The following is a 138,082-nucleotide window of genomic DNA, read 5'->3' as shown; positions in this document are numbered from 1 at the left end:
TGGGGACTAAAAACCACCCTGGATATCCAGGTGTGACTGATTTCTCCCTTTCCCAGGTGCTGGATCTGCAGGGAACTGCACTGGGATGCTGGGATTTGCTCTGAGCCCTCAAATTCCCATTATTGATGAGACTGAACCCCAATGAGTCATTTTTGAGACTTCCACAGCAGAAGAAAGGACTTTTTAAGCAGCCAGGCTGGGAATAGCTGGATTTTCTGAGCCTTGGCTGATTCCCCAGCCTGTGGGGAGGCAAAGACCCCTCAGGGTTTGCTTCTTGCTGCAGATTTAGGCAATGACAACACGGGCTCAAGCAAAGCCCCAGGCAGCAGGAGCCTGAAGGAAAAACCAGCTCCCACCTTCCCTTTATTCCTCCTCCTGGCAAAGCCTCTGATGGAAATGGATTTCAGCTCCTCCTGCCAGATGGTGAAGTGAACCAAGGGCTGCAGACAGAGCTCGCCTCCAGGCTGAATTGGAAATGCCCCAGAACATTTTATTTTTGTCCAGAATGCCTCCTAAGAGCCTCTCGGCTCAGCCCTCCCAGAGCGATCCCCAGGAAGCGCAGGGAGCTCTTCCCACAGAGCTTTTTCCTGCTGCAGCCATCAGTGGTGGCTTGGATCCCCTCAGATGGCTTTTATTGCCCCCAAATGACTTCTCATTTCCTCTCACAGGTTCCTGATACAACAGGACAGATTTCCCCTCTCCTGGGGAGCAGGGGCTGGGTTACAACCCCTACATTCCCACCCAGCGCTGCCAAGAAAATCTAAAAAATCCCTTTAATCCTTTGGAATTATTTACAATCTCCCCCCTTGTGCAGCTCTGCAGCTTCCCAAGGGAGAGCTGGGAAGGCATCAGAACCTGCAAAACCAAATTCTTTCTGCATGGAGATCCCTGCTCCTAACAACCCCGAGGATGCCTTGGAAAGGGATGGTCACCCCCAGCAGAGGGAAAAGGAATTTATGGAAAGCTGTTCCCTGAGCTTTCCGCATTCCCCACTCTCCCGCAGGATATTTGCTCTGGGGCAGAGGTTCCTCCTGAGCTCGGCTGCTGCCATGAAGTCATGTCCCCACATTTATGACATCAGTGGTTGCTATGGTGGCAGCGTGGAAAAAAGTTCCCCTTTTATTATTGTTTAAAGGGAATTATTCAGTGCATCCCAGATCAAAAGCACCAGGATCTCGGGATGTGCCTCTGCGGCGCCGAGAAACTCAAACAAAGCCCAAAAATAGCAATATTTGGATAAGCTGGGTGACAGCCAGATTGTCCTGTGCTCATTTTCCTGTCTGCATTATTCAGGGCCTTTTTTTGAAGCTTCAGGGAGCTAATTCAGGGGATGAGAGGAATCTTCCCAGGAGTTTTCCAGGAGTTTTCCATGAGCAAGGCAGAGCTCTGCACGGACCAGGCTGGCTCCAACCTTCACCTGCCAACACCACTGGATTCAAGGAGAGTCATTTTCTGTCGGGGACAGATGAGAAGTGGTCCCCAAATATTGCTGATAGCAGCACCTGGGGTTTGATAGAGTGCAGGAAACTCCTGGAAAACTCATCCCTGGAATGTTCAAGGCCAGGTTGGACGGGGCTTGGAGCAGCCTGGGATAAGTGGAAGGCGTCCCTGCCCTTCCAACCCAAACCAGTGTGGGATTCCATGAATCTCCATGGCCGTGGACGGGCTCAGGAGCCCTCAGCAGCTGTCTCCAAATCCAGGCACTCGGCTGCTGGAAGCCTGGAGCTGGGGCTGGCTTTAGCAGGTGCTGTTTAAAGCAAGTTTTTGCTGGGAACACCAATCGCAGCTCCCAGCCCTCCCCTCCCACCGCTCTCCCACGGAGCCACGGGCATTTCAGGGCCTTCCCTGGAGGTCTCCTCCAAAGCAGCTGCTGATTGTGAGGATAAATGTTCCTGCCAGGAATGGGATGCCCAGCACCATCCGTATCCACTGCTGACAGACCGTGGCGGTGGCCTGCTCCCGAACCTGCTGCAAATCTGATTTTCCAAAGGGCCTTGATCCCATGGAAGTGCCACCTCCACTTCCCAGCCTTCTCCAGGAGACAATCGCCGTGGCCGGGATCCCTTCTCCCCATCTTCCCTCATCCCAAATTGTCACCCTGGGCCACCTCTGCAGGAAATTGTATCTGATATTCCCAGTCAGGAAGGGAGATGCCAATGGGATGCATATAATATATAATATATTATATATAATATATTATATATTATAATTATATATTATATTCTTATAATTATTTAATAATATTTAATAATATATCATGTATAATAATATATAATAACATATATAATTATATATTATAATATAATAATTAATAATATATTATATATTATATATTATAATTATATATGCAATATATAATTATATCTTATATTGTATTATATTATATTATATATTATATAATGTAAAATTATAATATATAATATAATTATATATAATATATAATATAATATATATTATATATAATTATATTATATATTATATATTATATATTATATATTATATATTATATATTATATACTATATACTATATATAATATTATATAATATATAATATATAATATATAATACATATTATATATTATATATTATTAAATACTATTAATTATTAATATTTAATATAACTAAATATTATCTATTAAATAAATACAAAATATCGATTATAAAATAAAATATAAAATATAAAACATAAAATAAAAATAAAAGATAAAATATAAAATAATATAAAATATAAAATAAATATTAAAATATCAAAATACAAAATTCAGATGCTGTCAAGGGGTTGGGAAGCTGTGGAATATCCATCCCATTGGCATCTCCCTTCCTGACTGGGAATATCAGATGCAATTTCCTGCAGAGGTGGCCCAGGGTGACAATTATATATTATATATTACGTATTACATATTATATATTATAACATATTATATATTATATATTATACTTTATTTAACATTTATATCTTATATTTTATCTTTTAATATCGTAATATTTTTTATTTATTTTATATTTTATATCAATACCAAAGACACCTCAAAAAAGACCTGGGGCATTTCAGCAATACAAAACCACCCATCACTGTGGCTCAGCAGGGATTTTTTTTCCCAAGTAATCAAACTTTTTTCCCATAAACGAAGGGTAATTTCTTACTAAAATAAACCCTTTCCATTAGGAAAATATAAAGTGTGGAAGCCTGGGAGGGTTTGTGTGCTCTCCGGGGCTTTTTTTGAGGCGAAACGTTGGAATTACTGCTCATCATCAGAAATAGAGAGCTGCTCAGAGGCTGTGAGTGAGAAAATTGCCAGCTCTTATTGAATCTCTTATTTACTTGCAAAGTAAAGGAGAAGGTAAATAAGGAGCTCTGCAAAATATCTGCATCCCTGGCAATTTCCTTGTGGGCAATCACAGCCCCCACCCACGGGCTCTGCGGTGAATTGCAATGCTCGTCCTCTCCTTCTCCACATCCATCACATTTTGGCTCAGTAGTTTTGACTTCCACCCACTTCCGTGGCCGGGTGGGGAGAGGGGGGAGCAGAGACTGGCAAAAGCCCTGCAGTGTTTTCAGCAGGACAAATTGCAGCTGCTGGGGTGTGTCCAGCTGGAATGCTGAGTGAGAAATAAACGTTTGTGCTGCTGTGTCTCCAATGGGCACCTGCGTGTTTTATTTCGGATTTCCCTACACGGGGTCTGTGGTTTTTCCCAGGTGAGGTGGAGTTCAAATCCTGACTTCTCTGCTTAAAAAGCTCTGTATAAAGGGGTTTTTTTCCTGCTTACAACCTTCCTCCTGTCCAAATCCATCAGCTTTCTGATAGTCCAGCTGTTTTCCTCCACTTCAGGTCTGGAGCAGGCACTGGGCACGGTTTGAAGATGTGCAAGTGATGGAGCCTTGTCTGGACACCTCTGGCTTGAAATCTCAGCTGATTCAGCCTCATCTCCACTGCTTTCAAAGCATTAATTCCACTCAAGATGAGTTTTCCCTCATCTCTGTGGTTCTGCCTGGATCCTCAACCCACACAGCCCCGGTTATTCCATCAGGCTCCCAAATCCAACACCTCAGAGCAGGGCCTCACGTGAGCTGGACCTTGCTGGATCTCATTTGCAGATCTATTAAACTTCATCAGATTAAAGTTTGCTGAAAAAAAAAAACAAACCGGGCAGAAACTTCAAGGGATCAGAAGAAGTTTAAATTGAAATCCTGTGTAAAACCTGTGCTAATCCTCCCCCACTGACAAATTTTAATTAGCCAAGGATATTAAGGAAAAGCCATGGTTTGTGCCTGCAGCCTTTAATTATGATTTTAGGCTTCCTTAAAGGGACAGCCCCAAAGGGAGCAGCTTAAATCAGCACTCTGAGATGGAAACCCACTTCCTTTCCCATCCCTCTCGTCATCTCTTTTGCTTGGAATTGTCCTTAGTAAGTTTGCCATTGCCCTGCAGCTGCCATTGGATCAGACCCCAAAAGGAACCCTCAAAACCCATCCAGGCAATGAAAACACCACCAGGATTGGGCAAGGTCCGACCTGGGCATCCACATTTAATGGATGTGTTGGAGGGTTCATGCTGTTAAATGAAAATAGTGGAGAAATACCTGGATTCTCCAAGTTTGCACCATAAGTTTTATTGCAGGCTCCAAATCCCTCATTTCCTTCATGTTTGCTCCCAGGTGCCCCAAGAGAGGCCCTGCTGTCCCCTCCCGGTGGGATTTGGCTGGTGGGCACCACTCCCCACCCTGGGCTGGCACCTCTGGGTATTGCACAAGGCACCTCCGGGGCAGCAGAACGGGAATTTCATTCCCAGCCCCAACAGCCTGGAACCACAATTGTACAATTCCAAGCCTCCAGGGCTTCGCCTCGCTTCCCATTAAGATTTTATGACCCAAGTTAAAAATCACTCGGCTCTGTCCTTTCCCTGTTCCACTCCTTGAGCTCAGCCCCAGGCTGTTCCCGGCTGCCGAGCATCAGGAGCTGTCAAATCCATCCGTGGCCAGGAGAGAGGGCAGCACGTGGGACACCAGGGGAGCTCCGGTGTTTCCAGGTCACCGGAGAGGGAGGTTAAGGAGCTCACAAACCTGGCAGGGTTTTTTTTTTCCCCCTTTGAAATTCAGGCTTTTCCCAGAGCTGCGGAAGAGGAGCTGTGCCCCGTGGAACTGCTGGTCATCAATCGAGTGCCCGCTCTCACCCAGGAGGTGCTGGGGAATTTTCCTGTGCCCTTCCCTTCCCACCAGTATCCCCTGTGATTAAAGGGGTGTTCCCACTGCCAGAATGTCCCCAGACAGACGGGCAGCACCTGCAAACAACGCAGATGTCCAGGAGTGTGTCCTGTGCTTCCCCATCCCGACCCTGGCTGCCCCTGTTTGGAGCTGCCTGAGAATCACTGGGAAGCTCTGATTCCCGAGATGTTGGAGGTTGTCCAGCACATCACTCCCTGGAGCCACCTCGCTGGTTTTGTTTACTTGTGTGGAAGCCACAGGAGGGACTTTCAGGAGCCGTCCTGCCTTCCTCAGGCTCTCCAAGGAGCCATCGTCTCCAGCTGGAGCAAGGCTTTAGTCCGTGATTTACTGCATCCTGATCCAGGCAAAATTCCCACCAATGCCTGTGGATGTGCCCCATCTCATTAATTTGATGGTGGTGCTGTTTGGAGGGAAGGAAAAAGAAAAAAAAGTTGCCTTTTCCCAAACTGTCGCTCTCCTGCACGCACGAGCAGTCCCGAAATTAAAACACTGCAGCTCGCTCTGCAAGGGCTCTTAGCTCCACATCCTAATTGCTTAATTAAGCTGTCTTGATCCAGGTAATAATTGCAAACTTTCTATCTGAGGAAGGTTTGCCGAGTTAAGCAAGAATTGATGAAACATTGGCAGTTCTGACGGAGCCGCCTGCTCTTTATTTCCTTCTGTGTTCTGGGAAAAGCCTCTTGAAGCCAAACCCTTCCCCTTGCCTGATTTTCTTTCACCCAAATTGAGGCGTGGGACTGATGTTGGTGCTGGGGGAGGCACAAAGTGCTCCTGGCGCTGCTGTTCCCTCACTGGGAGCAGGGACAGCCCAGGAGCAGCAGAGTTTGGCACTCAAGCAGCAATAAAAAGAGATTTTACATGGCATTAAAATACCCAGAGAAACAGCACAACATAAATTTGTCTGCTGCTCCCCTCACACAGTATCCAGCCCCTCCCACCCCGTGCTGCCCACGGTTTGTGTCAGAAAAGTGGGGAAACAGAGCAAAAAACAAAAATCCCAAAAAAGACCTGGTAGGGTTGGGGATGTGGCAGCCTGGGAAGTGCCCGGTGTCCCTCCATCCTTGCAGTTCTTGGTCATCCTAATGCCACATTAGATGGGAGATTGGGAAGGAATTCTTTACTCAGAGGGTGAGCAGGCCCTGGCACAGGGTGCCCAGAGAAGCTGTGGCTGCCCCTGGGTCCCTGGCAGTGCCCAAGGCCAGGCTGGACGGGGCTTGGAGCAGCCTGGGACAGTGGAAGGTGTCCCTGCCATGGCAGGGGTGGCACTGGATGATCTTTAAGTCCCTTTCCACCCCAAACCATTCCATGATTCCATGGGACCAGCATGGGACCCATCACCTCCATCCAGGAGTGCTTCCCACATCTTCCTGACCCCGTTTTCTCCCTGCTGTCCCAGTTCCATTTGTTCCCACAGTGCGATGAGGAGCTGCAATGTTTTCCCTGCCCCTCGGAGATTTGGATCAGGAAGCGACCAGCTGAGATTGATATTGTCATAGTCTGGCTTTGCAGGAGCCTCCTGAATAAATTTCCCTTTACTGGACACAAAGGCTGCCATTCCAGCCCCTCCATCCTCATTATTCCCAAGGAAGTGCCTCCATAACCCACCTCAAGTTGTGCTTTGGTGGTCAAGGTCCCTCCTGGCTTCTGCTCCTGGGTGTGAGAGCCAGGAGGGAACTTTCCAGCAGCTTCCCTGCTGTTTCCATCTCCTGCAGAACACAGATTAATTTCCTTGTTCCTGCAAATAAGGATTCCAGTGATGCGATGTTAGGTGAGAGAATAGATTTCCCTACTTTGCAAGGTGAAAAAAAAAGGATTTTTTAAATTCTCTCCACATTTTAAATGTTGAAGTCCTCCCACTTTCAGGGGGGAACGGCAGTGCTGGTCTGAATGAGAGCATTTGTTCAGAGAGAGGGGGGGCCTGGCAGAGCAAAGAGCCCCTCTCCCCTCTCAGCTCCATCCCTGCTCATCAGGAAAAGGGACAATGACAAGCACAGAAATCCCCACCTGGTTAATTTGGTTACTTTCCTTTGTTTTCTGCACCTCCTGGCTGCAGCAACATCACGTAAGGAAGCAAAGCTGGGTGGTGCAGCTTCGTTTCAGCCCCTGGAGCAGCAGAAGAGCCAAGTGCCAAAATCCTGCCTGTTCGCTTAAATTTCCATCTGTTGAAACCAGGCAGAAGAGGGGAAGAACGGGGCAGCACTGACATCCCTCTTGCTTGCAGGTGAAGGGAAGAGCTGCCTGAAATGCATGCAGGAGCATGAGGGAGCCTGCAGAGCAAACACTGGCTCCTGCCGCTGCATGAAAAGGAAATTCGAGGCAGTGGAGGGGCTGCAAAACAAAGCCAGACCCTCCTGCATGCCACGAGGTGACAAACATCCCGCACCTGGATGTGCCAGGTGATCCAAATGCCCCCATTGTCCCTCCTGTGTAAGGAGAAAGTTGTGTTGAATCCAGCACAGGGCTGGAGAGTCCTCCCAGGGGCTTTTCTGAGCCTGGCAAGGGGCAGAGGCAGAGTTTGGATATGAAAAGAGTCAAGCAGACAAGGGAGGAAGCTGAGGCCAAGGGCAGAGACAAAATCAGGTGCCACCACCACTCAGCAAAATCCAAATTATCCTCCAGCAGCAGTGGGACCACGCCAGGACCGAGCTCCCGTGGAGCCTGGCAAAGGAAAGCTTTGCTAGTTTTCATTTCATTCTCTTTTTCTCACAAAGGCCATTGAGCAGCTGGGGCAGAGGCAGCTTTAAGTGCTCGCTATAGATTTTCCCCCTTATTGATGAACCGAGGGAGCAGAGAGGTTTGTGACGAGCCCAGTTCAGTCAGGGCACATTTAAAAATCAGCTATTGGCTGAAAAGGAAGGCACAGGTCAGATGAGGGCTCGGCAAAACCAGGCCATGGAGCTCCAAAACGCTCAGATCTGAAAGGAAAGCTGAGCAATCCCCCATATTTCCCTGGCCCTCGGCCCCAAACCAGGACTTCTCTCTTCTCTTATGGCAGATAACCAGGGCAAGGCGGGGTTTTCTTTGCCACCATGGCAGGGAGCAGCCTCCAGCCCCCGGGGCTCTGTTTTTAACCCCAGTACTCCCATCCTTTCCCTCCCCGGGTATCTCCCCTATTCCCCATCCCACAGCCAGTCCCATTTCAGCAGTGGGTGGCAGGAAATTCCTCTTGTCATCGAGGCCACCACCACGAGGCCACTGGGGTCACCCGGCCCTGTTTAGTATCTTCCTACAAAGTCCATTGCTCAGATTTTACACACAGCAGCTCCCTGCCATAAAACCCCGCAGGCACCGATGATTTACATCTGATTTACACCTGACTTACACCCACGGGCCAGCAGCCTTTTAGGGGAGTTACAAGTCCTGGCACATGCCTGCTTTTCTCCTTTCCCAGCTCCGTGCGCTGCCCCAGAAACAAGCCCAGCATGCCCAGGATAACTCAGAGGAATCCCCAGGGAGAACCCTGGGCTGTGGGATTCAGGAAGAGCCCCTTTTCCAGCAGCTTCTTCCCGCTGCACCACCTCGAGAGCCTGGGGGCATCGCCAGCCCTTTCCCCCTCGAGAGGAGCGGTCCCAAACCCATCACCGGCACCGGCACAACACCCCACCAGCTGCAGGGAGAAATTCCAGTCTCCTCGCCCGTTTCCTGACGATTTTCTTCGGCTAAGAACCAAAAAAAGAGCAGCATCTCTTCGCCAGTCGGGCGAGAAGTTCCCTTTAAAACCCAGCTGTCAGGGATAAAATGCAAATAGGTACACGCAGGGCAGCAAAGAAGTGATCTGATGCCTTTGATTGTTCCTGCCTGAGCCTCGTAAATCATCGCTGCCTCAGTCCTGTGCCCTGCTTGCTAATTCCTGCCATTACCGCTCCATTTATCCACGAGCATCGTCGGTTTGAATTCGAAATGTTGGTTTAATGTGGTGCTGATGGGATGGCAGGCGTTTACAAAAAGTACAGCAGCAATCTGCTGGGGGGAGAATACAGATTTTTTTTTTTTTCCTCCCCCCCCCTTCAAAACAGTAATAACAAAAGGAAATAACACCTCTGGCAACAGCTTCAAAGGCAATTGGGACAATTTTTGCAAAGGATTTTCTGCTCTCTATAATCATGTGCTTTTCCCTTTGATTTCCCCTCGCTCTGATGCTCGGAGCTCGTCACTGGGTGCGATGAAGGCCGTGCCTTGGGGGAACACGGCCCCTCACCTGTTTCACGTGCAGAGATTGTGTCTCACGCGGGATTGGAATCGCATTTAAACCCTTCCCACACATTTAAACCCTTCCCACACGCGCCTGGCTTCACTTCTGGGCTGGGATGTTGCTCATGGGATGGCAGGGATACTCAGAGTGTGGGATGGGCTCTGGGAACTCTGCCCCTCAGCTGTGAGGGTCATTCCTGGTGTCCCACACCGACGAGTCTCACCTGTGTGAGCTGGCCCTGGGCACCACCAGTGCCAAGAGGAGCGCTGGCATCCAAGAGTTTATCCTGTCAGTGATGTGAGTGAGGAAAAAAGAGCTCTGGGAAGGGACCGGAGTCACATCCCAGTGCCGCATCACCTCTCCACCCCACTGCTCCAGTTCCAGTCTGTTCCCATCTCCCTCCCTGCCCCACACCCCCTGTGTGTGGGGATGCTGATGGAGCCTCAATGCAGTGTGTGGAGCTGGCTGCACCCACTGCTCTGTCGGAGCAGGAGCTGTCTGCAGGCTGATGGAAAAGCAGAAAAAGCCAAATATCAAACGGGCTGGAGGCAGCTGGGAGCAGCCCCTTTTGATTCCGCCGCAGAGCGGGGATGAGTTCATCCCCTCACGCAGCCCTTTCCTGCCGGAGCAAGCGGGCCCAAAGCAGAGTTAATTTCCCATCGACCGCTGTCTCCCGCATTAAAGGAGGGCTTTTGATCCGAGGTGTTGTGAATCCCTCTCACGCAGAAGGGCCGGGGCTGCTCTCCCGGGATATTGATCCCCGGCACCGCCTGCGGGCAGGGGAGTGGGGAATGAGCTGCTGAGCATCACAGCCAGGTGTAATTCCAGCTTTTCCAGCGGGGAGAGGGGTGGGAGGAGCTGCGGGAAGCAGCAGCGTCTCCCCTCATCAGCACCTGACCCAGCTGCTCTGCAGGGAGCACCAGGCTGGGAGTGTTTCCGAACTGAAATGGAATTAATTCTCTTCCGGCGGCTTCCGGAGGCGAACGCTCAAAGGCGATGTTTACATTGGGCTGTGTCACCCGGCGTGGGCTACTCCTCCCTCCCTGCAGGTACCGAGTGACAGCAGGAGCCTGTGACTCACCAGCTGGGACGTGTCCCTCCAGTGTGACTTCAGACACGGGACACTGAAGAGGGATTGTCACCTCACAGCCAACACTGCCTGCATTTCCAAGCACGGGAGCAAAGCCAAGGAGAGCTGGGTGCCTTAAAAGCTGCGGGTGTCACCCAGCCGTGACCCTGCAGTGACCTGGGTCAGGTCTCTGTGGGTCACTCTAAGTGTCCCCTGTGTTTTTCCAAAGTCCAGGAGCTGCAGGAAAACTCCTTTCCCCTCAGCGTGGTGGGTGGTGGTGCCCGGAGCGCTGCTCCTGGGGGTGTTTTGCTGGGATGCTCATGATGCCAACATCCAGCACTGCCCCTTCTCCAGGCCAGGAGCAATCCCAGGGAGCAGCAACCACTGGATAAACACAATAAATGTGCTGATAAACACACTAAATGTGCTGATAAACGGGCACAGCAGTGCCAGGGCTGGAGCAGCCCTGGGCAGAGCAGGCTGGTGCTCTGTAGTCACCACCTGACACAGACAGGGCAGCCGACCCGGCACTAATTTGTCCATTAAAACATGAGATTCCCGAGGGATTCTTCAGATTCCAATGGTGCAGTGCAAAAAGGGAAAGCAGGGTGGGATGTTTTCCAGCAGCTGTGTGGCAAAGGGATTCCCCAGGAGCAAACAGAGCTGGGCTCCACCTCTGCTGGCTTAAAATGACTCAGGTCACTTGGCACCCCCTAAAAATCTGCTCCAGCCTGGAATACAAACCTGGAAGTGCTCACTTTGGAAATAACACCTTGACCAAAAGCCCAGCACTGGTGGCTTCCCACCTGCCTCAGTTTCCCCACTTCTCCCCGCATCACCTGAGCAGCATCGAGGGAGGTCCGAGGGGACAGAAAACACCTCGAGTGTTTGGCAGGAGGTTTGCATGCAAACATTAATCCCCATCCCCAGAACGCTTAATTACTATTTGCCTGCTATTATTGTTTGTTTTCCATCAGCATCCTTGCTTTGGTTCTCTGCTGAATCCCACTCCTGATGCCAAGCCAGGGATATTTTAGGAAATGCAGATTATATAATATTTACATCTGTGCCACTTGTTTATTCCTCTCTGTCGGTTAATTTTATTACTGCTCCTCTCTCACGAAAGCAGTGATTCGCAGAGCCAAAAGCAGGCTACGTGATTTCAAGGATGCACTAATTTTAATAATTAAAAAGCTGCTGCCTTCCATCTGCCTGTGGAGGGAAGGAGAGACAGCAGGAGAGCACGAGGCTCTGGTTGGGAAATCCCACTCTGAACCAACCCAATGCTCCCCCAAAAAGTGATGGGTTCTCACCCAGTCATGAGGGTTTCTCTTGGTTTTCATGTCTGGGAAGAGAAAAGAGACCCCAAGAAGGAAGAATAAGTAATTATGGGATTTTTTGAGGGCTTGAGGAGGAGCTGGAGAACTTGGAGTGCAATAAAGCTGTGTTTTCCACTGGTCAGAACCATCTCCTTTGACAGAAATCAGAAGTTTGCAGCAAAGCCAAGGTTCTGCTCCTTGGTGTGGCCAGGAAGAAGGGAAATGCTCTTGGTCCTGTCAGACAGGCCCTGGGGGCCCCAAAATGCAGCCCAGTCCCGAGGGGGTGCCAGCCCCCAGCAAGGACAGGGATGCTGGCACAGGGCCACCAAAACAGGGGCCATTCTGCAGGGGACAGCAGCCCCTCAGGGGAGCAGCTGGGCAAAATAAAATAAAGTCCCTTTTGCACTTCCAGAGTGTGTCCAGAGGGTAAATGAGTGGTTAAAAAAGCCCCAAAAGCTGCCGGTCTGGATCAGCCCTGGGGTACCCTGAGCTGCTGTTGGGCTGGGTGGGTGGGTAGGTGCTGGGGTGGGGGAGTCCAAACACCAGAACAAACCAGTTCAGATGGTCAGGGATCATTTTCTGAGGATGGAAACCCCACAGCAATCCGTGGGTTTTCTCCCTTCCAGGCTGCCCCTCGAGGCCCGGGCTGGGCGCTCGGTTGCCCATCAAACCCATTTCTCCCCACATTCCTGCTCTTCCCTGCTGGAAAAGCTCCAGGCATTAATCCAAAGCCCCACAGAGCTGCTCATCACCACTGCAGAGCCCTGGATTCTCCCTCCACCCCACTCCTGCTTGATGGAACTCCTGCAAGATTCCCGCTCCCAGAACGAAAGCAGCATCTGCAGCACGTGGGGAGGGATAAGGCAAATACCAGCGAGAGGTTAACAGCATTTCCGAGCAGAACCCCCCCACCCTGGCACTGCTGCCACATGTGAGCAGGGAATCTGAGCAGCACAATGCAAGGAAAATACAAGAGATGCAAACCAGAGCAGGCGGAGGGGACGGTGGGACGCGGCAGGGGGGAGCTCTCCGTGCTGGCACAGCTCTTTGCAGAGGAGCAGATGTCTGCGCTGGCAGGAAGGGGAAGAGGGGATTTGTTTATGGAGAGGAAAAATAATCTTTTAATTTGGCTCGTGGATCAAAACCTGAAAATTCATCCCCAAAGACACAAATCACTGGCGTTTCTTCCCACCGGTGCTGGCAGCAAAATACAACAAAAGCTGGACCGTGGCAGTGCCACCAAACACGGCCCCTCAGGGGACACTTCGTGGTGCCCAGCACTGCAGCATCCCACACATCCCTGCTCCAGCCTGATGGAGGGTACAAAAAACCACCTCTGAGCATGATGCACGGCTCCCACCAGGCTTGGATAATTCCTGCCTCTCCTCCTTTCCTGCTCAGTAAGTGCTGCCTGGAAAATCAGGAGTCCAGCAAGGGCTGCTTCCCCAGCCGGCCAGCCCATAATTACACGTGGTGTTAAGTGCAGAAACATTTCCAAGACTGTGCTGAGAGCAGGAGCGCAGGGAGGGAGGATTCTTTTAATTGAAAACCGTTCCCATCTCCAGGCCAGCCCGTGGTGTTTGCAGCAGGGCCAGGGCAGGGGTGGGCACTGCCCCCCAGCACAACCAGAGGCACCCAACAGTGCCCCCTGCCCTGGCTCCAGCGAGGGGGATGAGGACATTTCTGAAGGGCTTTTCTGGGAGCCAGCACGGCTGCAGAGCTGGCAGGGAGCCACAGGAGCTCTGTCCCTGCTCCCTGAATTAATCTGAGCTGCTCCCAGACCTGCAGCAGGAGCAGTGCCCAGGCAGGTGCCCGAGCCCTTCCCAGCTCTCCCATCTCAACTTGGCTGGCAGAGAATCCCAGAGAACCAATCCCCTCCCCTTCCTGCTCTCCTCAGGTGCTCAGGCTAAATATGCTGGTGCCCAGCATCCTTCTGGCAGGGTGACCTGCTCCTGCTGAGATTTAAATTTGTCCAAAAAAGCCCTTTTCTGCAAGCAGGACCCGGGAGGGCACCTCCTCACGTGCCGTGGATCCCAGCCCCACCTGACAGCCAAAAAGCAGCAGATAAAGGATAATCAGAGAGAGGGCAAAGCCCCTGGGCACGGCAGGGGTGTGCCCTCCCCGCTGGCACACAATGCTTTTCCTTTCCATGTGTTTACTTGAGGACAAAAAAAAGCCAGAAAACACCCGTAGAAATCTTTTTAAGCAGTAATAAAACGAGTGGTAGAGCTCAAAGGACAGTGAGATGTTCACCGTCTGCCCCTCCATCCTTCCAGGGTGGCAGCGACATCCCACACCCCAAAAACCTGTGGGGACAACAGACAGGACACAGAGATCCCATGGGATCCCTGGGATGCACAGGAAGGCTCAGAGGAGGCAGCTCTGCTCCTGATCCCAAACCAGTCCTCATCTCTCTCCTCTTTCATCCGTTAATTTGAATTATTGGCCTTGGAGCAGGCAGGTTGGACCAGATGACCCCACCACCCTTCCAACCTTACCCAGTCTGTGATCCTCTGCTCCCAATGAAATGAATCCAGAGTCTCTCATTTTCAAACAAAGCAGGGCTTAACCTGAAAAAATAAAAAGTTTGGGTTAAAAACCTTCAAAATGGCTTCAACTTTTCCTCAGCAGAAGGAAAAAATTTCTGTATTTCTTCCCCTACAAAAGCAGGTGGTGTTTGCCATGAGGGTGCAGACTGCAGTGATGCTCCCCAGCCTGTGTCTATGGCAAAAAAAAAAAAAAAAGTTTGCCAAAGCCATTTTTATTCTGCTCCCACACAAGCTCCTTCCCTGCTCAGCAAAAGGGAATTTTCCCGTTTTATGGGAAGAAAGAAAATATCTTTGCTGTGCTGTCACCCCAGCAGCCACACAAACACAGGGGCCCAGCAATTCCCCTGGACCGTCCCTCCAAGGGAGGTGTGGGGGTGACACCAGTGCCACGTGGAGAAGTAATGAGCTCTGTTAATGGAGTCATCTTTGCAAACTGATATTGCTCCTGCAAACAGACAGAAAAAACCCCACCCTTCAATGTGTTTGAACATCACCTGCACGGAGCTGGGATCCAGCAGCAGCAGGGTCACCCCGGGGCTCAGCACTCCCACCTCGTGCTGAACTCGGAGCAACCGAGCTCGGAGTGGCAGCAGCTCTGACCTTCAGCCCTGCAGCTGATGGAAAATCCCATCAGCCAGGATCTGCTGCAGAGTCTATTCCCCTCTACAGTCCCCTCTGCACCTCCCAAACCTGACCACAGCACCCTCCAGGCTGAATTTAGGCTTTGAGAGAGCTTCTCGGGATGCAGGGACTGGTTTGCTCCCCCATTCCGCTCCTGCCCGCCCTTCTGCAGCCTCAGTGTTCACGGCCCAGAGTGATTTTGGTGCACTCTGGAGCTGGGTCACCCTTCTGCCAGCAGAACAAGCCCAATTAGGGCACGGAGCAGTTTTCCGAGCCCAATTAGCAGCGTGTGAACTTTAGGAGGGTGTTTAATTGAAGGGAGTTGAAGGACACATGCCTGACTCGGGTGCTGCCGAGCCCCGCAGGCACCGGCAGTGCTGAGGATGGATCATGAATTTTAAGGGCTTTGCCAACCCAGGAGCCTCCTGCCCCCAGGGCTGCTGCAGTCGGGAGATTTTCCTGGGGATGTGACCCATGTGAACCTGCCCGAGCCTGCGTTTGTGGTGTTCGTTTCTAATATCAATGAGGAAAAGATACGCAGCGAAGAATTAGCACTGAATCAGAGAATTATTAGGGTTGGAAGCTTAAAGCTCATCTTGTTTCACCCTCTGCCATGGGCAGGGATATTTTCCTCTATCCCAGGTTGTTCCAAGCCCTGTCCAACGTGGCCTGGAGCAATGCCAGGGGTGGGACACGGCACTGGGAGGTCACTTTGCAGTGTCAGTGCCCTCCCTGCCCTGTCTCATTAACTCCATTCATTCCTTGGAGCTCCTGGTCTTGTTTTTGTGAAGCCAAGGAAGTTTGCAATAAAAACTCCTGCTTCCAGATCCTATCGATCCAAGGGCAGGAGGAGAGGGAGCATGAAGGACTGAAATAGAGAGAACTGAGTGGCTGTTGCTGTGACCCCCCAGCAGCGCCTCAATTCCTGGTGAGAAAGAAAACAACCCAACCATTTGTTCAATCCGTCATTAATGAAGGCATAAATCATTAGGAGAATAATTCTTCCCAAATTGAATTACTCCTTCCAATTACCTGGCTTTTTTCTTTTCCCTCCTTTCCTTCCATTCCTTCATTCCCCAAGGAGCTGAGCAGAGCCGGTGCATTGGAATTAAGCTCAGCCAAGCGGGTGCTGCTCCGTCACTTGTTGATTTCTTTCCCTTTTTCTCCTCAGACTGTGGCAGGAGAAAATGAAAACCGTGATGTCAAAGCCCCGTGGCTTCCCAGGAGAATTTACCCTGTAAGGTTTGGGGCTTTATTTACCTTTGTGTGGAACGAGTCCTTCTGGAAAACGCAGAGCGGGAGCCGGGTCCTTGATTTTATCTTCATGAACATTACTGATCCCCGGGCCCTTGCTCGCAGCCTTTCAAACCTTATCAGCGACTGAGACGTGAAAAAGAGACACAGACAAACAAGATTTAATCTGCCCAACATTTCTGCACCGCTGCCTCATGCCTAATGGAATCTCGGCTTGTTTGCAGCCTGGCACAAACAAGGAATGCACAAGTGGCAGGTGCAGGGGCAAAATCTCCTCCTGGTCCTACCCTGCTCTGTGCTGCCAGCCCCAGGGACAAAAGCCCTGGGTTATTCTGAAATGAAAATGGGAATCCCTGGGGTGCTTTTAGGAATTTCCTTTTCTTTTCTCCGTTTCAGGTTTGCCCCCTGAAACATTTGTCAGCTTCTCCCCAAACCCACACCCCTGCAGGTTCTGCAAACCAGAGACTTGGCCATGACAGATTTTTTCCCCACAAATTTCTTTTCCTTTTCCCCCTGACACACATGAAGGGATTAAAAACCATGTCTCAGTTTCTTTCCTTGCCCTCTGCACTGACCACCAGCTCTCCCAAGATGTACTGGGGAGAAAAAAAAAGTTAATTCTTAATTAAGCTCTTTGATTCTGTTTGATGTTAATTATTCTTTTCATTACTTCTTAAATCAGCTGAGTTTCTTGCCTTTTTTTTTTTTTTTAGATGCAACTCAGCCTATTCTCCATTCACTAAATGCTTTGAATCCCTGAATTGCGTTTTTGTTATCCTTGCTGTTATTGCTTGCATCCTGTCTGGGCCATCATGGCGTTTAGGTTGTTTTTTTTTTTTTTCCTGAAGCTTGGATTTGTGTGTGTGATGTGTGTATGGATAAATAATCCAGAATTTGCTGAGCAGCATGCAAACTGCAATCTCTGGGAGAATGGCAACCTGCACATTGCCAGAACGAGCATCAGTGAAATATGGGGAATTAATTTAGCCTCGTGAAGGAGATAATTACTATTTTGCAGATTGAGAAAGTGGGGCATAAAGAGATTAAGGCCTAAGGACCCAATCTAGCCAAAACCCAATCATATGCTTAATTTAAAGGAGATTAGATAGTTCCCTTAAAGCCAGCAGGAACAGCCATTGCTTGATGTCAGGCACACATGAAATGTTCTGCCGAGCTGGGACGAGGGATGGGAACGTTCTGCTGAGCTGGGATGAGGGGAGGGAGGGACAGGGCTCAGGGCAGAACCAATTGAGGCTGGAATTTGCACCCCCCAGCCCACGACAGCCCTGCCCTGCCTGGGCCTGAGCTGCTGCTGATTTTCCAGATTAATTGCTATTACCTCCTAATGTGTGTTAAACACATGGAGGTGCTCAGTTAAGCAGCTTTAGGAAATTATACAAGAATTAATATATTATGGACTGCTGCTTCCTTGGCTTAATGCAGCCACGGCGTTGCTGCGTGTGAAACAGCAGGGAAATGTGATTTTCCCTCCTCCCAGGGCCCTGGGGGACAGGAAAGCTCCCTCCTTCCCATCCTGCCTGCTGTAGCTCGGGGCAGGGGTGGTTTCTCTGTCTCCTTTCCAGGTGAAAACAGCAGGAATTAGGAACCATGGTCACTGATCCACTTCTGCCAGGAGCCACCAGCACCTGATGCCCCACAGGGAGAGAGGGGGCTGAATGTGGCACATCCAGGAGTGAAATCTCCATCCCTCATGGAATCAGGGATGGAGAGGGCCTGAGCAGCCTGGCCAGGAGCTGCAGCCTGGAGGATGGAGTGTGCTGATGTGGGGATGAGGGTGATCCCACTGAGCCAGAACACTCAAATGCCAAACCTGACACACCGGTGACACATTTGGTGGCCTCTCCCTGAAGTTTCACCTCAGCTTTGGAGCGGGCCTGACATTTTAATGCTGATTTTTTTTTAATTTTTTTTTTTAACACTTTGAGAACAGCTGAAAGCACAGCAAGGACATCTCCTCCTCCTCCTCCTCTGGATGCACATCCCGAGGAATCCACATGTTCCATCTCCACCCTCACCCCCCACATGTCTCCATACACTGCTCCTCGAGCTGCAGCCATGGCCAAGGCTGCTGTGGTCCATCTAACTTGTCATAGATCTTCTGAACTAATGTACAAATACAGTTTTCCATAAAACACCAGCACAGGAGAGTTATGCCAGTCTTGTGAGAAAGTAATCCCCACCTTAATAAAGTGTGTAAATACATATTTATTTGCCAGACTGGAACCAGAGAGGCTGTTCTGGTCTGCTGGAGAAAAGAAATACACATTTTAAGATTGTCTAGGTACATAATTACCTCAGAGAGAGAGCGAAATAAATCATCAATGTCTTCTTGCTCTCTAGGAAGGAGCTGTGCTGAGCTCTCCTTTCCCAGCAAGGAGCATCCCCTGGAACTGTGCAAACCCACCCAGTGATGATTGATGAAAAACCAGTGTGCAGAGGGGTAGGGCAGACCCTTCCCCTAAGCTCTGGAAATGCCTCTGGAAAGCACCCAGCACAGGAAATACTTATCATTTCTGATGGAAAAACATCCTGACCCTATGGAGACAAAGTTAAGTGAAGGAGAATTGATTTGGGAAAGATATCCCAGCTTTACCTGGCTGCCCACAGCGCCTGGGGACGGAACTGGAGACTCCAGATTCCAGCCTGGAGCCGGAGTTCGGAGCAGTTTCACCCCCCCTTCCTCCTCCCTGTCTCTGCTCCTCCTCAGGACATAACCTCGTGTGTGAAAAGCAAAGTTCAACTCTTTCAGAGGGTTGGGCCATCCCGTTTTATATTAAATCCTGCTCGTTGCCCACGAGGAGTTAATGAAGAGATGGAATCGAGACCGGTGGATGTGCGGCCTCCCGTCGACATCCTCGTGGCCACCTGCAGCAAGAGCTCCCCGTGTCTGCAGTGTGCCTATAACCACTATGAATTATTTATCAGCCTTTTAGAACGTTTCCAAGCGGGTCCCAGAATTAAAGGCTGCTGGCCCCTCTCCCTGTCTCCCTTCTCCCCCTCTCCCTCTCCATGGATGCGCTGAATCACCACCCGCCCCAAATCCGGGGCCAGCCAGTGTCGGAGCAGGGAGACAGAGCCTTGAACAAGGACTCGTGTCTTTTTTAATCATTTTTCAAACCTCTTGGCTCCTTCCTGAGCTGCTGGAAGCTGGCTCTGCACGGGAGATTCACAAATAAGGCTGGAGCGAGGGGGATGTGCGGGGAGGACCCGGCACCGAGGCGGCTCAGGCAGGGATAAACTTAGCACAGCCCTCGCCAGACTGTCACAGCCACGGGAACACCGAGGGCCAAGCTCTCTGCACACCCAGATGCCCGAGTTGCTTTTTCCGAAGAGCTGGGAGGTGCCAGACTGGGCTGGGTTCGCAAGAAACATGAATTATGCATCACGGCCCAGCCTGGGGATCCTGGGTGATAAATAATTCTAAGTAGGAGCTTGCTACATGCCTCAGCTGCAGCCTGTCCCTAAAAAAGCTGGGGTTTCTATTTTTCTTTTTTTTTTTTTTTGGTAGGAGTACTACGGATTAGGGAGCTGTTTGATGGGATGAGTAGTTTTTGTAGGGGTTCTTTAGGCTGGAAGTTGCACCTCGTTCTCAAGGCTCCTGGGAGCGTCATCCTTCAGTCATTGCTCCAAGCTGTGGGTCAAAGCACAGCCCAGAGAATGCAAACCCCGGGATTTGTTCAAACCAATGAATTTCGTGTTATTTGGATGGCAAAAGAGGATTGAGCTCTGCACCCCTCCAGTTCTCCCCTGCGTCTCCATCCCATGCTGAACCAGGACTCAGCCCTGGCTGTGCGGCCCCAGGTGCTCAGCGATGTCTGCAAAGGGTTACAAAGCATCATTATAATTAATAACTCCTAATGACCACTCGCAAACGAAGGAACAGACGGTGCCCCCATGCCCAACCTCTGGCAATGCCCCAGGAGCTGTGCAGGAGCCCAGACCAGGTGATTAAAAGGCTGTGTTTTAAAAGAAATTTGTGCCATTTCTGCAAAGCAGCTGTGGAAGGCCAGCCTTTTCCTGGACGAGGATTTGCTGTCCTTGCAGCCCCTTGACAAGGGGTGATTGGCAGTGAGGAATGGGCCAATTCCCGTGCTCTGCCTGCACCTCTGCCAGGAGAAAAGCCCAAAGGAAGGAGCAGGGCAGAGCTCAGAGCAGCTGTAAGTCATCTGCCAAGGATCTCACTGAGAGAGAGCCCCCGAGCTGCAGCCACAGGGTCAGGAACTGCTCTCATCCACCAATTTCCAAACTAGAGGGGTCTGGCTGGAGCACCTGGAGTAACGAGCTGGGTTTTCTCCAAGGGGAAGGGCAAAGGGACAGGGAGATGGAATTTTACCTCCTGCCTGCTCTCCATCGCCTGCTGATGAAGGAATTACCTGCTCGTTGTGGTGGTAACTGGGGACATAAAAGGGCGTGGCATGGCTGAAGTGCCACCTGCCAGCACCTGCCAGCACGGTTACAGGGACGTGGCTGTGCCTTCCCTGCATGCCTCGATGGCCCCAAGGTCACCAAATCCCAGGAATCCCAAATTCCTGCAGGTTCAGCAAGCCCAGAGGCCACAGGGACAGCAAGAGTGTGGCACACCAGGGCTGTTCCTGCACCTGTGAGTGAGGTTTGGACCTTGGCAATGCCCTGGTGGGGTGAGGGGAGCGTCTCTCTCATTTCAGGATGACTCTGAATTGCTGAACTCCCTTATATTCATCATCCCTGTGGGCTCCTTCCCATGAATCTGAATAAATTCCTCCCCAGCACTGGGCAGCAGAGCTGTGCACCCAGAAAAATGAAGCAGAGGATGCTTTACAGGCTGCGTTTTCCAACTGGTGCTGGAAACCTGTTGTCCCTGTTGACGTCAGAGGGAATTTTGAGCCTGCACTGGCTCCGAGCATTTAATCAGATGTGACCTCTCTGAAAAAACAGCAAATTAGGGGCAGAGTTAAGAGCAGAGCCCAGGAGTGCTGATCCCCACCTCCTTCCTTTAATCACAAGATGAGGCTTTGTCCTGATGGAAAGCAAACAGAGGAGGGCAGGAACAGAGCTCTGCCGTGAATTGGGAATGCTCTGACTATTGCTCAGGTTTGGGTTGTTAATCCCAGGTTCGGGTTGTTAATCCCAGGTTCTCTTCACTCATTCCCACGTCTCAGCCTGCAAAGGGAACACGAAGATGTGGCTTTGCACGTGTTCCTGGGTGTTGCAACCCTCAGCATGGAGGATTTGGGAGCATTTTGGAAGCCCAGCGAATTTCTTTCCACTTGACCAGGATGTGCTGCTTGCTGGGATCGGGGAATCTTCGTCCCTACAGATTTTAAAGGCAGCTTAACCTGCACCTGCCAGAGGTGCTGGGCCTGTCCAGAAGGGTCCCTTGACTCTGGGATTTCCCTGTACCCCCAAAGTAGCTCCATAACCCAGAATTAACCTGGGACATCCCATTGTATCATTCACAGAGAATCACAAAACATCCTGAGTTGGAAGGGACCCACAAGAATCATCGAGTCCAACCCCTGGCCCTGCACAGCACAACCCCAAAAATGACATCCTGTCTTATTTTTAAGAAAGGTCCCCCCAGCCTGTGGCTCACCAGTGGTTTGGCTTTGGGATAAATCCCTGCCTGACCCTTTGGGGACGACTCTGTGTCCTGATGAAATAAAACATGAAACATGACACATTTTTCCCGGAGGAATCTCCACCGCGGGTTAGATCCGGGGTTAAGGAGGCTCAGACTACCTGACACAAGCAAAACCTCCCCTCAGAAGATGCATCACTGAAGTGGTTTAGTCTCGAACAAGAAGCACTTGGCTTTTCCGTGCATTTCAGTGCTGCAAAACAGGGAATTGACTCCGTTTCAGCTGCTTTAATTAAATGGAGTTAAAACCCATCGGCGCAAAGTTTCCTGCCATGCCTACACAAAATCTGCTCCATGAAAAAGCAAAAATACAATGGCTATTACTTTCTGTCAAGTTCTACAGGATTTCCTTTTTTTAAGAGAGGCTGAACAGCTCATTCTGCACCACTTAAATTCCGGCCGCCGCTCCTAAGCTTTTTCTTTCCAATGGATATATCTTTGTTAAACAAGCCAGGCAGAAATCCTGCCTTCCCCATCCATTCTCTTAAGGAGCTTGAGGGATGGAACTGCGCCAGCACAGCCCAGGGAGCGGGACGGAGGGAGAGGGAAGCAGGGGCAGCAGGGTGGTGGGAGGGGGAGCAGGAATCCCGTATGGAATGGCCCCACTTTCCCAGCAGAACGAGGGCTCTGTGTCTCACTGTGCACCCAGAGCAGGGCACTTTTGGTCTCAAACATCATTTCATGCCTCCTCTGACACGGCTGTGTCACCACAACCCATGGATGCAGAATGGGAAGCTGCTCTTGCCAAGCCCAAATGATTTTTTGGTCTTTTTTTTTTTCCCAAGGAAAGACTCTCATTTATACACCCCAAGCCACACCTTGAGTGCTGGGATGGGGGAGGTGTGATGGGGGCGGCTGGCCCACTCACCCAGCACAGGGATGCAGAAGCTGCACTCCTCTGAGTCCCCGTGGAATGCCGTGCAGGGAAAGCCTCTTTAAATCCAAGCTGAGGCACTGGGCTCCATTTGCTGCTCTCACTGTGATTGGTGCCATTTCCAGAGGGTGAAAGGGCAGCTCCTTCCTGCAAAAAGAAGCACGTGGGAGTTAAAATATGCCAAGCACTGCTGCTGAGCATCCCTTGGTATCATCTTCTACCAGCAACCCCTGATGGGGAGATTTCCAGGAGGATTAAACTGCACAACCCTTTTCCAGCATCTGCTGCTCGAAGAGAGAGGGTTGCTGTGGCAACCACATCTGGCCCATTCACATGAGTTTTACAAGCAGAGAAACAAATAAAAAACAAAGCAAAACCAACACGGGCGGGTGGCGCACAAAGGAGAGGTGACTTTGCCTGCCTGCATCAAAGGGACAATCAGCGATGATGGATAATCCAGCCCGGATGTTTGTTTGTGTCCGGGTTTGCCACCAGTGTTCCTGGACTCCCTCCAAAGCCAGGGGCTGGGACATGGGGAGTTTAGCAAGGAGAGGAGGATCCACAGCCATAATTGGGGTGTTTGTGCGTGTGCTGTGGGTGCCTGGGGGTTTCCTGGGGGTTCCCTGGTTCCCAGGGCAGGACTGGAGCAGATCCCAGACATCCCTGGCCACAGTGGGGTGTCCCAGCTGCAGCCATGGGGTCCCTCCATCCCATGCATCCCCAAAATCTGACCTGTGGGAAGGACTGTGGCTTCCCTGTAGGGCTGGGGCCAAGAGAGCCCGGGGGGTGTCAAAGTCATAAAGTTTTTCCAGGGAAAACAACTGATATGGATGGGGAGGATCCTGGATGCTCCCAGACCAGTGTGAACTGCACATTTTAAGGAGCATTTCCTGCTCCAGCACAGCCCAACATGAGGCTGGGCCATTGCTCTTCCCATCCCAGGAGAAGATGGGTGTAGCAGGAATGTTGTGGGGAAGGGCAAGGGATGGGTCCACACTGGGTCAGGCACCTGCTGTTCCCCACCTTTGGGAGCAGTCTCACTTTTAACTGGAGAAATTATGCTGGATGGTCTTGGAGCCAATCTCTTCATTAGCTTCATTTGCATTTCAGGGCAGAACTGCAGATCTTAGGGATGGCTCCAAGCCAGCACATTTGGAGCAGGGTCTGGAGAAGGTCCATGGTGGAGAGAGGCACGTGTGAACCTCTGGCAGCTGAGCACTTCAGTGTGGCAAAGCACTGGGAAGAGGCAGAGCTTTTCCAGGGCACGCATGAAGTGCCTGGAGATCCAGCACTTTCATGCCAGGAACTCAGAGGTGCCAGATCCCAAGTCCTGGCAGCCCTGCTGCAGGTCCATTAGACACTGGGCAAGTGGTGGGACACAGAAGGGCTGTAATTTACTCAAGGACATAAAATACAAGTGGATCAGGGGATTGATCTGTGCTGGCTGAACACTCCTGGGGGGCTGCTCCTCCTCCATACCCACAGGATGGCCCAAAGGCTGATCCAGGACCCTGTCCCAAAAGGCACCAAGGCTTGTTCCCAATCCCAGGCAGGCAGGGTCATCCCAGAGATCCCACACACCACCCAAGCCCCATCCAAACACTGAATATTCCCATCATTTTCAGCAACACACACTCACACAATTGACCATCTGGCCTGGAACTCTTTATGCTCTGAGCTCGATGCAAATCAGCCCAGCTCCACTAATTGCTGGGATGGTAACGATGCTCACACCGAGGCAGGGCTGGCTGAGCAGGGCAGTGCCAGCTCCGCACCACGCTGGCAGCAGGACTCTCCTGCAGCCTGCCAGATGCCACGGCCCCAAAGGCCAGATTCGCTTGTTTTGGGATGCTCACAGAGCCTAAAATGCAAAGGTGACAACAAAAAGAGCTGGAAAAAGGAAAAAGAGCAGTGATGTGAAGAAGGAGCTGAGCCCTGCAGATAAACTGACCTGTAAATGCCTCGGAGTGGAGAGGGCAGGCACCGGGAGCCCAGTGCTGGGGGAGAGTTCTCTGCAGCAGATGGGCTGAAATCCTCATCAGCAGATGCAGACAGGGAAAATGTGGGAGTTAGCGCAGGGAGGAAGCTGCTGCCTGTGGAGGGAGGCTGCACAATCAGCATCAGGATCAGGCAGGATGGACCCCTGACCCTCCTGCCCAGCACCTGCCTGGAATAGTCACACACAGTCACTCCTTCCTGCTGCTGCTCCAGGAGTCCCTGGTTTTCCTTCAGGCAGCTCAAAACGACCCAGTCACTGCAATTCCGTAAAGCTGTGGCCGGGCTGCAAAAAAGATCCCAACTTGGGAACCCAGAACAAATGGATTCCCATGGCTGGCGGGTAGGAAGAGGCTCAGATCAGATGGAAGGTGCCTCGTGTGTCCAGGCTGGCTCAGGGCTGTGTATCCTCCAGGTTCCTCTCTAAAAACCTCCCTCTCTTCTTCATTTTGTTCTTTCACAATCAGAGATTTCCCTTCCCAGCACTGGGAACAAGAGAACGGGAATTCCAGGGCACTCTGCTGGACCCGTTTATTCGATGACCCCATGGGAAAGGTGGTGCTTGTTTCCATACCCCGGGGGTGGTCACACAGGCAGGGTGAGGATTGCTAAAAAGGGCTCTGTGGGGCGCTCAGGCTGCCCTGAGACCTCTCCTTGCTCCAAATTTGAGCTTGGAGTGGAGCAAATCCCACAGGGGAGGGCTGGGGGCTGGCAGAGGTGGATCAGGTATTGGTGCAGAGGGAACCACGACCTTCCCGTGGCCTCCAGGCAAATTGTCCGTCAAGGATTTCTTGTTTCCTTTCGTTAGGCTGCTGAGGCTCGTTATTTCAAGTGCGCTGTTAACAAGCTTGAAAAAAAGCAAATTGAGTGGCCAAGGAGCTGGTGCCGGGCGGGGTGGGCAGGGCTGCCAGGGACACGGAGGTTGAGGTGGGAGCAGGGATGAGGAGAACCTGATCCGGCTCCCAGAATCTGCTCAGGTTCACAGGGTCTGGCCTCTCACCGGGCTCCTGGTCCCCCAGGGCTCATCCCTGCAGCCCAGGAGGATGACACCAGCCAGGATCTGCCAAAACCCCGCCAGGTCCATGCAGGAAGAGCTCTGGGCTGGCACCAAGGTGGTGCCCGGCTCCAGTGAGCCCTGACCAGCCCAGAGCTGTACAAGTGGCTCTGAATTGCCTGTCCTGCTCTTCCCCTCCTTTTATTATTCCTAATTCATCAGCAGTGGCAGGAAATCCTTGAGGAGTTTTCCACAGATCCCCTCTGAGGCTGAGGCAAGGCCAGCGAGCTCTGGCACTGCCCTGGTGTTTGCCCAGCCCTGATTTACACCTTCCCGGAGAGCAAGGAGCATGGATCAGGGCCAGGCTCGTGCTGCTGAGCACTGCAGCATTTCTCCCCTTTCCCTGAACTCTGTCCTGTTTTGGAGCTAACAAATCCCCCCAGCACTCTTTGGGGTTGAGCTCCTCCTGCTCAACCCCAAAGAGTGACAAAAGGAAGAAAAAAACCCAAAACAACGGGGAAAAAAAAAAAAAACAACAAACAAACCCTGGCATCGCCATGGCAACCTGCTCTATCCTGGAGCTGCAAACCCTGAAATTCCCACTCCCCATTTTTCCCTTGGATCAGGCAAGGATGACAGTTGGCATCACTCCATGCTGTGAGTGCCGGGTGCTGGGGGAGTTGTGCTTCAAAGCAGGTTGATTTTGTACATCCTCCCTCAGGCTGGCTGGATCACATCCCTCCAGGACCCTCCAGGCAGCTCTCAAGGGGGTGTGTGTGGTTTGGGGCAGCAGGACTGTTCCTGGGGCAGGGAATGCCTTGCCAAGCCCAGTGCCGGGTGGGCTGTGCTGGGGCACGGCCCCTTTGGTCCCAGTCCTCCTCCCCAGTGGGTGCTGCTGCACATAAGTTTTGCTTTCGGCCTCATTCCCCTTTCCCTGGCTCCTCATTCACCCACCTCTTGTCTGAGGACAGAGCCCCTCCAGCTCCATGGGCTGCTTGTCCCTCTCACACCCCTCTCAATCCAGAGCTGGAGGTGCAGGGATGACCACAGCACCCTACAAAAACCTCACACCCAGCACAGCAGGGACTTGCGAGCCTCGTGAAATCCATCAGGAGCTGAGTGGGGCTGGAGCTGTCCCACTGCTGTCCCACTGCTGTCCCAGTGCCCTGGAGCTCCATCCAGCACGTGGGGACACGGCAGGCAGGGATTTTTGCAGGAATGGGCTCTCCAGAGGGTGCTCCAGAGGGCATTCAGCCTTCGTTTTGTCTCGTTTATAGCTCATTACTGGCCCTGCTGTGCAGGGAAAAGCAGCCAGAGTTGTAAAGGAGTTGGCTGTGCCCTCTGGCAGAGCGGTGGGATGCTGGAGTGCTCCAGAACATCCCAGGCTGGGAGCAGGAGCGGGCCGGGCTCATCCTAGAGGATCTCAGAGGATGAGTGAACCCCAGGGGAGCTTCACCCCCAGAAGCTTCCCTCTTGTGCAGACCCTCACTCAGGGTCACTCGTTTGGGCACTGCCACCATCCTGACCCATCTTCCATCCCCACAGGAGATGTTGCTCTGGGAGCGCAGCAGATGGGTCTGAGTGGAGAGAAAATTGCTTTTGCTTTATGGCTCAGACAGCAGCGCTTTATTTCTCTATTTATATCCCACACCCATTATCTGCAAACCCATTCCCCTCTCTGGATGCACAAAGGCAAGCAAGTGTTGCCAGCTGGCCCCTGGTGTGCCCACGGACAGCTGCCCACCACGGCTGCCACGCCGAGCCCGGGATCTGGGGTTAATAAAGCTGGATGTCGATCCTCATCCAGGAAAATGAGATGCCAGGCGTGCCCTGCTCCTCCAGCAGCCTGGCAGGGGCTGGTTGTGCTGCAGGTTTGATGAGGCCTCCTGGGCAGGGGCACAGATGCTGCAGTTGGCTCTTCATGCCCCTCCAAGCAGCAGTGGGTGTGGAGAGCAGGTCAGGAGCCATTCGGGATTATGACTCTTTAATCGCTGGTTTAAGTGAGGGCAGAGCCTCAGTGCCTCCTGGCACAAGTTCTGGAACAAAGGTGTTGGAAACAGCCCCAAAATGAGCTGGGTTTGCCATCCATTGCAGGGCACCACAGAGCACCTTCCTGGGAATCCAGGAGCCAGACTGGGAGTTTCCAAACCCAGAAGCCAAACTGGGGGGTTCCAGCTGTGGGCTGAATTATCCAGAGGTGCTGAGGCCTGATGGAAGCAGCAGCTTCAGGGAGAAGGTGTTGCCCCACCTGGGCATTACTGAAGTGTTTTATTTCATGAGGTATTGGACCAGACAGCTCCCAGCTGAAAAGAATGAAATATTTCTCTCCTCGACACTGCTCTTTGCCAGGATTTTGCTTTTCCACAGTTCTTCAGGTCAGAATTAGCTCCCAGTCCCCCTCTGCATGGAAGAGTTGAGCTGTCCTTTGCCAGCAGGGAAACCGGGGCACGGGGTGGATCTTCCTCTCTTGTGGATGACACCACAGAGCATGAAATCCATCAGCAGCCCCTTCCCATCTGTTCCCCCTCCTGCGGAAGGCAGAGGCTCCAGACCATCCCTTCCTGCCCCAGCAGCCACCACATCCCCCACAGGGGTTTGCCTAATGAAGATTAAAGAAGTGCTGCTGCGAACGCGTCAGTCATAAAATCACCGAAAATAATACAAGGAACAAAGCACCGTGGCCATCAGCCTGAGTGGAAGTCTCAATTAGCAAATATATCAATCACTGGTGACGTCTTAAGTAGCATTTGCAGGGAGAGCATTACAGAAATGATCTGCAATTACGGCACTGCTGGGAGCAGAACTTCCCGGGAAGTGGGGCTGGATTCAGGGAAGCACCATCCAAGCTCCCAGTGTGGGATATTTGGGGTTGTCTGCATCCCCAAGAATTGGTGTGTTTAGGTTTGCCAGGACAGAGCCATGGAGGATGTCCAGGATGCCATGGCAGAGCTCCATGGAAAAGGAACACTTGCTCCTGCCTGGGGCTGGAAACGGCTGGAGCTGCAGCCTGCGCTGGGGACAACGCACAGCTGGGTCACCCACAAGGGTCTGGCTTTGCAAAGCCTCCAAAAGGCCACGTGGACAGGTCCCATCTGCTCATTCCTGGGAGTCAGAGCCCTGTGGCACAGAGTGCACGGAGTGGGACGACGGTGCAGCAATCCCAGCCAGCGTCGCCCCACCAGGCACCACCAGCTGCCCGCTGGCCGTGCCCAGGCCACTGGGGACAGAGCCAGAGCTGATTTAGAAGGCCCAGGATAAAAAGGGATTGGGAAAGGCACTGGAACATGCACAGTCAGTTATGAATATTCCTGGATTACAGCAGCTTACAGGCTCCCAGCTGGGAGCAAACCCCGCGGGCAGCGCAGAGATGAAGGCACAGGAGGAGCAAGGTCACTCCCAAACCTCTTCCAGCCCTGGGATGTGCTTCTGTCCACACACCCCCCCTCCCCCCAAAACAACAGCCATGACAAAAAACCAGCAAAAACCCCACTGCTTGTTTGTTTTAAAGGAATTTGTTGGGTTTTGTTCCAAGGCCCAGCTGCAAACATCCCGTTTGGCAATTGATTTCCACAGTGGGAAGAGTCAGAACAGCAGCTTCTCCTTGCAGAAAGAGAGAAAAACACTGTTTTCGTTTTCTTTTTAACAGAAACATCTCCCACATTTAAACATCTCCCACAGAAAAACATTTACTGAGAGAAGAGCCATTTATTTTTTTTTCCAGTCCCTGCCCTGCTCCAGCACGTTCCTGCAGACACAGGCACTGCTGAGGTGAGGTAATCAGCTGCACAACCTGAGGAAAAGGCTGAATGGAGGGAAGATGTGTGAGGAGAGCACAGTTAAAATATTTCTGTGCTCCAAGGTGAGCTCCCAGGGCTCCAGCATCCTGGTGGGATGATGGCTCTGCCCTGTGTGGCTCCCAGTTTTTCCCTGTGCACGTGGAGCAGAGGAACTCTCCTGGGAGTCCCCTCCAAGCCTGGGGTTTTCTGGATTGATGAAGTTTTGCTCTCAGCTTCAAAACCCTCTTTGCTTCCGGGCTTCATCGTGGGAGGATGGAGGAATTCCAGGTTTCATCCCTGTGGGGTTTTGGAGATAGGAGATTGTGGTGCTGGTGGGACCTGAGACCCAGCTCACAGCCTGACAGCGTAGAATCACAGAATCCCTGAATTCCAGCATGGTTTGGGTGAGAAAGGACCTCACAGACAATTCCAACCCCCTGCCCAGTGGCAGGGACACCTCCCACTATCCCAGGCTGCTCCAAGCCCCATCCAACCCGGCCTAAGGTGCATGGGAAGAGCATCGTTCCAAGTGTTCCCTGAGCATCCCCAGCTCAGCAGCTCTGCCCTCCCTGCAGCCGCCTCCCAGCCCAGCTCCCCCTCACCCAGAGCTCAGAGAGCTGATGGGAAATTTGCCCTCGGTGGTTGGTCTCATTACAGCCCTCTCCAAGGATCTGCAGTGATCAAAAGAGAGGGGAATTAATCAGAAGAGCATAACAAGGAATAATCAGGGGAGGAAGGATGGGGAGATGGGGAGTGAGAGCAGCAGGAATGATAACGATTTTCTCAAGGTGAGGAATTTGCCCAAGGGTTTGGAGATGAATGCTGAGGGAGCCCAGAGGATGGGACGGATTTGGGGTGTCCCACACAGGACAGTGGAGCACAGTCTGGAAGTGTTCTGGGAGCCTCTGCCCGCTCCCACCTTCCCAAGAACCTTCCTGAGAGCACCATGGGGAGGTTTGGGCAGCCTCTGGTTATCCCACACAGGCATGGACATGGGATGGAGGCCAGAGCTTGTCCCCAGAGCCTCCCAGGAGGGCTGATCCTGCTCTACTCCGGGGCTGCTCCGGTGCTGGGATTCCATCACCAAGCAGGCACGAGCGCTAAATTCCATTTAATAAATACCTAATGAGCGGCTGACAGCCACTTCTGGACTCTCAGCAGTGCCTTTGGTTATCCAGCAGCTCCGAAATGGATCCAAAGTTTCAATAATTGATGGCCCACTAATGTAGAGCTCAGGGGGGAGAAGGGGCCCATTAATTACTGCTGGGCAGAGCTTGGCCCTGCCACCAAATGCCACCAGGAGAGAGCTCCTGGAATGATGCTCATCAAACACAGCAGCACAAGAGGACCCTGCCTGCTCCCTCTGGAGCTGGGCTGCTGGTCCAGCACAGACCTACAGCATGAAAATCAAGGTTTTTCAGGAAAACGAGCCTGACTGCTGGCTCTGGGTTCTCAGGATTTCTTGGCATGCTCCCCACAGCCCTGGCCCCACGCAGTCAACCCAAAGCTGTTCACTGCCTCACATCCCTTTCTCCGGAGTGGAAATGAGTCTGAGAGAGCGCTGTGACATCTTCCTGTCCTAGAGCAGGGCCAGCACCTTTCTGGAGGGCTTTTTGAGTCACCTGAATGATGGCCAGCAGCGGGTTGTTAGCATTGCCCCGGGGCTGGAAGGTGGGGTGGGCACGGCTGCCTCCAAGCTGGCTGGCTGCAAGGTGAGGGGAAAAAAGGGGAATATTTGTGGAGTGGCTCATCCAGTAAACCTGAAAACAGGCAGCAAGAGGGGAGCTGCTCTACAAACAGAGCCCCACATGCATATTCTGCTCTCCTGCCCACTGCCAGTGGAGTAAAACTGGGGAAATTCCCATCTACAGCATGGAGAGATGGCCCCCAAATCCAGCAGGAGTTACCGAGGAAATGATCCAAAAGTCCAGCTGTAAATCCAGCCCCATTAAACCCCACACTGCAGAAATGTTCAGTGTCCCCCCACAGCTGTCCCTGCTGCAGTGAGGAATCTCAGGGCAATTGTCAACGAGACAATTTTAGCCTTTCAATGAGGTTTTTAGGGTGTTTCAGTCTCTGGGATTTCTGAGGGTAAAGGGAGAGGGAAGGTGAGGGGGGCAGGGCTGGGGATGAGCCCAGGATGAGCCAGCGGTGCCTCAGGTGTGCAGTGGGCTCCTGGAAAAGCCTGCATGTGATGGATGTGTCCTGTCTCCCCCAGAAAAGCCTTCCTCCCTCTGCCACCAAGGGCTGCTCATGTATTTGAGCGAGAAAGAAGCAATTTTTGCAGTTAAAAATGGTGTTGCAGAAAGGGGGAGTCTCACATCGTCCCCTGGCCCCCCAGCAATGCTGGCTCAGGGTCTCCCGTGTCCCCAACATCCCCCAGCTCTTTGTTTGCTCCCAGCCTGCCTCTCCAGAGCGAGGATCTGCCCAAACAACCAGAACAGGCTGTGTTTGAAGAGGGAAAGGCACAGAGGAGCAGAGATTAAAGGAAAGTAAACAGTTCCCTGTGTGTGCCCGGGGCTGGCCCTGCCAAGGCGCTGCCCCTGGTGCCACCAAGCATCCAGCACGAGCTGGGGCCCTGCCAAAACCATCTCCTGCAGGCCTCAGACACTCGGTTCTCCCTTAAAAAGACCCTTTTAGAGCAATTATCTAGCACAAACCGCCCGTTCTTTTGAGGGAGTAGGTTCAATAAGCAATAATCACATGCACACCCACAAGAAGTGCAGCAGTTATTAACTCAGATGCATAAAAATGGCATTTCATTAGGGGCCTGAGAACACCTCAGCCACGTGGTGTCATATTTACCATCCCCACTCCAGGCACAGCCCCTGTCAGCTCCGAGAGCTTCCAGCTCAAAGGAGGCTGGAGGTGATAATGGATTTTCAAAGAGACAATTATTCTCTGGCTCTGTCACAGCACCGGATCAATGGCAGATGTTTCTGCTGCATCCTGACCCATTTCTGATCCTGAAAACGAGCCTGTGGTGGGCTGGGACAGAGCTGGGAATTGTCCCTACCTGCTCCTGGTAGGATTTTCTGGGCCACTTTTCCAAGGAGCCCATCCATTTTCCCAAGAGCCACCACAATCCTGCTGTCCCTGAGATAAATAAATGGCGCCTGGCCCTTCCAGGGGGGATTCCCCAACAACAGGGAGATGGATTTGTGGGAAACACCATCCCAGCCCTCCTTCCCACTCCGAGCTGCTCCAAGCAGTGCTTGACCTGATGTAGAAGGAACGCCTCAGTTCGCTTTGCTGATTGGAAATAATCCCATCCCATTTCCCACCTGAGAGAGCCTTTTCTGGCTTCACCGTGGATCAGCCTTTCAGTGAGGGCTTCTGATAGCTGGAAATCTGTGATTGCAGCCCTCTGCTGCTCCCAGGGAGTGTGATGGACACGGATCCATCCCAGGAGCAGGGAAAGGGTCTGATCCTTCCCATGGGAGCACAGGCAGGGGGATGGAATGGGCTGAAGGAGCAGGTGAGGAGTGAGGAGGAGTGAGCAGAGACCTCCCCATGCTCCAGCCACAGCCCCCAGTGATGGAGCAGCAGCTCCTGGACATCCCCCAGCACATGCAACTCTGTGGGGCCGGGGCTCCCAGCATTACCCCCAACCCCTTAAGAAGTCTGGGTGGATAATCCTGAAGGATGGTGCTGCAGTGCTGGGGAGGTTCCGAGAGCTGAGGCCAGCAGATGCCTCCCCGATCACCTTCCTGCTGAATTAGCACCAGCACCCTGCTGCCTGCTCCAGAGCCCCATGCCCACAGCACACCCTTCTGCTGGGCCTTAAAAGTGACTTTGCAGTGCACTAAACACCCTGCACCAGCTGCAGGAACAAATATTTTAGGGTTTTGAGGCCCCAGAGGTGCTGGGCTTTATGCTCTGTGGTGCTGCCAACCTGCCTGGGTGATGCTGGGCATGGGGTGGATTCCAGCATCCCTCCTCCAACAGCAAACCCAGGAGATGTGTGTGTCACCCCATTTTTCTGGGAAATATCATGTCCAGGGGGCAATAGATCCCTCTGGCTAAGCTTTAAATCCTTGCTTTTACCAAAAGCTGCTGTAGGATTGGTGTGGGATTGATGCCACCTGTCCCCATACATGTGGCATTTCTGAGCTGACAGCACCTCTGCAGCCTGCCTGTGCTCCCAAAAAGTCCCTCAACACTTATAAAAGGGATTTCTTGGTCCCAGCTCATCTCTGCATCCCGCAAACTCCCCAAAAAACACGGGGCTGCCATCCCACATCGCTGCTGGGGCTGATTTGATTTCCAGGCCTGAGGAACACTTGTCTTGTATAGGCTGTTGAATAATTTATAATTTGCTTATGAGCAAAGGCAACGGGGAGTGTGGGGAACAGGAGGGAGAATAAATATATATTTATAAAATATGGAAAAAGCTAAAAAAAAAAAAATCATAATAATGCCCAAACCACCCCTGTAAACTGTTCCTTTGATCTAATCCAGAATAAATTATACATAATGGAGCTGGATGGGTTTGCTTGCTGCCAGCATGAATAAAAACCAGAAAGCAAGAGAGCAAGCCAAATCATCTGGGCTAATAACAATGTGCTCGCTGTAGATGCTTCATCTGGGATTATTTTGCAGCAGCCAGCACAGATTTCCATGGAAAAGAAAGTAGTTTTTTAACTGGGGGGTGCTGTGCAGGCAATGAGCTGTGGTAATGCTCCAGCATGCCTGGAGCAGCCAAGCAGATTTTTCTTTCTCATTCCCCAGTTTATTCCACTCAGGGATCTGGAGTCACCAGATCTTTCAAACTTTGCTACATAGGGCAGATGCATTTTCCAAACTTCTGGAATTTCATTGATCCAACAAAAAACCCCCACCTGTTTATTTGCAAAGCAGTTACACGTTCTGAGAACTCCAGATGATTTTCCCAATGCCTTCACCCTGCCTCCTCTTCCTCCTCTCTTCTTGCTCCCTCCTCCTTCCCTCTCTCATGGAAGTGAAGTGAGGCAACTTCTCAGGACTGATCTGTCCTGAGGAGCTCAGCTGATGGCTCTGGGATGCAGATCCATGAGGAAACACAGTCCATAAAGAATTCCCACCCAGCCCGGGATGGATTCCCATCCAGAGGCTAATGGAAAATCATTCCCATTCACAAGTCCAGCTGCACTGACTTCCTCAGGATAAGGAAGGTATTGACCCAACAGCCAATACTCCAAAACCAAAACCATTCCCTCAGGGCTTGGCTTCAGCATCCAATTAAAATTCCTAACAGAACTCCCAGCCCTTTGGAACATTGGATTCCAGAGGCAGGGAATGAGCTGGGTGCTCCTGTGGCACAGCCAGGTCAGCCACTGACCAAAAACATCTCCTCAAATTTCCTGGTTTGTCGTGAAGTAAGAGAGACATGGACAGTAGCAAGTGGGAATGAGTTTGGGAAGAATAAAAGGTCTCTGAAGGCATCACTTGGCTTCTGCCTCTCCCAGCAGAGCCAAGGCCGAGGCCTTCGAAGCCTAGCAGAGCAAATGCCTTCAGAAAAAATCATCCTGCTCTGTTTTATTTGGAAGAAAAGCCCCGGTTTTCCTTTTGGATGGTTATTTTGGGAGCAGGGAGAGTTCCATCACCACCTGGATGGCCCCACCGGTGTGGGGGACAAGCTTAGGTTCACTCCCTGCACTGGGAGCTCCCCACAAGCTCCCGTGAGCTCCTGTCCCCTGCTCACCTTTCAGAAAATTCACACCCACGCCAACACCGACAAAACCGGGGGTGATGGGAATGTTTGGCGTGTGAAATGCTGCTGCACATCAACACTCCCGCACATCTGCACAAAGGGAATGTGCTGCTTCACAACTCGTTTAGCTGTGACCCCCTTTTTCACCGTTCCAAACAGTCTGTTTGTTTATTTGTTCACAGCTCTTTGTGAAATCCACCTGCGGGGAATTCTCTTCCCTCCTCCCATCCGCGAGGCTGAATCAGACGTGTGAGAGGAGAAATGGAAGAGGCACTGCCTCCATCCCTGGCTCCGGAACATCCCTAAAAGTGCTCAGCTTCTCCCTAAAAGTGCTCCACCGTGCAGGAGGGGGAAAAACATCTGGAATGACGCTTAATCCCTCTCTGTAACATATTCAGTGGTGGAGCTGAAGGGGTCTGAGCTATTCTCATCATTTTATAGTGGGCAACCAGGGTGTGAGGGGGTTGGGAGCTCACAACTTACGGGAGAGGAGCGATGTAGGAAAAATGAGCAGGAATAATGCAGGGGAAATGGCTTTAAACTGCCAGAGGGCAGGGTTAGGTGGGATATTGGGAAGGAATCCTTCCCTGTGAGGGTGGAGAGGCCCTGGCACAGATTCCCAGAGAAGCTGTGGCTGCCCCAGCCCTGGGAGTGTCCAAGGTTGAAGCAAGCTTGGAGCACCGTGGGATAGTGGAAGGTGACCCTGCCCATGGCAGGGAGTGGCACTGGATGGACTTTTAAGTCCCTCCCAACCCAACCCAAACCATGATTGTGTAACAAGCTTTGTCCCATCATCACCGCGCTTTGGGAGGACACCCACAACCTCAGAGCTGTCACCCAGACAGGGCTGGCCATGCTCCAGGACGATCCAACTGCTTGTTTGCCCAACTAAAGCACCGAGCTGTGCCTTGGACCCACCCGGGGAATTTCCACTCCCTTCAGGCTGAGGGGTCCTGCTCTCCAGCGGGAGATGTGTCACTAATTGGTGCTTGGCAGTGTTCAAAGGAAATCTCAACTCTGAAGTCTGGAGGAAGCAAATTCCCCGCGACTGAGTGGAGCTGTGGAACGAGGCGAGCAAAGCTGCAGCACCTCAGAGATCAATCACAATTATAAAACCAGTTAGGAGAGGGCTGCTAGGCGAGGTCACTTCAGGGCACTCTTATTAGGGAAGTCCATTAGGAAAGAGGCTGATAATGGATGGGAGGCTGCCACACGGGCTAATTATAAACATCCCAGGTGGCTCAGGCTCGGCTGCTCCCTGCTGGGGCCTTGCTTCGCTCCAGACTCCAGCTCCTTGCTGGAGGTGACACATTTCCTTGGAGAAGATGCAGATATTCCTGCAGCATCCATGGGTCCAGTTGTGCCCATCTTTTGTCATGTACGACTTAATCAGCAGGAGATTGGCTTCCAAAATAGTCAGGGGTGAGAGCTTCTCACTGCTTGTGGTGTGGCCTCAGCACAACCAGCCTCTCCTGGGTTCATTTAGCCAGGTTTGGGGGTTTGCTTTCTTTAAAGCTCTGCCTTTGCTTTCTGACTCTGTAACAGCCTTCGCTTGGACGAAATGCAGTTTCCACCAAAATTCCTTGATTTACTGGGGAAATGTGCCACCAGCACCAGGCTGGCAGCAGCCAGCTCTGCTCTTTTGTGCCCTCGCAGCCCACCATTCCCACGCACCTCTGCCAGGCACCGAGATGGCTCCAGCCTGGAAAAGGGGGAGAGATCAAGAGCTTTGGCTGAGTTCTTCGCACGGAGAAGCCCCAGGGTGAAGGTGAGAGGGTGCAGTGATCAGTTTAACTCACACACTGTCCTCAGAGTGGAGAGCAAGGGGCAGAAATGATTTCTAGGCTGAATTTTTGCTTTGTCACGATCTGTACTTGCTCTGTGTGCCTGGCACAGGCTCAGCACAACTGGGAGCCATGGCCCAGGTTCCTGAGGACAAGGAATTGCGTAACACCCACCCCAGCCGCTGCTGGATCAGCTCCCCAGCTGGAATAAATCAAGAGAGATCCATCGAGGTCAATCCTGGCCAATTGTATCCACTTAATCTTCTCTCGGGAAGCAGCACTCAGTCGATTTGCAGAGTTCCTGCCTCCTCCACTGCCCACTCCAAACCTCTTCCCAAAAGCACCAGAATAGAAACCCCTCCAGCAGTGGCTCCTCACTGAGTGCCTGTGCCACAGCCCAGCTGGGGCAGAGCCAAGCTGCCCCAAAAAACGCATCTGGGATGGGGATCCAGTGGGGAACTGAACCACCTGCCCCAAAAAACATCAGTTTATTCCAGAGGGACGCAGGATTTATTTTCCATTTGATTTGCCTGAAATGGCTGGGGTGGAAAGAATGGACATCTGGGATAAAGGGTTCTTGATAATTCATTTTCCAGGATGGTCCTGCTCCCAGCCCCAGCGGGGTTCTCATGTTTAATTTAAAAATGTAAAATATTTATCTCTGTTAAGTGCTCTCCCTCCCCAGCCCTTCTCCCCTTTTCAGGGTGAGGGGGTGGAGCAGGGCAGGGATATTTGTGTGGATCCTTCACAAACAGGGAAATAATCAACAAACTGGAAGTTTATGGCCAGTTTTTGTTTTCTGGTGGATGTTTCCATCCCCAGAACTGCTGCAGCAACTCCCAGATTTAAAGCAAAGCACAAAACAAAGCATTGGGGAGTCTTGGGGTGTCCCTGGGGGAGAGGGGTGACCACAGGCACTGCTCCCCATGCCCTCAGCACCCACCTCCCCATCCCTGTTCCCTGCCATCAGCCCCCAGCCCTGCTTCCAATAAATAAGCTGGATTTTCCCAAAGCCTCTCCCACAGCCCCTTGGATCCTCCTGCTTCCCTGAGGGCTCACCTCTAGGGGACAGCCTGAGTTTGGGGACATATCCCTCCCAGAGGGCTGCTCCCACTGGGAAAGGAACAGCCCTGTGGGTCCCACCCTGCACCCTCTCCCTCCTGAGAAGGCAAGTTTGGGACCATGGATGTCGGAGGAGAGGCAGGGAGAGCAAGGCTGCTTTGATGGAGGCGTCTTTCAAAGAATCCTAACCAGCCTTGTTAGATGTTTTATTCAGTTTTTATAAGTGTTCCTTGCTCTAAAGAGTAAATTAGGAGTTTGGGGCAGTGCCAAGGGGTGTCTTTTTTGTTTCTCTTGGCAGTAAATCAGCTTTCAAATGATTGTTGACATAAGGAAAAACAATATTCAAATGCAGGCCCCTCTCCCTTTTATCTCACCCTCCCCTCTCCTGTTCCTTCTGCTGATTCCCCCTCTTTTAAATAGAGATCAGCCCTGGCCCTCCCCATCACTCCCTCTCCATTTTGGGGAGGTGACAATTCTATTTTCACACGGGAGGGGTTCTTCTTTCTGTCCTTGCTTTTCCCATTTCAGGGCAGGATCTGGTGCAGAGAAAAGGCAGAGAAGGAGCAGAATTAAGGCCCTGGAATATCACCTCGTGTGCTTGGCTCCACACACCTGCCTGAGCTTCTGGAGAACACAGCTGACAGCAACAGGAGAGGAAAAACCAGGAGGCATGGCCGGGAAAGAAGTGTTAAATCCCAGCGGCTGGAATTGCAGCAGGCGAGGATCCGGCAGCAATCCTGGGTTAAATCACAGCTAAAAAGAGAAAAAGTTGCTCTGAGGAGCATTTTTAGATGGTTCCAGTCACGAGGGGCTGGGGGGTCACATTCCCAGGGGACATAAATTGACGTGGTGGCATTAAATCCCAGGCAGCTCCTCACGCCCGGAGCGCTGACCCGCTCACCCCTCGCTCCCAGCCTTTATTAAAGCCAGCCTCGGGAGATGTGGCTGGCATGAAAAAGCACCGGAGATTTGCATTTATAAAATTCCCTGAAGCAAATGGCTTTGGTGGGACAGAAGTTCACGTCAGAACGGCCCACGGGGTGCAGGGGTGACTCGGGGAAGGTTTCAGCACCGTCAGCACCGCGCTCTGGCGTTCCCAGGGGTGAGGCAGGAGCAGAGCTGGGCTGATGGGAATGGCAACAGCCTCTCCTGGGTGCCAGCTGGGCAAGAGGAATTTGCCATGGGGCTCACACCAAAGGCAGCAAACGGGAGACACTTCCACCTGCCTTGGCCCTTTGGGGCTGCAAAAAGCTTTGCTGAGCACTCCAAGTGGCCCTTCCTGGCCAGAGAACCCTTCCCCAGGCTGATCCCAGCCCAGCTCCCTCTGCAGCTGGTGGGATTTGCAGTTTACCCCGGCAGGAACAGAGCAAGCTCCCAGCTCCTGGAATAACTCCTCCAGCAGCACTCCATCAATCCCAGCCCCTGCACAGCCAATTGCTCTTTGTGTTTCTTCCCAATGCACTGCAGCACATGTACATACACAGGAAAGCACAAACAGGTATAAATTACCTTCCAGGCAAAGCCTGAGGACTTCGAAATTGCTGAGAAATCAAAGCACATTCCGGGGGGGTAACGTGGTAAACTGGAAGGGGAAAAATGCGCAGAGAGGATTTTAATAAAAACAGAGCCAGAGAGGGAGCTCAGAGCCCTTTCAAGGTGTTCATGAAGTGAGTGCCAGCACAGCCCGTGGGGGCACAGAGGAGTTAATGCCCCCAATCATTTTCCAGATGGATGTGGATGTCTAAGCTGACTGAAATCCCCCATCCCATGGAGGGGGAACATTTTGGGTGTCCTCCTGGGGTGCTGGAGAAGCAGAGATTTCCCAGCTCCACTGTGCTCTGAGCAAGGCAGGAGCCAGCACTGAATGTAGCTGAGCAAGCTAAGGATGGCTCTTCCAGGTGAAGGAAATAGGATCAGAGGGAAAACAGTTGGGAAGAAAAGCAAAAAGAAATCACAAAAAAGGGGGTTCTAAATGAAAAATATAAATCTAAAGTGCAACCTCAACCTTTTTCGCTTCAGAGTGACGAGGTTTTAATGCTGGAAGCTGGAAGACAACCAGCAAGTGATGGAGAGGAGGAGGCTCAGCCTGAATTCCCTGCTGGGAAAGCGGAGCCCTTCCCGCTGCCCTGACGTCAGGACGCAGAGCTGGGATCAATACACCCAACACTGCAGCCAGGGTGGCTGTAAAACACTTCCTTTAATTACTCACAGCCAGCAGCAGAACAGCAAGCCCAGATTAAAGACCTGCAGCCTGCTGGGGTTGTGGTGGGAGCCTTGGGAAGGGCCCCGGTGGCTTTGTCCCTGCCCACCCTGACAGGGTCACCATGCACAGGGACCCTCCCGGGGCCACCACAGCTGTCACAGGAGTGTGGCCGTGTTTTTACTCCAGATCCAGCCTGCTGCTGCTTTCCCAAGCCAGCCATAATATTTTCCTGGCTGATCTTAGCAAAGTTGGAGTTGGAATGGAGATCGATGCGTGGAATGGAATATGCTGAGATACATTCTGAATGTGTCGCCGGGAGCGTTTCATGACGGGAAGGCAGCAATGACTCCAGCAGTGTTTTTCCCCAGCCTCAATCTTGGCACACTTTGGCTTTTCCTCCCAAGGACCCATTAGTCACTGCCCTGAATACAAACCAGCCCAAGCAGCCAGATCCTTCAGTCTCGCAAAGATCCCCCATGTTGTAATTCCAAAATAACACCACACTCCTTTAATGATCAATAGCAATTACCAAGTCATTTATATCCAATAAAGGCTCCAGCAGGAGGTCTGGGTGATATATTACTGTATAAATTCACATTATGAAGCAGATTAACAAAGCATTATGAAAAGCAAGCTTATTATTTGCATGAACACGAGGCTCAAGAGGTAATTGAAGCAATCCAGCAAAATGTCAATGACTCCTTTTGTGTATGAAATATTCATTAAAGGCAAGCACTTATTTGTGAGCGATTGTTTATTTATACCTTTTCATTTGCATTCTGCTATAAAACTGGCTGGCTTTCCATTAGGGCACAGCCAGCATCACTTTTCTTGGGAATCGCTGGGACCTGGAAATTGCCTCCTGTCTGCAGAGAGCGGCGGGGGATTTTTCTTAGGCAGTGGATGGATCCGATGGATCATGATGAGGAGGGAAAGGGAGCAGTTGCAGGAGTGATGAACGTCCTTGTGCTTCCTCATCCCCCTCTGCCCTCTGCCCTCTTCCCTGGTGCTCCAGAATGGAGGTGGCTTTAGGGGAGCCTCATTTGGGCACCCCAATCTCTTACAGCAAGACCTGGGGGAGTTGCCAGGCTTGTGATGCGTTTTTCCTGGGCATTAATTAGGTATTTTCATATTTATTTAATATTGTTATACTTTTATTTGTTTATTTTATATTTATTCATGCTAACGAGCAGTGTTTTCCCCGCTGTGGGGTGAGGGACCCATCTGCTCCCTCCAGGGCTTCCTTGGGCTCAGCCCACAGGGACAGATCCACAGGTTTCCCTGGATCTGTGTCCACTGAGGATGCTGTGGGGGTCACCTCACGGTGTCACCCCACTCTTGGCACCTCCCTGTGGGGTGAGCCTGAGGCTGGCAGGGCACAGCCTTGAAAAGGAGCAGTTCCCCTTCCCTCTCCCCACACCCACTGGAAATGCCTGGAAATTACTGGAAATGGGTTTGGGTTTTGTTGCTCTTGGTGCCATATCCAAACACCAGGGCAGCAAGAGCTGATGAGGGTGCAGAGGGACAGCAAAGATCCCACAGATCCCTAGGGGAAAGCATCCCCTAAAAAGCAGAGAGCTCGTGCCCCTTGTGCCCCGTGCCCCAGGCAGGAGGTGCAGGGGGATCCCGAGGCGCTGGGCACGGGTTCCCTGCTGCTTTCTCCAACTGAAGCCCCAAATGAAGTTTTTCCCAGCCCATCCATTTGCCAGGACAGCTCCTGGGCTACAAATCAATGCAACACCGCATCTTATTTGCTCTGCAGCCAGCTGAGCAAAACAATGTAGCACCAACAGAGACATGAATCTCCTTCATTTATCTTCGCGCTAGAAAAATTTCAAGGCTGGAGGTTTTTTTCTGGCTCCCTGGCAGCACTGTCAGGAGCGTGACGTGTTAGGAATGGCTGGATGGGGGCTCAGGATTTGTTTTCTCTGTGATTTCCTCGCTCCAAATTGCAGCTTTACTCACACACGTCCCCAGGTGCCACAGACAAATGTTTGACCAACAGCTTAGGGCAGGACGTGAGGATCAATCTTGGATCCCTGCTCCGAGGGAGGCTGCAGGGGAGATGGAATCATAATTATCCTTAAGGCGAAATGCCTGTGCAAGGCCCCATGGGCAAGGATTGGCTTTGGGGGACTCGGGATTTGCTCCCCCAAGGCAGATTGCCGGGTTGAGTTTCCCTGGGGGAATGAGGCCCATTCCCTGCCCCTGAGCAGAGCTGCTCTGGAGCTGCAGTTCTCCCTCTCCCTCTCCCTGCTGTACCTCACTCTGTTGCGGTGAGCCGCGGCTCCCGCCATGGTGCCCTGGACCCTGTTGGGCAAAAGGTCCAATGGTTTGATCCCTCAGGGGCCCAGTGACCATAAAATGGCCGCCCGTTCCAACATGGATGCCTTCCTGCAGCCCTCAGGCAGCTTGGCGGGAAAGATCGTTGGCCTTGGCGGGAAAGATGTGACACCCTGCAAGTCCACAATGGCCGCCACACTCTCCTCCCTCAGTTATGTCATTAGTTTTTAATTGGCCCATTAGTTTTTAATTGGCCTTCCCCACCTGCCTCCTTTCCCATTGGTTATTATGCATTGTTCCCTGCCTCTGTTGCACCCCTGGTCTGCTCTGTTATTGGATGCCTAATGCATGCGCTGCCCTGACTGCCGGGGTATAAAACCCCCTGTCAGAGGCTTTTCTCTGCTCTTCTTGCCCCTTTCCCTGGTGTCAATAAACTTGCTCCTGCTTCCCCAAGAAGAGTCCCTCGCTTCTTCCTTCTCCCTTCGTGCTTGGTCTATCGGTGGTCGAGGTGAGCTCTGCTGGAGACCTCGCCCATCCTCCCACGATCAGTCCGCCTCTGTCCTCCTCCATGGCGGTAGGCGAAGACTGCCTGGTGCTCAAGCCCAGTTGAGCTAGCCCTTGGGTGAGCACTGCGGCATCACCCCAGAAATCCCACTGGACAATCCCTTCCCGACAGCACCTTTTGGGATTGCAGCCACGGGTATTTCCTGGAGGGTTTTGCTGCTCCCCTGAGCTCCCTCCCTTGTGGAGGGGTTGCCCAAACCCCATCCCATCACTCCCTCAGCCACAGGAACGAGCAGACTCCTGCTGACTGTTCCCAAAGCTCTCAGCACTCACCCAGAGCAGTGAAACCCCAAAGAACCCCATCAGGGACCCCACAGGTGGGAGCAGAGCCTCCAGTTCCCAGGAAACATCAAACACAGGTCCCCACACCTCTGTCCTGCCCCTCACAGCAGCCGCTGGTGCTGCTGCCACTTTCTCAGCAGAGATTTCAAGCAATGGAGACTTCAGCTCATTGCTGAAAGCGCCCAGCGAGCTCCGTGCTCTCCGCAGAAGTGGAACTCGGCAGGGCAGAGCACGGTGGAAAAATCCCTGTTCCTGTTGTGGGAGCCAAGCCCTGGGTGCTCCAACAGCCAGCAGCCAGCACCAGGATGCCCGGGATGAGCCTGAGAGGGAAAACATGGGGTGAACCTGCCCAAGGATGCCCAGGATGCACAAGCCCGAGCATCTGGGGCACCATGCTGTCTCCTGCATCACCAGCTCATCTCACCCCCGAACTCTGGAAGTTCCCGATGCTCTCCGAGGCAGAACCGTGAAAAGGGAAGGATGTGAGAGCTGCCGGAGCCACAGAGCACCGGGAAACTGCTGACAAAGTGCGCTGGCTGCGCCCTTAATGGCTTTTAAATCACGGAGGTTCAACAGGAAAAAAAACAACCCCTAATGTTTACTCACACTTGCGCAGCTCCTGATTTGCATATAATTGCTTCCTGTCACAACACTCCATCCAGAGGCTTTTAATCCCGGCGATCAGAGGAGCCCTGTGCAGGGAATGCCAGGAATAAATCCTGGGATGCCTCAGGAGTCGTGGCCGTGTCCTGTGGAGGAGCAGGGACAGCGACAGGGACATCCCAGCAAGGGATTCATTACAGAGAGGAGCCCAGGCGAGGCAGGTGACAACACGGATTTCCCTTTGGATTTGGACTGATATTTATCAATGCTGGGAACGCTGGGGACATTCATGGGCACAGCTCCCTCCTGTAGCCCTTTTTTATCCCTTTAACACGCAAACCCCTGTCACTTAAGATCCCAATTAAAAGATCCCAATAATCCTAGAATGGTTTGGGAGAAGGAATTCCTCCCCAGAGTTGGATTTGAGGCGGGACATGGATGGTGTGGGATGGCTCAGGGGATCCAGGATGCCCCCACAGCCCCAGGTGCCCGGGGACAGCAGGAAGGAAGCGCTGGCACTCCCTGTGCCTGTCCTACTTTCCTGCTCATCCGACGGCGCTGCTGATGCACTCATGATGCATTTTTTAAAAACCTACGTCTGTCTGGAGGATTTAACTCCAGAGACACTTTCTGAGGATGATGCTGGAGATGTTGGAAAACATGATTTCCAGGGAGGCCTGCAAACCAGATGAAACCAGCCCTCTGTGGATCTCTGAAGCTCTTAATTAGACAAGAATTAACACCCTGGGAAACATTTGATTCCTAACAAGGGCACAGCTCCCTTTCACTGGGATTAGCATCCCTTGGACTCCTCAAGTTTTACATCATCCTCCAGTATACAGATCTGCTTCCCCACTTGTCCTGGTGTCACCTGCCTGTGCCAAAAGTCTCTCTCCATCTTTTTTAATCAGCTTTTTGTAAGTTCTGAAAGGCCCCAATGAGGTTTTTAGAGCATTTCTTGAGTCAAGCATGGCATTCTCTGTGTGTCATCTCTTCCAGCATTCCTCCAGTTCAGGGGAGGCACTCCAGCATTCCCCAGGCTCCAGCACTTCTCCTGACAGGCCACTGGATAAGCAGAGACCATGAAATTTTAACGGAGTTCTGTGTTTTCCAAGGCACGCTCCGGTTCAGCAGAGCAGGAGGAGGGCACAGCGGATGGGCTGACGAGACACAAAGAAGGGAGCAGATTTCAGCTGCCATGCTCAAGGAGGTTGAGACGAGCTAATTAAGCTCTTAGGGGGGGAAAGTGCCCTATATTTTGTTTTATTCCACTTTCTTTTTCCTCTTCCCAAGTCCCACGCTCTCCCCTCGCAGACGTCATTGCAGGCGAGCACATGTGTCGGCTCCGATGATTTATTCAGGAGCCACATCAGCTCTGCCTTCCACTCCAGCGAGCAGAAACTTCAATATTTCATATGGAAATCTCCAGCTCTCTGTCCCTATTTCTGCCTCAAGCTGCTGCTCCTCTCCGGGGTGCAAAGATGGGGTGGGTGCAGCGCTCTGCTGCTGCTCCAAAGTTTTTCCCGAGTTTTCTGGATGCTGTTGAGTCTCTCCCTCCTCCATCCAGCAGTGTGACAAACCCGGGGTGGCACCGTGTCCCCTGCCAGTGCCACCAGCCCTGGCTGTGCCCAGGGTTCATCCATGAGCCTGGAATTCACCAGGATTTACCCATTAATGACTTCTGTTCAGTCCTTGGGTAAAGAAATCCCTTCCTGGAGAATGAAGACTTCCTGCCTGGAATTCACCAGGATTTACCTGTTAATGACCCTTTTGTTCAGCCCCTGGCTAAAGAAATCCCTTCCTGGAGCTGTAAAGGCCCTTTCCAGAGCAGGTGCAAGGAACAAGGTTGTGTCTTTTCCTGCAAGGATTTGCTTTGTGCCTGGAAAACCACACGTGGGATCTGGAGGATGATGAAAGCTCTGCATTCCCAAAGCTTCCAGGGGCTGGCACCTGGGACACTGAGCTGGGCACTGGTGCCTCCACCAGTGGCACTTCCCTGCCAAAGGATGCAGCAGCTCCCATGGGCTGGTTTTGGGATTGAAAAGTGCTCTGAGGAAAAAGGCAGAGCAGCAGTTCCAGCCTGATTCCTCCGAGGGAGAGGGTGAAAGTGTTAATTAATATTATTCTCATTCAATTAATATTATTCTCCATGAATGGTTTTAATCAGCCTTGCAGAAACCTTGGCAGTGGTGCTGCATTTCCAGGGATGAGCTGCCCTAAATCCACCCAAACTTTGGGAGGAGAAGCGAGATGGAGAGGTCAGGGGGTGCTGGGACGAGCTGGTTTCTGTCCTGAAAACCAGCGCAGAGCCTGGCCCTGCTGCTGGTGCTGGTCCAGAGGGAGCAGAGGGGCTGAGACATCTCCCTTCTTAGGCTGAAAGTTGGGGACTCTCTAATTTTGAGAGCTGCAATACTCAGAAAATAAATCTCTTTCCCAAGCTTGCTCCAGCTTTGGAGCTGCTTGGCGATTTTCCACTTTTTGAACCAAATTTGGGGTTCGGTTGGAATGAGGGATGTCAGTCAGCTCGATCAGAGCAGGAGGTTCATCCAACTGCTGTTATCCCGTGGAATATCTCAGGGATAAGAGGGAGCAGCATGTGCAGGGGATGAGGATGCTCTGACATGCAGCTGATTCCTGCTCTGCACTCCCATCCCACTGCATGCCACAGCATCCATATGGAACAGGGCCCCCGGCGAGGGAGATGAGAGCCACCAGAAGCGATGGTTCAATTGGAGAGAATAAAGGAAACAACCGAGATGATAAATTCATTCCAAGAGGGGGGAACAATCCATGTCTTTTACTGCTCTCCCAACAAAAACATAAAACACAAACAAATCAAAGGGCTGGAAGTGCTTCCAGAGTGTGACATGACCTGACTGAGCAAGAGGCTTTAATGTGGAGGGAGCTCCCGGGAGGATTAAACTGCTGATAATAAATTATTGAGAAATATTAGGTGGCGAATGGGCCCGACGCCAGATTGATTCACAGCGACATCCACGAGGAACAAACGGAAAAAAGCAAAAAAAACCTCAAAGCAAAGCAAAGCTGTGAGTTTGAGCTGAGAAAAATGGAGCGAAAGCAGCCCCCAAAGGCTGTTTGGGGGTGGAAAAGGGATCTGGGAGAGGTCTGTGTTCACATGGAGGGTCTGCAAATCCACCGAGGGCAGCGCCAATTTTCCTCTGGGTTCTCAATTTGGCTGGAAAACTTCTCAGGTGCCCATGGTGCCATGCACGTCCTGGAGGCAGGAATATCCTGGGACTGACCCTACCTGCTGGAATGAAGGGAACAAAGGAGCCAGACACAGCCATTAAAGGCAGCCCAATGGATTTAATTTAATATTTTTGTCTGTTAATGCTATTAATCACCATAGGCACACGTCAGGAGCCTGATGCATATTTAAACCGGGCCAGGAGCCAGTGATTTCTCCTATGCAATTTCCTAATGTTAATAATGTTTCCATTAACCATATTCAGGGAATCTGCCATTTTTTTGTCCCCTTCTGGCCCCTACTTTTTACTTTTAATTATGACCCAGTGTCAGCTATTGAATAGGTCGGCGCATTTGAAGCATCTGCAAAGATTTCTTTTTAATAATGCAATTTCTTGGCTGTAATAGCCCTGTAACAGGAGTAATTAATGAGCCACACATCCAGCGTGCTCTCAGAGGCTGCCCATCCATCCACAGCAAAATTTGCTGGTGGAAAAGGTGCTCCAAACCAGGAGAGAGTCAGGAAAAATCCAACAGGGACTGCTGCTACCCCGTTCTTTGGAAGAGCAGAGCTGGGGGCCGCTAGAGTTTCCTTGCAGCTGCAAAGGGGGAAGGGGCGGGTCTAAAGCCAAGTACTCCAAAAATTAAGTGTCAAGGCAAAGTGGCAGCAGAAAAAGTTCAGGAGGTGACTCCTCAGAGCAGGATTTGTGGTTTATTTCGTAAGGATGTGGCAGCCCAGTGCACTGACGGGATGCAGGAATTCCACCTGCCACTTTGCTACTGAGAAAAATATCCAGGAAAGCAAGAAAGGTGCAAAAGGAAAGGCCTGGGGAGGTGGAGGGTGCAGGGGGATTTGGGAGATGGGAGTTGCCAGCAGCGAATTCCCTGTGGGATCACACCCTCCCTTCCCTGCTTCCCCACTTCCTCTCCTGCTATGTGAGAGCTCATCAGAGCAGCTGCAGGTCTGAGCAGAGGAGACGCTCAGGTTGTGTAGGAGAGGAAATAAAGCATTTAAAAAGTGGCTGGTTCGGGCTTGCAGCTCTCCGTGGCGTTAATAACCCAATCCCAGCCCTGCTTCCCACTGGAGGAGCTGGCTTTGCCCACTGTGGTGCAGGAGATGCAGGAGCAGTTTTGGGGGTGATAACCCCTGGGGAACCAGCCAAGGTTGGTGTTGTCATTGTCACCGAAGTCACCAACCAGGGGGACACCAACGCAGCGGAGCTGCTGCTTTCCCCAGCACCGAGCCCACAGTGGTGCCTGGAGATGCTGCCATCCCTCCTGCCAGCCCTGATCCCACTGACGGGTGGGAAAATGCTGCTAAAACATGGTAAAAAAGCTGGTAAAACACATCAGCTGTGGGGACAGGCCAGGAGAGAGGCAGAGCATCCCACTGGGTGCCACATCCCACAGCTCCCTGCATCCCACCAGGTGCCTGCATCCCACCATCCCCAGCACCCAGCCCCCTTCCGTGGGGCTGATGGAACACGACAGCGAACACAAAATTAGGCTTTGGGGAGCTAAACGGGGCTTTTGCAGCAGAGAGCCATGAATCAGCCTCCTTGTTGGGAGCTATTAGTGTCTCCCTTGCCCTACTTTCCCATGCTCCGTGCAGAATTCCATGGCTGGATGTGTGTTACTAAACCAAAAAGGACGTTAATAAATAAGGAACGATGCAGTCCCTCCGCCTGGCTTAAAAAGGAGCTGGGTTTGCAGGGCTGAGGTGTGCCATAAAATCCATCCCCACCCCCTTGTCCTTCCTCCTCTGTCCCCTGAGCCACAGCCCCATCCCCAGCAGGGCCAGGGCTCCTCTTGATGAGGAATTGGGATGAATCAGGCAATTAGCTGCAGCAGTGCCTCGCAGATGCCATCGCTCTGCTGCTGCCCCAATGCACTTATCTAATAAATGTTTGCAGGAATTTAAGTGTCACCAGCAACAGTGACAGAGTGGGGACAGCTGGGGAGGTGCTGCAGGAAGCTACTGCCTCTCCCAGTGCCACCGTGGGGACAGGGCCAAAGTCTCCTCTGCCAGGGAGGGTGGAGAGGCTGATTCTAGGTGGCACATGGGACATCCCGTGGCATCCTGTTTATCTGAAACACAGGAAAAGTGTCGGGCGCTCTCTTCCTTCTAGAAACCAAAATTCCGAGGAGAAATGTTGAGCCATAAGATAAAAAGTCCCCACACTGCACGGTGCCCACGGAGCTGCCCACACCCCTGAGGTCCCTCCTTCACCCTGGCAGCATCCAAAGCATGGGATGAGGAGAGCAGGGGGATAAATCCCACCCTCCCCCAGCATCTGGCTCTGCTCGTGGCTGATATTAAAAAAAGAGTGAGAAGGGAAATGAAGAGAGCCCTGAGAAGCTTGAAAGGTAATTAAGGTAAAACTCGTTAATATTTCAAGGCAGTGCTGTGCCTATTACAGCAAAAGGCCTGGCTGGAGCCAGGGAAGTGACGGGAAGAGCTTGTCTCATTGCATAACGGCACATTATGGGATCAAAGCAATAAAACTTAAGCAACCTTCTGAAAAGCCTTGCAGGGTGAGGGGGGAAAAGCCTCTGGAAAAGCCTGGGAGAGCAGGAAATAAAAAAGCTGCCAGTTCTTGTTAGACATGAATAATCAGGGAGAAAAACTCCCTGCAATCCTCTCAGGACATCGCTAAGTGTCCTCCAGTGTGGGGAAGAAGCTGCTGCTCCTGGGCTGGGATGATTTTGGGGGCCATGGGGAAGGAGCTCGGGTGGGCAGAGCCATGGAGACAGGCCAGTGGCTCCTTGGGACCCTCTCCAGCATCCCCCTTGGGTGAGGATGGGGCAGCACAGCCCTGAGCATGGTTCGAGGGGCTGGGCTGATTATTGGGGTTGGGGGAACTCGGTTAATTATCAGGATTGGAGAAGCTCAGCTAATTATCTCTCGCAGTCGTTGTTATTCTGGCGGCAGCGGGGAGGGCAGCTCGGCTCTCCAGAGTGGCTCCATCTCTGGTTTCATCTCCACCAGGAAGGGAGGGAAAATGGGGCTTTTTCCTCTGCTTGGAAATTTTCCAGCAATCCCCAAGGCATGGGCTGATTGCTGCTCCAACACCCTCGGGAGGAGAGGTGGCACCAGGTCCTGGGGGTCCCCAGTCCCTGTCTGAGCCCACCCCGACCCTCCCCAGGGAAGGCCCATCCTTTGAGAGAAGCAGGAAATCCCAGGAAAGCTCAGTGCCTTGGGCTTCCCAAGCTGGACCTGAGGGCAGCAGAAAGTCCCACAGAAGGGCTGGGGCTGGAAACAGAGCCTGGAACCTCCTAGGATGGGGATTCCCAAAGCTCCAGTGGGTGCAGGCTGTCCTCCAATATTGGACCAGCAGCTGTGAGAGCAGGGACCTGGCGAGGTGAGGAGTGGATTCCAGCACTCCTGTGCTCTGCTCCCCAGTAATTAACATCCCAGATTTGCCAGGAACACATCAGCAAATGTTTGCCTCTCAAACAAACCAAATAAATACGAATCCCCCAAATTTCACATCTCTGTGCGAGGGCCCTGCTGCAGATGGGCCGGGGCTGAGGGATGCCCACATCCATCCTGCCACAGCCAGGCGATGTGCAGAGCTGTGAATTCCCAACACGCCTTGATTTATTGATGCCAGAGATCTCCACTCTCCTCCTCTGTGGTTTCTCTGAGCAGAATGATTCCCAAATTAAATTGCGGCATTTTTCCCGAGCACCCGCTCCCTTGAATGCACAAGGCGAGGAAAATAACAGAGTTGCAGTGGAGGAATTACAGGATGGGGAGTTTATTTGTGTTTATTTGTGCTTTAAAACAAGGGGCTGGGGCTCTCCCTGCTCAGGAAAGCAGCACAGAGCTGTGAGGAAAAAATCTGGGAGGAAACCAGGCAGACTTGGAAGGGGCTGTGGACAGGAGAACTCCTCAGGAATGGAAAGAAATTTAAAATACATTCAAAAGGTACAACACAGCTTCAAGGGCTGGCAAAGGGGAGTGTGAAGGAATTGAGAGATTTTAGGGAGCCAGGAGCAGTCCAGGAGGGGAAGCCCTTTCAGGATCTCTTCCCACAATTTCTAAGAGGGCGAAGGATCCAACCTCGCTGGCCTTGCTAAAAGCAGGGAGTTCATTTTCCTGCTGTGCTGGAGATGACACCGAGAATATTCCGCTTGGATCCCTCCAGCCTCTGCAAAAACCAATTTCCCTTGCGCCAGCAAAACTGTGTTTTATTAACAGCAATTTGAGCTCTCCGATAAATCCCGGCCAGGCATAATTCCTTGGAAAATGGCATGTCTGCATTGTTACTGCCTCCCTGCTCCTTGCTTGGAACCATTTAGGACAATACTGACTTGACGGAGTCCATTAAGCAGGATATTCTGGGATGTGCCACAACTGCTGTTGTTAAACCTGCTCGTTTCCTGGGCAATGGTCCCAAGCAGCAAGAGCAGCCAAGAGGATTCCCATCCATCCATCCATCCATCCATCCATCCATCCATCCCGGGTGGCACAGCCTCGTTTGTGGGCTGGACACTGCTCCCACTGTCCCTGAGTGTCCCAGTCTCAGGAAAATGTAGAAAAATCAGAGCTGAGTTTAGCAGTGAGAGGCTGGGGCGGAGGCCAGAGAGATGGGAACTGCGTGGAATCATGGAATCATGATTTGGGTTGGAAGGATTCACCCCATTCCACCCCTGCCCTGGGCAGGGACACCTTCCACTATCCTGGGCTGCTCCAAGCCCCATCCAACCTGGCCTTGGACACTTCCAGGCATCCCAGGGGCAGCCACAGCTTCTCTGGGCACCCTGTGCCAGGGCCTCCCCACCCTCACAGCCAAGAATTCCTTTCTAATCCAAACCCACTCCTTCAGTTTGTAGCATCTCTGGGACCCCGCAGCAGCCCAAGCAGTGGGCAGGCAGGGAGATGTGGCAAAAGCTCCTGGGTCACCCCAAGGGTGCTTCAGGTGGAGGAAAACTGCCGCAGAAGTGAAGATTTCCACTTGTCCCTTTGCAAGCTGGAGGTTCAGGGCAGGAGAGTCGCTGCCTTGTGAAAGGGAGAGCACAGCCAGGGCAGGACTCCCACTCCACATCCAGACGGTTCCCCCTTCCCTTCCCGGGATGGGTGTGAGCCCCTGGATGGATCCAGGCTTGTGGGAGGTGCCTGCTGCTGCCCAGCCCATCCCCAGGCACGGCAGCAGCGCTGCCAGGAGCACACACCAGCAGCGCCCATCGATCTTTTTTTAATTTGAAGAACGAACAGTTTCCAGGAACTGCTCCAAAGTTAGAAACAATATGATGCTGCTGGTGAATAAGTCATGAGGGCTGGAGCCTAAATCTACATATTTATGTACACACTCCCTCATCTAGGGGGATGATTTATATAATTTATACAAGTGAGAACACTCCCATGCCAAAGCACAGCTCCGCCAACGGTGCCACTCTCCCCAGGCTGTGCTGTGCCCCAAAAAAGCCAAGCTGCCACCCCAAATTCCTGCTGCAAGGCTGGCACTGACCCCCCCCAACCTCGACCCACTGCTCAGGTGGCGTTTGGGACACACAATCCTGCCCTCAAATCCTTGCTTCCCACCTCCCAGTGCTGCCAAAGCCACCAACCGGAGCTCTCTTATTAGAGAAACTGAAAATATTGCCAGGCAATGATATCTCAGAGGGGGGAAGTCAGCAGAGATCTATTTTCATACACTTTCCATATCAACACTTTTTTCCCCCTCTTTTTTTGCTTTTTTAATTATTGAACGTTTCTGCTTCAAGAAGCTCCCCCGTTCTCCGGGGGGGTGGGAAAATTATATTAAAATAGGCCTTTTGCTAATCTCTGCCTTTTAATGTGCGGCAGAGCTGCGCAGTTTTCCTGCTGGATCCCAGAAACATCAGAAAGTCTCGTGTGCCCCCAGGGTCTGCCTGCCAGCTCCCCGTTACGAGAGCAAGCAAACCTGATTAAATTGTAAAATTGCAACCGGCACTTTTCCTTTCTTTTTCCCTTTTCTCACTCAGCGCTCGGCTGTGTCTTTAATTACCGCCTTCAATTATGTGTCACTTCAAGGACCAAGCCCGGCTTTTGAAAACCCTTTTTGCTTCAGTCAAGGGGGGGAAAAAAACCTGTGGAAAACGTCGGAGGATGGTTCAGGTGTGGAACTCCAGGCTTGAGCTTAATTTAAACCCGTGCTTGAGCGCTTAAGTGAAGAGCTTTGCAAGGCTCAGGGTATCTGTGTGCCTCAGTTTCCCCAACCACCCGCAGCAGGCTCTGCCCCTGAGGCTGGCTTGGTCCTTTTCTTTAGGATAGGGCCACTGGAATCATCACTGCCCTGCCAGGACACGGCCAAAGCCTCTCAGTGCCCTGCAGAGACCCCGTTTTGGGGCACACAGAGCCCCCAGCCCCTCCTGCTGGGGGAGGAGATCCTCTGTCCTCTCATCCCAGCAGCAGAAATGCCCTCAAAGGTTTTTCCCCCTCCCCAGTGCGAAGGTCAGCCCGCAGGAAGGGAGTTTAAAGCCTTTTCCTGGGGAAAAGCTTCCCGAGAGGCGGCTCCCGGGCAGGAGAGGTCTCACCCCGATCACAGAAACACCGAGGGCTCGGCCGGAGATCAAGCGCCTTCGCTGGCCGCGTTCAAAGGCGGCCGGGGCAGCGCTAAGAGCCGGGGCTGCCTCTCGCAGCGTGCAGCCTCCTCCTCTCCTCCTTCCTTCTGAATGCTCCGAGCTTTCATGTCTGCGGCAGTGCCCCTTCCCTGGCCAGGAAATCCCAAAAAGGGAATTAAAACCCCTCCGAGACGCTTATGCTGGTGAGCCAGTCCTGCCTGTGCCTGCACGGAGGAGAGGATGGGGAAAAGGGCGTTTGGGGTGGCTCTCACCGCTTCCCTTCCTGGGGTGCTGAGCAGCGAAGAGTTCAGGGACCATCGCGAGGCAATTCCCGCACTGGAGAGGTGCAGGAAGCTCCTGGGTGAGGTGTGACTGTTCCCTGGGCTGGCTGTGAGCACAGCCAGTGCCTGCAGGGAATCTGCCCCTGATGCTCCTGAAGTCTCCTTGGCTCCCTGTGGGAGTGGGAGATGGGCTCTCCATCCCAACCACCTTCCTGTGTTTCCTCTGGAAAGCTCAACCCTCCCGACCTAACTCGCTGGTTTGGGGTGTTGCAGGTAGGCAGATTCTACCTGCTCTGTCTCTTTCTTTGAGATCTGGGGGGGGAAAAGAAGGAAAAAACTTGTGCAAGGAGCAGAGAGGAAGAGGAAGTGTTTCCTGGTAAGGAGTCCTTTGCGGCAAGGGAGGAAGGGGAACTACAAGAATCAGCACAGACACGAAAATTAAAGAGTCAGGAGTAATGAAAAGAGCCTGGACCGCCTCTTAGCCCCAGAGGAACCCCTGATAATGCTGTGGGTGCTCATTAAAGAGATCTAATTAGGACTCTGAAGCCACTGATGAGCCACTCCACATCCCCAGCATCACAATCTCCACACAGGCAGCTCCTGCCCCTCCTCTCCTCTCGCAGGCTCACGGCAAATCCCTGCACAGCCAAAATCCTGCAAGGGCCTGCCCAGCCTCTCAAAAAGAGAGTAGGTTTAGATGGGATACTGGGGAAAAATCCTTCCCTGTGAGGGTGGGCAGGCCCTGGCACAGGGTGCCCAGAGCAGCTGGGGCTGCCCCTGGATCCCTGGCAGTGTCCAAGGCCAGGCTGGACATTGGGGCTGGGAGCAACCTGGGACAGTGGAAGGTGTCTCTGCCCATGGCAGAGGTGGCACTGGATGGCTTTAATGTCCCTTCCAACCCAAACCATTCCATGATTAACTCTGAGGGCAGCCCAGCCCTGCCAGGATTCCCAGAAATAATTGCTCACCCCTCAGCTGGCTGTGACCCTTGGGCAGCCGAAAACCAGCACCACAAAGATAGGATGAACTGTTTGAACACATGATGAAAACCCTTGGGTGAGCTGGAACCCAACAGGGTGTTGTGAGGCCTAATTAATTTATGTCCAGAAGCACTTTGAGGGTGTCAGATGAAAGAGGTTATCATAGGATTGCGCAGAGATCCTTTATCCCACAAGCTGGAAGCGGGAACAGCCCCGGCCACGCTCCCACTTTAAAGGGCATGGGCTATTAGCACAAAGCCTGCTGATGAATAGCAGCTATTTTATTTTCTCATGTTATGGAAATGATGCTGCATCTTCTGGTGATGACACATTGTCCTGTCACAAGAGGACAGGGAGGAGGAGGAGAAGTTCCTGGTGAAAAACAGGGAGCTAATTATTGCTTCCTAAAAGCCTGCAGTGAGTTTGGACCCAAATGCCTCTTTCCCTGCCATGCCCCTGGGAGAGTTTGCCTCTGCTCCAGCATGCCCCTGAGCTGATTTAGGGTGGCTGGAGCTCTCCTAACACTGCAGTTGTTTGAGGAGGGAGAAAAGGATCCATCAAAAGACAAGGGGAAGTTTGAGGGGTTCTGCCTCACCAGACTGGGCAGACAAGGCAGCCAGGCTCACATCCCACCCCACAGAGTCCCAGGATCCCCTGAGCTTCCCCAGCCCCTCCACTGAGAGCCCCATCCCCATCTCCTCCTTTGGGGTTTTGGTGCAGGGAGCTATTTTGAGTACCCTGGGACAGTGGGTGCCACCACTCAGGAGATCTCAGTGAATGGCCAAAAACTGGGATTTTCCTGCTGGGATAGGAAAATGGGTTAGAAATCAGCCCCAGTTGCAGATGCTGAGTTGTTTCTTCTCTACAAGCCAGTGAGGGCAGGATCAGGCCCTTTCACATCACATTTTATGGCTGTAGATTTAGGGAATTACAACCTGCAGGATGAATTCCTTCCCAATCCCCCTCAGAAAACCCCCTGAAGAATTAAACACACCCCCACATCAGCCCAAAACATGCACAGCCCCCCTTGCTGTGCTTGGAGGGGTCAGCAGCACCTTCCTGGAGGAAGAACAAAGAATTTGGATGCAGAGGAGCTGCTCAGGGACAAGGACAGGAGGCATCCAAGGGTGGGAGCTGCGCAGGTTTCCCTGCTGCTCCTCTGCTGTGGTGGTGGCAGGGTTTGTTTAATCGCAGCTCCACGGCAGAGATAATTTGTAGGTATGAAAGTCATCCTGGTGGGCGTTCGTTTTTGTTGGCTGTTTGTGTGCACAGGCTGAGTTCCTCCTCCCAGGCTGATGCTTCCCAGCTGCCGAGACACCACAGGGAAGGCACCAATCCAGCTGGGAACACCCCTGCCCCACAGAGCCCACAGGCAGCTCGGGGATGGATCCTCCTGCTGCTGCTGTGCCAGTGGGAAAAGTTCCCCCGAGGGCACAACTTGCTGGTGCCCACTTTTATTTGTAGGATGGGGGATTTGGCTGCTTGGAGCCCCCTGGCACCCCACAGTGTGGGTTCCTGAGTGGGGAGATCTCGTGGATGCAGTTGCCATGGAAAATTAAACCCCCTGTCAAGATGCAGAGGGAGCTAATGAAATAATTAACAAGTAGCAAACAAAAAAAAAGGAGGATTGTTGTGGGGCTTCTGCTCTGTTGTCCGAGCTGTGGAGGGGAACTGACCCTGAAAGCAAAGAGATGGAAAAAGCAGGAACCCTACCTAAAGCTGAGCTGGGACTGGGATTGTCTGAGTTTTGTTTTGCTTTCTGTCCAGAAAGCAGAAATGGTAACTCCAGGACACAGAGAAAGCAAGAGCACAGCTCCCTTCTGACCCAGCTGGCAGGGCAGGTGCTGAGGGACAGGCAGCCCTTGCTCCTCTGGGATGGGCCCACGGGATGGAGGATCCATGTGGCTCCACAGGACCTTCAACCACACCTGGGACAGGGCATCTGCAATGGTCCATGGAGCTGCAAACTGGGGGGGAAACTGGGAGGGGACACTGTGTGGGGAGCGCTGCATTGCTCTGAGACGCTGTCACAGAAGGACCAGTTTTAGCAATTACGAACATCCCCATGGCAAAAAGGCACCCACAGGAACATCAAGTGCCTCTGTGGGGTCTCAGTGCCAGCCCTGAGCAGGGCTCTGACTGGGCACCCCATTCCCCTGCCAGCAGAAGGCTCCTTCCCACCCTGCCACGAAGCACAGCACCAGATATATCTCTGCACCAATTTATGCAGCACAGCAATGTGCTCCCTCCGTCTCCCCGAGACACCAGTTGGCAGATCTGTGCTGTGAATGTCACAGCAGTCTTTCATAATAACTTCTCCCACCATCCCATCGAGTGCAGGGAGATGGGAGTACCATCTGCTGGGAGCTGAGTGCATCCCGCCCTCGCCAGAGAAACCCTGACACCCTTCGCTGGGCCCACTCAGCCTCTCTCGGGGTGTAACAGCCACGCTTGAGTCTCCCAACTTTCTCCTTGGGAGCCAAGCAGGTCCTTTTTGTCCCCGCCTCATGTCTGCAGTGATGGTCCTGGGTGTGAGGGGGTGACCAAGTCTTAAAGCAGCTCCTCATGGATGCTTTTAGTCCTCAGCCCTAAGATCATCTCGCAGGGAAAAGCATCAATAGGATTGGCTCTGTCTACAAGACTCCTTCCCTAAAACAAGGAGCGGTAACACTTGGAGCTGCCAGGGATAAAAGACAACATAATCTGATTTTCTCAGGCAGGAGACTGTCACTCCCCAGGGGACAAAGATCTGATCTCTGCCCAGAGCCAGCAGCCTCTGAGACAGGGGAGCCACAACCGGGCAGTGCCAGGGAGAGCTGGGTCACCTGGGGAGGATCCCAGCCCCGAGCCCGTTGCCACTTGGGGCTGCACCTCCAGCCCGTGTCACCTCCCCAGCCAATGTCCCCAGGGTCCAGCAGAGGGAAGGGAAGGGTCTGAAGCAGCAGTAGGCAAGGGTTTATCCCAGCTTTGAAAGGCAGACAGGGAGGGAGCAGCGAGAGGAATAGGGTATCTCCATCCACAGCTGTTGATATAAGGAAAACCAGGTTTCCAAACGCTTTTCAAAGCTCATTCAAAAGTGTTTCTTGAAGAAAACACTTGAGCAGGGATCTTTGCAGGAGCACTGGGCATCACTGGGGTGGCAAAGCAGCAGCAGCAAGGCAGTTTATACCTGTGTGTGCACAGGGGGTGGGAAGAGTCAGGGCTGGAGTGGCAATTAGTGCAGGAGAGAAAAATCTCAGGGCACTCCAACACAATTTTGTTGACACTGTTGTGCTCAGCATGAGCTGGAAAAGGCCAGCGTGGTCCTTGCCCCCAAGGAGCGAATGGTTTCAGCTCTTGGATAATGAGAAAAAGTGTTTTCTGAGGGAAAAGAAGTGAAATGCTTTTCCTCTCGTGAGGCACTTGCTTTCTTTAAGCTGCTTGCAACACTTTTCATAATTAAAATGCCTCCGTAACGTCACCCGGTGCTTTTTGATGCTTGCTCTTTAATTTGGATCAATGAAAATGTCCTGGGAGCTTATGGCAACAGCCTCGCTCAGCATTTTCTTCACTTGAAAGAAACCCAGGAAGAAAAAAACATTTGTGGCTCTGCAAGAAGAAGGATTTTCCAAAAGGGCTATTCCACACCATGGAAAAAAAAGGAGAGTGATAGTAACCTCACTCCTGAGTTTCCATCAAGGCTGATTTGCATAATTAACTCTAAAATTAGTTGTTGTTCTGTCCTTTAGGGAATGCTGCAAAGGGAACCTGGTGAGAGCAGACAAGGCAAGCTGGGTCTGCCCGGGGATGTCCCCAGGTCCCCAATATGCAGCCACAGGTCCCTGGCAGAACCAGGGACCCCAAGCCCTGGATGCAGCCAAAGCCTGGCATGCCCAGGCACTCCCACAGAGCCCAGAGCGATGATAAGAACCGTTAGATTCGGATTTGCCTTGAAAACGCATTCGAATCAAACCTGATTGGATTAGCACTGAAATCCGAGCGCTGCCGGAACAGGGAGCTGCCACCTCCAAGCCCTCCTGGCTTTTCAGCTGGGTTCTCTTTGGCGTGTGCCTGTCTCCCACCCACAGCAATTGTGCTCAGAAGTGAATAATTATGGAAAGGGACTTTGATGCCAAAGCAAAAAAGAAAATAACTCAACCCCAGCCCCCAAACTGGCACAGCCTGAGCTGCGCTCACGCTCCGGCACGCTCGGCTACACGAGGAGTTTATTTTTTTCCCCCCCTCTCAACAAAATGTCAAAAATGTACTTAATGAGAAGTTCTCCTCTTACAAATGAAGCAGTAATCTGTCAGAAGGGAAAATCTGCTGTAAACTTAGAGCTCATCCCCTGACTCCCTGCCAGCACCAGCGCTGGCAGCCGGCAGGGCGGCGGGGCCGGAGTGCCACCTACAGCGGTCGTGGGGAACTGAGCCATCCCAAAGCCTGCTGCCGTCAGCTTTGGGGCTGCTTGGCAAAAAACAGGCTGATGCTGCAGCTGGAAGGGTGGTGGGGATCGTGGCAGGGATGCAGGGCAGGTCATCAGCAAATTAATCTGCTCTCCAACAAAAATAAGAGTTTCTCTTGCAACTCGTGCTCACAGCAGAGACTTCCAGAAATTCGTGCTGCGGGGCGTGAGGAGTCCCTCGTGTGGGTTCTTCAGGAGGGCACAGGGCTCTGGTCCTGCTTCCATGGGCAGCACACGACAAAACCCACCCTGGCACCGGGAGGAGGGGATCCAGTCAGAGCCACACCACGGCAGCTCCCAGAAAGATCTGCAGGAGAACATATGGTGTGTTTTTGAATGCACCCATAACATTTATTTAAAATACAGGCTCTAAGGCTTGCCAGCAAAGCTTCATAGGAGGAGAGCTTTCTTTGTGCTGGAATGCCTCCTATTGTTTCACTCAAATCATTAGGCTCGTATTTATTCGGGTTTAGGCTAAACAAGTGGGGAGTATCACAGGCAGAGCTGCCCAGGATTCCCCTGTCTGCAGGATCCCAAATCCAACCTGCTTGGCTCAGGGGGGCTGCCAAACCCAGCCGAGCTCACTGCCCTGACGCAATCCCTAAGCCATAAATGTCCCTCTGCAGCAAGGAGATGGCTCCTACAGGGAGCAGGTCCTGGAGGAGAAGAGCATCCCAGTGTGTGTCCTCCCGGCTGCCATGGGGTGGGCGGAGAGGCTGAGCTGCAGGTGGGAGCTGAGGTTCTGTGTGTACCCGAGCTGTCCTGCCCAGCCCCGCGGCTTTGGCAGCTGCATCCCTCCCGTCCTGGGGATGAGTCAGGGCATGGCAGGCGGCTCGAACAGAAGATTACGGTGGCATTTCAGCTCCTCCGGCCGGCCCGGGCTGTGCCCGGCGTGAACGGAACCCGCCGGATTGCCGCAAGGCACGGGGTCACCGCCGAGATCTGTCCCCTCTCCTCCGCCTTCCGCTGCGCTCTGCCAGCATCTCCCCCGGGCACTGCCAGGACGTGCTCTGCCAAGGACAGAGAGGCCGGGAATAGCAGGAGACGGATTTCTCATCGCCTCAGTGCCACGGTGCCCACGGCTGGCAGAGCGATGCTGCTCCACAGGCACCTGGCGCAGAGCCTCGGGCAGGTGACAGGTGCCGGATTGTGTCCCTCGGCTCTGTCCCATCCTGCCAAGACGCTGGGAAGGGGCCACGGGGAGAGCCCAGAGCTGGCTGCACCCCCCGTTCTGCCGCAGGGTTGGGGTCTGGCAGTGCCTCGGTGATGCCCAAAGGCAGCTGCACCATCTAGAGGAGAAACGGTCCCCGAGCAGAGCCCACACCCAGCAGGCACAGGGGCTACAGGAAAAGGGTGATCATGGCAGCCTGGTCATAACTGAGCTGCAAATCCTTCATCGAGGCGCTGTGTGAGTGATTTCAGGGTCTCATGAATGAGCCCAAATGGCCCATCTATCCCAGAGCATGGCAACAGGGGGGATAGGATTCACAGATCCTGTCTGTGCCTGCTTTACATGTGACTGATCTCTGCTGGCTGCAAGGAACGGGGCAAAGGAGAGGGGAAGAAATAAATTAAAAATCCCCAGTCTCCAGTCAGGCTGACCACACAGCCCTGAGCTGGGAATCAACAGCCCTGAAAGCAATTTCGTCGCTCAGCTGGACCTGTATTACTGCTCTCCCTCTGAACAGCTGTGCCAGGGACACTCATGAATTACCACAGAAGAGATTTGAGTGGGTGAGGGAAAGCCCCCCCTCTTCCCACCCTGTGCTCCCGGCTCCCCCTTCCCCAGGGTGCTGAGGCCGAGTCACTGCCCAGCATCCAAACACGTGGCACGTTTCTGATCCCTTGCACTGGGGAAGTCTCCAGACAGAGACTTTGGGGACCAAACCCTCAAGGCCATACCCACAGGTATCCAAAGGAAAAGGAGGCTGCGCTCCATGAGTTGGGCTGTGCTGGCAGCACCCACCAGCCAAGGATTGCCCAGCTCCCTGGAGCAGGGGCTGCCCTGTGCCACCCACCAGCACACCCACCTCCTACCCTGTGGCAGCTGGATGAACCCATGCTTGGATTTGCAAGGCCTGTGAGGGCCGCCTCACCCTCCCCTGCAGCCTCACGCAGCACAAGGGGATGGGGGATCTCCATTCCCACTGATTTCACATTTTCTATTTGCACCACTCAGGCCCCTGCCGGCTGTGCGAGTCACAAGGGAGCGTTGATCGTATCCCAAACACAACCACTAACACGTCTCAGCTCTCAATCTGCCTCGTTTGCTGACACCCAGTTTTCTCCTCCTCCTCCTCCTCCTCCCACCAGCTCCTCGCAGCCGGTTCCTACCTCCCAGCACGTACGGCTCAAGCTGCTCCGGCTTTCCCGTCCCACGCAGGCACACACAGCCCAAGGTGCTGTCTCCACACCTTCCCTTCCCCACCCGTGGCTTTCCTGAGCCCCAGCCAAGCTGGGAAGCAGGCAGGGAAGCCTGGCCAAAGGTCAGATCCAGCCCTTACTCTGCACAGTGTGGGATGCAGCGAGGAGAGAGCAAAAAGAAAAGCACCTCAGGTAATGGGAATGGGCTTTTTTTCCTGCTCTGATTCTTCCTGGCCAGTTGGGCAGTGCCAGGAATTTGTTGAGCCACATTTTGGGTGAAGGTTTGTAGCCCCACACTGTCTTTTCAGTATCTCAGTGGTCCAAGGGGTGCTGGAAGGATCAGAGGGGGTTTGGGTCATTCTCCAGGGAGCCCAGACCACTGCCAGGGGATTCAAGATCAGGATGAGGAAACACTTTAAAAGGACCATCAATGCCAGCAGCGCAAGCCCTATCCAGGAGAAGGCATCCCACATTTTTCTCAATGCTTACTAGGACAGGATTTGATCTCCTGCTCTGTCTCCAAAGCTGTTATGGATCTGCTGTACTGGAGGCATTTGCAGTGCCCAGCCAACATTTCTCCATCACTGACAGCTCTGCAGGATGGGAGGGTGAATCCGACGCTGCACTTAGTCCAAAATTCCCATCACTGGCCATATGACACGGCCCTAAAAGACCCATGAAAAGCAAGAGGACACGTGGAGTGTGAGCAGCTGCAGCTTGCACAAAGCAGGAGCGCTCAGGGCTCCTGCCCTTTGCCTCTCAGGGCTGGGGCACTGAGGGAGCAGAAGGAAGACTGGGGGAAAAGAAATACTTCAAGTAACTATCAGCCTGCTTTCCAAGCACTGCTCCAACCAGCCTGGAACTGCTCCTGGGAGGTCTCCTCACCCCGCAGAGCAGCGGGGAGGCTTTGGCTCTGCACGGCTGCTCTGCTGAGGGCGATTAATTTAGTGCTGCTTTGCTGGAGAAGAACCCAAGTCAAAGCATTGCACAAACCCCCAGTTCAGCGTGTTTTTTCAGTCTGATGAAAATTCAAAACAGCGGTGATCTCCGGCTTGATCCAAAACTTATTTAAGGAAGCATTTTAAGCACTGAACCAAACAGGAGCTGTTTGCAAATCCTTAATCAAAGCCACTTGTGCAAAGAGCACTTGGCAACGGCAGAGGCGTCGCTGGATGAGGCTGTGCACCGTGGCCCTGGTGGGACTGGACAGGCAGCATCCTGTGGTGGCTCCGTGGGCTCAGCCTGCTCCACAGGGACCTCGGGGACAACTCATTTCCATTGTGCTGAGCCTCAGACAGAGACTTTGAACCCCTGCCAGCTGCCCTGTTGTGAATTCACCACACAGAGGTTTCGCTTGTTTGCAGCCAAGAGAGTCCACAGATGCTAAAAATAGAGCACTCCTTGAAGGTGATCTGAAAAGCTGAAGATGCCTCTTAAAAACACCAGTTTAGAGCTAATGGGGGCTGGGACTGTGCTTGGGATGGCTCTGCTGGGAATCAGAAGTTGCTCCACAGAAGGAATCCGGCAGCCTCTGCCTCAGAGGGGGATGCAGGGATGCTCCTGGGCAAGCAGCAGGTCAGGAAAAGCACTCTATAAATGCAGGATCTGGTAACTGCAGGTGGCCAAGTCCATGGCTGTGCTGGGATTCCTCAGCAGAGAGTCAGAGGAGCAGTAATGAGGGCAGCTGGAGTTGTTGTTGTGTTTTCTTTCCCTCCCCCTGCCCCATTAAAGCTCTCAGCAACTGCAGCACAAAGTCAAAGCAGTTTCCTTTTGAAATATAAAGTGAGTGCAGCATCTCTGTTTCACTCTGGCTTTTCTTCATGTAGCAGGGCAGGTATCCATCCCAAGGTACATCTTTGATCCTGCCCTTTAAATAGGCCATTTTAAAGCTCACAGACCCCTTTTCATCACCAGCCACCTTGGCCCATGGCACCAAATGCCCGTGTTTACATCCTGGCTCATGGCTGGAATCAAAGTGCTGCTCTGGGAAACTCTGCACATGGTTCATTAAAAAGTAAAAAATGAAGCCTGGCTTTCTGTGTCTGGATGAATCCCCATGTGTTCAGCCGTGCTCCCAAGCCCCGAGGTGCAGGAAGTATCCGAGCTGCCCCCACACCTTGCACTCGTAGCACTGGCACTGAGCATCAACACCCTGTTCCTACTGCTCATCCCAAAAGGATGATGGACAAGGTGGGAAGAGGTTGGTCACTGCTCTGACAACACCTCAGTGAGCCTGCAGAGCCAAGAGCAGTGTGAGGAGATGCTGCAAGAGGAAGAGCTGACCTCAGGAATGCAGTGAGAGGTGACCTGAAACACAAACGTGCTGCAAAACCCGGCAGGTCTGGGGCAGGAGCTGCTGCCTGTGGATGCTCATTCTGCAGCCCTGGGATGAGCAGTGAGTCTGGAGGAATCCCAGCTGGTAAAAACCTGGGACAAAGCCAGCACAGAGTCCCCATTTGGTAGCACAGTGAACACCACAGCAACCCGCTTGCCCTTTCTGGGTAGGATCCAGAGGTGAGAGAGCATCCCAGAAAAGCCACACCAGCTCTGGCTTCTCATAATCTCCTCGAAATTCCAGGAACTGGAGACTGAGCCGATAAGAGTCTGACACCTAATGGGCACAAGCAGAATTGTGACAAGCACAGGAGCCAGCTGGAAGTGTCCTTGTGGGAATACTGACAGCATTGCCTCCGAGCAAAGCCCGCGGAGATGGCCAGAAAGGAGGGATTTGTGTAAAGAAAACTCTTAAAAGCCTACACGGCCCATGTCCAGGATTGTAAACATGAAATATTTATCATTTAACCTAGATAGGAATGAGTCATACAAAAACCATGAAAAGGTTCCAGGTACAGAATATGAGAAGGGGGCCATCATTTGCTTTGACATTTTAGAGGTCTCTGCCACGTGGTAGCAAGGAAAGGTCAGGGTTACAGTTAAAACTCCTGGCACTAAATTGTGTTTTTCACGTTGTTCTTATGCCAGATACGCCTGGAATGAACAAGGAAAAGGGACATCTTCCAAAGCAATGAGCTGTGCCCCACAGAGACCTTCAGCTGCACTTTGTATAATGGTCAGTGATGAACGGGAAGCCCACCAGGTTTGACTCAAAAATGTTAAATGCAGTCTGTAACCTGTCTCTGTGCTATAATTACAGTTTAATTTGCTTCATGGATCCAGTTGGTTTCTTTCCTTAAAAAAATCTGTCAACCAAAGGTGATTTACAGCAACGATGTCTTCCAAGGCAAGACACAGCACAGCTTCCAGGACTGAGCTCCACCAAAAATTGCCCTTGAACCTCCTCCTGCCTCAGGTGCTGCTTCCCTGGGCAGCATCCAGCCCTGCTAAAAGGAAGCTCAGACCATCTCTGTTCCATTCAGAGGGTAAATAGAAATGTTCAATACCCAGCGCTGCTTCCTGGCAGCTTTCACAGGCATCTCTCTTCCTTTTTTTTTCCTAAATTAGATCTTTCTATTATAACTTCAAGGCCTCATGAGTCTCCTTGGCATTTATTAAATAACAACTAAACTCTTCAATTTGCCATGTTACTACATGATCCAGTTGTTCTCCATCTAATAAATCATCTGAGATCAGACTGAAGGAGCTGAACAGGGCAGGGAGATGTTGGAGCAGGGCCAGCACTGAGCATCCTGAAGCTCAGTGGAGCCATGTGAAAAATGGACCCCAAATACTGAGGGTCAGGGAAAATCAGATTTGGCTCCATCCATCTCCTTTCTCCACTGCTTTTTCTCCCAAAACCTCCATGGGCACAGCAGGATTGTGTTGTTGTGAATCAGTTTTGCCCCAAAACCCAAAGAGGTGCTTGGGGAATGCCGCCAGCAAAGGGTTTGAACAACCCGAGGTTATCAACTTCCCTCGTGCTCTATACATGGCTGTGTCCTCAGCCAGCATCAGCTGTGACCCATATTCCCAAAAAACAGCAGCACAGCAGATATGGGCAGTGTTTTAACATAGCTCCATGTAGGAATATTAATTGGCCACGAAGCCACAGGTTACCTGACAACAAAATCTGCCTGGTGAGTCATTTTATTCCTGCTAATTTGGTTTTAATCTTGTCCTTTCTCTTGCTAAAAAAAAAATAAAATAAAAGCCATCACCTGAGCTGTGATGTCAGGCTCTAAGGTATCCAGAGGTACCTGTAATGAGCACCTAACCCTGCAAACAGGAGGAGTAGATCCGGAGGTCGGGGGAGATGTTTCATTTTGGGAACGCGAATGTTTCCCTGCCATTCCAGCCATTCTAACGAGAGGCCCAATTAGTGCTCTTCGTCATCTGTCCAGTGGGGACAGGGACCACTGCTCTCATTTCCGCCAAGAGCAGGGATCAGGAGGACAAATCGCCCCTAATGGGACCTTGGGGAGAGGCTCTGCTCTTCTTCCAAGTCAAAGTGGCACGCAGAGCCACAAATGCCACCTCGGCTGGGAACAGCAGAGCTCTCCAGCAGCAGCCAGCCTCCCCCCTCCAAAGCAACTGCATGTGCACAAAAACGCTTATCAGGCTTCTGGCCACAGCTTTGACTTTAATTTTATTTTAAAAGTGCATTCACATGTAAATTGACTTGGCCCGGGAGGATACATGAATACAAGAGCCCTTTCTTTCCTCTGCCTCGGCATTAGGGAGGAATATGGTGAGCGGAGCAAAGTTTCCTCACCTCCAGGCTGCAATTCTGCAGTGAAGGAAAAGCAAGTCCATTGTTTCCTCCTGCACACAGATGCTGGCTGTGCTGTTTTCAGCAGTCTCGTTCAAGCGAGCCAGATCAGAACATAAAAGCATGTTACATATCCCAGGGACAAGAACACACAGGCAAATGTCTTATCGGCTCTGTTTTATCTGTTGTAAGAGCAGGAGATAAATTAATACGAGTTTATAACTGTGTCTGATGGTTTGAAACATGGTCCTGCCCCACATTCCCAGGGTCAGACCTGGTTTGGTGGGGCAGGGGGAAAAATTCTAATGTGAAGCTGGAGATGAGGAAAGGGCACAGAAATACATGTGCTCCCCAAAATGAGAATCTCTGGGATAAAAGCTGGTGGAAATCTGTTCCTCTCCATATATCAGCCCCATATCTTGTGATGTGTTGCCACAGAGTGAGCACAAAAAGAGAGCAACACTCTCAGTCACCCCATTTTCAGCCTGGGACCCTCCATACCCGCTGTTCCCCACTTGACATCACCCAGCCTGAGCATTTCCCCTGTGATTTTGAGGACACCCAGCCAAAAGATGCTGATTTCCTCTGCAGCATCACAGGTGTTCCAGCCCCACGGGGAAACAAAATGCACGGACAAAGTGAAAACAGGCAGCACTTTGGGTTGAGGCACCAGGTTTTTGTTTGCCAGAGACGAGGAATGGAAATGCTTGTGCAGATTTATAGACTGAGAGCTGTGACTCACTCTGTGTGTTTTAGGAATGAGCAGGTTGAAACGGGTGTCCCGAAGGGAAGCATCCCACAGCTTGGTTCTGCTCTGGAAGCACAGGGATGATAGCATAGGGTTGGCAGTGTATCCTCGGGGAAAACCCACTTGCCAACAAAACAGGGATGAATTAGAGCACTAAAACCTTGCTGTTCTGCTGTGTGAAACCTCCAACAGTCCAACAGCTCCAGGAGCCCCAGAGCCGACCGCTTCAGCTGCTGAGAGCAGAGGCCTTGGCTCTCTGCACCTCAGTTCTTGTTCTGCACCCCCAAACTTTGCGCCTGGGACAGCCAAGTGTTGCATCCTGCCGATATTTTGAGTTCCCCCACTCTGGCACCCCCGCTGCACCCCGAAGGGAGCGGATGGATCATCCCCCACCCCTCTGCACATAGTTATGAGACAAGAGTCGAGTACAATCTTGTTCTTTCCGCTGCTGTTTTCCCAGTCCGCGCCGGGACGGCGGTTTGGAGCCCGGCCCTGGCCGCGGGGCTGCGGCAGGAAGCCGCAGTGCCCCTTCCCCCGGCGGCCCTTCCGTTACGATCGTTACCGGGCTCCCGCCGCCCGCCCTCCGCTCCGCGCCGGCTTCTCGGGAGCAGCGGCCGCCGCTGCCTTTGTGCCCCGGCCCGGTGCGCTCCCTCCCCGCCTCCCCGCCGGAGCCCTGCGGCGCATGCCTCCCGCTCCCCGGGGGCAGGGAAGGAAGCGCCGCCCGCCCCTGCACCAGAGCGGCGGGCAGCGGCGGAGCGGAGCCCGGCGGAGCTGACAGCCCGGCCCGGGCGCCGCCGACCCCCGTCCCCCCCTGTCGGCCTCCTCTCGGCAGGTGAGCGCCGGGCGGCGGGCGGGGGGCGCGGCCGGGCCCCGCCGCGCCGGCGGCCGAGGGAGGCCCGGGCCCGGGTCCGGGGCGGCGGAAGGCGGGAAGGGGGAGCCATGGCGGCGCGGGCAGGGCCCGGCCGGCCGCGGGCAGTGGGCGCGGCGCCCCGCGGGGGTCCCGCGGGCGGCGGCTGCGGGCTGCCCCCGAGGGTGGGGGACCCGTCACAGCCCCTCCGGGGTGCCCCCCGAGGTGGGGGTACCCCCGTGTCCCCTCACACAGCCTCTGTGGGTGCCCCCCGCGTTGGTGTCCCTTCATGTCCCCTCACACAGCCTCTTTGGGTGCGCACCGGGTTGGTGTCCCTTCATGTCCCCTCACACAGCCTCTGTGGGTGCGCACCGGGTTGGTGTCCCTTCATGTCCCCTCACACAGCCTCTGTGGGTGCCCCCCGGGTTGGTGTGCCTTCATGTCCCCTCACACCGGGGGGTGTCCCCTCGGAAGTCCTCTGTGGGTACCCCCTGTGTGGGAGTCCCTTCATGTCCCCTCACGCAGCCCCTGTGGCTGTCCCCTCATTTTCCCTCACAGAATTATAGAGGGTACCCCCCCTCCTTCTGGATGTGTGTCCACTCATTTCCCCTGTCTGGGTACTGACGCTGGTGGGTGTCCCCTCATGTCCCCTCACACCCTAGGTGAATGTCCCCTCAAATCCACTCGCACCCTCAGCGTGTGTCCCCTCATTTCCCCTCACACCTTCTGTGAATATTCCCTGGGTGCGTGTCCCCTTACGTCCTCCCTCAGGCAGCACCCAGGTGTCCCCTCGCAGTCTCCATGGGTGCCCCGGGTGGGTGTTGTGGCACAGAAATTCACCCCAATCCCATGTAATTCTTGCAGGACACCCCCAGTCTAGGTGTGGCATAGCAAAGGTACCTGCCCCTTCCCTGAAAACTGTGGAAATAGGTTAATAGGAAAAACGTTGGGGTTTTATTTTTTAATGAAGCTGGGAGCTAAAGTGTGTTAATTGCATTGCTTCAAGGTAATGAGGTATCCTAATTTCTGTCTTTTTGATCCTTAGCTGCCTATTGTAAGGAAAAGTGTTTTTAATTTATATTTGCCCAAGTGAAAGTGTTGGAGGCTGTTGGGAACTGTGTTCAGGCACAAGTCAGGATTGTGAGGTGCTTTTGGTTAATTCATGGCCAAATACAGGTTCTTTTGGGAGCACTGAGCTCTACTGGTGTGTGTAGAGCTGAAATAAATCCAAACTATCTTCAGTTGACTCAAAGGTGGAAGTTAAAACAGCTTGTGTTGGGTTAATCCAGGTACCAGCCAGCAAGGAGAGATGGTCTTGATCAAAATACTTAAAATTTTAATTCTGTAGGAATGGCTTGGGACAAATTCTCACAGAGGAAAAGAAAAATCAGAAGAGCGATGAAGAATTGTCTTCCCTGGTTGTCTGTTACCTTTCAATAGTAAATAAAAAGGAGTTTTAAAGAGTTTAGAGTCATTAATCCTTTAAAATATTTAATGCCACTGATTAATTTGAAACCAGAACTAGAGAATAATTGACAAGAGCAAGGTCAGGGAGGTTTCAGAGGGAAAATCGTGTCCCTCTAGGTTGGCAGAGTCCGGTGCCCCTGCAGTTGGGACTCACTGTGTTTGTGCAGAGCCTGGGCTTGAAGAGCCACCCAAATGCTGTAGTTTTTTGGGAATTGCTGTCTCCCTTGATCCAAATGATGCTGCAGGTGAAGCCTTCAACCCTCATGGGACCATGTGGAGATGGTGAACTTTTTGGGGTGTTAAATGGAGTTTTGTGGATGGTTTTTTTCAGTCTGCCACAAACCAAAGCATCGTTCTGTCTGCAGTTTCGACTGGAACACAAAGAATAGTTCCTAATCTTCATCCTGCTTTTGTGCACTCCCAAAGACCTGTGTTTGCCAAGAGCTTTTATCCTGCAGTGAGGCCGGATGATTGATGTCTTGGGGTTATTGCTGTAGAGCGTGTCTCAGGAAGAAATTAAGTTCCCTGTCCTTCTCTCTGAGCTGCCCCAAGTACCTCAGCTGTGTGTGTTTAACGCTAAGTCAGATCAAGTAAAAGCTGTTTTGGGATATTGTGTGAGTACTCTGCTCTCTGAGGAGTTGGTTTGTGTCCCACCATCCCAGATCATGGTCCAGCTGTCTCCACATCCACCCATCCTGCACCATGTGGACACAGCCAGCGCTGCTTTCGTTGGAAAACTGGAAAGCTGAGCTGTGTGTTCCTTAAAAAGGGCAGTTATGCCAAAGGAAACAACAGGCAGAATATTTTGCTGGGTTCTCCACTCCCACCAATTCTACTTTATTATGAAAGAATTCCTTAAAATTGTTCTTTCTCTCTTGCCACAAAGTTTTCTGCAGAAGTATTGAGACAACCTTAGTGCAAAGGGGATTGCACACACCAGTGCACTGGGGTATCATCACAGTGAGTCTTTGTGTGTCTGGGCAGTACATCATTATTTAGGAGCACATGCAAAAAGGACTGGAAAGCGCAGGAAGATTTTCAGAAGTTAAGATAATTACTTGAATTGGGTTATGATTTTGCCAGAAAATACTACAAACCACAGAAGATGAGTGCTCTGCCTTATGCCCAGTGGCAGTAGTGACTGATTTACCCGTTCAAGTGATGTTGAGGAGTAACTCCTGTGATTATCTGGCACAGTAGTTCTGAGTGTTAATAATTTACAATTTATGTTACCAGGATTATTACATGGAATTTCTAGAAGGCACGCGCGTCATAAGTATTTTCCTTTTTTTCTTTGTTTTAGGATGGAGGAGAGACCAGTCTGAAAATCTGTTCCACTGTGGACTTTGCTGTGGTCTGCTAGAATGTTCCTTATGGATGCTTCTCCTCTGGTAGCTCTTCAGACAAAATGGGAGTCCTTTGGACCAGCAAGGAATTGTAGATACCCCGTTTGCTTCCCTGAATCTGACGGCGACATCACCAGAACCTCTGTGAGTGCCAAAGTTCAGATGATCATAAACAACCTGCAAAGCCAAGAGCCTGCCCTGGGTATGAACAATGAGTGTGGCTGTGTTATGCAGAAGAAACAGAAGGAAGAAAAAGGCACCAGTACCAGGGTCCCATCCAGCACCACGTTGCTGCGGAAGCATCCTCAGTATACCCGCTGTGGGTGCCCTGAGGATTCCGATGACACCGATGTGGAGGAGAATGTGGAATTTGAGACTCTCCTGCTGGATTCTGACAGCGACGATTCTGTGGACCGAGGTATAGAGGAAGCCATCCAAGAGTACTTGAAAACAAAAAGCAAAAGTGCCCAGTCATTACCGAGGAATGCAGAGCGTACTGAGAATGTGAGCAGAGACAAAAGGTTTAAGAGAGAATTCTCCCAGAACAAAGTGGCCAGTAACCTCCTCCCCGTGAAGTTTAAAGCCGAGATGCTCTCTGAAGAGTACCTGTCTGACCACCTGGGAATTGGGAAAAGGCTCCAGCCTGCTTCCCCTCAGAGCATCAGCAGCGATGACTCCTTCGAACAGAGCATACAAGCTGAAATAGTGCAGTTCTTGAATGAGAAGAAGCAGCAAGAAATTAGTAAATGTGTTACTGAGGAGGATAAAAAAGATTCCCGTGTGAGATCTGTCCTGAAATGCAACAAAGAAGCAACGAACAGAACAAACTGTGGTGCTATAAAGCAAGGTTGTAGTGCACTGCTCCTGAGGCACCATCCCAAGCTGCAGAAATCCGGTGCCCAGTCCAAGTGTTTGCAGACAAAAATCCAAGCAGAGCCCAGTGATTTCAGCCAGGTGAACCAAGCATATCTAGAAATGGCCACTGCCAGCCAGCCCTGGCTCGTGGAGCAGAATGAGGGAAGTGGAGCTCATTACTGGGAGCCAAGGGAAGCACTTATCAAGGAGAGCATGCACACATCTGACTCGAGCAGCGATGATGGCATTGAAGAAGCCATTCAGCTTTACCAGCTGGAGAAAATCAGGAAAGAGGCAGGTCATGCAGCAAACTGTGTCCCTTTGCAGAGGGAACAATTTGATCCAAAGGGTATGGCAGACATTTCTGCCAGCCTGACAATTAGCTCCACAAAAAGTGCCTCACCAGAAATCCATAAAAACCCTATAAGCAACAAGAGAAAAGAAATTAATTCCAAGTCAACAGGATTAGAAAGCACCAGCAATGACTTTAATAAGCTGTTTAAACCACTGAAAAAAGCCAGACATTTTGCACTTCCAGAAAACAAGATTGCTGCTTGTGAGCTCACACTGCAGGCCTCTTGCAGAGCAGACACATCTGCAGAACTCATGTGTGCAGAAGCTATCCTGGATATTTCCAAAACGATCATGCCATCCCAAATGGGAAGCGACGGCAAATCCCTCACTGCAGACTCCTTCTTTTCTCCCCAGCTTCTTTCATCCTCCCGTTGTGAAAGTGACAGCAGCCTTGTGGACAGTGATGACAGCATAGAGCAAGAAATCAGGACTTTCTTGGCTCTGAAAGCACAGTCAGAAAACCTTGGAACAAAACCTCCCAGCCTGTCACACTCCATCCAGATGCCTTTGCCTTCTGATCCAAACAACCTCACCGGGACCCTTGAGCCTTCTCTGCCCAAAACACTTAAATTATCCCTGAGTCGCAAAAGGAGACTTAAAAGGGAAGGCAGAACAGCAAAACAAGGGGCATCAAAAGCACCTGAACAGCTGGAGACAGGACTTTTCCAGCCAGGTAACTATTCCAAATTCCCTGTGCTCCAAGAGGAGCGCGCCCTGAGCAGCCCCGCAGAATTCCGGGATGCTCAGAGTAGTAAAGACCCGAGGCAGCAGCAGCTGATGTCTCCCAAATTGTCTGGCTCTGATGGCAGCAGATGTGTGGCCTTGGACTCTGTAAACCCTTTTGTGCAGGTTCAGAGTAGCACAAAAAAACCTATAAAAAACCCCACCCAAACCCCAGAGAGGGAGGGGTCGGGTGATGAGAGCAGCTCTCTGGACAGTGATGAGGACCTGGATAGTGCTATCAAGGACCTGTTACGGTCTAAAAGGAAGTTAAAGAAGAAATCCAAGGACCAGAAAGCTCAGTGCAAGAAGAAAGTCAGATTCAGTGAGACAGAAACTCAGCTGCTGGATGAATTCAGTAACCTCCAACAAAACGAGTGGAAATGTAAAAATCCCTCACTGCTGAAAAGCTGCCTCTCAAAACCAAGGAAAGCTGTGAGGGAGAATGCAGTCAGGAACCCTCCAGACAACATCAGACTTCCCAATGACAAGCCAGAAACCATGAAAAACCTGGAGTTTAACTTACAGCTTAAAAAAGGCAATAAACCTAAATCAGTTTCAAACCAGCGGGGGGCTAAAAATAGAAAATGTGCTTTCCCAGCTGTGTCGGACACCAGTGACAGCAGCTCAGTGGACAGTGATGACAGCATCGAGCAAGAAATCAGAAGGTTTTTGGCAGAAAAAGCTAAAGACTCTGCAAGCAATTCAGAGGTGCAAAAAGGTGATGCAAATCTGGACCTATTTAGAGCGACCAAACAAACTGGTAATAAAGGAAAAGCAAAGCAGCAGCCGGTGGAAAATGAGATCGACCTCGTGCTGGGTCAGAGTCAAAAGACTGAGGTAGCTCAGCAAACTGAGGAGGTGAAAAACTCTCCGAGAACAGAAGGGAAAAGTGCAATGTTAGCTGGCAGCAGGAAATGTGCTTCCTCTGCAGAGTGTGTTCCTACTACTGGTCAGTCAAAAGCTAAGCAAGGACTGGGGGGGGTCAAAGGTGGTGCTGCTGGGGAGTTACCTGGGAATGCAACAGGGAAAAGGAATGTCCGTAACACAGAGCCCCCAAAAACCAGCAGAAATGAAGGGTGTAAAGTGAGAAAAGTCATGAATGCAAAGCCCAGATCTAAAAGGAAGAATACCTTCCAACTAAAAATCTCAAGTAAATTTATTGCAGGTCTCAAATATGCCCGGGACCGGAAGAAATCGATGCTTTTGAACAAAAAGCAGAAAGCAGAGTGTTTGCTCACCCAGAGCAGTGCCTTGGGAATGGAGGCAGCTTCCCAGGACACAGATGTACTTAACCCCTTGGCAAAAGGTGAATTTAGTGGGGAAATTACACCAGCAATAAAAGCACCCAGTTCCTCTCAGAAACTCACTGTGGGAGGGGCAAGTCCCCATGTAGCAGAAACCTGTGCAGGAGCTGAGGCTGCTCCTGTGTGTCTCAAAGTGGCAGCTGAGGGTTGCAGGAAGGCTGACACTCTAGGGCATCAGTCACACTCCAGCCTCCCCTCACAGGAACCAAGTGTGGCAGCAGGAAAAGCTGATAAGGCTTGCAGAGGAACCTCCAGAGCTGAGAACAGCCAGCTGTGGATCGAGGAAGGAGGTGTCCACAAAGGCAGCTGGGCTGACTCCACTGTGGATCCCCCACGCCCTGAGTGCAGTGTGGGAAAAGCAGATAAAGTCAGCAGAGACCCAGCTCAGCAGAGTGCTCAGGTGTGCAGTAAGGGAGGGAATAACCAGCTGGACAAGAGGCCAGATCCAAGTTTAGCTTGCCCAAGGCAGGAATTCAATGTGACAGCAGCAGCAGTGGATAACAGTGGAGGAGCATGTGCAGAAAACAGTGTGCAGATGTGTGTTAAGGAAGAAAAAGCTGAGAGGCAGGAAGAAAGTCAGGTAACCAGCTCCAAAATGGAAGGAAAAATACCTGTCCTGCAGAACAGCGAAGCTGCTAGTGAAGTACACCAAGGGCAGGAATTTTTAACCAAAACCTGTGCAAAATTTACTGATCTACCTGCAGGGGACTGCCCAGGTTCCCTCATGGAAAAAAAGGTTTCAAATATGTAAGTACTTTTTTTTTTTTTTTTTACACTAGCAGTCTTTTTATAAAATAATTCTCATTGTAATTACCTTGGTAAAACTTGAGACAGGAAAGGAGAGGCAGTGGGAGATGCTGATACCTGTATATCATACACACACTAATGTGAAAATAATTCTATTTAACAGGGATATCATGGATAGACATACGTAGCTTTTGTAGAATTTTGTAAATTATTTAAAGTGCTCTAAGGAAATATTTTTTATAATGATTTTTAGGGCTTGCATTCCTACAGGATACTGTAGTTACTGTAGATAAGATATTGGCTAATCACACTTTAAATTATGAGGCCTCTAATTGTCTCTCGAAGGGAAACCTGTTTGTGCACAGAATTTATTTGGGAACCTGTTAAGAGATCCTAGGAAAACACAGCCTTGGATAGCAATGCAGATGATCTGACACTGGTCACATCCGAGCTGCCTTAGGACAATCCTGTGGGGTGGGTTTTTGCTGGGAGCTCAGTTTTCCCACCCTGAGGACTGTGGGATGAGGTGCCTAAGCAGAACTCGAGTGCAGCTGTGGGTGTGGAGATCCAGCCTGGAAGATACAAATGCAAATTCAGGTAAATCAAGTGAATGGCTCTGTCTGCACATCCTCTGCAGAGTGATCTCAGCAGCTGCTCAAAGTCCTTTTGAATACCCAGAACCTCCTGCTAGCAGATGATTCCAAGCACAATTGCAGTCCAAGACAAGTGAAGGAGTGTGTCTGTTCAGACAACGTGATTTCCCTAGATTTCCCTGGATTTCCCTGGATTTCCCTGGATTTCTGTACTGTCAGGCCTGCAGGGCTCAAACAATTCCTCATTATTCTCAACTATCTCATTTGATGCCCTGCAGTTACCCAGAGATGGCTTTTGGTTTCCTGAATGAACTTTCTGGAATTGAGTGCCCTTAACTTTCCTTTTTCAGAAGTGGTTTTTTAAATGTTACATTTCTGTGAACTTTTCACTGACAATTTTGGTGCAATAAAGCAAAGCTGGGTTTGCTGTAGGAAGTCACAACACAAACGCCACGGATCTTTTCAGCACTGTTCTTTCTTCAGGCTCTTTCTTTGCCTCCATTGCCAGCAGCCAGAATAAAGCAATTTTTCACTACTATCTTCTTATTTGTACTGACTTTCAACGGGATTGAAGTAGCACATTCACATCACACACACACACACAAAGTGCCCCCACATTGGTTTCACTGCAAATTCAAAAGGTGTAAATTGGAGTTGTTGGTTCTTTCATTTTCATTTGTGTGTCGTGAAGTCCTTGGAGGAGTTTGTTCTCACATCTTGTCCCTGTGAATTGATCTGATATTCTCTTTGTATGGTCTTCTGCAGAACTTTTCTCAGCCAAACCACCACTTAGCATCACTTTGTTTCTCAGTCACTTCAGGAGTCTTCCTCCAGGCTGGCCTTAAACTTGCAAAATGGAGCAAAAGCAGCCAAGACTGGATCCAGTATCCCACGGTGTCCCTGGTGTGATGCAGAATATGGGCAAAATGCGGTGTAGCATAGAGTAGTAACTGTGGCATGTAGAGAAATAAACATCCTTGGTGTGTTTATGCTGTCGTGCAGCTACGTTTGAAACATGTTTATAGTGCTCACTTTGGCATTTCTGACTGTCCAGCCACCTTTTTGTAGCCCTTGGGTTGGTTGGCCGGGTTGTTTAAAGGTCAGTGTGTTAGCTCATCTCCATTTTGTGGTAGGATACCTTGGAAAAGTGTTTTTTACTTAGCTCAGTGCCTGCAGTCCCTCTCCACAAGTTTATCTTTTGCTCTGCCTTGATTCCTTTGCAGGATTTGGGCCTTTTGTTTGGAATAGTTCAATAGGCTGGTATTTTAAACTAGAAGTTTTCCAAGTACCTTGCTTTAAAAGGATTAAACTGTATACTTAATTTTCCTAGAGATGTTGGAAGCACTATGTACTGTTTGTATAAAAAGCTGAATGTTTCTCCTCAAAAGTTTTCGGTAAATCCACATTACAATTTCAGAGGTGTCTCGTGCCCTTGTCGCTGTGTCTGTGTCCTCAGTACCACTCGTGACCTGATTCACTCCCAGTGAAGATGCAATTCCAGTTACCTTGTGCTTTAAATAAAACCTGATTTCAAACAGCACTTTTTTTTTTTTTAATTGATGAATTTGATTTGTATATAGGAAATGGTGTACATTGCTGAGTTTCTAATGTTTAATAAATGGGGTTCTGCCCATGGACCGTGAAACTGGAGTGCTCCTATGGTTTGTGTCATCATCTTGAGTGAGTGATAACTTTTGTGTTCCCTTTTCCCTCCTGACTGAGGGTGTCATTAATTCTTTGTAACAAAAAATAAAGGAGGAGAATTTACAAAATACAAAGGGGTGGCTTTTGGGAGGTGAGAATGGTGCTTGTGGTAGCAGAACTCCAAGAGTTTACTTTCCTGGTGTTTGTGGTCAAGGAGTAGAGTCTTTCCTTGTGTAACTAAATGTGTGTCAAGGAACATCTCTGGAACTGGAATAGCAGCCAGGGCTCCAGTGGCAGTGTCCTCATCCTGGCCCAGTTCTCATCACTTGTTCAGAATAGAGAAGTCTGGTGGTTTGGAGCAATAAGAAATCCCTCTTACACATCACTAAAGGCTGACCAGCTGAGGAATAAAGAAGATTATATTGAGTGGGAATGAATTCATGAGCAAGAGTCCCACACGTGGTGCCAAGGTTGGGACTGCAGCACAAATCTCTCGAGGCTGAATCTTCATAGGTGCATTTCCAAAAGCAGATTTTATTTCCTGTTTATAGTGCCCATGACAACCCCAGAGAGGCCACAGAGAGAGCACAGACAGCACAGCCCTGCTAGCCCTGGGGAGTGCCCAGAAAACTCCTTTTTCCTTTATTCCCACCCTCCTGAGACCCCGGTTAATCCCTTATTGCAGTAGAAACATGGAACCATAAACTCAGCTCTTCTAAAGCTTGTGAGGTTACCTTTTTTTTCATGAGTGCTGGTTCATGGTTTTTAAAAATGCACAATGCTATTTTTTCTTTCCAGTCAGAGCACAAAACTTGTTAATTTAGATATTAAGTGATTAAACTACTTGGTGTTTTTTATTACAGCTCTGGTGAGTTACAGATCCTGGCTGCAGCACCACAGCTCTCAGATAAATCTAAAAAGAGGTTTATTGCTTCATTTTTTTACCCCAGTGACTGTTTTTGTGTGCTTTGGGAACAATCTTCAAGGATCCTCAAGGGACCAGAAGGACTCCCTTAATTTTTTATTACCAGTTCTTCGCTGCTATTTTAGGAACACATGTTGTGATGTGTAGCTGCTCTTTATACAAGGCAGGAACACACCATTCCTGCCCCCATTTCTTTTATTAATATAGAAGCTTTTTAATTTTTCATCCCTTCAGTTTGTGATAGTTCAGCCTCACATAATTTTATCTGCAAACGTGAAAATCTTCCTTTCAAAAGACAGAGTAGAAAGAGATTGTTTGAGGTAGATCCTGTGTGGTAAAATGTGTCATTTTTAGGATGATATTTTGAATTTGTACAGGTATTTCTTTTTAAAAAATTGTATTTGGTCTAACCTCTGAACACTTAGATACATTGCATGCCAAACTCTTCAAAGGAACTGGTTTCAAGAGTATAACTAAAAGGGAAGAAATTGAGGCAAGGAAGAAGAGGTGGGTGTTTTCAGATGGAGTGGGAAAATATGTGACAGAATCCACTCCATTTATATTCTTAAGAGGCAGCCTTATCTCTAAATTATGCCACCTGCAGAAAAATCTGTGGATAAAAATACACATAACATTGCCACAACTATTTCAATTGATTCAGCACTTTGTTATTTTCTCATTTCAGGAGAAGAAAGGGAAGTTCTAAGAAGCTCCAGGTATTGTCTAGAGTCTAATACAAGAGTAACAGCAAATGAGAGAGGGTTGCTTATTTCTCTTCCTATGTTAAATCTTTGAAATGTTAACTTTTCAGGCCCATTGGTGCTCAGTTTATTTACCTGTTCCAATGTATTGGTGTGTTTGCAGCAGAGGGGGGTTTACCCAGCTCTTGCTATGTTTGAGATAACCACATGCCACAAATAGGGAATATTTCTGACATGTGAGAAATATCAGTTGCAGTGGTGTTTGGACATAATGTTAGACTCATTATTTATATTCTTAGCAAACAGTTTGAATAATATTATGCTCATTTTTAATGTTACGTTACACCTGTAAGGTGGGACTGTTTCTCATCCATCAGGCAGAGTGGTTTCTCTTAAAAACTCATCTTTACCCAAAAATGTTCAGGTGTTCTTTCAGTGTACTCACTGTCCAACTGATGTAGTTTCTCTGCCTGTAACTACAGTTGTTCCAATAAAACTTAAAAAAAAAATTTCTTTTTGATTACTTGTCATTATTTGAATAAATTCTTAAAACGCTGTAGTTTTGAGAGAGAAGAAACATGAACTTTCTACAAGAAAGCCAAAGAGTTAATGAATACCTCTGGAAAACTTGCAGATTGATTAGTCATTAAATAGTAGAGAGGCAGTTTAAATCTTAATTTTTAATGGTATGTGGTACATGAGCCAAGAGTGTAAAGGATCATTAGTGACAAAGAGGATAAGGGGATGTATATGTAATATATGTTGTTCTAGCATTTATACACTACTGATAAATTAGGTAAAAGCCTTCACCTAAGCAACCTAGCTGACATCAACCACACTAAATCTTTAATATATTACTCCTAATAACATTCCTCTGTAATCTAGTGGGTTTTGTTTAGCATCCAGGCTGGCTGTAGGTGGTTTTCCCAGCGCAGCCAAAAGCCGCGGTGGCTCTGTGGTGTCCCCGCTACAGCGGCTGGTCCCTGCAGTGCGAGGGGCCGCTGGGGTTGTAGCTGGGGTGGAAGTCCAGGTGCTCGTAGGCGGTGATGAACGTGTCGGGGCCGGTGCAGTGGCTCTTCTCCAGGGACGTGTTCAGGCCGTCGTTCCTGACCATGCCAATCTTGCCCAGATGATCCGAAAACTTGTGCGAGAGGATGTTGAAGGAGCTCTGGGGTTGGCGAGAAAAGGGTGGGGATGTTTTAAATGCCAACATGGACAGCACCAGCAAAGCCTCGATGCAGCGGGGCTGGATGCAGATAAGGGCAGCGTGTCTCCATGTGCCCCGGGTGCTCGGTGCAGAGGCCGAACTCGGCCGTGCCGCCCCCGAGAGCCCCCCGGGTCACGTACCGGCAGCTCGTGCACCGTGGGGGCCCTGCTGCCGTAGCTCTGGTTGGTGGTCCGGAACCGGGGGTGAGCCGGCGGCTGCCTGCGGGGGGAGAGCACAGGTAGCGCGGGGAGCGGGGCGGCGGGGCCGCGCCCGGGGCAGCGCTCACCCGTAGCCGCGGTAGAAGGTGAGCTCCTGAAAGCGGCGGGGCACCTCCTGCTCGGGGCCGGCCATGGCGGAGCCGCCGGGGACGCGGGGACGGAGCGTTGCCCGGCGACGAAACGCGGAGGGCGGGGAGCGATCGCAGCGCAACCGCCCCGGGGAGGGCCCGCCCCGTCCCGCAGGAAGCGGAAAGCGCCGCTGACCTTCCGCCGTCTCCTCCTCCTCCTCCTCCTCGTCCGTGCCCTGCGGCGGGCTCGGAGCATGGCGGTGCCGCGGCTCCTGCGGGCAGGTGAGCGGCGGGGCCCGGCCCGGCCCGGAGCGCCCCGGCCCGCCCGTGTGACCCACGTGTTTCTCTCCCGCAGCAGCCCCGCGGCTCTACAGCACCGTCCCGGTCCCGGCCACGGCCCCGGCAACCACCCGGCCCCGCGGTGAGTGCTGCCGTGCACCCCGGGAAAGGGGGTCCCCAGAGCCACGCACTGCACCCCTGGCACCCCAGCCCGTGAGCGATGCCCGTGCGGGTGTCACCGCCGTGCAGAAGCCGGTCGTGCTGCACCGGGCGCCTTTCTGCAGTCCCGCCTCATTCCCAAAATGCAGTCATTATTTCTTTCCCCTCTCTCAGCTGAGGATGACAAGCTGCTGACGGAGCCTCTCAGCCACCCCGACTTCTTCAGCGTGAATGAGCTCTTCACCCTGAAAGATCTCTTTGATGCTCGGGTGCACCTGGGCCACAAAAAGGGATGTCGGCACAGGTGAGTGATGCTGTTTTGTGATCCAGCTCATGTTGACATCAGGAATGCTTCCCTAGACCACATTTGCTGGATTGGTCTGAGCCTGGAACTGCCCACACAGGGCAGGTTACAGGGATCCCCCCGATGTGAGACTGGGGCACACACTGGGTGTGAGGGCTCTCTGCAGAGAGCACCTCTGGTATCAGCCAGGAGCTGGAGCATGGGATGGTCCAGAAACACTCGATGCCTGCACACCCCATCCCCTTGTCCCCTGTGTCGCACTCCCACTGTCCCCGCAGGTTCATGGAGCCCTACATCTTCGGCTGCCGCCTGGGTCAGGACATCATCGACCTGGATCAGACCATGCAGCACCTGCAGCTGGCCCTCAACTTCACGGCCCACGTCGCCTACCGCGGGGGCATCATCCTGTTCGTCAGCCGCAAGCGCCAGTTCTGCCACCTGGTCGAGAGCACGGCGCGGGCCTGCGGGGAGTACGCGCACACCCGCTACTGGCAGGGAGGGCTCCTCACCAACGCCTCCATCCAGTTCGGCCCCGGCGTCCGCCTGCCCGACCTCCTCGTGTTCCTCAGCACCCTCAACAACGTCTTTGAGCCGCACGTGGCCATCCGGGATGCGGCCAAGATGAACATCCCCACCGTGGGGGTGGTGGACACAAACTGCAACCCGTGTTTGATCACCTACCCCATTCCCGGGAATGATGACACCCCCGCGGCCGTGGAGCTCTACTGCAAACTCTTCAGGATGACCATCATCCGTGCCAAGGACAAGAGGCGGCAGAGCGAGGCCATCGAGGAGCTGCGGAGCAAAGCCAAGGGCAATTAGAGCCCTAGGGATGCGCTCAGTGCCTCACTGATGGGTGTCCTGCTCCACTTCCATGGGACTGGCTCTGCATCCAGAGCACCGGCTTTTGGCAGAGCTGGCTGGCTGGGGAGGGGACCCCCCAGCCCTGTGTACAGTGATCCGGCAGTGGTCACAGCTGTGGAGAGTCTCTAGCTCCAAAAATTGTCCAGAGCAACGTAAGGGAAAATGGAGCCAGGCCAGACCCTGCTCCTGTCCTCGGGTTTGTCACTGTTGCAGGGAGGTGCCGCTGTCCTGTGGCTTTCCTGTGTTTGTGATCTCATCTGAAGCCACTTGTATCTTGCACCTCTTCTTAGCAAATAAAGGGATTTATCCCTGTGCTCCTTTTTGGGTTTTTGCCTTGTGGAATGGGATGGGGAGTCTGGCCAGGGCAGTCAAGGCGATGGGAGGGAACGGGATGAAGGATGTCCCCAAGCTGGGGACACTGCATGGTGGCTGCTGCAGGGTAGAAGGGTCCTCAGCGGGGGTCGGAGGGTCCCTACTTGGTCCAGTGACACACTGGGAGCCCAACATTTGCCACTGCGGGAAGCAGGGGACTCTAGGAGCAGCTGAGAAAAGGGATACCCATACTCCAGCATGCCTCATGTTTCCATGGGAAGTCCCAGGATAGCCCAGGGCAGGGGTCCATGTCCCCATCCCATGTCCCCATCCCGTGTCCCCATCCCGTGTCCCCATCCCGTGTCCCCATCCCATGTCCCGTCCCGTGCCCCATCCCGTGTCCCCATCCCGTGTCCCCATCCCATGTCCCGTCCCGTGCCCCATCCCGTGTCCCCATCCCATGTCCCGTCCCGTGTCCCCGTCCCGTGTCCCCGTCCCGTGTCCCCATCCCGTGTCCCCATCCCATGTCCCGTCCCGTGTCCCCATCCCATGTCCTATCCCGTGTCCCCTATCCCGTGTCCCCGTCCCATGTCCCCATCCCATGTCCCGTCCCGTTTCCCGTCCCATGTCCCTATCCCGTGTCCCCTATCCCGTATCCTATCCCGTATCCTATCCCGTGTCCCTATCCCGTGTCCCCTATCCCGTGTCCCATCCCGTGTCCCCATCCCGTGTCCCGTGTCCTATCCCGTGTCCCCATCCCGTGTCCTATCCCGTGTCCTATCCCGTGTCCCCATCCCGTGTTCCGTGTCCCATCCCGTGTCCTATCCCGTGTCCCCATCCCGTGTCCCGTGTCCCATCCCGTGTCCCGTGTCCCATCCCGTGTCCCGTGTCCCTATCCCGTATCCTATCCCGTATCCTATCCCGTGTCCCCTATCCCGTGTCCCATCCCGTGTCCCGTGTCCCTATCCCGTATCCTATCCCGTATCCTATCCCGTATCCTATCCCGTGTCCTATCCCGTGTCCCCAGCCCCATCCGTTCCCCGCTCTGGGTCCTCCCGCCCGGCAGGGGGCGCTCGTGGGAGGAAATGCGCCGCGCATGCGCTCCCGCCCTCTCCCTATATAAGCGGGAGGCGGGGGCTGCACCGCCCTTTCGGCGGGCGCGGGGTGGCGGGAGCGGAGCTGCGGTCGTTCCTCAGCGGGACCGGGACCAGCTTTGGCCTCTCCCGGTGTCCTCAGCAGCGAGCCCTGGGTTCCTCAGGCGCAGAAAACCGGTGCTGGTTGAGGCGGCTCCACAGCTGCGCCTTCTCGCGCCGTATTATGGTGAGGCTCCCTCAGGGCCGGTGCCGCTTCTCTCCGGCCCCGGCGCTGAGCGGCTGCGGCGGGAGGACCCGAGTGAGGTGAGGCTCCGGGTACGGCCCTTCCCCTCAGCCACGCGGCCGGAACGGCCCGGAGAGACCCCCGGGGCTCTGGGGGCTCCAGGCCTTGCCACGTGCGCTGTAAATCTGGCGTATCATGGAATGCGCAAGGAGAATAATGCCCATATATACATACATACACGCACATTAAAAGTGTATCTTTTAATAGATATATTTTGTATATATAGTTGTAATATAGAGCATAAATAGCTGTATATGTTTTAATATACCCCACTGAAGAAGGGAAGAAAATTTAGGGTTTTCAGGAAAATGTTTTCAAAGATTTCAGTAGCTAAAATGAATCTTCAGTAGATATTCTTTTTTTAATTGTTGCAGTTCTCTGGTTTTCAAGTAAATAATGCGTTTCAGAAAAAAAAAAAAGGTTGTTAGGCGATTGTTAACAGCATTTTTCTTTTGTTTTTCTCTCTTCAGCCTGGCAGTGGACAAAAAATGAAGTGACCACGATGGGGTGACTTCAGAAATGAAGGGTGATCCTTCTCAAAAAGGCTGCCCAAGCAAGCTTCAACCACGTTTTTAACTGTAAGTGGTGTGTTATGTTTAACGTCTCTACGTGCACCACACACCTTTGTGGCATTGCCTTCTGAGCAGGTGATAAAATCTTGTTCTTAAAAATAGCACAGAATCACGGAATGGTTTGGGTTGGAAAGGAACATGGGCAGAGACACCTTACACTATCCCAGGTTGCTCAGAGCTGCATCCAACCTGGCTTTGAGCACTTCTAGGGATGGACATCCATTCATAATTACATTTTTTCAGTCTTCATGGGTTATTTCCCCCCTCCCAGCCTGCCACTGGCGTTGCAGAGATGGCTGCTGTGGCATCTTTGTGTCAAGAGAGTGGCAAGAGAGACACAGGCTATGTTCTACGCTCGTTTGTTCTGCACCCCGTGAGCACTCAGAGTGATTGATAGCCTGACATCGTTCATTAATCAGCTGCTTCATAGGAGACTGGGGAAAAACTGACTGAGATCTGGATGTAACAATGGGAAGTTCTGCTTGATCTGTGCAGCAGAGGTGGCACGTGGGTTTCTGATCATTTAGCCTTGAGAATCAGATCCTGTGGGTACCACTTGTGTCACAGAAGAATGCCTTGAAGTGATTTGTAAAGCCCCGTGGCAGCGCGGTGACAACACTGGGAGTCACCAACCTTAATCCTATCAGAAAATAAAAAGATTCGTGTGTTGTTAGTTTATTTCTTTTAAATCCCTGTTGCCAGTGAAACAGTAACCGTGTAACCAGGCTTTGGGGTGTGGCTAAACCCTGTCCGTGTATTTCCCTCTTTTCCAGAGGCAGCCCTGAGCCGTGGCAGAGCCGGAGGTGCCCCAGGCCGAGGTGAGCGCAGTGCTGGAAGCTGCCCAGCCCCTGCCCCAGCTCGTGTTGCAGGCGTGGCTGCAGTGCCGCGTTTGTGTCATTCGGTGGCAGACAGCAACAGGCGATGTCTTCCCTGGTGCTCTGAGCCCTGTGAGCTCTCAGGATTGCTCAACAACCTGACACTGATTGATTTTCCTGTTCCCTTGCCTTTAGTGGGGAATGGTGAAGGGTAGACAGGATGCACCAGCTGACACTGTCCTTCAGTTCTTCTCTTAATCAGGGACACCTCCCACTACCCCAGGTTGCTCCAAGCTCTGTCCAGCCTGGCCTTGGACACTTCCAGGAGTGGGGCAGCCACAGCTTCTCTGGGAAATCCATCCCAGCCCCTCACCATCCTCACAGGGAAGGATTTCAATATCTCATCTAAACTTTCAGTGTAAACAATTCCCCCTTGTCCTGTCACTACATGCTCTTGTGAGGGATGTCTGATTCTGGTATTCTTCATTCCAATAATCCTGACTCCCTGGAGAGAGGAGTTGCTTGGTGTTCTTTCCACACTCTCCTCTCTCCAGAGAATCAGCAGAGGGTGGAGCATAATTCCTTTGAAGAGCAGTTGAAATGATGCCAGTTTTAACTGCAGCAGGGTGTTCCTTCACTTCACAAGGACAAATACAAGTGTCAGCTCTACTCCTGAATTCTATTTTTACCCTCAACAATCCTTCATGGCCTGTGAGATATCCTTAATTGCTGCCTTTGAAAGGGCACCTCTGCTTGTGCAGGGTTCAGGAATTGCACCTGGCAGTGGAGGAGGAGGAGGGGGAAACAGGCACTGAAATTGTTGTTTCCAAAATACGGATGGGGTTAGAAACAGCTGGGTGTGGGTTTAGCATATGGAGGAAATTACACCCTGTTCCCAGCATGGATAAAACACTTCCAACATCTTGATTTCCAAGAGTTGGAGCAGAAGGTGCAATCAGCAATCTCCTGAAATGCAGCTTTGTAATCAGGTTTGGCTTTTGGGGGGAGAAAGACACACAGACCAAGTGAAACCAACTCAATAAAAAAAACAACCCAAACTGAAGATATTTTTCCTTCTTGCAGTGACTTGAGAGCAGGACAGCTCAGGAATGTGCCTCAAGTACTGAAGGTGGGTGTTTTGTTATTTCTTCATGTGGTACCAAAGCAGTGAGGGGGAAGAAATCAAGTCAAAAATTAATGCTAAAACCTGAAATAGTATTAAAGTCCTTCTAAACTGACTTCAGTGCAGCAGTGAGTGCCTGGCCGTGTTCTCCAAGGCAAGATGTCACTTCCTCCTGTATGGTGTTGTGACTGGTAAAACAGGCTAAAAGCAAACACGGAATTTATTGAGCACAATGTGAGTTTTTAGTTGGATTCTGCTGTGGTTTTGTGCTGGCACAATGGCAAAGGAAGCTCCAAGTGAGCTTGTAGGAATACAGGTATCCCTGTATCCAAATCGTGCTGTGTGTCACTGTCCCTTCTTGGGGGACACCAGGATGGTGAGAGCAGCTCTGGGCACGCAGAGATTGTGACCCTGAGGCTTTGCAGTGAGTAACTGGCAGTGCTGAATGGGAAACCTCATTAAATGGCCATTACAGGGCCAAAGGTGCCTCAGTGGTGCTGGCTGCAAAGTGAACCCTTTAATTGGCAAAAGTCACTGGCTTTGGGAAAGAATGCTAATAAGGTTGTGGGGATGTGGTTATGCTTGAAGATGTGGCTCTTTTATTTAAATTTCTTGACTTCTTTTAACCCTGCAGTCCGTGTTTGGGGTTTTTCATCAGGCTTTCCTCACACCGGGGGTCCTGCATGGGCACGGAGTGCTAACGAGTGTCTCTTCAGAACTTCCCTGTGTGAGGCACAGCAGAACCACGAACATTTTCCTGATGGCATTTCCTGTAACTGCCCTTCCCCAGGCAGCACTCCTGGGCCATGGATATTGCTTTACTGGCACTCAGCTGGGGAAAACAGGAGTGTTTTTGCATGAAAGTGGTTTTGAGAGAAATTCTAATTCTCTCTGCACGCAGCACAACCCTTCATCATCAAGGACTGGTTTATGTCATGGATTTAAAGGCTGGAATAAGCCCAGATGGGTTTTTTTCCCTGCACTATTAATAGCTTGGCTCTGCACCGAGGTTGGCAAGCTCACCTTGGATTTTTAGGGAGTGAAGGAATAACCCAGAGCAGGCTCCAGCTATCCTGCTCTTAAATTATCCCTTTCCTAAACTCCCCCAGCCAGATATTTTTCCAAAACCTTTCTGATGTCATGGCAAAGAGCTTCTCCTAAATTTGTGTCATGTCCTTCTGTCCCTGCTGTGGGTCTGAACCACCCAGGTTTGCAGGCAGGGAGTGTTCCTGTGGCTCTGGACTGAAGGAAATCCCTCTCTAGAAGTTTCCTTATGAATCCTGGTAACAGAGCCTTTAAAATGTGGTTTCATTTTATGAAACTTTATTTCCTCTGGGATGTGAAAAATCTTGGGACAATACCAAGACAAGGAGGGCAGCAGAGTCTGGATGGCAGGGGTTAATTAGCTCATTAGTACTGACATTACTGCTCCCTTTTCCTGCCTGTTTTTCAACTTTTCTGACATCCTGGGCCTTTTTTTAATTTGCAGATCGTGCCTTGAGTTGCAGAATGTCTGACAAACGTGGCAACTGAAAACTGGCTGGCAGCATCCACGTCTGATGGTTTGGAGATTTCTAAAACTTGATCATCTGTGTTTTCTCTACATGGTTAAGAAGGATTTAAATTAAAAAAAAAACTAAATAAAGATGCCACCTACAAGACTGAAAGGTTTATGCTGCGTATTTGTAGTAATGCTATTTTTTAACCATTCTAGGATTTAAGACTTAACATTTGTGGATCTGAGAATTTAGGATTGTTTTAAAGCCATTAAAGGTTTTGCCTCCATCCCCTTGAGCACGAAGCTCTGCTGCAGAAGCAGCAGCAGCATCCAGTGAGATCAGATTGTCAGTCTTGGAGTATCCTGGCTTTTTTTTTCCAGCTCCTGTGGGGAATGTGGAGGAATTTGAGTGTAAAACAGCTTTGCCTTTACTCATTTCTCTCCTGTATCCCGGTGTGGTTTGTAAACTGCACTCGCTTTGTGCTTTTTATGAGTGATGAGCAGAATTCCTGTGAGTCAGCAGCGATTCCTGGGAGTGTCCAGGGCCACGGGGGTGTGGATTAATGAGGTGGTGATGGAACAATTGTTGTCACAAGTGTCTTTATTTCAATTAAGCTGTCAGGGCCAGGTCTGTCAGCTACAGCGGCCGACTCTTCATCATAGATGTTTACAGAAGTTCTGATTTAGGAGGAAAGGGTTTTCCCTCACTTCCCAGGTGCTTTAACACTGCTTTGAGGGAAGGGAGCAGCAGGGATTTAGTGGGAGTAAACAAGAAGGAAGGGTGAAAAATGGCTTTTCTGACGCCCTGAGGAGGGGATTTTGGCAGGGGCATTGAATTCCTTTGCTACTGGCAGGAGGAAATGCATTTGTCAGGGGAGCTGGTTGCCATGGGGATGCAGGACAATGGATGAGGAGCTGGGGTGGCTGCCTGGAGCCACTTTACTGAATTCCAGTGAATTCCAGCCCTGGCTTTCCCTCCCATGCAGGTGTAGCTGCACCTGCACACAGGACCTTGGCAGTGCCTTTGCCCAGTCCAGGCTGAGGAACCTTCAAACACAGAATCCTTAGGAGTGCTCAGCTTTCCAATTCCATTTCAGAGGCAGCTCCTCAGCAGGGAGTGAGCTCCGGTGGCTCTGCTGAATACAGAGCACTCCTGACACCAAAACATCCCCGGTGAGAGATGATGAGGATCCTTATCACCAGAAGGAAATCCTGATCTTTCTCCCCAAAGGGCTCCTAAACTCGCAGCCCTGGTGCTGCAGTGTCAGGTGTATTTTTATTTTGTGATTGCACATCAGCTGCATGCTCTCTTCCCTAAGGAATTGTTGGCAGGAGAAGCAGCACGTGCTCCAGCAGCAGGAATACAGCTGTGCTGGGAACAGAGCAACCTGGGGGAGTTCATCCAGCTTTTCCTCCCTACCCAGAGTTGTGGGATTGCTATAACTGAGCATTTAAAAGAAATGGCCATAGTTGGAGCCCCGGGAGTACAGACACAGCCAAAAAAAAAATGTCTGGAGACCTGCTAAAAGCTTTGCCTGGAAATTCATTTTAATAATGAGAGAAGCACTGGATTATTCTGTTATTAGCCTTCAACCTCTGCAGGGCAAGCCCAGCTTAGTTTCTGGAGAATTAAACGGAGAGGTTGGCTTATCCCTGCTGTGAGTGTGGTGGGCAGTGACACCCGGAGCACATGAAGGGGTCAGAACTGTTCGTGTTTAGCCCTTTGCCTTTAAGCCATCCTTGGCGTCGGACGCGTGAGGGAATGGCTTGTGCCGCCAATTGCAGGCTGGGGGCAGGAGCAGCTGGGGGGAGCCTCACACAAGCCATGGCATCACTGTCAGGGTCAGGCACTTAAAAATGGAACCAAAGAATTCTCCGCGGTGCAACAGACAGCTTATCTGCTTCCTGTGTGACAGCTGGATCTGACGGCAGATGACTCAAACACTTAAGGAGAGACTTTTGAATGGGGAAATCTACCTTTTCCTCCTTTTTAGATCACAAACAAGCTGGTACTTAACAGGCTGCTGTTTGGCTATTGATGTACGGGGCGTGATTCACGTAAAAGCTGTTTATTTACATCAGAGACGTTCCTCAAAAGGAGATGTGACAAGTACAGCATGAATGATTCATTCCCATCGCTTTGCACAGCTTTCCTGTTCATCAAGGAACAGTTAGATGCATCCAGCTGGGCTCTGCTTCCTTATCCCTTTCCGTGTCTTCTCCCTCCCCCAAGCCTGCTCAGCCTGGCTCCATGTCCCAGCTCTGCTCTGCTGACCCATCCCTGATCCTGCTGGGTGGTGGAAGTCATGATGCTTGGTTTCCATGAAGGAGAAGGGGCTGCAGCTCTGCTGAACTCCCTGTGCAGGGTGTGTTTTTCCTGGGGGGGAGAGGATGGACAAACAGGCCTTCAGCCCTCGGACCTCACTCCAAGCTCACAGATTGGAAACTCCAGGGCCATGCTTCCCCCGTTAGGAATATTTGGTGTTGGAAATCTTCTTCCAGAGCAAGGTCTTGAGGTTGTTGAGCACGAGGGAGTGGTGCACTTCCATCTGGCTGGCCAGGCCGCTGAGGGTCATGCAAGTTCGGAGCTGCTTCTGCAGCTCTTCCTTCAGCTCCAGGGGAGCTCCGTAGAGCAGATAGTCCTGCAGCAGCGCGCACACCTTGGCCAGGTTGGGCTGCACCATGTCACTCTTGCACTGCTTCAGGAGCTTGTCACACGTGGCTGTGCAGTCCCGCCCGTAGGTGCAGTCCCCGTTCTGCTCACAGTGCCGGCCCTTGAGGAAGCCTCTGATTGTCATCTCCGTCGCCACCTTCCTCAGGTTGACCATTTTGAAGTCGTACTTGTCGTTGTAGCCCACGTTCCTGAGGCTGCTCTCGCAGATGTAGAAGTTCCCGTAGGTGCCGTGGAAGATTTCCTCCACGAACTCCAGGAGGCCGATGGCGATCTTGGCGCGCCGGGGCCAGGCTGGAGCAAACCACTGGTGGATGAGCTGGTGGACGATGGAAGGCAGCAGGGACTGCAGGAAAGGGGGGACATCCAGCCCGTAGAGGGAGGTGTGCGGGATCTTCTCGGTGACATAAAGGTCCCCACAGTGCCCCAGCAGCTTGGCCGTGTGCTCCTTCTCATGCAAGGAGAACATGAGGAGGAACTCGTTGAGCTGAAGCAGTGCCCAGATGGATTTGGCCTCTGCCAGGGACACTTTCCCGTCCCGGTTCACGTCTGCCATGGTGATGATCCGGCTCACCAGAGCGGGGAGAGACGGCTGATCCCCCAACTTGGACTGCAAACAGGACAAGAAGAGGCATCAGACCCTCACAGCTCCCCATGTTTGGGTGTCACATCACAAAACTGAACCAGGGGAGCAAAGACCTGAGCTGGGGAGAGGAGGAAATGGTGACCACGCTGCAGAAAGTCCAGTACCATAGCATGGACAGATCCAGCTCCAGCAGAATTTTACCAGCCTCAGGGCTGCTGTAGACCCTCCTGCCAGAGCTGCCACCCCACCACTGCTGCAGAAGCGCCAACAGGAGTAACTACCAGGGCCACCAAATCAGCTCTGCCCAGCACAGACACCACCCACAGCCGTGGCACAGCGGCCTCCAGGGATGCTGCTACTGAAATCTCACAAAAAAAGAATTCCTGGGAGAGAATGGAGGTTTTTCTCCACTAATCCAGTGCATGGCACAGAGCCCTGCCTGGCACCCAGCAGCGGGTGGAGGGCACAGGCAGGAGGAGTTCTTGTTTGAAGGGAAGGAAAAACACAATTGGTGCTTCTGATGCCACAGGACCCTGCACTGACCTTCAGGAAGTTGAGGAGCATTTCCTTGAACTCGTCCATCGAGGTTCCCCGTGTGGGTTTGTCGAAGAGCACCACGTCCCTCCTGGGCACAGAGTCCGGGCGGCTGTCGGCCCTCAGGGCGTCCCCGATGCCACATTTGATGATCACCTCCCTGTCCCTCCAGAGCCCTCTGTAAACCTGGAGCACAGGGAGGGGGACAGCGATGGAGGGAGCTGGGTTCTGGTTTAGGTTGGGCTGAGGGGGAGAGCTGCAGGGTTTGGTGGGGGTGCCCATGCCCTGCCGTGGTGGGGGGCACAGACCTACCTGCTGGCTGGGGGAGGAGGAGAGGCAGTGCTGGAACAGGAGGCTGCGCTCCTCACACAGGTCCTTGCACGTAGAGCCAGAAATGATCCCTTTCTTGTACTGGTCACACTGGGGAGGGCAAGGGGAGAAAGGAGCTCAGTGGGGGCAGATTTCTACTGGCCCTTAGGGATGGCTCACTGCCTTGGGCATGGTGGGGCTGGCATGGCAGGGACCCCCTGTGCTGCTGGAGGGACCTCAGGGATTTGTTCCTGGATGCTGCTGCTGTAAATCCAGGGATTTGGGAGAGCTCCAAGGGCTGGAGGAGAGAGCAGCATGGAGCTGGGTGAGGATGAGGGTGCACAGGCTCAGGCTGCCCAGCAGAGCAGCAGTCCCTGCTCTGAATCAGGCTGGCCCCAGTCCAGGGGGTGGCAGGGACAGGGACAGACGGTGGCTCTGATCCACAGCTGGGCTGGAGCTGGAGACATCCCTGGGCAGGAGAGGCTGCAGCTCTGCAGCTCCTCAGCGAGGGGACGGCAGCCTCAGGGCTGCGAGCAGGAGCTGCAGACATTTGCTGCATCTTTTCCCTTTTTCTTTTGGGCTGTGGATGGGAATTAACCCTTGGAGCTGCTCACAGGGGACACGGCCAGACAGGGCGTCTGGAAGCCCCAGCTCCGAGCAGGAATTAGCGCCCAAGACCCCGCGGTCGGAGTCAGGCAGAAAATCAAATTAAACGATCGTCGCTGTTGTTATGGCAATTCCTGCCTCCCTTCTCTGCTGAGGGATTGATCAACGAGGCTCGTTCTGACAGAGCCCAGCTCCCCCTCCTCGCCTGGGCTGGGCTCAGACCTGCTCCCATGCCAGGGGCACGCACAGCAGTCCCGGGGACGTCCCACTGGGATGCCGTGGGGAACATGGAACATGCACCCCACTGCAAACCCCGAACAGGGGCAAAGCACACCACGCCAAGCTGCCACAAGGAGCTCTGGTGCTTTCTGTAGGACTCACCAGCAGTCACAGAATCACCACGGACTGACTGCTCCCGTTTTCCCTCCTGCTCTGCAGAGCCTGGGGGATCTGATGTGATGCTGTCCCTGCCCACAGACCCTGCTCCCTGCCCTGACATTCCAGCTCCATCTGCACAGACACGGATCTGCCCTCGTCTGCCCTGGCTGCATCCCTCTGACATCTCATTCAGTTGTTTCACCGTCGCCCTGGCAGGGTAAGGTCACCCCTCCCACTCCGAGCTCCGTGCGATGTCGGGGACGGCGCCAGGGCAGCAGCTGCCAGGAGGGATCCTCATCCCAGCTTTGGGGCTTGGAGGATGGAAATGGGGCTCCCCCAGCCCGGCTCACCCAGCACCCCAAACAGGAGCCACGGGGCTGTGCTGCCACTCACGATGATCATCCGGCAGACGTGGCCGCGGCACAGCTCGGAGTAGGATGAGTAGTGCATGTAGGCCACCCAGCTGCCCACGAAGATGCCCAGCCACACCACCAGCAGGTACTTCACCTTGACGCCTGGGAGGCGGCCCTGCAAGGGAAAGGAAACGCTTTTGAAACCCTTTTGGAAGGGCAGGGCTCTGCCCAGGGCAGCAGCAGCTGGCCAAGGACGGCTTCTGCCACACAAACCAACCTGAGCGCTGGGGAAACCTTCAGCCTTTTTTATATATATTCATCAGTCTCTTATGCAACTCCTGCTGCAAGTAGGTCACTTAAAATTCCCTAAAAGCAGGGGGATTACAGGGCTGGGCTGCAAGGAGCTGGATACTGAGCATCCCTGGGAGCTGTGGCCACGTCCTCCCGCTCTCCTCCCCTGTGCAAGCCCAGGGTACCCCAGTGGGGCTGCAAGAGCTCTGCTCCTGTTTGGGGAGACCCCTCTCAGCAGAACCCCCCCTTACAAAGCCCCACAGGCAGGGGAAGCCCCCAACAGCAGCTCCTGTGAGGGAGCGGGTGAGTAACAAACCTGGGAGCTCACGGGTGATGCTCTGTGCAAACAGCTCCGAGGCTCTCAGCAGGATTTTGCTTTGTTGGCTTTGTTTCTTCCCCCTGACCCTGCCACAGCAGCGCTGCTGCCATCTGGCCTCCCGTAAGAGAGGCTGCTCACCTGGCTCATGTAACATGGAGCAGATCCCGGCAGTTCCAAAGGGCAGGGAATGAATCCCTGCATTAAACAAACCATTCCATCCCGTTTCTATAGATTATTCTACAGATCCCTTGGCCTTGGACCACCTCCAAACCGTCCTCTCTCCTCACAGCAGTGAGACCACAGCGTGCTGCTGGGATAGGGCTGGATCTGAGTGGATGCAGCGCCTTTAAAACCTGCCAGGGATCCTCGCTTGGGTCTTGTAGCCCACACCCACTCCCACCCCCAAAACTCCTTCTCAGCCCCTCTCCAGGAGCTGTCAGGGCTCTAGGAGCCACAGGAATGGGCAGGTGAGGGTGAGAGCAGGCAGGTCCGCCTTGAGATCGTGACATTTCTCCGTTAATTGGAAACCCCGAAGTGTGAAGCGGGCCAGGGTGCCTGGTTTGCCTGTCGAGCAATGGCACTGCTAATTAACGTGAAATTAAATTAAAGAGAAGCCAAGCACGGCCAGGACTTGGCAAAGTGTGGGTGGCTGAGAACCAGCTCACAGCCCTGAAGTCAGACACATTGAGACCCTGAGATCCCCCCCAGCAATGCAGCCCCAAAAAACTGCCCAGGGTGGGTGCGTGAGGCCCCCTGCCCTCAGCAAAGGGGCTCTTCCAGGGAATCCCCACTAGGGATATGTCTTGGAAAACCTTGGAAAAGCCAAAATGTCACTTTTTGCTTATGCTGACTTAGAATCCATCATGTTCCTGTGGCAGAAGGGGGTCAGGACTGTGGCCTGAGCATGGCAGGGGGAGCACTGGCTTCATCATCCCCTAAATGGTGGAAAGAAACGTGGGAGTGGGGGATGCATTTCAATGAGAGGTTCCCCCGAGCTTTGCTTGGATTTTGGATTTTCAGGGTTCCTCCAACGCCTCAGTCTCAAGGCACGGGGGTTTCTCTCCCCATTGCCTTCCCTGCAGCAAAGGGTGTTACCCTGTGAGAGTTGCTCTGTTTAGTTTTAGGGTGACTCTGGAGGAACTGGAAGTGACTTTGGGCTGGAGCCGACTTCAAAGGCAAAATGGACGCAGCATCACAAAATCCTGCTCCATCCCTGCGGCTCCCCTGGGAACACGGGGGTTGTCTCACAGCAGTCCCAGCTCTGCACCCACCTCCTGCCAGCACCCTTTGCCCACCGGGTGCCCCTGCCATGTCCCCTCATCCCCTCTGGGATAACCCCTCTGCTCCAGAGTCTTTGCCAGAGTCAGGGTTTCTCATCCCACGGCTGCAGAGAAAACACCCAGTCCAGCATCTCTGACATCCCTGGCCCCAGAATCGCTGGAGCTCTGAGGCCGGTGCCCGGCCCCTCGGCAGCTCAGGGATAGGAAGAGAAGGGAAAATAAAGAAAGAAAGAAAGAGAAGGAAGGAGCCATCCCTGCCCTGCTGCATCGGCAGCTTCACCCAGCGCTGCGGGCTGCCGGCTGGGCTGCCCTGGTGCTCCCCGGCTCCGGCACGGCGGAGCGCGGTGCGGGTTATGCAACCGCTGCGGCCCCCGGTGCCGCTCCAGACCCCCGAGGTGCCGCTCCAGACCCCCGAGGTGCCGCTGCCCGGCCCCCAGCTCCTTGCACCGGCGTCGGGGGGACAGAGGCGGAGCGTCCCTTTGTGCACGGCCGGTGCCAGGATGCGGAGCCGGGCATCCCCGAGCCCGCGCCCCCCATCACAGCGCATCCCCCCGGCCCGGCGCATCCCCGTGCCCGCATCCTCCATCCCGGCGCATCCTCCCTCTGCCGGTACCTGCAGGCCCTTGGAGAAGGGGCAGAACAGCACCAGATGCACCAGCCGCCGGATCCTCCGCATGCTGCGGGCGCCCCGCGGCCGCGGGCCTCAGGCTCCGGGGGGCATGGCCGGGGCGGCCGCGGCCCCCGCACCGCCGCCGGGGCCGGGGGGGCCGGGGGGCCCGGGGAAGGGGGGCCCAGCCGCGCCGCCCGCTCGCTCCGCCGCAGCGCCCGGCCCGGCCCGCGGGGCTCGGCGGCTCCGCCCGGCGCGGGGCGGTGCGGGAGGTGGGGGCGGCGCTCGCAGCTCCGCCGCAGCCCGGGGAGCCGGGGGATGCTGCCCGGCACTGCCCCGCTCGGCCCCGCCGGGTCAAGCCCAATGCAGCGCTCCGCATCTGGGCATCCCATCCGGGGGTCTCATCCCACAGCCCGGGGCTCCCATCCACCGGCGCACCCCACTTGGGGATGCCATTCCCTGGCTCATCCCACAGCCCGGGGTTCCACCCACTCGGGGATCCCATCCCCAGGCTCACCCCACCACACAGGGGCTCTCCCAGCCCTGGCTGATGGTCCCGGTAAAGCAGGGAGGATTCCACAGAGACGCTGATCCCACCTGGGCCCCAGCACTCACAGCAACTCCAGGTTTGTTAAAAGCCATTTTAGGTGACAGACGGCCAGACTCCCTCCTTGTTACCCATAGCAGGAAACCTGCGAGCACAGCTCGGGGGCTGCATCCCCTCAGGCCTGAGCCCTGCCATCACTGCTGCTCCTTCTCCTCCTCGCTGTGTCCTTTCCCCACCCTAAAGCCCAGCAGCAGCACTGGCTGGTCCTCGCTGTTTGCACTGAGGCTGGGCAGGGAAACCTCACGGCAAGACAGGGGTTGCTTTGTGTCAGCCGGGCCAGGGGCAGCCCCATCCAGGGGGATGCAGTGGCAACAGGCAAGTTAGAGCAAGGGGGACAGCAAATAACAGTGGGAAATGATCTGGGAGGCTCAGTCACGAGGTCATTGTTAAGATAATTTCCTGCTTGCTATCAGCAAATTTTCAGATTATCCATTTGCCCTCTTTTCACGGTTCAGGTTGCTCCTTCCTTTTGAGTTTGGCTCAAAATGACCTTTGAAAACAAGCTGGTCACTGCAAGCCCAGATCCCCGCTCAGTGTGAGTGTCAAGCACACCACTCAGTGTCAAGCACCAAGTAATCAGGGCCTAATGAGCAAAAGCCTTTGCTGGACTAATCCGAACAGTGGTGATGAGTAAGGAGAATCACACAAAACTGACTGAAACCCCCCAAATCCTGCAGCATGTTTGCTGCCTGCTTTTAACCCCAAGGAGGTCCCTGCTGCTCCAGAGCTGTGCCTTGACCTCTGTGTGGGCTGGGCTGACGTTGCCCAGGGCGCTGCTGCGGTGACAGGGACCATGAACATCACCTCGGCCACCCACAGCCCCCCATCCAGGCAGGTTTTGCCATCCCACTGAAGCCAGGATGGTTCTCTGATTTTCAGTTTTAATTAAGACAGGAAAAGAGAAGAGCCTCTGCGATTTGTTTTTCTTTTTGACAGTGGGGTTGGTAATTTGGGAAACAGCAGGGACAGGAAGGTGCATGGCTGGAGGCATTCCACGCTCACTGTTCACCCTGCTCCTGCAGATCTCTGTGCCTTGAACATTGACTTTGGAGGCCAAGAGTGGGTGGTGAACCCTCGATGGAGATGGGAAATGACACACCCGGGCCAGGGCTGAGTGTGGCTTGAAATCCATGGAATGCCGCTGCAGGGCTCTGCAAAATTCAGGGGTGGATTGTCCAGTGAATCTAATTAGGAATGAGCAGACCAGCCCAAACTCTAATACGCCAAGTAATTAAGTGATTAGTATTGATTGTTAGAATGCCTAATGAGCAGTTATCACTGAATGATTAATTAATCCAATCAAAAGAGTAATAAAAATTCTGCAGGTGTGATGATACCTTATATTCAACGCACAAGGGAAGCGAGATCTCTCCCCATGGTGGCCATCTCCGGTTTCTGTCCCTGGCACCTGGCACCAGGGATGCACAGCCTGGACTGCTGCCCCTGTGCAAGGGGTCTCTCCCGTCCCAAAAATTCCCCTCGCCCTGCCAGTCTGGGGTCCCAGCATCAGGCAGGCACCCGGAGCTGTGTGGCTCGAAGGGGGGGAAAACAGTTCCCCAGGTGCTGTCAGCATCCAGAAGATGCCGGGATCAGTCAATGCTCGTCTCCTCCCTGGGAATTCTTTCACTCACTGCCTTGATTGATTCAGTCGCTTCAGTTTCTCCAGGTCAAAGCCCTGCTAATTCCAGCTAAGCCCGCAGCGTGCCGAGCGCTGGCCTCTGATCACTCCCCTGCCAGGCGGTGGCTCTGTGGGCACGTCCCCAAGAGCACTGTGGCCTCGGGACATGGGAGCTCGCAGGGCAGCCACAGCCCCGGAGCGGTCATTTGCTGGCCCGTAATATTTACCTGACTAAATGCTAATGAGTAAATGATCTCTGAGTAAATGATCTCCAGACAGAGCTCACAGCAGTGCAGAGCAGCTCTGACCCGTGAGCAGGGACCCCCAGCCACCTCGTCCCCTCCAGAGCACCCTGTGCTGCCCACCTTCCTCTGGGTGGGATGTCAGCTGGGGACAGCACAGCCCGATGCCGTCACCCGCAGTGCCCAGAGCTGCTGCTCGGCAGGGGGTGCGGGACCCCGAACCATAATAGCGGCACATGCTCACCCCCCTCTCTTCTGCCATCAGGATCAGCCCCATGGCCACAAACCAGAGGGATTTCTGTCCCGGGGGGGCTGCGATGGCACCCGGCATTCGCAGGCAGTGCCGCAGCTCCGGAGATGATGGATGCAGGCTTTAATGCTCTTTTCTGTGCATCTTTGAAGGATTTGAGGCTGATCGCCTGCGCTTCCTGCGTGGCATCCACAGCTGGCTCCGTACAGCCCGTCAGCTGCCTCTGCTGCCTGCCGGGCCCTGCCGGGCTGAGCGCAGCAGTTATAATTAGAAATGCTAATCAGTTCTTGTGTTTCTGGCTTGACAGCCCTGCCACCCCCAACACAACCTTCCCTCCAATCTGTCCTGTGCTCGCCCCCTCCGCTTCCTCTCCAAATCCCTGCTACTTGTAATTAAGCACTACAAAGTTGAGGGGGGTTGAATGGGGGTGCTAGGGCTCATTGGATGCTTTGGGCCAGGACTGCAGCCCCACAGAGCTCCTGGCTTGCTGGGAACTGTTTGGGGCTCCCACTTTCTTTCACCACTATCCCCTTGTGCTGGGGACACCCCAGGGATGTCCCTGGCCCTGAAGTATGAGGTGGAAGAGGGGGAAGCTCAAGGGCTTTGCAGGCAGTGCCAGGGTTAAAGGCAAAGGGTGGTGGCTGTGGCTGGGAGCCCTGCGGTGCTGGCTCTGGAAGTGGAGCTTCTCTCATTGGGATTTCCATCGTGTGCCAACCACGGGGGCTTCCCAGCCAAGGAGGAAAAGCAGCTTGCAGAGGAGCTCGGAGGAGGAGGCTGAGCAAGCACTGGCTTAGCTGATTACGGAGTTATTCATCATCAGGGCTTGCTCTGGGACACACAGCCCAGGGGATTCCTCCCTCACCAGTGCCCACAGACAGCCCCTGCCAGCCCCCAGCCCCTCCACATGAGAACCAGGGCATGGCTTTGGCCCTAGGCATTTGGCTCCCAAAGTCAGGCTTGGCCAGAGAGACATTCCTTGGAGCAGGCACAGGGCTCTGCTGGCCTCAGAGGAGAAGAAGGTGCCCAGGTGGAATGAGCAGCTCTGGACAAGGTTTTTAAGTCAACCTTCATCATCCACGAGCTCCCTGTTTATCAGCTTTGGTGAGGAGAGAGGCTGCAGTTTGGAGGGTTGATGTGAAAAAGGTTTTCAAGAAGGCAGTGGCTCCCTGAGCAAAGGAAACCCCCCCCTCACCTCCTCTGCCCAGGACCCCCACACTTCACTGGGGACACATCTGCTCGCTGCAGCATCTCTCAGCATGTGAAGCAGCAAAGGCCTCTCCCTCCTCCCCACACACTGAGCACAACAGTTTCTGGAGAAAGGGAAATAAGAGAAACAAGGAGGTATCACAAAAAGAGCATGGGAGGGACAGGGCATGGTGGCTTCAGTGACGATGCACTCATGAAAAGGCACCAGCAGCACAGGCAGCTGACTGGGAAAGCTCTGGGGAGAAGTCAGATTGTATTTGTCAGGACTAATTGTCTCCCTCCAGCACTGTGGTCCAGCTTTCACGCATGGCATGAGCAGGGTCCCAAGCATCCAGGAATTAATGAGGGTCTGACCCTGTCTGCGCAGCCACTTGAGTTTTGCCAGTGCAGACAGCTGGCTTAAGAGGCCCTTTTATCCTTCACATATCAGATCAATTTGGATAGTTATAATCTAGTCCTGGTGAAAGCTCAGAGCAGACTTTATTGCCCAACCAGCTCAAGGAGAAAAAAAGCAAGCAAGAGGGAGAGGTCATGCTGAACTATCGATTGTGCTGCTCCCAGATTGGCCTCGGCAGAGAGCTCACCCAGGACAGTTTGCCTCTATCTCCTGCTAATGCTGCTCCATTGATCTTCTGTGACAGGCGGCAACTACAAGATTTTTTTAGGTTGGAGTCATTAAGAGGCATTAATCAATAACAGAGGAAACAGAGAGCGAGCAACTGTTTGTTTCATGCAGACATATTCCCCGTGTGGATTTTAGCCCGCTGAGGTGCGCGTGGTTTATTTCCAGGGAGGTCTGCCAGGAAAAGAATTCACCTTGTGCTGGACTCTGGCACTTGGAGGAGATCCTGAGCCAGTTGCAACACAGTGGCAGCTCCGGCAGGGCTGTGCAACAGGAGGGCAGCACCTGGGGAGTTTGTGGCATCCCATTCCAGGTACCCCAGTGTCTTACCCAGCAATTGCCCAGACCCTCTGTTCCCACACAGGTACCCAGGAAGAGATGGGTACTGATTTCACACACCCAAAGAGCTGGGTGCTGGTTTCACGTTGTGAAAGCTTCTACTAAACAAAGCTGCTGCCTGGCAGTGGTGCAGCCAATCCCAGCAGCCTGTTCCAGGATCCAGCCCCTGAATGAGCTCAGCCCCAGCCCAAATTCATTCCTGTGGCAAGACTGGAGCTGTTCACAAGAAAAACGGTCTTTGTGCTGAAAGCACCCCGGGCTGCTCCGTCCCTCCCGCCCTGCCCAGCAGTGTCAGTACATTTCCACTGCTCCGTGATGGCAACATGCCTTTTTCTTCTCCAGCAGCTCCTGTGCTCGGCCCCAGCAAGTGTCTGTGCAGGTGCTGGAGCCCATTTTCCCTTGGAGAGGCAAAGAAGAGAGCAGGAGACCTGCTCAGGAGCAGGAGGATGGGATCACCTTCAAAAGTGATGGTTCTGGCCCCAGCAGAGCAACCAGCGGCCTCAGGGTGATCTGGGGTCGGGGAGGTGCTGCAGCTGCCCATGGCTGAGCTCAGCTCCAGAAGCAGCCCCATGACACAGAAATGATGTTTAATTGCACACCTGGACTTAGCCCAAAGGCCCTTTAGTCCTGCTGTGTGGCACGGCGCTGGCACACCCTGCGGTACAGCGCTGGCAGGTCTGGCAACCCAGGAATGCCACACTCAGCCTGGGGAGAAAGCATGGCTCAGCCAAAAGGGCCTGCACCCTGCAGGTGCCATGGGATGCTTCAGAGTACAGGGAAACGTCCTTCAGGAGGCAGGGATGGAGATTCCAGTGGAGATCAGTGTCCCTTTCTGGACACACCTTGCCTCGACTCCCACAGCCGCAGTGTCCCACTTTGCAGTGGTCATTGCTGCAGATCCCTGGGGAAACAGGATCTTCCTCGTTCCTGTAATTACAGCTACACATCCCCAGCACAGGGATCAAGGGCTGCAGGAGAGGAGGGGATGAGATTGCTGGCTCAGGTTACACAGGTGGGGCACACACAGCCCATAAGCACCTGGCAGTCCAACCCTGGAGACACACCCAGAGCTCAGCACCACCGGCTGAATCCAGCCCAGGTGGGCCTTGTTATGGGAATCAGCACAGGTGGACTCTTTATGGGAACCCAGCCTAGGTGGATCCCATTATGGGACTCCAGCCCAGGTGGGACACATTATGGTAATTCAGGTACACCTCATGATTGGAATCCAGCCCAGGTGGGACACATTATGCTGATGATGAGCAGGGGCTCCCTGAGGTGAGAGGCTCTGATGTGGGAGATGCAACAAACCCCTCTCTAGTCCCAGGCTGTCAACCAAAAGAAGCGCTTGGCTCACAGCTCTGCCTTCCCTGCTCAGTCCATCGTCTCCAGGTCAACCATCCAGCCCCATCCACCAGCACAAAATCCATCAGAAACAATTTGATTTGCTTTATTTACCCATGACATTTGGGAGAAAGCCTAATCCTATTGCAACTTGGAAAAAAAAAACCTGATTCCAATTTTACATCCTTGTGTCTCAAGGAGCTCAAGTGCTGCAGCCAGGCAAGATGCTGCTTCAGAGGCTGTGTCCTGTACTGGGCACAATCTCATTTCTGGGCACAGCACAGAGACCATGAGGTGCAGGGGGATTTCCAGCTTGTGGTTACAAACACAAATGCAACAGTAAGACCTGGAAGTCTCGTGGTTTTGCTACCTCATGTTTTTGGCAAAGTCTGCCAGGAGCAAAAAAATAAAAAGCCAGTGCTGGGGGGCTTGGTGGTGTGTTATCCCCAGCTGCAATCCTTGAGGGTTGTCAGCCTCACTGACAGCCCTGGCACACCAGTGGGGTCTGGCATTCCTCACGTGGATCAGCATCCTGCTTTGTGTCTTTCGTGGATTTAAATCCGCACGTGGCTGGCGTAAAGGTCCCAGCAGATAATGTCTTACGTTTTCAATAGAGTTACTTGTAGGTGAGTAAAGGTTACAGGAAGGAAGGTTCAGGTTATCTAATAGCCTTTTAAAACATGTGTCTCTCTTAATTGCATATTCCCAGAGTCAAAGTCCCTCGGGCTCTTTGGCTTTCCAGTAGCCAGCGGAGGCTGTACCTGCCGAAGCTCTGGCAGTTTAGCAATCTCATGCTTCTGGTTCTTGTGCAAGGCTCCGTTGTGAGCGAGGAACTGCGGTGCTCACATTGAAACCACGCTGAGTCACCACCCGGTTCCTCCCCGACTGTTTACTCTGTTGTCACCAGAGCGCTGACGTGTGATTGCCGAGGAGCCCAGCAACTCCAGGGAGCGTGGCCATGGAGCAGCAGGAGCCAGCGTGGAGACTGAGGGTCAGGCTGAAGCTCTGCCCCTGTGAGTGTGGGTTCACCTACGAGCTCCCCTGCTGCCCACACCAGGAGCAGCAGGAAAATTTCATCTCCCATGTGCCCCTTTAGGCGAGAGGGAAATGGGATTCACCCACATCTTTTGCACAAACTGCTCTTAGCACCATCCTCGCCAAGCAGACAGTGGTGTTCCTGCCCAGGGCAAACCTCTTTGCTGTCTCTGCAAGGGCAACGATTCCAGGAAAAGTGATGCCATCCCACTGGGGGCAGCCCTTGGGGCAGCCTCGCTTATGGATGTAAAGAAGGTCCAGGTTCCCAGTCTGCAGCCCTGTCCATGTGGGAGTAAGTGACACAGTGTAACCACGTCTGTGCTGTGATGCTGGGCTGTCCTTTGTACCCTGAGCTACACAGAGGTGACACACAGTGACACCAGGCTCTGACACATCTCCCAAAGCCAGCTGCTAATTGAGACAGGCAAAGAGGGAAGAGGATAGATCCGTGGATGGATGGATGGATGGATGGATGGATGGATGGATGGATGGATGGATGGATGGAAGGAAGGACTGACAGAGGTCTGGAAGGAGTTATGGCAGATGTGTGGATCGCCTCACTGTCCCCAAGTCCCTGGCAATCGATGCTGCTGTGCAGCACCCATCACGAGGGGTTGGTGTTGAGGAGTTTGCACAACCCACATCTTCCTGCTATCAGCCCTTCCTGTGAGGGCTCCCAGCCTCGCACATGCGTGCCACGATAAGGCCACGAATGAGGATGTTTGGCTGGCTGCTTCCTCCTCCCCCCAGTTTAATGTCACCAAACCCAGCTGCTGCTTTCAACACACAGCCCTTGGCAGGAGGCAAAGGGAAGCAGGCCGATGGATAGAGCTGCCAGAGGCACCATGGGCAGCCAAGGGCAGAGGCAGGGTGAGGCAGCCGGAGTGAGATTCTGCACAAATCCAGCCTTCCTTCGACCCAGCCGGCATCTCCAGAGGGTCCTGCCGAGCACCCACCCTCCCAGCCTGGAGCCTCCTGCTGCTCTACAATCTGCTCAGCCCGGAGCTGGACACATCCCTCCTTCCTCCATACCCCTCTGAGTGCTTTCCCTCTCTTCCCTTCTGTATACGTGGGAGATGTTCTCCGTGGCTCTATTTCTTTTCCAGTCAGAAGCTAGTCATCCACAGGGAGGTCACATGTTGTTGCCAAGGGAAGCAATAAATTTAGGCAAATAAAAGATAAAAGAACACAGCCAGATTATTGTAAAACAAGGGTAATGCATTGGGCTTCATGGCTCTTCATGGAGCCAGGCACAGAAATCCCACCAGCAGTGATGCTGTGTGGACCCTTCTGCTTGGCACTTGATGGGATCTTGCTCCTGCCAGAGATTCTGGGCCCTGCTCAGCTACACTATCTGCAGGGTACCCTTCCCTCATGTCTAAATAATCCAGTCAGTAGTTTAAATATGCAAAACACACAGCACAATCTAACAAACCAGTGTTTTTAGAAGAATTTGGAACTGCTTTATCCTGGCTGAAGCTTGGGAGGATTGGGATGGGGTCACCTTTGCCTCTGCCCCATAACAGCCACATTTCAAGGGTGATGAGGTGATCCCTGTTGTGTTGCACAGTGGGCAGAGGTTCTCGGGCCTCTTCCATCAGGAGTTTGTTATGAAAATGTTAACACACAGGCTGTCGTCATCTGGCAGCACCACCGCCTGTCTTATGAAATAACTCAGCGTGACAGCTCCGCTTGCTCACAGGCAGGCCCATGTCTGGCTTCTAATCTGGCATCAGAAAGTGCTCCCCTTCCTTGAGCTACAGACTAATATCAAATGTTTCATTTGCATTACTCCAGATAATGCGCTGAGGAGCATGGGGAGAAGGGAATGGCAGCCAAGCTCCTCCAGGAGCCCAGATGTGGAGCATTGCACCATCCCTGCCACGCCAGATCTGCTCACCCCGCTTGCCGCTGGCACCGCAGCCGGAATTTACATTTCAGATTCCCAACGTCAGCCAGCGTTTATGAGCTCCAGAGAGCAGCCCGCACGACGCCCCAGTGACAGATCACCAGGGACTTTCTTCCCGTGTCAACAAAAGCAAAAAGTCACGAGGATAACACAGAATCGCTCCAGGCCCAGCGTCTGCTCAGCTGCAAAGGTCTCAGTGACTTCCCAGGCATATGTTGGCTGGCACGGTGCTGGAGCAAGGCTCCCTGAACAGATCACACAACACAGGCCGGGGGGATTAATCTAATGCTGTGTGGTGATGTTAATACAATAAGGGTTCTTTGTGGCGTTAGCTGGAATCATGAGACCAGCTCTGAGATGTCATTGCCTGGCAGCCGTAGGGAGTGCTCTCTCTGGAGAGAAGGAGTTTGTCTCCTGCTTCCAGCCCTAAAGCTGCTGCGGGGCAGGGAAAGTGCAGTGAGCTCTCCTCGTTCTTGTGACAGCTCATTTGGGAACAGGATGCAACCTCTGTTGGCGAATCCAAGGACAGCTGAGGGAACAAGGGTTATTTTAAAATGAATAACATTTTCCCTTGATTTTTCCAGGAGCTGCAAAGCTCTGGATGCCAAAGGGATGCTCGGAACCGCAGGGTCACATCTTTACCCCAGTGGAGTCTCCATAGAGACTCGCAGGACTCGAGTTTCGCTATAAAAAGTGTTGCAAAACCAGCCGAGGCCAATGAATGGTTTGTGTCGGTTCCAGCAGACACTTTCATCTCCCGTAACAGCTTTGCACCCACAGAGCTTTAGGGCCTGATCCTATCCTAACCCCAGTGCCAGCAGGGAAAGCTCCATCCTGCTCAGCATGTTTGTGCAGCTGGAAAACCAGCATCGAGCACCAGCAGAGAAGGTCCATGAGGGTCCCAAAACCTCACACGGTGCCCTGAGGGACACAAACTCCCTCACAGCATGGAGGACCCCAAAGACTTTCCACGGCACCACAAAGGGAGTGAAAACCCCCACATGGCACCATGAGGGTCCCCAACGCCCAGAGGGCTCCATGAGGGCACCAAACCCCCACACAGCACCATGAGGGTCCCAAACCTCCCAGAGGGCTCCATGAGGGGACAAAACGCCGCCAGGGCACCATGGGGGTCCCAAAAGTCCACATGGTTCCGTGAGGGTCTCAAACTTCCATGATGAGGGTATCAAACCCCCACAGAGCCCTCATAGGGCTCCATGAAGGGACCGAACTCCCTCCTCCCCTTGCCGTGGGCACCCGGCCCGCCCTGCAGCCTGAGGAATCCCCGCTCCATAGGGAACATTGCCTGCGAGCCGGTCCCGCCCCGCTGAGGGAGCGGCGGGGCGGGCCGGGCCGCCCACATAAGGCGGGCTCAGCGCGGGCTGCCCGGGGAGGAGGCGGCAGTGGTGGTCGGTGCGGGTGGAGCCGTCATGGAGCTGGGGTGGCTGCTGTGGGGCACGGCCGTGCTGCTACTGCTCCACGTCCTCATGGAGCTCAGCCCCGCCGTCAACTTCGCGCTGCGCATCGGCTTCTACTGCCTGCTGTGCCTGGTGTCCTCGGCGCTGGCGGCCGCCGCCTGCCTGCTGGTCAACGGCGGCCGCACCGTCAAGAACATGAGGTGAGGGGGCACCGGGGGGGAACGGGCGCTGGGGACAGCGGTGTCACCCCCCGCCACTGCCCCGAGCCCCTGGGGTGGTGGCGGCCTCTGTCACATCCATGGCAGCCGCAGCCCCGCGAGTCTTCCCTTGGCTCAGGGGGGGCTGTCCTGGCCCATGGCAGAGCCCTCGGGGAGCCACGTTTGGGGGTGAAGTGCCTGGAAGGTGGTGGTGGGTGGCTTTTTTGGGGGGAAGCCACGGGAGAGCAGTGTTTGTTGGGAGTGGCAGAGCACTGGAACAGGCTGCCCAGAGAGTGTGAGGAATCTCCCTCTCTGGAGCCATTCCAAACCCACCCGTGTCTGTAGGTGACCCTGCCATGGCAGATTTAGATGATCTCCAGAAGGCCCTTTTTGATTGTAATGCCTGGGTGGTTGTGTTCGGAGTGTTTCCTGCCCCAGGAGCGGAGGCTGGCAGGCTGTGTGCCATGTGCTGCCAGGGCACGGCTCTCCTGCAGCTGCTGTCCGGCCCTGTGTCCCCTGACAGGACACACGTGGCTGTGGCCAAGGGGCTGCTCTCATCCAGCACCTCCTCTCCATGCCAAGGTACATTCTAAGGGCAAAGCAGGCACTTCTGCTGGCAGCACAGGACAGCTCATTTCCTGGTTTTGCTCTTCCCTAGGCAGCTTTTTACCTGTGCTGACTGTGTCCATGCCAGGTTGTATGGATTCAGGGGAAAGGAGAGCCTTAAGACACATCCTTTCAGATCAAAGGTTGGCAGCATCTCAGCGGGTGGAGCTGGACTTTGCTTTGCAGTGTGGCTTTCACACATAGGACTCAGGGTGGAGGGAGTGGGCACAGGGCACTGATGTGCTGCCTTGAGGGCTCTGCCCTGCCCGTCCCAGCTGGTGCCATGGCCCCAGGCACTGGGACCAGCAGTCTGCTCTGGGATCTCCAGCCTGCCTCTCTCTCCAGCTTTGGTTGCCTTGGCTCACTCTGGAGCAGCTTTCCAACACACAGCCAGCACTGCAGCTGGGAGAATTTATGATGTCAGTGATGGAAACGCTATCTTTTTATTTCCCTCCAAAAATAAACCATCTAAATTTTCTGTAGACTTCAAGGAATTATTTGGGAACAAGAACTTATACTGGATAACTCCTCATGTTGAAACCTAGGGCTAAATTTTGGCCACAACTGCCCTTTTCCTGTAACTTAGCCTGTTGTTTCCACATAGTGGCACTGGCTGGAGATCCTGGTGATGTATCCCAGCCCCTGGGAGGTCTGTGGCTGAGGTGATCCAGTGAGTTCCTTATTTCTCCACCATCCCAGACTGCTTATTCCAGCTTGGGAAAGAGGGCTGGAGCAGAGCATGTGCTGGTGGACAGGCAGCGATAATGGTGTTGTTGCGTGGTGCAGAACACCCCGTTCTTGCTGTGCTGCTGGCTCCAGTGTCAAGCTGGTGTGACTTGGAAGAGGTTACCCAGGGTGTCTGATAGAGATAGAACTGTTTATCTCTGGTGAAACGTCTTGCAGGACCTTCCAATCTGGTAAGCAGACTTCAGTAGTCCTTGAAAATCAGAGTATCCTAAGCAAGCCTCTGTGGCTGGCCGTGGAGCAGAGCATGTGAATCTGGGGGCTGCTGGCCTTCACACTCATTAGGGATGCACTGAAAAGTCACATTCCCGGCCATTTTTGTGCTCCTTGTGCCTGGCAATAAGTGCACTGGTTTTACAGCTTTCTGCAGCTGTGGCTGCTCCACGTCTGGATCATTGATTCCTGCAGAGAAGCCTCTTGTGGGGTCGGAGGGGACTTGGATCCATCCTTTAACCCTGTGGGTGACGTGGCCAGCCCAGCAGGGCTGCTGGTCACCCCATTCTTCTTTGCCTGCTCTGAGCTCTGCCCCTTTGCCTCTTTCAGTGGCTCATGCCTCATCTTGTGCAAGGAAAGGCTGGCTCCAGGCTGGCAGGAGGAAGCTGAATGGTTGCTCTTGAGTAATGTGTAACCAGCCTCTCCCGGCAGCCAGTGAGCACTGTGACTTCCAGAGCGATGACCTCTTTTTTGGTTGGCAGTCAGAAGGGAGGAGAAGTGTGATTTAGGTCACCCTGGTGGCCTGGCATCCCCCATGACCTCACTGGTTTGTGTCACCCTGCCTTTTCTCACCTGTAGCCCCCGTCTCTTCACCTGGACTGCCCCCCTGTAACCTTGGAGCGGCCTGTGGAGCTTGGGAACTCTGCATTCCATGCACCTCCCTGGGTGTGGCTCTTTGCAGCGAGTTGAAATGAGGACTGGTAGCAGTGTCACCTCGGGGCATTGGCCTGGCCCGAGCTCCAGTGTCACCTTGAGCTCGGGTGGTCTGCATGGGGGGACACCCCACGGAGATGTGAACCCTGCTGTGGGTAGGAGCAAGCTGGGGAAAGTCCTGTGGCTCAAGAGTTTCTGGAGACTTTCAGAGACCAGATGCTGGGAGCTGCTGCCAAGCCAGGACGAGATGCTGTCCAGGTGCTCACCTCCCACCTGAGTGACAAGGATGCTTCTCAGGGGAATGGTGCTGCACAGTTCCCAAGCTGGACCCCGTGGTGAGGACAGAGCTGACACTGTCCCCTTAGTCTCCTGCTGCAGGAAGGAAAGCTTCATCCCCTGTCTGCCAGGTGGCCCTGAGGCAGGACATCCAGGTGCTCACTGGAGGGCAGGTCAGCTCTGGAATCAGCTCTAGGGGAGAGCAGAGCCAAGCTGGTGGCTGTTCCTGGGAGTTTTGTTCACGTGCAGGCTCTTCTGCCACCTGTCCTGGTAAATGGCTGCTCCCCTGCCCAAAATAACCCCTGTGTTCTGCCAGCTTCTGCTTGTGTCCTTTGGCCCAGTTGGAGGGTCCCCAAGTCCCCAGGTCAGGGGGTGGCATAGATGGGCCCTGCTCCCATGGGCTGACAAGGGCATGGAAATGTGCTGCAGTGTTGGCACGGCTGAGTGGAGCTGCTGGAGTCTCCCAGCTGAGAAAAGCTGGGAGCTCTGTCAGACCTGTAGTTCCACTGGGAAAGGGAACTGGCAGGCAAAAGCTTGAGGATGGCTTTGCTTGGGGGCACCCAGCCTCTGCCAAGCTGTGTGGGGAGCACCCTGTTTGCTGCTTGCATCCTTGCCTTGTGCAGGGAAGTGTTTCTCACCTTCACTCCTCGTCTTCCTTGGGCCCCCGTGAGGGAATGGCACCCCAGGTTTGTTTCTATCATTCAGCAGCATCTTCCAGCACTGCAAGGAGCAGAACTGGCAGAGCCTTCCTTGGTTGTTGGGTGTGCTGGGGAGTGGCAGTTCCTGGCAGGATTGTTTGAGCAACTTGTGGGGTCCTGCTGAGTGCAGGAAGAAGAGCCTGGTAACACCAGCCCAGAACCATGGCACTGAACAGGGCAAATGAACAGCACTCCTGGAGGATGTGGTACCATGCAGGGCAGACACCTGGGTGGATCACAGGGCAAATAAGACCAGAGGTTCTCTGTCCCAGAGCTGCTCTTGTCTCCTTCTGCCCCTACTGGATGTAGCAGGCCCTGTCACCTCCCTGCCCTGCTGCTGACTGCTTTTCTCTTCTGCAGAATCATCAGAGCTGTTGTCAGGACCTTCAAGTATTTCTTTGGCTTGAGGTTTGAGGTGAAGGGACTGGAGAACTTCAAGGTGGAGGGCCCTGCTATCATTGTGTCCAACCATCAGAGCATCCTCGACATGATGGGTGAGGAACTGGTGGGAGGGGAGGGAAGATTTCTCCTGCTCACCATTGGGAGAAGTCCTGCTTGTACTTCCTGGACAAGCAGCCCCTGGTGCAGCTTCCCCATCAGTGCTGGTTGTGGGAAGGGTCTCCTGTCACTCTGACCAATCCCACACCTGTGTAGCCCCCCAGGTAATGCTGTCCTTGAGGTGCTGGCCCAGCACGTGTGTCAGTGGCCCTGCTGGGCTCTGTGGAGCTGGGAAATGAGCTGCCTCTGAGGGGTCCTGCTGTCACCTGCAGCCACCCTGCCCCACTAACTGCTGTGTGCCAAGCCTCCTGCTCTCAGAAGCCAGGAGACAAACAAGGTCCCTCTGTCCTTGTCCCACCTGAGTGCAGGCAGGGGGGGTGACTGCTGGGTCTTGCCCTCTGCCATCCCATTAGGGCTGATGGAGGTCCTGCCCGACAACTGTGTCCAGGTGGGCAAGAAAGAGCTGATGTACATGGGCACCGTGGGGCTCATCATCTACCTCGGCGGCGTCATCTTCATCAACAGGAAGAGCACCAGCAGCGCCAAGATGGTGATGTCAGAGGTGGCCAAGACTATGGTGGCTGACAACGTGAGTGTCACTGTGGAGCTGGGTGGGGTGGCATGGGGGGACTGTGGCCCTCCTGGTGCTGGCTCACCCGGAGTTCCAGCCGCCTGCAGCTCTCGGCAGAGCTGGCTGGTGTCTCCCAGCACTGCAAGTGGATTTGTGGAGCAGAGCCTTGTCTCTCCATGTGCAGGTGAAGGTGTGGGTGTACCCAGAGGGCACGAGGAACTGCACTGGGGATTTGCTGCCGTTCAAGAAAGGAGCATTTCACCTCGCTGTCCAGGCACAGGTAATGGTGCTCTGCCCCCCCATGGGAACCCTGAGTGCTTTTGCACTGGCGCTGCACGCTGGCCATGCAGTGTGTGGCTTGTTTGCTCTCAGGTGAGCTGTGTTCCCAGGTAACACCTGCTCAGGTAAGCCACCGTTAGGTGTCAGAAGTGCTGCCCAGCAGCAGCCAAGAGCCTTTTCCATTCCCTCTGGGGATGAGTGGCTGCAGACCGTGGAGAGCTGCCCTGTCCTCTCCTGCCCACCCCAGTCCTGGTGTCCCTCTGGAGGGAGGAGTGTGAGGGACAGGCACACTTGATCCCTATCCCAGGCTTTCCTGGCAGCCTGGCAGGGCAGTGCCTGTGACCAGGGGTTCCTGGGGGCATGGCTGCAGCCCAGAGCTTGCTCCTGGCAGGGAGCCCACTGGGTGCTTTCCTGGGGAAGCCCAAAGCTGTTGATTCATTTCTCAATCCCCCAGGTTGCAATAGCATAGTGGTGATTCAGGATTGTTAATTCTTGTGCTTTAGAGCAACATCTAGGCTTGCTCAGTGTGCAAATAGCTGCTGCCTCCCTCGCAGCCATATAGCAGTTCTTGGTACGTCTTTTCTCTCCAAAATGACAGCATCCATGAGCAGTTAGTGGGGGAGCAGGCAAACAGCTTCAGCCAGCCAGAGCTGTCTCAGGAGCAGGGTGCTTGCCTGGGCAGGGTGCTGGGGCAGTGTGCCAGGGATGACTCGAAGCCTCAGGGAAAACTGGTTTCCCCAGGAGAGGTGTTACAGCAGGGATTTTGGGAAAGGGAAGAGGTGCCAGCTCTCTCGCTGGGTTCGTTTGGCCAAGTCCAGGGTGTAGCCTGTGTTGTAGCATCCCTATTCCTGCCTGGGTGATGCAGCCAAGGCAGAGCCTGGCAGCTCTGGGAGGAAAGGATGACATGGAAGTGCTCCCCGCCTCTGCTACACCCCCCTGAGTCACCGCCTGTAGATCCTGGCTGTGTTACCAGCACTGGAACAACAACTCTGCCTGCCCTCCTGGCCCTGTGTCTGTCTGAAGCTTCCCCAGGAGCAATTGATAACAACTGGTGACTCCTTTTCTTAGAAACTGAAAGCAGAGCAGCTGCCCTGCCCCAGGCACGTGCCTGTACAGCAGGCAAGGCCTGTCAGAACAGGCATCCTGCAGCGTTTGTTTGCAGGACAGAAAATACCTGGGGTTTGAAGCCTCACTTGGGATGAGGAGCCCTAAAAGCCAGTGCTGAGCTGAGGCTGGAGTGGAACTTGGCCTTGTTTCCTTGAGTATCCCTGTGCTCCGCATTTCTGCGGAGTGGTTTTGATGCCATTTGACTCCTGCTTGTTCCAGCCTTTGGAAGTGGGTGTTGTTTGTGGGGCTGTGTGTGCCCTGTGTGTCTGAGAGCCAGGCCAGGCCAGCTTTGCTGTGTGGGATTCACTGCCTGTCTCTGGCCTGCCCTGAGCTGCTGAAGTGCCAGTAACTCCTCTTTTTCTTCCTTTCCCCAAGGTCCCAGTGATCCCTGTGGTGTACTCCTCCTTCACCACCTTCTATAACCCAAAGACGAAGCTATTTACATCAGGTAACAAAGAGTCACTTGGAGACAGGGTTGCTGTTGTCCTGTGTGGAGATCTGGTTCACAAGGGTGTGGGAGAGAAGCAGAGCTGGTGTGAACAGGAGGAGCCCTGCTTGGGAGATGTTTGGAGGCAGTTCAAAGCACTTGGCACCAGAGCCTGGGCTGGGTTAACTCAGGAAAGGCTGTAATTAAATACACTGAGGGATGTTTTCATTAAAAATCAGTTACCACCTCTCCTGCTCTGGGCAGGCTCTGGCTGGAATGGCAGTTTGGGGCACAGGGGGATTATTGGGGGTGGCACAGTTGCTGGAGCTGGGATCTAACTCTGCCTGTGCTCCAGGGGTGGCTGCCTGAAGCCCTGGGAGGGGTTGAGGGCTGTGCTGGGGCTGTCCAGGGTGGGGAGCAGGGCAGAGAGCAGAGCTCCTGTGGCATGTGAGTTTCTTACAGGCTCCTCTCTTGTCCCCAGGCAAAATCAACGTTGAGATTCTGCCTCCAATAGAGACCAAAGGGCTGACATCAGACGATGTCACCGAGCTCAGTGACAGATGCTTCAGCACCATGAGGGAGACCTTCTTCAGGCTGTCAGGCCGTCCAAGCCAGGCAAAGGACTCTTCTTAGAGGCTTCTCCAGTGGTGTCACCATGTGGTGGTGGCTCAAGGGACCTATCTGTTCTTGCCAAATACTGAAGGACCTTCTTATCTTCTGCAGTGATTTCTGACTCTGGGAACACCACGGACTGGCACACACAGGGTGTCAAGCCAGCACTAAGGTTCCCCTTTGAGTGGATTTCTCTTATGGGTTCACTTTCTCACTTTGAACTGTCTCCTTTTTCTGAATTTCTCAGGCATCAAACTTCTGCTACCAAAGGGCTCAATGACCAGAGAGGTGAGTTCCCCCAGCTCATGCAGCTGGCATGGGGTGACAGCAAAAGCCTGCCTGGAGCCTGAGCTCTGCCTCATGTGACTGCCCTGCCCCTGTGTTCCTGCAGGCTCAGCTCGTGCTGGCCTGGCCCTGTGATGTCCCAGGTGGAAACTGCCAGGCAGCAGTTAGTATCAGCACACCCTTGATGCTCAAACAGGGCTGAAAACGGTGTGAAAATCCAGATTTTGGCTTTACAGCAGCGCTAGGAGTGTGGTGTCCTCACTGCCACCCACCAGTGGGACTCACGGGCCTGTCCCCTTGAGATGCCCTTGTGGCACAACAGCATCACGTTGGGTAACTGCTGCCAGTTCCCTGCCGTGGTGGTGGCTCAGCCTGGTCACATCCCGGTGCCTGCAATGCCCCTTACGGAGGCAAAGGGCTCTGTCGGGCTCGTTTTGTCACTTGTCATGGTCGGCACTGACCGAAAGATGGTGCCTGTCCCGCGTCTCTACCGATCTGCAAGGCGGAGCAGCCGCTCTCCGAGGCCTGTAAAATCCCTGCAGAGCCACAGGGTGGGTGAGCTGCAGCTGGAACGGGGCTGGGAAGGCTTGGAAGGCTTCAGCTCGCTCTTTGGGGGACATAAACCCCTTTCCCAGTCAGATAAAAGGGGTTCCCCTGTGGGTGATGGACCAACAGAGCTCCTGGATCCCTCGCCAGGAGCTGTGGAATGTAGATGCCCTCGGAGGCTGGGTCAGGTCCATGGTCCCTGTAGCTTTAGCTCTCCTGTTCATGGCACAGGGGGACCTTGGGACAAGCCACCTGGGGCTACTCAGGTAACCAGCACAGCCAGTTCCTGCAGCCTGTGTTGGTGGAGTTGTGTTTATCCAGCATTTTGGGGCCAAAGCCTCAGCTGCGAAAGGCAGGGAGCTCCCTGGAAGGAGCCCTTGGGCCGAGCTGGTGCTGGCAGGGGCTTTGTTGAAGGGGCCTTACAGTACAGACTCAGGGCATGGGAAGGGTCGGGGTGGGAGGATGGGAACCAAACCAGCACTTTGTGAGAGTGGCAGATAAAAGGGCTGTCATGGAGGGTACACCCTCCCCTGGGAGGGCTCCTGGGGAAGGGAACCATGTCTGACTCCTCCTGGGAGGAGAGAGCGGTGCCTCTGTGTGCACTTGTCTGCTGTTCACTTTTAATTGGGCAAAGAATGTCATGTGCTTTACAAAAAAAAAAGAAAGAAATTACACCTTTTGGTTATTTAAATAAAGGAGCCTCCTGGTCTTGTGTGAGGGAGGAGGATGTGGGGTGCTGAGCCCTCAGCTCTTGCAGGGGGTGGGTTTGGTGATGGAGGGGCAGTGGGGGTCCCTGTCCCCACCCTGCTGCCCAGGCAGGAGGGCTGTGCTTCACCCAGCCTCCCTGGTCAGGCACCATCCCAGCTCCTGGGCTCCTGGAGAGCAGAACAGGAGCTGCAGGGATGGGCACCCACTCCTGTACCCAGCTCTGCGCTACCTCTGCAGGGACCACCTGTCCCCTGCTGTGACACCTGGCTTGGGGCTGCAGGGACTTGTCCCCACCTTCTCCATGTGACAGCAAGCACAGGGAGTGTGGGGAGGCAGCTGCCCTGCCTGGGCCAGGTCTGTGCTCTGCAGGGCAGACAGCACAGCCAGCCCTGGGACATGTTAGCCCAGGATAATGCTAAGGAAAAGCCAGGTGAAGCTGAACACCCCCTAGTTCACACACAGCCAGTCTGGCACAGCCAGGCACTCATGGCACGAGGTAAGGCATTTATTTGCTGCCTCTCCAGCAGGGAGAGGGCTCAGAGTCTGGTTTGGAAGGAGCTGCGTGACCTTTGGTGAGGTGAACTCAAAGAGAGAGAACAATGGAGATGCTGATGGGAGCCCAGCCTTCTCCTGCTACCCTGTGCCTTCCTGGAGATGGAGTGGCTTCATCCCAGCCTGGGGCTGGAGAGGGAGATAAGAGCTGTGCGTGCACTCAGCTTGCTCCAGGTCCTCAGGTGCTCTGCTAGAGTTCATTCTTGCAGGAACCTGGGAAGATGGGAAACAAAAATAAATTCAACAACATCATTAGCCTAGCTTTGGTTTGTGTCTTTCCCAGGCAGGATGAGACTGACCTTAACCTCTGGGAATGTCACCCACACTTGCTGCTTTCCCTCTGCCAAACAACCCCAGGCTGGCTCCCCCACACTCGGGAGTGTCACTCTCACCTCTCTGGCATGTCACAGTCTGTGCCTGGCCCCTGTGCACAATGTCCCCAAACCCAGTCACAGTCTGTGCTGGATCAGGGGTAATTCAGACTTAGAGGGGCCAAAATGGTTATGGCTTAAAGAGCTCTGACCTGGTGCCTTTGCTGATGGTTTAAAGAAGAGAAAATGGGTTTTCTGGTCATTGCACACAGTCGGGAGTGCCAGTGTAGGGTAGCACTCAGCTGGGAAATGCTCCACCGGGCACAGAACAGGGATGGCCAAGTTACTCCATGGGATGCCCTGCGAGCCTCAGGGCTTGCTGGAGTATGACAGGACACCTTTGTGTTCTACAGGGACTTGCAAGACCATGAAAAGAGACACAAACAGGTTTTGCTTGCTGGAACAGACTAGGCAGAAATTAATTTTGGGACTTTGGAGTCATCCCTTGGAATGAATCCACATTACCTTGTGATACTGCTCACATTCCTCTGTGCTGTCACTAATAATATATGCAGGGCACTACTAGAAAACTCAGCCTGCTGGAAAGCTCAGTGGTTCTGGTAATTACCCCTTTCTGAGATGCTTTTTAAGTGTCTATTTGCAGCTATTTTGTCTTCAAACAAGTTCTTCGAATTCTTTTCTCTCTCAGCCATTACTGTAAGCACTGAACTGGGACTGGATATGCCCAGAACCAGTTTCTCCTGAGTCTTTCCAAGACTCAGCAAGCTGCTGTTGCACATCCCAGCCATGTCTGGTGTCTGGAATTATTTAATGGGGAAATGAGCTGTGAAGAGCTGCCTATCAAAATGAATTGTTTATGTGGTTGTGCTCTGCTTGGAGTCAAGGTGAGCACCACAGGGGCCCGAGGGGATGCTGTCCCACTCTGTGCTGGGGACACCAGGCAGGACCCCCCACCTCCAGCCATTTCACACATGACAGCTCTCACTGGGGTCCCTTCCTCCGTCTGCTACTTTGGAGACCCTCTCTGGTGCCCTTACTGGTCTGTAAGCTTCCAGAAGAAATGCCTAAAACTTCCCACGCTCGTAAATCTGCCAACTTCTGCACGCTCCCTAAATTTCCCTGATTGACTTTTTGGACTGTTAATTTCCTTTGCCTAAGGACCAAGTTACCAGGAAGGGACAGCAGCGGTGGGTGAGGTGCTGCCTGCCACATGTGACCCACTGCTCCCAGTGGCTCCCTCAGCTCTGCCCCACAGCCACGTTTCCATGTGCCAATCCTACAGTTTTTGGCTGCTACAAGGGCAGTCAGATGGTGCAGCCATAGAAATAGCTTTGAAATGAAGCTAATGGGCTGTTTGTGTTCATCCTTTATTAATTACAGGCTGCTGAGCTCGAGGCAGATCCAGATTAACAGTGGCATATGTGTTACTGATCTCGCTGGCCCACATCTGCTCCCCGTGGCCAGGGTGGCTGGAGGGAGATCCTCCACCCCTGCTTTTTGCAGGCACTTACAGGTCTCCAGCCGCTCCTCCAGGAAAGAGATCTGCTCGCTCAGGGAGTCGATCCTGTCCAACTGCTGGAGGGAGTGGGACAGGCGGCTGATGGGGTCTGCACCGACATCCTCTGGCGGCATGAGGTTGTGGAAGGGGGCCAGCACCAGCTGGAGCTTCTGCAGGGAGAAGGGGAGCTGTGAGCGCGTCCCCCAAGCCAGCAGGACCACCCGGGGGGATGCAGCACCCGTCAGGGAGGGCTTGCAGGGCTGTGGTTGTGTTCAAAGGGCTGTGGGCCTGGAAAAGCCACGGGGCGGGCGCTGCTGGCGGCGGGGAGCACAGCTGGGATTGCTGCTGGGATGTTAAAAATAGAGCCAGGGAGGAGGGAAACCCTGGCTGCAAACAGCCCCGGGTGGGAGCTGGGCTGAGCAGGAACAGGGCAGGGGGATGTGCTGCAACTCACCTGCTCCAGAGCTTCTACTCTGCTCCTCAGGTCCTTCATTTCTTCCTTCATTTCACTGGAGGGACCTGAAAAAGTGACCAAGGGAATGTCAGGGAATAAAAGCCCTTTGCTGAGGTGAGGTGGAAACTGCTGGGGAGAGAGACATCACTGCAGGGCTCTGGCCAAGCTCTGCTGCTTTCCACCCCCAGGGTCTGCCCCCACTGGGATCATCCCCCAGGGCATCAGCTGGACCTGCTGGAATCTCATCCAGCTGCTAAAGGCACAGGCTGCTCCTGCTGCTGCAGCACCTGCAACGAAGTGGGGAGGGTTTCAGGCGGTGGCGTGATGATTAAAGGACAAGAGATCTGGTGGATCCTGGCCTTTTGTGCCCGTGCTGCCAAAAAACACCCAGCTCTGCCCTGTCCCGTGGTGGGCACAAGGGATTGTCCCCTCTGAGGGCCCTGGACAGGGGTAGAGGCAGGTGGGGCCCTGCTGTCCCGGATGTTTGCTGCGTGCTGCCCGTGCTGGCCACAGCGCATTATTACTCACGGTACGAGTTTGAAGTGTCACAGCGCGTACCAAAAGTAATAATGGGCCGTCACCAGCGGCGCCCGCCGCTCCTCGTGGCTCCGGACCTGCCCTGCGGGAGTGAGGATGATGACGGAGAGAACAGACACATCCCAGACACCTCCAGCCACAGCCAGGCCCTGTCACTGTCACAGACGGATTTGTGCTCGGGGGAAGTTGTTTGGGTGGAAGAAGCACTCCTGGGTCAGCGAGAATGAAGCTGAGGGGTTCTGGCTGCTGTCCCCTCTCCCATCTCCTGCCCCTGCTGCTCCAGCCTGCGATGCTGAGCATCACCCCAGCTCCCACTGAAGGCCCAGAGCAGCTGGTGCTCAATGTGGGGACAGGTTACCTGCTTGGCTGGGGGTGTCTGTCCCAGGCGCTGGCACCAGGGGCTGGCACCCCTTGTCATCGGCAGCCAGGCTGAAGCCATCCCAGCAGGTGCAGTGGAAGCTCCCGGGTGTGTTGATGCAGAGCTGGCTGCACCCGTGGCTCTGGCTGGCACATTCATCCACGTCTGGAACACAGGAACAGCTCAGTGAGGATGGGGACAGGGTGAGGGCACAGGTGGCTTAGGCACAGGGTGGCAATGGAACGCCAGTGAGTGCCCCCCGCGTGAGCTGGTGTTTGTGCCGGGCACAGCTCTGGGTGTCTCAGCACCACCAGTGCCCGGGACAGCCCTGGATAAACCTGGCCTAAGCTGGAGGGGGTCTGGCCTCCTCCCCCCCTTCTGCTCCCCCCACAACTGAGCCAGAAGCAAAAGCTGTGGTCAGAAACGTCCCAGCTCTGCCCAGGCGGGCGCAGGCAGCGCTCGGCTCTCATCCCGGATTTACAGCCGGGGTTTTGGTTCCAGCCAGCTGTGGCGAGGAGCTATCAGCCTTTCAAGTGTGTACAAAACCCAGTAACCTCTCCTGACACGGGGGAGTTGTTAAAGCTGTTCCCACAAAGCAGAAGGAGCTGAAGCGCTTCCCACGCCCGGGCGAATCTGTTTTAGGCAGTGGGAAAATCCTTTCCCCCGGAGCTGGAGCTGTCAGCAATGGGCTCAGCCCTGCCTGGCCCAGCACGGGTCAATGCCACACACTCCTCCTCTGCCTAATGGGAGGCTGGAAAGCTGGGAAAAGCTGGGAAATGCCGTGGCAGGGGTTTGCAGCACTGGTGTGCATCATGCTGCCCGATTTCCCTGTGCTGTGAGGAGCACCGGGCTGCTCCTGTGCTGGAGAGGAGCCTGGAGATCACCAGGCTTCCCCTCCACCCCCGGATATTTTTGGTTTAAGGATTTTCAGTCTCTGCAGTAAATGGGTGTTTTAGTTTACAGCAAGAGTTTACAAAGCCTGGGAGGGATGATCACGAACACAGGATCTCAGGCCGGCCCCACAAGGGCTCTGTGCTGCAGAGAGGCTTTTGCTGGCCTGCTCACAGCTCTGCTCACACCGACCCAGCACAGAGCAGCAGGCAGAGAAAATGGGGGTGCCAGAGCTGCACAGGAGGGCTGGGAGCACTGGGGCAGGCAAAGGGAGGTCAGAACTCTCCTGGGAGCCATGCATCCCATCCTTTCCTGGAGTAGGTGTGCTCGTGTGTGCAGAGGGACAGCACCAGACATGGCCCAAGGTCTGATAGGAGGCACAACACTGGTCCCTGTCCCCACCGAGTAGGGCAGAGGACACCCAGAGTCCCATGGCAGCTGGGATGCTCTCAGGAGAAGCTCTCCCAGCAGCAGCAGGGCACGTGTGACACAGGCAGCAGGGACAGAGGGGATATGGCCAGTACCTGTCTGGCAGGCTCGGCCCATCCAGCCGGGTGGGCAGGAGCATCTCCCGGGGAAGGCGCAGCTCCCGCCGTTCTGGCACGGCTCCCAGCACAGAGCTGTGAAAGGAAACACCAGCACAGCATCACCCAGCAGCTCCGGGGGTGCCCAGCTCCCTCCCTCCCAGCCTGGGTGTGTGCACACCCCAAAACACACCAGCCCCACACAATGGGGTTGAGTTGCCCAGGGGGAACAGGGCTCAGGATGGGTGGAAGAAAGAGGACCTGGAAAGAAGTTGAGGGGCCTGCAGGCAGCACAGATGGGAAGGAGGAGGGCAACAGGCGGCAGCAGCCCCTGGTGCCATGCTCTGAGCTCCTCTGGGGACAGACTGGCTGCTGCTGTGGTTTGCATTGGTTAACTCCTGAAAGCATTTCTCATCCGCTCCTTCTGATTTAGATGGAAAGGACATACTCGTTTTATTTATCTTCTGGTAACCATAAAGGTGAAAAGTGATCCCAAAGTAAAAAGGCCCAAGAGGCAGCAGAGAGAAAAGCTGGGAATTAATCAGATATTGAACCACATTTGGCTGTGATGCTAAAAAATTAATTCAGGGAGAATCCACCTGACGGGCAGAGGGTTAGTAAAGGAGAGGTGTGGTGCTGGGGCCTCCTCCAGGGGCATGGAGGGTCTGGGGATGGGCAGTGGCACCGGGGTGACCCAGCAGCTCCTCACCTCTGTTACAGCCGAGCGTGTGGCCATTCGCTCTGCTCCAGCCAGGACAGCACGAGGCCATGGGCTCAGGCAGCTGCCTGGACCTCTGCCTGTAGGCAACCCTGTAGATGGTCCTGCAAGGCAAGGATGGGCTGAGCTGGGTGCCCCAAACCCCTGTCCCGCTCCCACAGCAGCCCAGGGGACTCCAGGGGCTGGGATCCCCGTCCCTGTGGATCGAGCAGGATCTGTGCTGCCACAGCCCCCGTGGCACAGGCAGGTGGGCTCACCTGTAGGTGCTGCAGAGGCGGTGGCCCTGGCAGGTGGTGAGGTAGGGCTGGTACACGGGCTGCACGTGGGACTCGGCGTGGGCGCTCAGCCGGCTCGGCAGCCCCGCGGCGCACACCCTGCGGCTGAGCACAGAGCGGTCAGTCCCACAGCCAGGACACGGCCCGAGCACCCCTCTCTGCACACGGCTAGTGCACAGCAGTGGCTGATTGCCCCAGTGACCTGGAGAGCCACTTCAAGCTGTTTCAGGTCAGTGACACAACTCCGGAGCACTGTGAGCTGTGCGGGCACTTCCTCCCCAGTCCCGGGGGAGCAGTCGGGACCCAGATTTAGGGATGATTTACTTGTTCTATTCGTTGTCTCCCTTCCCCTAAAATCACTCACTTTCTGGGCCCATCTTTCCTTTCTGAGACTTTTGCATTCCTGAAACGGATGCCCCTGTGGTCACCAAGAAATTAATGATTTCACAGGAAGGGTCAGGCTCACCGCAAACAAAAAAGTAGAGGTTGGATAAAAGGCACTCCCCAGCCTTCCTAAGATAAGTGTTATCCAGGCAAAAACTTTCCCAAGGTTAACAGCCAAAGTGGTCTTGGTTAAACATCCTTTTTTTCAACGATTTCCAGCCCAAGCAGGTCAGTCCCACTGAGGAACCCATCTACTTGTCTCAGCCTCCCAGCTCAATTAGAAACTAAAATAAAAACCCTGGGAATTAGCATGGACATCAGATGGCTTCCATTAACTCCAGAAAACTCCTCTCAGCCCCATGATTAATGTTATAGAAGATGCAATTTTTAAATGTCAATTGTTTGCTTTGTAAAATTCAAAATAAAGTTGTAGCTGCAGCCTGTGCGTGTGAGCGAGGAATTCAGCTTGTGGTTTCAGTCCTGGACAGAATGTGAAAGGTTTGACGCCGGAGGAGCATTTCAGCATAAAAACAAACTTTGTAGAAAATGTGAGCTGTGGCTGGGGGTGGGTTTTGAGCTCCAGCTCCTCTCTGCTTGAGAAGAAACTGGGGCACTGAGCTCTGGGCTTCCTCAGACCCAGCAGGAGCTGAGCTGCTCCTGCCCAGGCTGTGCTGGGATCCAGGGAGTTCTCCCAGACCCACTTCCCAGAAAGGGAAGGGGAATTGCTGCAGCTGCCACTCCTGGGCTTGCAGGACCATGGGCCCCAGCAGCATCCAGCACAGCCCGGGGCTTTCCACACCTGTGTCCCTGGATGTCCATCACAGCTGGGAGCTGCATCCTCCTCTGATTGAAACTTCATCCTCCAATGACAGCTTGTTCACAAGGCTTGATTTGTGTGCCAGCAGCATCTTACACACATTTTCATGAAGGATGTGCTTGCAAGAAACAGTAACAATTCCTGAGCAGCTCAGGGCCTGATGAGCTTTTGACTCTCCCAGACAAAAAGCCCAGAGTGTCTTTGTGTCCCTGCATGGAGTTAAACAGACCTGGGAACTTTCCTCTGAGAGATTTTTTTAGCTTCAGTGACAAAGCAAACAACCAGCAAAGGGCTGCTGAGCCCCGGTTGCCCTGGGAGAGCTTTTTCCATCTCCTCACTAGCCCAGAGAGCCACATAGGGCTGTTCCTCCCCCGGAGAGGATGTGCCTCACCCTGATGGGTGGAGGACACACCTGAGAGGTGCAGATAAAACAGGGCCTTACCCTGCCCGGGCAAAGCCCTCCGTGCCGGTGGTGCTGAGGATGAGGAGGAGTCCCCAGAGGAGGCAGAGGAGGCTCTGCATGTCCCGTCCCTCCCGCGGCACCGCCGGGTCCCGCTCGTCCGTGGGATGTGCTGGCTGCTACTGCATGGCTTGTCCTTCAGAGGGGATTCCTGCAAGCAGGAGAGCAGCACTGTGAACATGAGGAAATTTCAGGAAAATATTCTTCACTGAAAGAGCAATTGGGCACTGGAATCATCTGCCCAGGGAGGGGGTGGAGTCACCGTCCCTGGAGGTGTTTAAAAAAAGCCTGGCTGTGGCCCTCAGTGCTATGGTTTAGGTGATGAGGAGGTGTTGGGTCATAGGTTGGACTTGATGATCTCAAAGGTCTTTTCCAACCTCGTCCATTCTGTGATTCTGTGATTCTCTGAGGTGTCCCTCCCCAGCTGGTGACATCTGACAGAGCCATGGGACAAACCCCTGGCAAGGTGGGAGCTGCTCCAGGCACTAACCCACCTTGCCCCGCTCATCTCATCCCCGTGGCACAATAATAATTCAGGAATTATTCTTGATTTACCCCAGGGGGTGCCTGGAGATGCTCTCAGGGCATCAAAGGCTGCAGAGCTCTGTGCTGAGGGGCAGGGAAGGGACATATTTTGCCTGAAACTTGCTGCCAATTGCAGGCAGCGAGGGCAAAACAATGGCCTGTCATTTCTTAATGCACACAGCATTGTAAAGCTGCGTTTTCCCACCACACAACACACTGAAATCTGATCTTCTTCTCTTTAGGACACAAATTCGTGACAGAGAAAAGTGCTGTAAGGGCCATATGTGCCATCTGCAGAGTCAGTTCTGAGGCAAAAACCGAGAGGTTTTGATTTTCTAGAAGAGGACAAACACGAAACGAGGCTGAAGAGGGTCAGTAACAATATCCAATTTAAACAGCATCTCATTTAAACAAACCACTTGGCCTCCGGATGGCAGCAGCTGAAGGAGGAAGAAATAAAGGAACCCACCTTAAATATGCACCAGTTGAAGAAAGAATCAGCCCTTCTGACTAAACTTTCAGAAAGGGGGGGCAACACAACAAGAAACCTCCCTCTGAGACTGCAGATATGGTGAGCTGCAAATCAATGTTCTAAAATCCCCAAGTGCTGTGGGGTGGGATTGGACTGCAGAGTTGCATTTTGATCCCCAAACTCCACTGGGATAAATCCCAACTCTGAGACAGGTTGGTACAAATAACCGTGGCAAATCTGCAGGCCCTGCAGGTCTCCAAGCCCTTCTCCAAAGCACTCAGGATCATCCTTTCCTTAGTGCAGGTGAATCCAAGGTGGGGAGAGATGGAAATTCACATCTGGAGAGAAACCAGCCTGGTGCCTTCATGCCCCTCAATACCAAATATCCCAGCAGATTTCCATGCAAGCCCAGCCCTGAGGATGGAAGGAGGATTTTGGTATTTTAAAGCCTGTAGTCCTCCATTCTCCTTCAAACACAGCCACGAGTTTAATTTCCTAATGATGAATTTATGGTACCTCCACCATCAGAAAAGCAAATCATGCTTGTCCTACATGAAATTTTTTTCAAAAATAGTGGAGAAGATTTCCCTCTCCCCAGTCCTCCTGCAGACATTCCAAGGACACTGGCGCACAGACACACACCAGCTCCCCTTTGCTCCTCCAGCTTTTCCCAGGGCTCTATTGGTACACAAAACTTCCCTACAACCCCAGATCCCCGGGCTCTGAGTGCTGCTCCTGAAGTCTGTAAGTCAAACTCTGCCAACCATCTCCATCCTCCCACAGGATTCCCGCGGCTGCCATGGGAGCTTTCGCTGTGGGGCCGGCAAGAAACACAGGGCATGAGCCTAAAATACAGACAGTTTGTTTGTTCACTGAACTGGAGCAGCACTGCCCTACCTCGAGCGCTCAGAGAATCCCTCTGGGTCATAAAATTATGGTTGCTTCATGCCAGAAAAAGCTGTAAAAGTAGAAAATAAGATAGCCTAGACTTGTGTTTTTCATGGGTTGCAACCATGAGAATCAACCTCTTTAAAGCTGCTGAAGATCCCCCAACCTGTTGTCACCATCTATTCTATGCTTAGAACTTAAGGAAAACATTTTTTATGCTCACGGAAAAAAAGTACTTTTCTTGTCTCTGCCTTTCAAGCCTCTCAAATGAAGAGGCGAAGCCCCGTGGTCTGGCAAGTGAAATTATGTCTCAGGGGTCAGCAAAGCCTCCTTGGCTGGCCACGTGCTCCTGCAAGTCTGGGGGTCCCTCTCCCACCAGCCAGAACCATTCCCAAAATTCTCCTAAGTCTGCTCTTGCCTCACCTGCCCCAGCACCCGAGGGAAACACACCCCGCGGTGCAGGTGAGCAGCACTTTGTCCAGCTCTGCCTACGGAACCAGGACTAAAACTCCAGCTGACAGCAGCAGGAGGAACCGTGCTCTGGCTGCAAAGGGATGAGAGGATCCAGCCCCTGGCGAGGATGTGATGACCCTCCCGGGACCGCCACGGCTGCACTTTTCCAGACAGCCTGGCCTGGTTCTGCAGGTGAAACCGCGGCTCCAAACCCGGCCTGTGCCCTCAGAACCAAACCCTCCCGGAGACGGTCAGCCCCAGCCGCGGGGGATGGATTCTCCCTCCCAGACACCTCCAGCTGCTCCCTGCGCAGGCTGGGATGCGGTACCGCGGGGTGCGGGCGGGATGGAGCGGGACACGGGCACGGTGACACCGCGGAGGGGGCTGCGGCACTGGCCGGCGGGGCACGGGGACACGGGGGCTGCAGGGACAGCGTTACCATGCAGCGGGCTGCGGGGACGCGGATGTCGCGGGGGGCTGCAGGTTCTGCAGAGACCCGGGTACGGCGGGGGCTGCGGGGACGTGGGTACCCCGGGGGTAGGCAGGGACACGGGTGTCCCGAGGGGCTACGGGGACAGGGTGTCCCGGGGGGCTGCAGGGACAGGGTGTCCCGAGGGGCTGCAGGGACACGGGTGTCCCGAGGGGCTGCAGGGACACGGGTGTCCCGAGGGGCTGCAGGGACAGGGTGTCCCGAGGGGCTGCAGGGACAGGGTGTCCCGAGGGGCTGCAGGGACAGGGTGTCCCGAGGGGCTGCCGGACGCGGCGCGGCGGCGGCCGGCGCAGGGATGCTCCCCGCGGCCGCAGCAGCCCGAGCCCCGCTCCCGACCCAGCGCTGCCCCCGGGGCAGACGAAGCCCTCCCGCCGGCGCAGGGCCCCCCCCCGGCCGCCCCCCGCGCTGCGGTACCGAGTCCCGCTCCGCCGGCAGCCCCGTCCCCCGCCCCTGCCCGCCGGGGGATGCGGCCGGGCCCCCTCCGGCCGTGCCGAGCCCCCTCCGGCCGTGCCGAGCCCCGGGCGGCGCCCGCCGGGACTCACCGGTGGCGGTGGCGGAGCCGCGGAGTCGCCGCCGCGCCGCGGCCCCCCGCGCATTTCCTCCCCCGGCCCGAGCCGGTCCCTCCGCCCCGGCCCAATGAGCTCCCGGCGGGGAGGAAAGCGGAGCCTCCCGGCCGGGGGGAAGCGCCGGGGCCCGGGGATCTCCGCCTGCCCCCGCTCCGCCGGCCCCCGCCGGCCGCCACCTGCCCCCGGCTCCCCGGGAGGCGTGCGGGGACAGGGCAGCACCGCCGGAGGGACCGGGTCCCGCGGGGGAGTCATGCGGGGACAGGGCAGGACCCCCGAAAAGCCCAGCCCGGGGTGAGGGGACACGCTGGTGTTGTGTCCCAAATGTCGCTGCCGCACCGCCCCTGATGGAGACAGGATTGCGGGAGACCCCCGCCCTGGGTGGATCTGCAGCCTTACCTGGTGACCCCCCGGCAGGATGAGCCCCCAGCCCCACAGCCCGGCCCCACGTGCCCCACGCTGCGAGGACCCGCTGCCCCCCAATGGCCCAGCCCGCCTGGGTGGGCAGCGGATTAACAGCGAGAGATCCCGGCACAGCCCCGGCCCCTCGCCCAGGGGTGTTCAGACTCCCCGGGGGATGGTCCATCACCAGCGCAGTGGCCAGGGCAATTTAATTCTCTTTACTAAAAAATTACTGCCCAAATCCGCACTCCCCACCACGAGCACAGAGGAGTTTAGGGGGAGACATCACCTCTCCCTAGGTTAGAGACCTGCTCCAGCCCCTCCCGCCGTGCCCCGTTAATCCCCCTGAGCTCATTGCAACAGCCGAGTCCTGCAGGAGCCGGTGCTGAACCGCCAGGTTTCCAGCCAGCCCTAAAGGATGCTTAGGGAATTCCTTGGAAGGTCCCCCAGCTGCGGAGACCCCGAGAGACTCCCCGGGGTGACACGCAGGGCTCAGCTCCGGCTGCCCAACACCTGCCCCGGGACAGCTCAGGCAGCCTGATCCCAGCTGCCTACAGGCTTCTCCTTTTAAATGCCCAGTTATTTATCAAAGCAGCTCGGTTTGTGCCAAATTGCCACTTGTTTTGTCTACATTTTTGTCTGGAAAATTAGAGCACAGAGGGTTATTGTTTTTCCAATGACTTAGGCGCCTGCCCATGCACAGAACCATTCTTAAAGATAGCAGGGATCTGATGTGCAAATGAATGGCAGGATACAGCCCCCTGGGAATATTTGTTCCCATTAAGCTCTGTAAATTTTTTGGAAATCATGTAAGCATTTAAAGGAAATATTTACCAGTTCAACGATAATGGCTCCAAAAGAACAACTGAGATCACTGGCCCATCCCCTCTATTTCCTCAGGGATACGCTGGGGCTGCTGATGGAGCTTGAGTTGTCTCGGGCCGTGCTGCACCCTCTGGGGAAGCTGTTGGGTGCTTGGGGCTCTCAGATGTAAAAGGAGCTTCGGTGGGATCCTCCCTGAGAAGGGAATGAGGGGAATCCTCTCTGGGAAGTGCTGGTGGAGACAGAGATCCGTCCCAACAGCAAGGAAAGGCTTGCTGGTGCTGGTGGAAGTGTAGCTCCATGTTACACAGCATCTCACACGGGTTTGTTCACCCTCTGGACCCATCCTACCTCTGGGGAATGACTTCAGCTCCCTTAACTTCATCAGCACAGGCAACTTCTCCCCAGAGCCTTGGAGGCACAGTAATTATCTCGTTATGCAGAGTGTCACTGGGTTTTTTCTGGTGTACGGGGGAGATGAACAGAGCCTGAATTATTGTCTAATAATTGCAAAATGCATGTGGAAGCCAAAGCTTCTCTGTGTGGCCATACTGAAAGCACCAGATCTCATTTTGCAGCAGAGACACTCACCTCATCCACGGTGCTCCATCAGGTGTCCTGGGCAGGGATCCTTTCCTTGAGGAGCATCTTGGTTTCTTTCTGTGAGGACAGAAGAAGCCCAGTGTCACACTCCCTTTGTCAGGCAGGCAGAGAGCAGTGACCCAGCCCTTGCCCACGATGGACCTGGTGTTCCCTGGACACTCCCAAAGATCCCCGCAGAGCGGGGTGGAGGATGAGAGCAGGGTGGTGGCCGCAGAGTCCCTGTGGCTCTGGCACTGCACTCACAGCGCTGGTGTGCCAGAGAGGCACAGACACTGTCACACCCGTGGCAGGGCATGAGGAAATCCATCCCCATCCCACACTGGGTGTTTTAGGAGCATCCTATGGCCCTGATCCTCCCTCACCTTGCTGTGATCCCAGTGGGAACTCGGGCAGACCCACGGTGCCTTTGCACCTTTTAGGGCTGAGCAAGTCGGGGGACGAGCAGGGGCTGAGCTGCTGAAAGGATTTGCTGGACAGGATCTATCCCCTCCAGTAGTTTTGCCAGTGCTCAAGGCTGGGATTTTCCAAGAACCCAGGAGAACAGGATGCACCTGGCACACTCTCCCAGGTGTAAATGAGCTCACCTCCCTGATTTGTGGTCCCATCTGCTGATCCCCAACACTCTATTTTACCATCACGCTGTGTTTTACCATTTACCCTCATTTAAGGACAAACATCCCTCACTGCCCAGGAAACCTTTGCATGAATCCCTGGGTTACCAAGTGTGAATTTGATGGTGAGGAAGAGGATGGACATATCCTTCAGCTCCTCACAGGACACCACCACCCAGTGCAGGACCAAGCACGCTCCTTCCAGGGACTCCACTGGAGCCTCCTCAGCCACAGGCAGCTCCTCCCAAAGTGCACTGAGCATTTTAAAATTCTGCCGGTATTTTAATTGCAAAATGTTTCCTTTCCAGTTCCATTTATTGGGTCAAATCTTTGCTCAAGCAAGTGCCCGTGTCAGCTGCTAAAGAACTGCATACAGCCCATTAAAAGAGCATTTAATCCTCCGCTCTCAGGGAGGGTTCTGTGTCTTCTGTGCTAATATTCATTATGCTGGGAGGGAAATCCCCCAGGACAAGGCCTGGCAAAGTTCCCTTGGAAGCAGAGGAGTTATGCCAGTTCAGAGTGGGGGAAGATCAGTTCTGTTGGCACTGTTAATGTCTCTGTGATGAGCTCCTGACAAAGGCAGCAGGGGATTTTGGCTCCTGCCTGCACGGCCGCCTGAATTCGAAGTCCTCCCTTGCCCGATGTTTTACATTTTTCCCCCACAGCTTTCTCCTCTGCACACCAGAAGTGTACTCCCACAACATCCAATATTAATGCTTGTCTCCAGGCCAGCAGAGAAACGTTTCTGCCCAACCTCCCTCTTGGATTTAACAATGTCAAAACCTCCTTGTCTCCCACTGGTTTTACCACCAGCGTGAGCTGGGAGGGACGGTGAGTGCTGGCCTGGAGCAAGGCTCAGGCTGAGCACCAGGCTGGCTGTGCAGGTGAGATTTTCACCCACCTCCCTATTTCCTAGAGCCTGCCAAGCCAACTGCACCTGCCCAGGCATCCAAAACCCCCAAAATCCGTGGTGGATTGAGGGCTGGAAGCACTTCCCTGTTTGGTGGGAGAACTTGGAGGGTGTGAGGTATCTGGGGCCGGGGTGGGGGGCATGAAAAGGAAAGATTAACAGAGGAGAATTAATAAATCAGCACTAAAGTCCCACATGAGGAGCCTGCCCTGAAGAGAGCAGCACTTCCAGCCCCCTCACAGAAAACAGGACGTGCCCAGGCACACGAGCACTCCCCAAACCGGGGCTGGAGGTGCTGGAGTGGCAGATGGATGGGGACACAGGCAGGACAGTGACACACATACAGATGCAAAACTTTTCAGCTCCCCACAAGCCGTGGCTGACCCCATACCTGCGGCGCACAATGGGCTCTCACTGGTCTCCACGGGGGTCTGGCACAGAACTGGAAGCACTTGCTAAAGCAAGAGGGAATTTTTGGTGCTTCTCAACCAAAAAAAAAAAAAAAAAAAAAAAAGAAAAAGGAAAAGGAAAAAAGAAAAAAAGAGGAATGGCTTTTGCTGTTCTAGGACAAATTCTTCCTCCAGGCTTTTCATGAGGCTGTTTGTAAACTTTACCCTTCAGTTTCAGCTTTGGAGCAGCCCCTGTTCTGCAGAGCTCTGTGAGGAAAATGACCTCCCCCTATTCTACTCTGGCCCATATTGTTCTCAGCTGCGTCAGCTGCACACCAGTTATCTCAGTGGAAATCTAGAGGAGTCCACTGATGGCAGTGGGATAAAACCAGGTCAAACCAAGAAAAGGACTTGACCCATAACTCTTGCTCTGCTGTCACCAGTGGCTCAGGACTCTGCATATTAAAACCGAGACCTGAGCCCCACAAAGTGATTTTTTTTTGGCCTGAGTAAGGACTTCACAAGCATTAATTGTCCCAGGACCGGTGTGTTGTGACTTCAGGTGCCCATGGGGACAGCCAGCAGTGGAGCTGGAGCTGTGCAAAAGCAAATGCAGGAACAGGGCACCATCCCATAGCCAGCTTTATTTTCCCTTACACGCACACTTGAATTTTTATTTACATGTAGAGGAGGCAGCAATGGCTACAGTGTAAAAACGGGGAAATGATTCATCCCACCTAGGAATAAACTGAATGTTGTGGCTTTCTGTGAAATTTCCCTGCCAGAACATTTGCAGTGGTCCCCCATCCCACTTTCCCAGTGAATCAGCACATGGGAAGTGTGGTGGGATAGCTGGGAGCTGTGGGACGGCTCAGCCCCTTCCCCATTCCAGGGAACAGCTCAGCAGAGAGCCTTTCACACAAGGAATTTTTTCTCTGATTATCCTCCTCTTCCAGGAGAAAATCTCCAGCTCCAGGAACCTGCCCTAGGCTGTGGGCAGGACAGGGATCCGGGGGCTCACTTTGGGAGAGAGGAAAGAACAGTTCTGATCCCCCCCCTTCTCCTTGCAGAGACACTTTTGTTTCCCTGTCTGGTCTGGGACCTCTTCCCCGGTGTTTCTCCCAGCCCTCCTGCTGCTGCTGGGACTGTGGGGCGGGCTCGTTTACCCCAATTTGTTGCAGTTTGTAAATCTGCCTACCCCGGACCAGCCCCATCTGCAGCAGCAGAGCCTGGGAAAGGGCTCAGATGAGCCTCCGGACCAGATTCAATTTCGCTTCCTTACCTCCAGGGAAACTTGGGAGAGCTGGTAGTGGAACGGCAGAGAGGGGGGAGTAGCTCCATCGGCAGATCACAGGGAAGAACAGTGAGAATCTGCCGGGGCAGAACCGTGTTTTCCACTGCTGCCCAGAGGTGGATTTTTGAGGATGCTCCAGCTCCAGCCACAACGGCCTTCCACAGCCTCCCAAGCACTGCCAGACCTTCCCAATCCAGCTTGAAATTAATTTAATCACTGACAAAGCCTTGTTGTTTCTTTCTGTATTTGAGCCTCTGCTCAGTGAGTTCATTCCATAAATGTTGCACCCTGGGAAAAAATGTGCTGCATTATTTCCACCGAGAGCCCTTCACTGGCGTGGTTCTGCTCCATATTCCTGCACAGCCAGACAGTGCCTGGGCGTCCCAGCTATTCCTTTATCCCAAAACACCCTGGAAAGCCTCCTGCCTATGCTGTGCAACGTCACAGATCAGGACAGCAGGACCCACAGGAAAACAGCACGAAAACCACCCAGCTCCGTGGTTATAAATCTGGGAGGCTCTGCTGAGCTCCTGGTGTGCACACCCAGCCCGACCCAGGCTCGGCTGGCAGTCAGGACAAGCCTTGGTGGGACAGCCAGGACAGTCCCTGCCCACATCCCTGTCCTGCCCCATATCCCACCCGGGGCTGGAGATGAGTTGGGCAGCGCAGTGAGGAGAGCAGAGGGCTGGGAGCACAGGGGGGAGGATGGGGATGTGTCAGAGGTATCCAGAGAAGAGGCAGAGGGAAAAGGGAGGGAGTTACAGAAAGAAAAGAGATTAGCTAAGAATTTCCAGCTATCTCACAGGAATTTGTGCAAGTGTTTACAGCCTCTGCATGCACAGGAGGTAAAATTTACCCGCTGGCTTCTCCTCCCCGCGAAAACAGCCCGACTGCCAGTGGGGTGACTTAAAAATAACAGCGCTGGAGGCCGGGCTCTGCTCAGAGCAAAGCCGAGCTGGAGACTCAGCTCAGCACGTGGCTGGCAGCGGATCCAGCCTCGCTGGGAGCAGGTGGAGGCTGCCTCACACACCCCTGCGTGCTCCAAGGGATGCTTTACACCCCTGTTCACTCCGTGCTGGCTGTTCGACCGTCCCCAAGGCTCCCACCAGCACGAGGAGGGGCAAAACCCACTCAGAGCTCGCAAGGATGCGCTTCTAATGCCCGCAGTGCCTGCTTCCCATCCCATCCCATCCCATCCCATCCCATCCCATCCCATCCCATCCCATCCCATCCCATCCCATCCCATCCATCCCATCCCCGCTGTGGCTCTGTTGTACCTTGGGTGCCCCGCTGCCCCCGCCGTGCCGGGAGCAGCCCCGCCGTGCTCCCTGGTGGCTCTCGATGGCCATCCCTGCCCGGCCACCCCGGGTCCAGCGGCCCCGGACACGGTCCCAGTGGCCCCGGCATGGCCGGCCGCCGGCCGCGCACAGGCAGGAGATGGCTGCTGAGGTGGAAGGGCGGCTTTTTATGCTTTTCTTCCTGTATAAATCAGGCCGGGGATGGACAATCCCAGACAGGACTTCCTGTGTGTGTTGTGAGCTGATAACGGGCGCCGCGAGGAGAACAAACACGGCCGCCCCGAGGGGGAGAGGGGGCCACGGGGCGGGACCCCCACACCGAGCCCACCGGGGACGGACACGGGGGGCTGACACGGAGAGGAGGCAGCCACGAGTCCCTGGGGACACGGGGAGGGCCAGGGCTGCTCGCCCAGGCTCCCTCCTGAACCTCGCACCAGGCCTGAGATGGGTGGGACCCGCCACCCTCCCGCCTCACCGGGGCACCTTTTGGCAGCTCCCACTGCAGCCACTTCTCATTCCCCCTCAAAGGGGGACACTGGGGACCCCCACAGCGCCAGGGACCTGGGCCAAGCAGGGCAGGGCTGGTGGCCACCTCCTCAAGAGGGGCCATGTTGATGTTGACCACCAGTGGAGCACCTTCTGGGGTATTTGTGACCCACTGAAATTTGGGTTACAAGACTGTGCTCAGTCAGGTTATTGTCACCCCTGTCACACCGTGCCTGTGCTGGGAAAGAGAGAGGTGCATGGTTTGGGCCACTAAACCTGCAGGACATCACCTGACAAAGGTGCTCTCTTCAGAGCCAGGCAGCAGAGAAGCGTGGAAACAATTGCCCTGGATGCCCTAATTTTCAAACCCATTCTGGTGCAAAACTGATTGGATTTCAAATTTAATCTCTGTGTGTGTGTGACCTCAGTTCTGGGCGACCAAAGCAGGAACAATACAGTTTTTAATGGGATTTTGGTACTTCAATCCAGGCTGAAAACAGAGGCATCTTGGAGCACGAGGGCTGTGGCAGTGGCAATTATTTTTCAACTCTCCAGACCCCACAGCAGCCTGTGGGTTCTGCTGGCATGGATTTAGGGCCACGTGCCACCTGGGGCTCCCCTGGAGCAGAGCCGTGTCCCCAGCTCGTGCCGGCAGCTCCTGCGCAGGCTCACGGGGAGCACGGAATTACTCCCACCCTGATTCAGCAGAGCAGTGCTCTGGGCAAATCCCCTGGGAGCTGCGAAATATTCCTGTGTTTATTTATATAAATGCATGGCTAAAGAAGGCCCCCTCTTGTTTTCCTTGGCAGAAAGGGTTTTAGAGGCTGCCCATCATCCTCCCCAGCACCAGGTGATGGTGCACCCCGTGTGTGAGCGTCCCCAGTGCGCAGGCATTCCCAGCTCAGGGAATCTGTGAGCACAGCTGTCCAGGGGAACCTCCCCGAGGCAAAAACGTGTGCCTGGGCGCTCACATTAACTGCAGGGAGGCTCAATCTCCCCCTTTTCCTCTCAGCGGTGGGGTTTAAGCAGCAGCTCCCTGTGGAAAGGCACAGGGGTCACACGGATGGCGTGTGCCACCTGTGGGATGAGGGATCTCAGCTGCAGGGCTCAGAGCTCTCCTCACCATCAGCACACACACAGGCTCAGCCCTGCAATGCACAACAGCTCCAGAACTCTCCCCAAAACTCTGCACCCAAATTTTATCAGCCTCAACAAGCCCTGCCTGGCCCTGTGCCATCTGTCCTGGGATGGATGCAGGTCACAGGGCACAACGGGGACATCACCCGCCCGCACCTCTGGGCACATGCAGAGCCAGGCACGGAGCGGGACCACAGGAGAGCCGCGGGAGTGAAATGGGATGTGTGGAAAACGCTTCCTGTTTACCCAGGGTTTGGAGCCCTGAGCAGCGGCTGCTGCAGCGGGAAGCGGTCAGCAGGGGCCAGATGAATGGAGGGGTCTAAATCTGAAATTGTGACGCTTCATTTTGTCCTCCCAGGGAAGTCGGTGCTGGGGGAAAACCTGGGAGGCAGCCAAGGCTCAGTCATGGTGCGAGAGGGAGGGAAGGAGGGAGGGAGCCAGAGGGTGTTGGTGCCACACACCTGGCCATGCCAGCTGTGCCCACACCTCTGCCTGCACCTCATGTTGTCCCCAAAACCTCCTGCTGGCATTTCCACTGAGGCTGCAGCGCCCTGGCAGCTCCCCAGCCCACCCCAAGGTGACCTCCTGTGCAGCCCATGGTGGCAGCGGGACCCCCCAGAGCAGAGCAGCCACTCTCTTTGTGAGGGTCTCTCGTTCCTCCTGGAAGTCTCCACTTCTGCAATAAAGACATTTTCCAAGGCCTCCCTAAGGCCTCCTCTCCCCCCCATTGTTACAAATAGCTGCTCGTTAACAGCAAAAGCTAATTGCTAGCAAACTGCTAATTAGATATTTGACATCACATTGCACAAGGAGTTGGTCCTAATCCCTTTTTACAGCCAGGGGTGCAGGTGTGGGTGCTTCAGCAGCGTCTTGGGGCAGCTCTGGTAGGACCCAATGTGGGCAGCTCCTGCAGGACCAAGGCGGGCAGAGTGACACACAGCCCTCGGGGTGCTTCATCTGAGCCAGACTAAGGGCTCAACCTCCCCTCTCACCCCTGACACAGAGTTCAAGGAAAGCCTGATAAGAGAAGGGGAGAAAGTGAGGGAGACAGGGAGCAGAGATTTAATATTGTGCGAGTTGGTGTCTTGAACACGGGCAGCAAAGGCTGGGGGAGGAACTCTCCCGCTCTGCAGCACTGGGACCCCGGGGTCCCCAAGGTGGGGATGTGGCCGTGCCTTGCTGCTGCTGCTGCTGCTGTGATTGCAGGGAGGACAGAGGTGGGAAAAAGCCCAGAGCCTCCCTTTGGCTAAGCCAGCACAGTAAAGGGCTCCGTTATCTGCCCTTTGGGGCCAGATAAGGTTTCAGTGCTGTCCTGGGGGAGCTGCTTGTATCGCTCACAGATACTCCCCTGGCTGCTGAGAGGATTCAGGCACTCAGAAAATATTTGAGCAAGGCTCTATCTTCGAGGAACCCGTGTGCAATGGAAAGACACAGGACGCGTCAGCTCTGCACTGCAGGGGTTCGGTGTCTCAGCCTGTAGAACTGCCTGCAAAACTCTCCTGTTGCAAATCCCTGTGGAGAAAAATTATCACAGATCGAAACAGGCACCTGGGTTTGTTGCTGGGCTGGGAATCCTGCCAATTCCCCCCAATTTCCCTGAGGTGTGCGGAGATGTGGTCCTTGCACACCCCTGGTGTCGGCCTTGGAGCCTGCTCCCACCACCACAGAAAGATGGGAAAAGGTTTTCCACTGCAAAAATTACACTCTGTTAATCCAGCTGCCCCTTTCTTGCACCAGGGACATCTCTGTGGATGCATTCACAATCATTCTTTTATTTTTACTTTGACAGCAGCGTCCAAATCCTAAATGCAGAGTCTTGCTCTCAGCAAAGATCCAAAACTCGCATTTTGAATTCTCTGCCGAAAGTAACACCAAATGATCAATCAGGTAATGACTCCCACAGACCTACCCTTTATTTCATGAAATCTCAGACTGATTTGGGTTGGAAAGGAGCTTAAAGAAAATCCAATTCCACCGCCTGCCATGGGCAGGGACACCTTCCACTGTCCCAGGTTGCTCCAAGCCCTGTCCAGCCTGGCCTTGGGCACTGCCAGGGATCCAGGGGCAGCCACAGCTTCTCTGCACCAGGGCCTCCCCACCCTCACAGGGAACAATTCCTTCCCAATATCTAATCAAAATCTCCCCTTTAAAGCTTTAAAGCTTAAAGTTTAAAGCTATTCCTCCTTATCCTGTCACTCCATGTCCTTGTAAAGGAGACTTCTGGGCTATTCCATCCTCAGCAGAGCCCTGAGGGCTGAGCCAGCAATCTGTCTCCCAGCAGCTCTTAACTGGTCACTGTGGACAACAAAAATGGACATTTTAAATCTTCCCAGTGGCAGGACAAAACACCTGCAACTGATTAAAAGTTTTCTACCTCAAAAAAAACCCGTGCATGGGAAAAAAAATGCACTCCAAGGGTTGGTTCTGATCTCGTTGTGTGGGACAACGTCCAGAGGAGGTCTCCATGGAGAAGACCTGAAGGATGGACAGGACGTTGCACTAATGGTGTTCCACAGAAATGATCCAGCCAAATAACACCCGGCTGAATAGAGCTCCGTGTCCTTTCTATGAGATTAACAAGGCGTGTAAGAGATGAGTGTCTCCCATTAGTGGATTTAATACCTTGGCTTAAAAGTCCTACCCAGGAAACTTTCATGGCTTTTCTGCTGACTTCGCTGGATTTCAGCAGCGTAACAGAGAAGTGGAATTCAGCCTAAAAGCCAGACAGTGAATGCAGAAGTCAGGGCTTAGGAAAAAGATTCAAAAAAAAAAGAAAGAACTGTTGATATTTCTCCTCTCTGACACGTCGCAGTCTATCAAAATGGCCACTGCCTCTATTTTGTTTAATCACTTATCTCCATGGAGGGAAGAGGAAATTCCCAAGAACGCGCGGTCGTTAAAAATATTAGCCAGGGCCTGGTGATTATTTTTGGTAGCTAAAAACTTCCTGGCTGAGGGGTCTGGGTTTGCATTGGACTCGAGTAAATGTTTTAGGATAACTTTCATAAATACCCATTATACTCAAACCAGTGGGCAGTTTACAATTCAACTGGGAAGGGCGGGGACATGTTTCTCTTTCTTTTGTTCTGCCGGCCGCATGCTAAAGTGCATAGATCCACACTGAATTAGCATTTAGCTATTTTCTTGTGTCCTTAAATAAAGGACCAGTTCACACAGTCCAAAATCTCTGTTTCCTTTCGGGCAGGAAAAAGGAAGTGAATGCGAGGGGCAGATTTGGAGTTTGCTTGCGAGAACAATTGAGCTCCCATCCAGAGGGGAAGGGGATCTGCGTCAAGAGGAATTCACTTTTTTCTCTCTCTCTTTTTTTTTTTTTTTTTTTCTTCCCCCCTCCCCTCTGGAAGGGAAGAGAAAAATGACCTTTCGTTTAAAAGCCTGAAAGAATAAAGGTCTGAGCCTTCAGAGCTGCCTGCACAAATATAGTCATAAAGGCTTTTTCCTGACAAAGGGCTCCCGGGGCCGCTCGCGCCGTCCTTCAGCCACTGCGGACGCGGCTCCGGCTGCTCCCCTCTTACTTATCCCAGGTGAAGGGCGGCACCCAAACCTGTCAGCAGTTCCTGCCCACCAGGGACAGTCCCTGGGTGTTTCTGAAAAATTTCTGCCGTTTTTCTCGTGGTCCCTCCCCAGCACTGCCCAGGCTGGTGAGGCGGATGAGACTCGGTGGATGGGATTTAGAGGATCCCCTTGCCTTGCTCCCCCAAAATCTCATTTATAGCTGTGTGTGCAAGCAGGCAGGGCGTTGACTCGGCCTGTTACGTGGCCAGCACCTCACACGGGCCCCATTTTGGTCCCTTTACAAACCCTTCTCCCAGCTTCTCTGGGAAGAGGATGTGCACTGAGGTCTCAGGGGCTTGACTAAGTGTCAAAACATTATCTGTGTGGTCTCATCTGTGTGGTCTCACCCAAACCATCTCAGTCCTCAGCACTACTCTCCGTTTAGTGGGCCTTAAATATCCACAGAGTATTTGTCTCTGTATTTCTTTCTCCCCCCCATTCAAGCCACATCTCCAAGACAAGCTTCCAGAGCTGGAGAACAAGGAGGTTGAGCCTTGTGAGGATATTTGAGCATCTCCAAGGGAGTTAAGCACTTCAGGATGAAGGTGAGTGCCACAGGCTGGGACTCCCCCATGGTTCCCAGCTCTTGTCAGAGCAATCCTGGGAAAAGAGGGACTCATCACCCTTCCCTCCTTTCCACACATCAGGCAGACCTGTGCCAAACCCCAGGCACAAACCTGCCTGAGGGGTTTCTGCCCCCAGCCAGAGCCCAGGCCAGCAGCTCCCATCCTGCATCCTGCAGCCAGAGCATCACTTCCCTCCAGGCCTGCAGGTAATGCCCAGGGCCCTGAGGGAGCACAGGGGATCCAGCTCCACTTTGGGTTCCCACACACTCACACGAGCTCCTCGGAGCAGTTTTCCTCCCATCCAAGGAAAATATTTGCTCAGAGCGTGAAGCCGCGG

General features: G+C 53.3%; 6 protein-coding genes and 1 long non-coding RNA gene across 13 annotated transcripts; 4 read left to right on the top strand and 3 right to left on the bottom strand.

The window, feature by feature from the left end:
- Positions 1-67,958: 67,958 nt before the first annotated feature.
- On the top strand, positions 67,959-76,983 carry PPP1R26 (protein phosphatase 1 regulatory subunit 26). Its single transcript, XM_082294957.1, has 2 exons — positions 67,959-68,048; positions 70,834-76,983. Exon 2 carries the CDS (start codon positions 70,895-70,897, stop codon positions 74,861-74,863), a length of 3,969 nt encoding a protein of 1,322 aa, XP_082151083.1. The 5' UTR covers positions 67,959-68,048; positions 70,834-70,894; the 3' UTR covers positions 74,864-76,983.
- A 2,446-nt stretch (positions 76,984-79,429) lies between these two features.
- Positions 79,430-80,373, bottom strand: PIERCE1 (piercer of microtubule wall 1). The gene is made up of 3 exons (XM_082294968.1): positions 80,216-80,373; positions 80,070-80,148; positions 79,430-79,890 (listed from the first exon to the last, which is right to left on the bottom strand). Exons 1-3 carry the CDS (start codon positions 80,278-80,280, stop codon positions 79,690-79,692), a joined length of 345 nt encoding a protein of 114 aa, XP_082151094.1. The 5' UTR covers positions 80,281-80,373; the 3' UTR covers positions 79,430-79,689.
- Positions 80,374-80,412: 39 nt separating this feature from the next.
- Positions 80,413-82,135, top strand: MRPS2 (mitochondrial ribosomal protein S2). 2 transcript variants are annotated; one of them, XM_082294965.1, is made up of 4 exons: positions 80,413-80,497; positions 80,571-80,636; positions 80,828-80,957; positions 81,236-82,135. In XM_082294965.1, the coding sequence occupies exons 1-4, from the start codon at positions 80,470-80,472 to the stop codon at positions 81,777-81,779; spliced, it is 768 nt and encodes a 255-aa protein (XP_082151091.1). In that variant the 5' UTR covers positions 80,413-80,469; the 3' UTR covers positions 81,780-82,135. The 2 variants fall into 2 exon arrangements, with proteins under 2 accessions (XP_082151091.1, XP_082151092.1); XM_082294966.1 differs by having other exon boundaries at positions 80,432-80,497; positions 80,574-80,636.
- A 1,157-nt stretch (positions 82,136-83,292) lies between these two features.
- Positions 83,293-87,687, top strand: LOC309580972. The gene is made up of 5 exons (XR_014227016.1): positions 83,293-83,530; positions 83,981-84,088; positions 84,856-84,900; positions 85,981-86,026; positions 87,510-87,687. It is a non-coding gene; the product is annotated as an uncharacterized lncRNA (long non-coding RNA).
- A 1,400-nt stretch (positions 87,688-89,087) lies between these two features.
- On the bottom strand, positions 89,088-95,572 carry DIPK1B (divergent protein kinase domain 1B). The gene is made up of 5 exons (XM_082295211.1): positions 95,459-95,572; positions 92,996-93,130; positions 91,622-91,729; positions 91,319-91,495; positions 89,088-90,799 (listed from the first exon to the last, which is right to left on the bottom strand). The coding sequence occupies exons 1-5, from the start codon at positions 95,519-95,521 to the stop codon at positions 89,987-89,989; spliced, it is 1,296 nt and encodes a 431-aa protein (XP_082151337.1). The 5' UTR covers positions 95,522-95,572; the 3' UTR covers positions 89,088-89,986.
- A 10,455-nt stretch (positions 95,573-106,027) lies between these two features.
- AGPAT2 (1-acylglycerol-3-phosphate O-acyltransferase 2) lies at positions 106,028-114,403 on the top strand. The gene is made up of 6 exons (XM_082295386.1): positions 106,028-106,242; positions 109,791-109,924; positions 110,342-110,517; positions 110,684-110,779; positions 112,261-112,333; positions 112,794-114,403. Exons 1-6 carry the CDS (start codon positions 106,055-106,057, stop codon positions 112,943-112,945), a joined length of 819 nt encoding a protein of 272 aa, XP_082151512.1. The 5' UTR covers positions 106,028-106,054; the 3' UTR covers positions 112,946-114,403.
- A 528-nt stretch (positions 114,404-114,931) lies between these two features.
- Positions 114,932-132,104, bottom strand: EGFL7 (EGF like domain multiple 7). Of its 6 annotated transcripts, XM_082295380.1 has the most exons (11): positions 131,963-132,104; positions 127,470-127,538; positions 127,230-127,339; positions 126,891-127,073; positions 122,246-122,414; positions 120,585-120,707; positions 120,319-120,431; positions 119,610-119,705; positions 118,195-118,359; positions 117,300-117,364; positions 116,584-117,015 (listed from the first exon to the last, which is right to left on the bottom strand). In XM_082295380.1, exons 5-11 carry the CDS (start codon positions 122,323-122,325, stop codon positions 116,722-116,724), a joined length of 936 nt encoding a protein of 311 aa, XP_082151506.1. In that variant the 5' UTR covers positions 122,326-122,414; positions 126,891-127,073; positions 127,230-127,339; positions 127,470-127,538; positions 131,963-132,104; the 3' UTR covers positions 116,584-116,721. The 6 variants fall into 6 exon arrangements, with proteins under 6 accessions (XP_082151510.1, XP_082151506.1, XP_082151507.1 ...); XM_082295384.1 differs by lacking the exons at positions 126,891-127,073; positions 127,230-127,339 and adding an exon at positions 114,932-115,228 and having other exon boundaries at positions 116,859-117,015; XM_082295381.1 differs by lacking the exon at positions 126,891-127,073.
- Positions 132,105-138,082: the final 5,978 nt, after the last annotated feature.

The sequence above is a fragment of the Coloeus monedula genome, assembly GCF_965178545.1.
Source record: "Coloeus monedula genome assembly, chromosome: 21".
NCBI lineage: Eukaryota > Metazoa > Chordata > Aves > Passeriformes > Corvidae > Coloeus > Coloeus monedula.
This window is presented reverse-complemented; position numbering and strand designations above follow the sequence as displayed.

Coding starts and splice junctions, on each gene's coding strand:
- PPP1R26 (XM_082294957.1), top strand. CDS start 70,895: ATGTTCCTTATGGATGCTTCTCCTCTGGTAGCTCTTCAGACAAAATGG.
- PIERCE1 (XM_082294968.1), bottom strand. CDS start 80,280: ATGGCCGGCCCCGAGCAGGAGGTGCCCCGCCGCTTTCAGGAGCTCACC. Junction 80,149..80,215: donor ACCTTCTACCGCGGCTACGG/GTGAGCGCTGCC, acceptor CTCCCCCCGCAG/GCAGCCGCCGGCTCACCCCC. Junction 79,891..80,069: donor CCACGGTGCACGAGCTGCCG/GTACGTGACCCG, acceptor CGCCAACCCCAG/AGCTCCTTCAACATCCTCTC.
- MRPS2 (XM_082294965.1), top strand. CDS start 80,470: ATGGCGGTGCCGCGGCTCCTGCGGGCAG. Junction 80,498..80,570: donor GCCGCGGCTCCTGCGGGCAG/GTGAGCGGCGGG, acceptor TCTCTCCCGCAG/CAGCCCCGCGGCTCTACAGC. Junction 80,958..81,235: donor AAAAAGGGATGTCGGCACAG/GTGAGTGATGCT, acceptor CTGTCCCCGCAG/GTTCATGGAGCCCTACATCT.
- DIPK1B (XM_082295211.1), bottom strand. CDS start 95,521: ATGCGGAGGATCCGGCGGCTGGTGCATCTGGTGCTGTTCTGCCCCTTC. Junction 91,730..92,995: donor ACGTCTGCCGGATGATCATC/GTGAGTGGCAGC, acceptor TGCCCTCCCCAG/TGTGACCAGTACAAGAAAGG. Junction 91,496..91,621: donor CCTCCTCCCCCAGCCAGCAG/GTAGGTCTGTGC, acceptor CCTGTGCTCCAG/GTTTACAGAGGGCTCTGGAG.
- AGPAT2 (XM_082295386.1), top strand. CDS start 106,055: ATGGAGCTGGGGTGGCTGCTGTGGGGCACGGCCGTGCTGCTACTGCTC. Junction 109,925..110,341: donor GAGCATCCTCGACATGATGG/GTGAGGAACTGG, acceptor CCATCCCATTAG/GGCTGATGGAGGTCCTGCCC. Junction 112,334..112,793: donor GACGAAGCTATTTACATCAG/GTAACAAAGAGT, acceptor TCTTGTCCCCAG/GCAAAATCAACGTTGAGATT.
- EGFL7 (XM_082295380.1), bottom strand. CDS start 122,325: ATGCAGAGCCTCCTCTGCCTCCTCTGGGGACTCCTCCTCATCCTCAGC. Junction 119,706..120,318: donor CACGCTCGGCTGTAACAGAG/GTGAGGAGCTGC, acceptor TTCCTTTCACAG/CTCTGTGCTGGGAGCCGTGC. Junction 117,016..117,299: donor GAGTAGAAGCTCTGGAGCAG/GTGAGTTGCAGC, acceptor TTCTCCCTGCAG/AAGCTCCAGCTGGTGCTGGC.